At 46.9% G+C, this 144,179-nt stretch overlaps 1 long non-coding RNA gene and 3 pseudogenes across 1 annotated transcript; all 4 read left to right on the forward strand.

The window, feature by feature from the left end:
* Positions 1 to 3,927: 3,927 nt before the first annotated feature.
* Positions 3,928 to 115,979, forward strand: LOC144771453 (uncharacterized). Its single transcript, XR_013599285.1, has 3 exons — positions 3,928 to 4,011; positions 33,934 to 33,968; positions 115,896 to 115,979. It is a non-coding gene; the product is annotated as an uncharacterized LOC144771453 (long non-coding RNA).
* On the forward strand, positions 74,495 to 75,024 carry LOC144773111 (2-aminoethanethiol dioxygenase-like; annotated as a pseudogene).
* On the forward strand, positions 92,247 to 92,776 carry LOC144773112 (2-aminoethanethiol dioxygenase-like; annotated as a pseudogene).
* Positions 110,000 to 110,529, forward strand: LOC144773113 (2-aminoethanethiol dioxygenase-like; annotated as a pseudogene).
* Positions 115,980 to 144,179: the final 28,200 nt, after the last annotated feature.

Raw genomic sequence — 144,179 nt, forward strand, 5'->3', positions numbered from 1 at the left:
GTATTCCTTTTGAACCGCTGCACTCTATGGCTTCTCACCCTCAATACAGTATTTCTCATTGACATAATATTGAAGCAACAGGTTTATTTAACTGCAAACCCTCTCTGTCAATGCACCATATGCAAAAACCTTTCCTGACAAACTTATTCTGATAATCTGAGCTTCACATTTTACTAAAAGTGGTGATTCCTTTTTATGTCTGGCAAAATGTCACCCTCCTGGGATTTTGTGCTCGATCCACTGGATCCTAAAAGAGCTCTCATATTTTATATAGATTGTACCAGGGAACAATTTGTCTATAAACAAATCCTTATTGGATTCGCTGGTGAAGAAGGTCAAGGCAGTGCAGAAGAAGACCATCCCTTGTTGGATCATGTTCTGCATCAAAATCTGCTGTGTATTGGATAAGAAGCAGCCCCTTGAGGGGCTTTCATGCTCTATCTACTAAAGTCAACCTGTTGGACTTGGCCCATTTCCCTGAAGTTTTTCGCTTTTCGCTCCCCTAATTCAGGATGTCCCCCCATCGTAACGAAGTTGTGTAGGCCCTGTGAGGTTGAGATGCCCTGTGTAATGTTAAAATCAGTGCTAAGGTGCAGGTGCTCTCTACTTCCAACATGGCTGCCATAGGCCCCTGCTACTGCAGCGTGGCCTTTCTAGTAGCACTCTAGTTGCCAGGAGCTGGCTGGAACCCCTAAACATTGTTGCCATACCAGCTTGCCTTGCCTGCCCATAGTTGGAGTAGGGAAGCTCCTGGATCCTTCCGGAATAGGGGAGTGGTCACCAACTGCCATCTCAGAGAGTGGTCACCTGACCTGACCTGGGACTATAAAAGAAAAGGAAGGGAAACTTTCCAGTCAGTTGGGGCATCACCGACCTGGGGGACCCTACGCAGGAGACTTAGGTGGTAGGGCCTAGTCAGAAACCTATACCACTGGGAGTGACAGGGTTTAGGCGCTGCCCACCAAGCTGTGTGAGGAACACTGAACTAGCCCACTGATCTGGCCCGGCGGGAGGGGAACCCAGGGACCACCTGAAGTGACCTGCTGAGGAAACTTGCCAAGCCTTCAACTCAACCCAACCCCTCTCTTCAAGTAACTACCTACCAAGGGCGCAGGAACCATCTAGCGCCGAAAGAACCTACCTACCTGTACTAACCAGGACTACTGGGGATCAACCAGGTAACCAGCGCCTGTCATCTGCCCTGCCTGGACTGTGTCCCGCCCCAAGCTGCCCAGTGTGGCCTGTCCTGCCTTGTCTACCTGTTTGAGACGCGCTCTCCCTTAGCACTGGAACACTGACCTGCCCTACCTGCCCAGCGCTCCCCTACTGTTCCCTGAAGCGCTAGGTCCACGAAGCGCTATTGAGGAACCTGCCCCCAGCGCTATCTCTACCAAGCGTTGGATTCCCCCCTGAGAGTGCTGTGATTCCGGGGACTAGGGCTGCTCCAAAGCGCAATTGCCGAGACTGTCCCCGAAGCGCTGTAACCCTGTCAAGCACCAATTGGCCTTCGAGCGCTGTGTACCCCCATGACGCGCTACCTGAGAAGAACTCTGTGCAACTCACCGGCGCTGCCCCGGTCATCGGTGATCTGTGTGCCCCTGCCGCGCTTCCCCCTCAAAAGCGCCGCCGTTCTGTGTCACGTGGCTCGGGGACTGTGAACGCTCCCGAGTGCCGCATGGGGGCTGCCTGTCATGGTCCGTGCCGCCGCAGCCTGGCGTTTGAGTGAAGGAGGCCCCCGCTGGGCGTAACGTTGCGGCGGCCCTCAGAAGCGAGGAACTCTCGTCACGTGACGGGGGCGTGTCACAAGCTCCGCCCCTGCCGAGCACCAATTGGTCCGCGCTGCCGAGCTCCGTCAGGCGAGGCCGCTGATTGGCCCTGGGCCCGGGAAGAGCTCGGAGGCCGAGCCTGAGAGCCCCCACTAGCCACCACCAAGCCCGAAGGGGAGCATCACACCCCCCCAAGAGGCCGACATCACCGGAGGGCACAGTAGTGAGCACGCGCCCCCGCGTGCCACACCCCGGCTGGAGATCTCCGCAGGGCTTAGGAGGAGCCGAAGATTACAAGGTAATCACCCCCCCCAGGGAGGAGGGCGGAAGACTCTGTGGACAAGCGGGGCCCCTAGGAGCAGTAAGGGGGGCCCCGTGTCCGCCCCTCCCCCGGGGAAGACTGTTGCTGGGCCCTGTTGGCCCTATAAGTACTGGGACTGGGCCGAGGCCCCCAAAAGGCACCGTGGGAGGGCGGCAATTGATAAAAGTTAACCCCTGGTTGGGGAATAGCTGCTGACAGGCGGAGACAATGTTTATACCTGATGAAATGCTTGATTCCTGAAGAAATATTGTGATCTAAAGAAATGTTTTGATACCTGTTTATTCCTGCCTGATGAGTGGGCCATCACTGCTAAATGAAATGTTTTCCCCATGCTAATGAAATGGTTATTCCTATGTAATGAAATGTTTATCCCTGATCCATGAAATGTTTATTGCTGAGCAATGCAGCGTTTGATTTCCTTGAATGAAATGGTTGCTTTACATGAGGAAATGTTTATTCTTGAATAGGAAGATGCTGATTAATTGCCTACAGTGACATAATGAAATGTTCCCGTGGAGGACAGGTGCTAATGAGTTAATGCATTGAGTAATTGCATACCCTGCATTTTATTCCAGATAAAAGCACATTGTTTTAAATCAAAACTCACTGGTGTGGTCTCAGTCATTGTGTGCATTTATTGTCTCAGTGGATGTGTGTGTTGTGTAGTCACTTAACACCTGAGCTTTTGGGTGCCTACCTGCTCGTGCCAAGGCTACCCCCGGGGAACTGGTGACCCCAGTTCCTACACAACCAGTGCGGAATGCCTATCTTGATAATTACCAGGATGCTACATGGGCGTCACTCCATATGTTCGCAAAGCATAACTGTCTGGACAGTCAGGTTTGTTCAAATGGGCTCGTTGCCTGCTCGGTCCTGAAGGATTTTTTGGTTTTAGCCAGTTTACTGACCCGCTTTCTGGGAGGTACTGTTTAGGTATATATTCAAAAGGTGGGGATTCTGCACTTAGAAGTATCTAAAAAAAAAAAAAAGTTACTTACCTTTGGTAACACTCTTTCTGGTAGATACTCTGTCTAACTGCATATTACTCACTCACCTTTCCATCCTCCACACTCTGTGAACTGATTTTTTTAAAACTCCTAAACAGGTCCCAAGTGTAGAGATCTGCACCATGGCCAAAGCCAGTTTACTGTTGGGCTCTGTGTCGGGGACACGGACATACTAGAAAGCAACTGACATCAGAGCGCATGAGTGGCACTTACCGCTCTACATGTCACAATCGGAGTAGAACGTTATAGGCTGGAGCTGCATGATGCTACCTATTGGAGCACAGGAGTACTTCTTTAAAAGCTTCCAGGTCCAGTTTGACACCTGAGGTTGAGAAATCTGCAGTTAGATAGAGTATCTTCCAGGAAAAGTTTTACAGAATGTAATTAACTTGTTCTTCATTGAAATCATGCATAAGATTGTATTTTGGTTTGAGCCAGAAGGACACATTCACAGTCCTACATCAATCGACTGATTTACAGTGTCACTCATTAGTTGTCCAATGGTGTTGTCTGTTCATGCAGTTGGATCCAATGGACACGATCAGCTTTGTATAACGTCATGCTTCTTTGGAACAGCCTAGATTTTCATTGTGTTTCTGATGGAAGAATATGTTCAAATAATAGTCCATTTTAGCCTTCCTTCAAAATCCTTTTTGCAATGATGCATCATTCATTTAAATTTAAGACTACAGAGATGAGTATTTGCATGTTATATTTGTCTGTTTGACCTTCTATGAACATTGCATTTTATTTCGGGTCTTTTAGGTTTATTTGCTGTGGTGTTATAAATGCATCTTGGAAAAGATTGATCCAGTTATGTTTTTTTGTTTCAAGGGTACCTACATTCCCACAATGCCAGACGATTTTCTTTCCGATCGAAACTTATGGGCACAAACCAATACTGAGAGACTGTGGCGTAAGTATTGTTAATATTAGCATTTTTTTGATTTGCTTCATATTTTTTACCATATACACATACAAAGATATATACATAAATCAAAGGGCGTCCGACGAGGGGTCCTGTTGTCACCCACCCTGTTCTCCTTATACCTGAATGGGGTGGTTGCTTTTCTGGAAGACCGTATAAATGATGCGCTCAGGTTGGCAGGCTGGAGAACTCTCCTTCTCTTGTCGCCAACGATACACTCATAATGTTAAAGACCCTCAAAGGGCTACAGGTGGTGGTAGATAGATTTGGGGATTTTTGTAAGAAAAGAGTGCTGGTGAGAAACTTTGGAAAAACTAAGTTTATGGTCATAAATCCATTCACTGGCTCTATTCTTTTAGAGGGTGCATCCCTGGAAGGAGTATCTGAGTTTAATTATCTGAGTATCACACTGAAGAGAAGTGTGTCCTGGACACAACAGATGAAGAAAAGTGTGTAGGGTTTCATTAACAATGTTGCGGCTATTTTTAGATGTTTTAAAGCTGTTAAGGCGGAACAGATCTCAGCTGCCTTAAAAGTATACAGTGTTAAGGCGAAGGCTAGTGCTTTATATGGAGCAGAAATTTGGGTCTGTGCTGGCGTAACTGGTCTCAGTTGAGCCGAAAAACCAATTATTGAGCAATCTGGTAAGTTTACCAAAGAGCTCCCATCTTGTTCCATTGTTTCACAACTTCACAACTTCAGCCAGTGGAACAAAAGGTCTAATGACTGTCTATTCTCTTCTGGGGGAGATTTTCAATTTGGACAAGTTCCATGTAAATAAATTTGCGATTTTCGTTAAGTATATGTTGATGGCCCTTGGTTTGGGAGCTTATTGGCCAGAGGGCTCTCGCTCTGCCCTTCGATCTGTTAAAAGCGTTATATTGGAAATGGGTCACCAACATGGAACTTCCTAGAGATAACTTTGTCCTCTTGACCGATGCTTTCTTGCTCACTAAGCTGTATTGTGTCTTTGAGCCCTTTCTCGATTTTTTATTGTCTCTAGGGGATAGATCCTTGTTTCTGAAGCTTCAGTAGGGCACATTACCAATCTTGGCCTTCACTGCATAGTGGTACCCCTTTAATGATGGTCGGGATATTTGCCCAGTGAGTTCAGGGTGTAGAAGATACCCTTGCCCATCTTTTCTTTTTTTGCCACATCCAACCAAGAAAGAACGGATTTTGCCCATATGCAGGTAGATGGAATGCCGTAAGTATTGTATTGCACTTAGGCTAATGCGTATATAAATCAGATGAGCAATCACAGTGGCCATATACCTGAGATGGTGCTGTGTTATCCCGGCTAGAGCCCTAGGAAATGAGATCTGTGAATTGACAGTGTTGCAAACTAGGCTTCATGTGCTTTAACTTGTATTCTCATTATGAATGATAAGTATCTATGTATTATTGAATTAATTTCACATTTGTGAATGTTAATGCTCTTTTTAGGAGATCTATTAAAAACATTTATGAATTCTCTGGATTGCAATTTGCACTTTATTTTAGCACATATTATTGTTTTTAGATTATAGACCAATCTTTTATTGTAAATTTTAATATTTTAAATATTGATCTGATTCCGTCGTGATCTTATTCTATCGTAATGTCTGTGTATATACTTTGATGGTCTTAAATGGTCTTAAATTTACAGAAAAAAGTTATACTACTACTACTATATGCATAGTATTTATGAAGTTTTCAGTAAAATAAAATGTTTAAATCATGTTTTTTGTTTGAACTGCCAATCTATTTTACATGTGCTTAGTGAAGTGGATGGGAGTAAGGCATGTGGCACAATGTGAGGTATGCATTATATGGAGCATTTCACCATCCATATGTTTAGGTATGTTTAAATGTATGCACAGTAGGCCTCTAGATAGGAGGGATTTGATTAAATCGCAGTGAAGTCGTACATCTTTTCTGAAAATTAAATTACCCACCACTGTTGTGCTATACATGAACCTGCTTCTGAACATATCAAACATGTTTTCATGGTATTGGGGTATCAAGATATGCTTAACACTGGTTATTAATGTTTATTCAGACTAACCAAGTAATAGGAAATATTGGCAAAGAATGGCTCGCAGGAGTTGATGCTAACTAACAGCCATTTTAAATATTACATTACCAATCAGCTACATATTTAAAATATTTTAAGCCAAAAAGTGAGTGAACTTTAATATTAATGTGAATATTTAAACTAGTGTAAAAGGCACCAACATAGACTACAAAATGCAATTACTTATGAGTTCAATATATGAAAATGTATTTCCAACACAAGTTTGTTATTAGCATTGATTCGCAATTCATTTTCTCAAAAGGCATTATTTTTCTTGTGACAAGGAGAATGGGTGGATACTGCTGTTTTTGCAACTCTGAGAATGCTCTGAGGCCAGGTACCCAGACCACAGACCGGTGCCGTTAACCTATAACGTGTGGGTATATTTGAGTTGCTTATACCCAATTCTTATAAGCTAACTTGCTTGTAATTCCCTAGTATATGGTACCCAGGGCCTTTAAGTTGCACGGTCACCCCTGGAATTTGCAACATAGGTTGTGCCACCCTGGGTGTGACAAAGGTAAAACATGTCTCCCAGTCTGCCACTGCAGATTGGAAGAGAAGATTTGACTGGTGGAATGTTGGTTACTACACGTTACTTTTTAACTCTGAGTTTGACCAAAATGCTGTCAATTGTCACATGGAGGAATTTTTCTTCCGTTCAAGCAACTCAGTGATAACGGAACAATGCAAGGCTGGCGAGTGAGATATGGTGTCCCCATGCGTGATTTCCAGTAAGTAGAAAGCCTTCCAATGTTATTTTCTAATGCGGTGGTTGCAAGCGGTCGTATTTAGAGGGCTGCATCCCAAGTAGAACTTCCACTCGAGAAACAGCAAAATTAACTCCAAATTGGTTTTTCAAGTAATTATCCTACTAGAACGGACAGTTCATGTCGCTTTTAGCTCAAAATACAGAGGCTCCAACTTCCTCTTCCTGTCCATCCCTTGGTCACTTTTCATTTGGATTGTGGGTGGCCAGAAATTGCAGAAGGGGCTTATTTTGCATTAACCTTTTTATTTTTTTCCATGGGGGACAATTTGCACAGGTATGGGAGTGCTGGTTTTAGAACAGTTAAAGTACTTTTTCTCAATTTTCGTGTGTTTTTTGGGAATTTTGCACTATTATTTTGCTCATTTTAGTGTGGGGCCTTGTCTTCCCACGCCACATGCCATGGCCAGCAAGGTGTTATCAGATAGTTATAGTTAGGACCATGTTTCTATTCAAAAAGTGTTTTTCTTTGTCAATATCTTTGGCGCTGTTTCACGAATCTTCTTGAAACTTTCCAAACTAATGTTTCACTAAGACCAGCTCCTGTCTTTAAAGTTTTGGGGTAATTCATCAAGTGGGGGCCGAGGAAAAGGGGGTCCCAAAACGCATTTTCCCCATGTTAATTTCCATAAGAACTTTAGACACGGCTACAGCACGAACTGCTGAATGGAATTACACCAAATTTGGCAAAACGGTAGCTCTTGGTTCAGAAAGCACTTTTTTCTTAAAATGGTGTCAATCCGATCAGTAGTTCCTGAGTTATTTTCAATATCTTAGGGTCGAGAAGGGTTTGCGAACCCACCCGAGCACAAACTTGATGGGAGCGGGTGGCAGCGATTTCCGGGTTCTCCAGCTTGCCATCTAGAGACGCCATCTTGGGAAAGGGCACGCTCTTGCTTTAAGGGCGGCTGAGATGTTAAGAAAGCAAGCTGTGCGCTCAGTTGTGCCTTGAGGGGTTTGCAGGACACACTGCATTCCTATCGGAGTTTGTGTGCACATGCTGGTCAAATTGTTTTTATGGTGCTCTTGAATTGTATGCTTATTCGAATTCTAACACTGCTTTCACTCGTTCACACTGTTAGATATTTTTAAAATTGACCTGTTATGCTGCTCAGCCCTGTTGAGCTAGAACTCTCTCACCATAACTACTGTGGGAACTTGATGGGAGCGGGTGGCAGCGATTTCTGGGTTCTCCAGCTTGCCATCTAGAGCCGCCATCTTGGGGAAGGCATGCTCTAGCTTTTAGGGTGGCTGAGATTTTAAAAAAGAACACTGCGTGTGCGTGCAGCGGACGCATGCAGCAGGGTGCGCCTCTGTCATGCCGAAGGCGCGCCTAAGGCTAGCCCGTCTGCGCCCGTCCACGTCCCAGTAGCGGCCAGCACAGCCACGCTTCCGGTCGAGAACACGGCCGTCAAGATACTGGGTTCGCCCTGCGAGATATTGATATTCACAGCAGTTCCTGCAAAGGTAACTGAGATGTTTTGGCCAGTAGTAACAAGGTATGCCTGACCTGTGGGTTTAGGCTGACCTCAGGCCCTGTCACTCCTGCTCATATCAGCACCCTCTGCCCAGAGTCCAAGAGGGTCCCACCCCATCACTGCAGCTTTGATTAACGTCAGGTCTCTCAGGAAACATCACGCCGAGGTCTTCGATCTCCTCGACGTCAGTTTTCCTGACCTCTTGTTTATCACAGAGGCTTGGCTTGATGCCTCATCTGACCCCATCATCACTCTTACTACTCCAGTTGGTTACAAGATAATTAGAGCAGATCGCCCAGAAGGGAGGGGGGGGGTAGCCATCATCTGCAAAGAGAAGTGTGAGTTGCTGAGGGAAGATGTCACTTCTTGGGGAGCCTGTGAAGCCCTTGATTTCAGCATTCGCTTTTTGGACTACTTCACGCTGGGGGGCTCGCTCATCTACAGGCCTCCAGGGCACGCAGGTCCGTTCCTGCTGGCCTGTGGAGATGCTATTGTAACTAGGGCATTGTTCTGGGGGACCTGAACATCCATTTTGATCAGGTTCAGTCTTCGGACACGCTAAGTATTTTGGATATTTTGCACCTAGCCCAATTATTCCAGCGGGTCGGGTTCCCTACCCATCAGGCAGGTCACATTTTGGACCCAATCTGTACCAACTTTCCCATCTTGATGAGGGACCCGGGTCAGGTCTCCTAGTCTAATCATTTCCTGATGAACGCCGGATGTCAGCGAATTCATTAAAACTGAACCCAGATAAAACAGAGGTGCTGGCGGTCACTACAGCAGCGAATCCCTGGAATGAGCTGTTTTGGCCTAGTGAACTGGGACAGTCCCCTGAACCAGCGTCCGTAGTAAAAAGTCTCGGTATCAAAATCGACGCTATGCTGTCAATGTCCCAACAGGTCTCGGCAGTGGTAGGAACCTGTGTGGGACTGTTGCGACAACTTCGGAAACTGTCCTTGCTGCTGTCTTTCTCAACCATCCGGCTGACGGTCTAAGGCTTGATCCTGGCTCGCCTGGATTATGGTAATTCCCTATATTTCGGGCAGCAGAAAAAATCTTTGGCCAGGCTTCAAGTCGTTATGAATGACGCAGCCATATTAATCTTTAAAAAACCTAGCAGGTCCCATGTCACCCCGTTGTTGCAGGACTTACACTGGCTACCGATATCACAGAGATCCAAATTCAAAAGTCTCTGTATCGTTCACAAAGCCATCTATGGCTCAGCCCCGAGTTACATCAAGGATAGACTGGCCAAATACGTTTCTAGCAGGAGGCTGCGGTCAACAGAAGTATGTCTCCTGGTATGTCCACGTTTCAAGCGGTCATCGATGGGGGAAGAGCCTTTTCGACCACAATGCTGCCAGTTTGGAACAGACTTTCGGAAAGTTTGCGCAAGGAAACCAACTTGCTCACCTTCAGGAGGAGATTAAAAATGGTTCTGTTCCTGGAAGCCTGGAGCTCCTCTTAAAGCACTCCTCTTGACCTTCGGTTTTCATCGTCATGGGCTCCTCTCGGACAGCGCTTAGAGACCTCTCTGGTGATAATGCGCTATACAAATACCCCATAACATAACATAACATACATTTTTCTTGGGAGGTGTGCAATGCTAAGCCCCCAGTGGGCCTAGATTGCAAACCAGCGTTTGGCACAATTGCCCCCAGTGCTTTTATTCATACTCTGGAATCATCTAGACCCACTCTTTTGGGTGACTTGGAGAGCCGACTAGATGAATTCACGAGCTGTGTTTCAAAGGTTGTTAATTCTCTTGCCCCGATGAGCTCAATTAGGCCTGCCAGGGGCGCTCCCACTAAACCCTGGTACAACCTAGCACTCAGAGAATTGAAACATGAATGCAAGATTCTGGAGCAAGCATGGCGACGCAGCGACTACTGCCCAGTTGCCAAGCTGAATCTCAGAGCCAAGGAAAAAATATATTATGAAGCCATAGCTCAGGCCAAGAGGGAATTTTTCACTGCACATGCTAATACCAATGCTAAGGAAATGTTCTCGATAGCACAGAGCTTTACTTTGCCTCTAGCCCAGGCGAGTGCATCTCCATCTTCGGTCGCCTGGTGCGAGATTCTTTCTACCTTCTTTTTGGACAAAATTCGCAAGATTCAGGTGGCTTTCTTACCTGGTGCTGATGAGGCTGAGGCAATGCCCTCGACCCTTCCGCTGGATTCTATACACTGGCTGAATGCCTTTATTCCGGTGAACTTGGCTGATTCACTTAAAATCCTGAAGAGTTTAAAGTCTGGCTCTCCCTCTGATCCTTGTCCGGCCAGGTTGCTAGCATCAGCCGCCAAGACGATTAATGCAGATGTAAATAGCATTGTCAATCTGTCCCTCTGCACAGCTAGCATCCCTACGTCCTGGAAACAGGTCAAGATCATACCACTCATAAAAAAGCCATCATTGGACACTCGCAGTCCAGGTAACTACAGACCTATCTCTCTGTTACCTGGTCTGGCCAAGGTGTGTGAGAAGGTTGTCACCAAACAACTTACTGAGTTTGTCGAAAGAGTGGGTCTGCTGCATCCTGCTCAGTCAGATTTCCGAGCAGCTCATAGCATGGAATCTGTGCTGGTGGAGGTTGTGGAGGCCATTCGGGAGTGTTTGGACGCCAGCGGGAGGGCAGCAATGATTCTGCTTGACCTCTCGGCAGCGTTCGACACGGTTCCCCACTCTCTTCTTTTCTCACGTCTGGCCAGGATAGGTGTGTCAGGGACGGCCTGGGATTGGCTCAGTTCCTCTCTCATGGCCAGGATAGGTGTGTCAGGGACGGCCTGAGATTGGCTCAGTTCCTCTCTCGAGGGTCGGGACCAGCAGATCTGGCTGCCTCCATCTGCCTCTCTTCATCAGGCAGTGACGACGGGAGTCCCTCGCTCAGTCCCCTTCTTTTTAATATCTATGTGACCCCCCAGCCTAAGGTGATGGGCTTACGCCGATGACACACAGCTGACAATTCTGTTACCGTAGCTCATCACTGTCTCTCCTCCATTTTCAGGTGGCTACCGGGAGCACAACTAAAATGTAACGAGGAGATTCTGCTGTTTGGAAAATTCCCTCTCAGGTTCAGGGAAACCCTGTGGCCACCTGGCTTTTCCCTGCCCTCCTCTGAAGGGAGGCTGGCGAAGAATTTGGAGGTCTAGTTAGACGAGAGTCTTTCCTTTTCTTTTCATATCACGAACCATGCCGGCACCTGCTTTGGCCTTCTCAAGACTCTAAGAAAATTCTTTCCTCTCCTGCCTCAACCAGCTAGAGAGACGGTCACTTGTGGTGCCCTCATCCTGTCTCGGCTGGACTATGCTAATGCACTTTATATTGGCATTCCTGCCTACCTGATCAAAAAGCTGCAGGTTGTCCAGAACTCTGCAGCCAGACTTCTGCTGGGCATCTCCTCCAGATGTAGCATGCGGCACCACCTGCGCTCTCTCCACTGGCTTCCTGTAGCCGAACGGGTAATGTTCAAATCGGTGGTCCTGGCCCACCATGCCCTTCATGGTACTGGGCCATCCTATCTGCAAAAGTGTTTGATCTTCTACGTCTCCTCAAGACCGTTATGATCGGCATCCCTTCGACTAGCAATGGTTCGCCGATTTCAGTTCCAGAGGTTGGGAGGCAGGTCTCTGACTCGGAGGGCTGCGGCAGCGTGGAATGCACTTCCCTTGGCTCTGCGCAGTATTGAAGACCTGTCTGCATTCAAGAAAAATCTCAAAACGTATCTTTTCATCTGCTAGTTTCCTGCTCCCCTTAAGTCATCTCGCCGGGACCCTCGTGAGTAGCCGTGCGCGTTACAAATTCAATTAACATAACATAACAACATAGGCAGCCAACACTCCAAACCAAGAAGTTTTGGCAGCCATCTTGGGACTCAGTAAAACGAGTCACAAGACAGTAAAGAAAAGGATAAAAAACAAGAAAAGGGGGCAGGGTAGAAACACCCTGACCCCCTAGGCCCGCTCAGGGGGTCCCACGAGGACCCCCCAGGGCCCAAGAAAGCATATCTTTTTATATTTTCGGCCAAATTCGTGCTGGGTGTTCTTTGAGCCCCCGGATGGGCCAGGTCCCAGGGGCAATATTTCATTAATGTGCAGGGACCTCATGGGCCCCCGCACCCCCGGGGACTACCACTTCCCCCGGGGCTTAATTTATTCTGCATGGGCGGCATGCTGCCGCCCACAGCCCCATGGACCGCCACCTCCCCGGAGCTTTATTAATTATGGGGGGCCTAACGAACCCCCAAAGCCCGGGGACTGCCACCTCCCCGGGCCTTTCTTCAGCAATCAATCAATCGGGGGCCTCATGAGAACTGCTTTAAGGCAAGTGGAGCTGCATGTCAGCTGCTTCCCTTGTCCAAAAGCAATGCCGGCTACCGCAGGAGGCGGGGAGGCAGGGAGTATTGGGGCTTCCCCCACGGTCCACAATGTGATGGCCGGCCTTGGGGGATGGGGTCTCCGGGGCCAAAAGTGACATCCCTCCAAAAAAAACAAAAAAAACAAGGCTGGCCAACCCCAAGAGGGTTGTGGTCCCCGGGGCCATAATTAGCCTCAAATAAAAAAAAGTAAAGGCTGGCCACGCCCTAGGCGATGGGGTCACTGGGGCCAGAAGTGGCCCAGGGAAGGGGGCAACATGGCTCCCCTCCGAATATTGAAATTTTTTAAAAACAAAAATGAGGCAATGCACCGGGAGATGGGGTCCCCGGGGCCGATAAAGGCCTCAGGAAGGGGGCCGCGCAGCCCGCCTGAAAACTAAAAATGAAAAAGAAAAGGCTGGCCAGGCTCTGGGGTCTTCAGGTCCTTAAAAATATTAAGAGAAGGGGGGCCACACAGCCCCCCCTTTATAACAAAAACAAAAAAAAACAAAGCCAGCATCTTGCTGGAGGCCCCACCCCTCCCTGTGCAACTCTGCAAACGCGCCTCCTGGCGCGTTCTAAGTTGGGAGATTAAGTCCTCTTGAACCCTGAGGGTCCCTGGGGGCTAACTAACCCACCTGGTACCTCCAGTAAGCCCAACACAATGGGATTGTTGTAAGGTAGTCCGAGGCCACGCCCCTTTATACACCACTCTGCAAACGCTAAAGTGGACTTTATCCCCCGAGCAGCAGTGCACCAGGAGGCGCGTTTACAGAGTGATGTAAAAGGCATTTAGGAGTAGTAAAGTCTGCGAATACCAAAAGTCATAAAGTTAGGATTTTGTCTCAGATTACTTTTGTGAATCGGGCCCAGGAGTCGTAAGTGATTTCTGTGAATACCAATAATCGTAAGTGACTTCTATGAATACCAGAAGTGGTAAGTTTAGGATTTTGTCTCAATTAGTTTTGTGTTTGTGGCATGTGAGCTGTAGATCACATGCTGTGCATAGCCTGTCATCTAGTGTTGGGTCCGGATGTTTGCACGTTGTTTTTGTTAGAAGAAGTCTTTTCCAGTCACGAGGTGGGTGACTCCTCCTTTTGGTGATAGTGCGTATGGGCATCAACTCCATTGTTAGATAGTTTTTTTCTGCCATTGGGTTCGGTTGTGAATTGCTGTGCTCCAGTTTGGCACCGTTTCTCGGATTCCCTTCGACGCACAATCCACTAGCCTCTATGGCAGAGGTCTTCAAACTTTTGGATGCCGAGACCCCCCTGTCAACATTTTGAGGATTAAGGACCCCCTCCTGACAAAAAATTCTAAACTTGTAGGCAGGGCTACTAGAATTATGAGGCAGGTGAGGACCAAATTAGGGGGCAGGCTTGACTAAATTGTGTGGGAAGAAAATGTAAGCGATGTTATGTGATGCCGCGTATTTTGGGATAGCATTGCTTCATTATTTTGACATTTTTTACACACAGTAACACTGAGGAAAGATTTCACCCCATCAGTACCCGTTTAGAACCAAAATACAGCAATTAACATCAGAAAGATTGCTAGTCAACCTTTGAGAAGGTCCTTCCACTCCGCAGGAATACGTGCTGCCACATTAGAAGCTCACCTGGCCCTGGCCAGGAGAAGCAGGGGTCCCTTAAAAACCTGGCAGTTTTGTGCAGAGTTAAGCAGTTTACCCATGCAGCTTTCCTCTCACCCCCTCCCTTCCATCCCTCTCTCCTCTCCTAACCCCGGATCCCTCTCTCACTTTGCAGGCCATTTTCTTTCACCCCTTTTTACAACTTCTGAACTCTCCCCATTCAACCTCTCACTTCACCTTTAATCACCTCTTGCCATTCTCTCTTTCCACTGCCCTCATCTCTAACAGTCTCTCGCATTTTTCTCATGGTCTCTCTGGCCCCCTCACCTCCCGAGCCCCTCAGCACTTCTCATTCACCTCGTCTCTCCATTCAACTTTTTGTCTATTTGTATCTTACACCTCTCCAGTCCCACCATTCAACTTTCACATCTCCCCTTTATTCTTACAGAAGCCCTCACCTTTGGCTCACACTCACTTGTTGCGTGTCCACACTTCTCTTCGGCAATTTACATTTCTCCTCATCCCTGACCTCTTCAATCGAATTCTCTCACTCCCTTGCTGTCCTCTCTCATCTCTCCTCACCAAGCATACGGGCCGGAGCTGTATGCTCCTCTCGGCCTGTGCAACAGTCTTTTTTGGTGCCCCACCCCCGTTTCCTCCTTCTCCATGAATTCCTTCACTGCGACTCACCAACAGTGCACCTCATCTCTCTATAGCACCTTTCTGACAAACATTTCATTTTTTTAGAGCGCTACTCATAGTTTACTCACACTCAGTTCTGTGATCTGCATGGTACACATTCTTTGTAGCAGGCACATTAACCCTCTGCACACTGTGTGGGTTACAAGAGTGCCCAGGTGAGTGCACGGTGAGCGATGCTACAGTGCGAGAGTAGGGTAAGAGGAGTGACTGCAGGGTGAGTGAGGTGGCGTATGAATTTATGAATTTGGGTGCGAATGCACGTTCAGAATGGGACGAATGAATGTATGATTACTGATGGGCTTGTGTGAGTGAGTTGTATATTGAGCAGTGAGGGGGACAGGTGAGTGAAGTGTCACATGAGTGCAGGATGAGTAGTGTGCTTGTGTGACTTCAGAGTGAGGTATAGGGTGAACAGCGCAGTGCATTGTGAGTGCAGAGTGATCACTGTGAGTGCAGGGTGAGTGGGTGAATGGTGTGAGTGCATGGTGATCAGTGTGAGTGCAGGGTGAGCTTGAAAGTGAAGGGCGTGAATGAGGAGCATGTTGTCTGAATGCAGGGTGCATTCCCAGACACTTGAAGTAACTCAGCATTTTATTGACGGCGGCGTAGGGTTTAAGATCTAAGTTAAACTATTGCAGCATTAATCGGGGATCGAGGGTGGAGGAAATAAATAATGTGCTGATCCTGTAACAAACTTACAGTCCTATGGTTAGGGTTGGCAGCAGATTATTTTGATGGCCAAGTCGCTACAAAAATAAGCAGTCACCTAAAGCTGTATTTTCAGCACTTATCTGTGCATAGTTCGAACAGCAAATATAAATAGAAAGCACTTTTAGTTGTGTTCTAGGGCTGCCTCTATGATCCATGACCGACAAAGAGAAAAAAAACGGAAAAGTCACATAAAGAATGCATACATACGTTTGTATTTAAAAGTCTATTTAGTGTCAAGAGGAGGTCTTTCCAGGCTCTTTAAACAAAACAGACAGGCATTTTTCTTTTGCCAACCCTACTTTATATTCCTTATCATTAAATGCATTCTCACAGTACAACAGCATTGGTAAAATACAAATGTAAGGAACAGGCTGAGTGGGGGCCCAGGGGGAACTGGAACCAGGAAAAAAACTAAGCCTCTGTAACCAGTTTACAAAGGCATGTAAATATGCAAATGGTCTATGAAGACCTGTGAAAAACTCGGGCGTGCAGGAGATGACTCCAGACCCTGCCCAGCCAAGCCACCAGCAGCTCGAGTTTCACTGCAGCAGCAGCCGGGCTGAGAGACACGAAGAGGGAGGAGGGGGGCTGAAGCCCTTGGGCCTGGGCAGAACTGTGACTGTGAAGGCGCGACCCCCTTTGCATTGCTCCACGGCCCCCTGGGGGTCGCGCCCCTCGTAAGAAAATGAGGAGTAATTGGTGAAGAAAAATGGTAAAAAATGCCACGTCCACATTTATGAATTGAAGAGCCCGGAGTGACAGGTCTTGTGTGTATTTGACTGGACATATTCATGCCAAATTACCTGGAAAAAGGAAATTGGCATATCATGATGACCATCATATACCTCTAAACAAAAGGAATATGGGTACAAACCTATCACCACCTTATATTTCGTCTCCTTCACCTACTAACCCTCACCTACTCATTACCCCTACTAATTCACAACCAACACTATCACTTGACCCACAGGATGGGGGGGATGGGGCTAACAACAGGCCACAAGATTTGACCCATGGGAGGATTATAATACTGATCCACATACAGACCCTGACCCTGATTTGTATCCATCTAGGCCATCACCTCCTGATGACAATATAGGTTGTATTGAGCTTCTTTATAGGGCTACTCACTATCATGGGGTGGAATTACATGAAGATACTTTAGAGGAGGGCTTCTTATTCGAGACCTTGAGCTCCACTCCACTCAAAAAACAACACACACTTTACCAATACTTAAGGAAATGCCTAAGCATGCAAATGAGATTTTCAAAGACCCAGTCAAAGCAAGAATAATCACGCCCAGGGTTGAAAAAAAATATAAACCAGCACCTACTGACCCTGTTTACATCAAGGGTCAGCTACCCTTAGACTCCTTGGTGGTCTCTAATGCTCTTAAAAGAGCAAATTCACAAACAACAGGTGAGGCCCCCTCCTCCTGATAAAGAGTCCAAGTTAATTGATGCCTCTGGTAAAAGGGTAGCTTCTCAGGCAGCTACTCACTGGTGCAGTGCGAAGGCTCACGTTTTGCTAACCAGATATGATAGAGCTCATTATGATGCGTTGGGAAAACCTATCCAACATCTGCCTGATGAGTATAAATCTAAAACAAATGATCTCATACAAGAAGGAAAACTCATTACCAATACATCCATCAAATGTGCATTTGATGCAGCAGACACAGCAGCACATGCAGTAAACACAAGCGTTTTGCTACACAGACACGCATGGTTGAGAATATCAGGTTTCATCACCCATTCGGTATTTACAGAATCGGTAATTCTCATTCATTCCTATGGGCCTCCAGGTTTTCTCCATGTTAATATCCATATGAAACTTTAGACAAGGCTACAGGTCAAACGGGTGAACGTGTAAATCTGTTCTGTAGTTTTGAACAAATATCGAAATTTACAGATATTGATATTTGGGAATTCTGCCATCTGATTGGCTGAGGCGTTACGAGCACGAGTTTACTGCTTATTGGTTGCGAGTACTACGAGCGGTTGCAACTAGGAAGTGTTGGCCGCCATTTTGTGATTCCGTTGAATCGAGTAAGGGGAAAAAAGGGTGAAAATAGTAGGAAAGGAGGGTAGGAGCACTGTAACCTCTGTGGGGGAGTGCGAAGCGAAGTAGTCACTCCTACCGGTCTGAAAGTGCGGTGTTGCTCAGAGTGACATGGTGTTGAGATGATGTGCTGCTACACTTGGGTATGAAACTGAGAGCCTAAACCGTGAGCTCATTGCTGTAAAGTGATGTGCTCTGGTCTTTGTAGCATATGTGTGCAAGTAGTGTTAGTAGGCGTTTATACCATACAGGGAGTGGGAACTGAACTACTGACCACTACCGTGTGTTTATACTATACAGTAAGCGGGAAGCATAGTACTTACGCCTACCGGTGTGAAGACTCGGGGATCAAACCAAGCTGATTGCTGTAAAGTGATGGGCTCTGGGCGCTGTAGGATACTAGCCGCTGTAGTATAACTGTGTAAGTAGTGTTAGAATGCGTTTATAGTATATAGGAGTGGGTAGGGAACTACTTTCTCTTACTGGTCTGAAGACTCAGGGATTAAACCGTGAGCCTAAATCGTGAGCTCATTGCTGTAAAGTGATGTGCTCTGAGCGCTGTAGTATACCTTTGGAAGTAGTATTAGATTGTGTTTATATAATACAGGGAGTGGGAAGCGAACTACTCACCCCTACCGGTCTCAAGACTTCTGGATGAAACCATGAGCTCATTGCTGTAATGTCATGTGCTCTGTGTAGTATTCCAATGTAAGTCATAGTAGAATGTTAGTATGTAATTCTACTCGAATGTAAGTATGTAATTTTAGAATGTAGGGCTGTCATGAGGGGCACCTTGGGGAGTTTGTACACGGTGCTGGAGAAGATGGTTGCCTTGCTGTCTGCTCCTGTTGGTGGGTGTTTAAGGTGTCTTGTTTTCCTGCAATGAATCTACTTATCGGATACACTGCTGTCTGCCTCTTCACTACATAAATTTGGCGACGAGCGGGAGAAGGTAAAAAGAAGGCAGCACTCACCAATATTTCAAAGTTGCTTGCGTTGTGCTGAAGACCCGTTTTCTTTGTGTAGCTGTTTCTACTCATCCCAGGGTCGTCTGCTCATTGAAGTATGTCATCTGACCTCTGATAGGATTTATATTTTTAGATTTTGCTCTTCCTCTTCGCTACACTCTGGTCGCTATACTACACGTGTGTAAGTAGTGTTAGTATGCGTTTATGCTAACCAATGCATCATGGTCCTAGGGAGCACGACCTCCCAAGCGCAGCTCATACAATGTCCTAGGGTGTGCATCCGCGGGACATTTATGTTTGCTATTAGAGGGTGGGTGCATGGCTTCCACCCTGGGATAGCAAGTCCTTGTTTGACTAGTTGAAACGAGGGGAGGAAAACCTTGTATCGCTTTAATAGAGCGGATCCGGATGGTAAAAATAGAGGGGGAAAAAAGAGAAGCAGGGTCTCACACTGTCATTTAAATGAGACCCCTGGTGGGTAATGTTCCACGGCCAATTCTAATATTATATTGCGGGGTCTCTGTAGGACTGTGGATCTTAATGTCACATGTAAATTGGGCGCGGGAGGGCACAGAGACATTTCGCAGCCTAAGGGATTGCCACCTTCCCAGGTATTGTAAACTAATTGTTCGGGGGGCTTCAAGGCCAACTGGAGTCCAGGGATCGCCACCCTCCGGTGCTTTACTTAAATATGCAGGGTGGGCCTCGGCAGTCCCTGAAGCCTCGGTGGTCCTAGGCAGTGCCTTATTGGTTCTGTAATCACACAGACAGTACTCATAAAGTGATACACGCATAGAACCCTTGCAGTGGTAGATTTACGCAGGCTTCATTTATGTAATAGTCTGTTGGTATATATTTGGTAGGGGCACCGAAAAATAAAAAATGTTTTCCATCATAACCTCCTACAAACAGATAATTTTCAGACTAAACTACAGACAAGTGTTGTCAGAAAAAGAAGACCTATACACTCACTTATTTATTGGAAAGAAAATAATCTTTATTAAAACAACACAAATAAATGGAAACACAAATTTATTAGAACAAACAACAGTATAACATGAAATACGTGTCTGGGACTCCTCCAGAAGCAGTTTACAAAACCTGCAAGACAAAAATTAAACATAAGTAGGTGTGCCATGTGGAAGAGGAAAAGAAAGGTAGTCTGAATGAAAGGAAGATAGTGAGAATGGGAGGGAGAGGGAGTGGGTGGAAGGGAGAAGGGGATGGAGAGTCAAAAGAACGGAGGGAGGAGGAGACAGAGCGTCGGCCTACTGCACCCAGTCCTCAGTGTTTACCTCCCGTCTCCCGTTTGTCTAGGATGCTGGGGTCTGCGAGAAAGAGTGTGGTCCAGCAAGTTCTTAAAATGAAACATATGAATGAGGCCAGAGATTACATTATTAGCTACGGGAACATCGCTTGCCTGCACCGGTGCACCCAGGGTGCTGCACCCCAGCACCTTCCCCTGCACTGTTCTCAATTGTAGGTCCTGCGCACCCAGGCTTTACAGCCCACCTGCCACCATTGGTGTGTCCAACGACGTGTTGGTGCAAGCTCTGAGTCCAGGGTAAATTTGTAGGGTGCGAAAGTAGGTCTCCAGTTGGGGACGGTGTCTTAATACCACTATGGAAGGCGTCAGAATGCCAAGGGCATCATGACGGGGGAGCACCCGCTCTGCCCATTTTGGCTCAATCAATTCAGTGTCTAAAAAGGGAGAAATAATTTAATGGTGGAAACATCTGGAGGTAAATGAAGGTTTATTTCAAGCTTAATAGAAAACAACAGTTGAGTGCATTCTTCATTTTGTACGATCTACCAACTGTTAGTGGTAAGCGTGGTTCAAAGAGGATTTGGAGTGCACAAGAATACAGAAGGTTAAATAATAATATGTTATACCAATGTTTACATACAAAGGATCAGAGTGCATTCTAGAAGCATAATGTGCACGTGTAATGCAGTGGCGGAAGCCTGTGTGCATGTACACTTAATAATGAGCTCACTGCAGTGCCCTAAAAGCCAACGCCAAGTGCCTGTAGGGCAGCACTGCCCGCTGGCTCTGGACTACAGTATGGTCCAGCCGGTCCTTAAAATGAGACAGAGATGAGACTGAATCAGGTCAGAGATCACATCGTTACGCACTGCAACATCGCTTGTTCGCACCTGCGCACCCAGGCTGATGCACCCCACCCCTCCCACAGCACCACGCTCTACACGTGCCTGTAGGGTAGCGCTGCCCGCTGGCTCAGGCCTACAATACGGTCCAGTGGGTCATTAAAATCAGACAGAGAGGGATTGAATGAGCTCAGAAATCATATAATTACAGACGGCCACATCGCTTTTTCGCACCTGCACACCCAGGCTAATACACCTAGCCCCTCCCGCAGTACGGCCAGAGATTAGATTATTAGCTACGGGAACATCGCTTGCCTGCACCTGTGCACCCAGGCTGCTGCACCCCCAGCCTCTTCCCCCGCACTGTGCTCAATTGTAGGTCCTGCGCACCCAGGCTTTACAGCTCACCTGCCACCATCGGTGTGTCCAACGACGTGCCGGTGCAAGCTCCGAGTCTAGGGTACTTTTGTAGGGTGGGAGAGCTGGTCTCCAGTCGGGGACGGTGTCTTGATACCACGATGGAAGGTGTTAGAATGCCCAGGTCATCATTACGGAGTGAGCTCCCGCTCCGCCCATTTTGGGTCCATTAATTCAGTGTCTGAAAAGGGAGAAATCATTTAATGGTGAAAACTTGTGGAGGTAAATGAAGGTTTATTTCAAGCATAATAGAAAACACCAGTTGAGTGCATTCTTCGTTTTTGAAGTACAATCTACCAACTGTTAGTGGTAATCGTGGTTCAAAGAGGATTTGGCGTGCACAAGAATACAGAAAGTTAAATAATAATTTTATACCAACGTTTACATACAAAGGAACAGAGCGCATGCTAGAAGCATAATGTGCGCGTGTAAGTCAGTGGCGAAAGCCTATGTGCTTGTACACTTAGTAATGAGCTCACTACAGTGCCCTAAAAGCCAATGCCACATGTCTGTAGGGCAGCGCTGCAGGCTGGCTGAGACCTACAGTGCGGTCCAGCAGGTCCTTAAAATGAGACAGGCAGTGACTGAATGAGGTCAGAGATCACATCATTATGCACGTCAACATCGCTCGTTCTCACCTGCTCACTCAAGCTGATGCACCCCACCCCTACCGCAGCACTGCGCTCAACATGTGTCTGTAGAGCAGTGCTGCCTGCTGGCTCAGGCCTACAGTACGGTCCAGCAGGTTCTTAAAATGAGACAGAGATGTGACTGAATGAGGTCAGAGATCACATCATTACGCAGGGCAACTTTGCTTGTTTGCACCTGCGCACTCAGGCTGATGCAGCCCACACCTCCCGCAGCACCGTGCTCAATTGGAGCCGCTGTGCACCCAGGCCCCACTGCTCACCTGCTGTCATTGTTGGGCAGCAGTGTTTGCAATTCAGTTGCAGTGTTGATTGCAGGATGGTGTACACCGCATGGATCCCTTTCGAAACACGTCAGGCAGTAGGGTTCACAATTTAGAGCCAGTGTTGATTGCCAGGATGGTGTACACCTCATGGATCCCTTTTTTTTTATTGTGCATTGTTATATGCGAGGTGGATACGGCCATATCACCTGAGGCAGGGTGGAAGAACTGGGACATGTGGCGTTGTCGTTATCCTATTTATACGTACGCAAAGTGGGTTGGGCTTGTGTACGCCAGGCCAGCGTAGGGGTGTGAATAATTGTTCCGGGGATGTGGGCGTTGTTCAGTTCCTGCCTGGCCAGGAAGTGTACTTATGTGTGTTTCTTTTGCAGTTTTGATGTCGCAGAAAGCTCAATTTACATTAATGTAGCATGTACCGTAAGGGCAGCAACTGTCGCTAATGAGATGCTGTTTGAAAACATTGAATGGCCAACATCACATGTCGTTGTCAAGCTTGTGGATATGCGCAGACACGCATGTCAATGGTGTGCTCTATTATTGAAAGTGTTGCTATCGCGAAGCATACACATGTGAATGTGCTCGGATGAGGGAGTATCAGCAGTGAGGCTACATCATACACAGTGATAACGCTCATTATAGTCAAGCAATGTATGTCAAACGTGAATCTGAAAGTCTCACATATAACACACTACTATATTGGTAAAGCCTGACAACAGAGCGTATAGCAATACAAATCTACACATTACTGTTTACTGTTTGTCACATGTGATCTAGGATGTGCATTCTGCCCATGGCTGATGATACTTCTTAGAGCCACCAATACCCAGGCCGAAAGGCAGCACAATAATGTGCACACACACACCAGGGGCATCGTGTAACACACATTTGTTTTTGGATGTAACGTTTGAGATCCATGGCCATCACACGTGGAAGGCTAATGTACAGACCATGAATATTGATCATCAGGATGATCGTTGCATGTTGTTCGTAGTATAAGATATGTGTATACAGCAAAGAAAATTCAAAGCTCTTTAAGCAGAAGAGGTGTCTCTCATCAAACGCTGTAGAGAGAATGACTAAAATGTGGGGGTCGTCCAACTGTTACAATGGGAAATGTTATGAAGCAATTAAATGCTTTTTTTAAGCTCACATGGCATTAGCGCACCGAGCGGGCATGGAGGCCGCACCCGACGCGATTTTGAGGAAATATATTTATCATAATATAAGTTTAATACAGTTAGAAATATATAAATATTTAAAATATTTTAGATTATCGCTTGCTCTCATATACTGTTTAAAGTTATTTAGATATACTTTTCAGACAAAAAAAGAGGGACTGGCGTACCCGGCGCGACACCATACGTCTGTGATGTAACACAGGGCCTGAAGGCGTGCACTCGTCACATACGCAACGTGTAGCGGTTGCGACCCCATACGTACACGACGTAACGCGTAGCTCGGTACTGCGTATCCGTCGGATACCAAAGTAGAAGCTGGAGCGACTTCATGCGTATATGATGTTATGCGGTACGCGTTTCCACGAACCCGTCGGATCCGAAATGCGCATCATTTATGAGTTTAGCAATATGGAGGATTGGATTTGCGTGGTGATGGAGCTTGGTACGCTACCGGTATGGGAGTGCAGTTTTCTCAACAACAAAAAAAAGAGATACATATTTTCGGGGGAAGATATACAACATTACATAGTTTTTTAAGTAAAAAAAAGAAGTATAATAGAGTTCCAAAATATTTAGAAATATAATAGAAAAAATATAGGTTTTATAAACAAAATATGAAATTAACATTTAAAAAACCTTTGAAATTGGCTGAAAAAAACATAGGTTTTACAGACGTTATAGTTAGCAATTAGCATTTAAAAAACCTTAGAAATTCACCAAAAAAAACATAGGTTTCAGGGCCTTTATAGTTAGTTGAACATTTGACTCATATAAAACCAGAGAAATTCGCCTGTTATAGTTAGTTGAGCTAACTATAACTCGCGCGCCCGCAATGCACTGGTGATGACGTCACATATTACATCACTCATGCTATGGTCAGTGACATCACTCATGACATCTCAAATGACATCACTGATGACATTATCCACGTGAAAATCTGATGCATATACTGATGCCCTAATATAAACATATATACACACACTCTAAAATGCAGACTACTATTTTTGAAACCATACACGCAACAATGCCAGATACTACAGACCACCCACTATTTCCAAGGTTTATACACACATTGAGTCACTTATACATGTGGTTACTCATCAATACAGTACTATAAAATGCACTCATACACCGATACATACAGTAACACTCCGCCACTCATCCATAGAGCTACTCACACACCTAGTCAGTCATGCAAAGAATCAATTACATACCAATTTACTCATGTATACAGTTATACACAACAACTCTGTTATTTACACACACACCACATCACTTATTTATGCAGATACTAACACATATCTTACTGTCTTATACAATCACTGATACAAGCAGACACTCATTTATACACTCAGTCTTCAAATAACTTACTCTCACGTTTAGTAATTTATATATTCCAACACTCACATATACTGCCTTAAAACATATGTAGTTGCTCACACATATACAACTGAGACATTCATTCATTCACCATCACACCCATACACACACTAACTCACCCATACAGCCCTTCCCTGATGCACTTTTGAATCCATACAACCAGTGAATCACCCACTCAGACATCTGTGCACAGAGTCACACAATCACACAGACACCCACACAGACACTCAGGCACCCATACAGATACTCAGACGACTAATCAATCAATAACCCTTATAGACACTCATGTAGATACTCACCAACCCATGCAGCCGCTTACACACCAACTGAGAGACTAATACAGACTTTCACACAGTTTAGTCACTAACCCATGCATTCAGTAAGACACATTCAATCATTCACTTATACAGTCAGCCACGCACAAACTAAATAATCCATTTAGGCACTTGTAAATCCACTCATTCTTCAATACACGTTGGCATAGATATATATGAAAAATATTTAATCTTTACAATAAAATAAACATTGACTGGATGATGTCATCAGTGATGTCATTTGAGATGTAATCAGTTTTGTCACTGACCATGTAATGAGTGATGTAATATGTGACGTCTTCACTGCTGCTAATGCGGATCCTGTGTTATGGACATTGAAAAGTCAGCACAGTGGAGTGCTTCAGCTCCCTCCATACCCACTGGGGTTTTTTATTCAGGATTATTAGGAGAGACACGGCGAGACCCACTGAGGTCAATTACATGAGGGACTTCAAGTACCAGCATGCTCTACAAGCGCATGCCCACTGGGGCGGGACTTGTGGTGAGTCATCAGGTGTTCCCGATTTTAAAGAACTGCCATTTCTCTGCTCCATGTCACCCGTGAACAAGAGCACAGGAGTGCTTGAAACGCATTGGGCTGGTGAAACATTTGAAGGGAAGACTGCGACGCGCTGTGCGGAAATTCTATAATTAAAGGTGTTAATACTCCCTGGCTAGCGGCGTCTTCATTTGGGGCAACCTGTCTTGATGGATTTAAGTGGCTGGCTCGGCCGCGAAGACGCCTGCTGCTAATGCGGATCCTGTGTTTGAAAACTCAAACACTCTGGAACCAGGGAAAGCTGTCTTATGGACATTGAAAAGTCTGCACAGTGGAGTGCTTCAGCTCCCTCCATACCCACTGGGGTTTTTCATTCAAGATTATTAGGAGAGACACGGCGAGACCCACTGAGGTCAATTACATGAGGGACTTCAAGTACCAGCATGCTCTACATGCGCATGCCCACTAGTGCGGGACTTGTGGTGAGTCATCAGGTGTTCCCGATTTTAAAGAAATGCCAATTCTCTGCTCCATGTCGCCCGTGAACAAGAGCACAGGAGTGCTTGAAACGCGTTGGGCTGGTGAAACATTTGAAGGGAAGACTGCGACGCGCTGTGCGGAAATTCTATAATTAAAGGTGTTAATACTCCCTGGCTAGCGGTGTCTTCATTTGGGGCAACCTGTGTTGATGGATTTAAGCGGCTGGCTCGGCCGCGAAGACGCCCTGCTGCTAATGCGGATCCTGTGTTTGAAAACTCAAACACTCTGGAACCAGGGAAAGCTGTCTTATGGAGTGCTTCAGCTCCCTCCATACCCACTGGGGTTTTTTATTCAGGATTATTAGGAGAGACACGGCGAGAACCACTGAGGTCAATTACATGAGGGACTTCAAGTACCAGCATGTTATACATGCGCACGCCCACTGGGGCGGGACTGTTGGTGAGTCATCAGGTGTTCCCGATTTTAAAGAACTGCTATTTCTCTGCTCCATGTCGCCCGTGAACAAGAGCACAGGAGTGCTCGAAACGCGTTGGGCTGGTGAAACATTTGAAGGGAAGACTGCGACGCGCTGTGCTGAAATTCTATAATTAAAGGTGTTAATACTCCCTGGCTAGCGGCGTCTTCATTTGGGGCAACCTGTGTTGATGGATATATATATATCCAATAATGGGATTACCGCGCTTCAGCAGAAATCAGCCGGCACTCCAAAGAGTAAAGTCACTCATTCTTTATTTTGGTGATGATTACATCGACGCGTTTCAACAGCTTCTGCTGTCTTGTTCACGATGTAGATGAATCATCTGTTTCAGTTAAAATAGGCATTTAGAAAGTCGACATGGGCGACAGCCTAAACGTAAACACAGAATGAATGCTATCAATACACAGCGGCCATCTTAAAACATTTTGGTTCAAAGATAAAAAGCATTAAAAAATACATCATGTTACAATATTGTACACTTCTCAACATTTTGCAACATTTATTTAGGAGAATATGTTTTACCATAATTACAGCAATGTAAAATGATTATCGCAGGAAAACTCATTCCTTGCATATTTCATTGTATTTCCTTAGATGCCTGCATCAGATTCCAACAGCGTATCAGAACATTCATTGGAAAATTTATTTAATCAATGAATCATTCCTGATTGATAAAAGTGCCAGCGCACCATTATTATTATTCACAATAATATATCATACAAGTACTTTCTTTTTTGTAGACTTTTATATAGCGCGAACTAGACCCGAACCGAATCAGGTATCAGGGCGCTTTACATAGCACCAGTTACGTTACATGAGGACGGACACACATTCATTTTAGGCACGGGGAGATTAAGTGATTTGCCCAGAATCACAGGAGGTTTTGGCGTCGTTACCGAGACTCGAACCCAGATCCTCTCCCCAAAAGGTATTATAAAGTGCTAATGCGTTATGCACATCTCCATTGTTTTTCCTTATATTTCATTCACAGGTACTAAACATGACAGAGTTCCATACTGATCTAAACCATTGTAAAGTGCAAGTGTTTTTTTTTCTTACGGTACTAAATATTGTAAAGTGCTATTATGTCTCAGATTACTTTTTGTTTACTCCAGCAATTATGGAAAGTGCAAGTGCTTATTTCTTCACAGTTATATCAAAAAAGGTGCCCAACATGGTTGGCCGAAAACCATTTGAAACTATGCTCCCTCAAAATGGAATTCCTCTTAATCGCTCCCCCTAACAAACTCCCACTATCCTGGAGTGGATGAAACACTTAACAGCCCTCAATGGTCAACCTCTCATTGTGGACTCAGCAAAATCGCTAGGGGTAACGCTTGACAGTAACCTAACCATGCAGAAACATATCAGCGCCTCAACCAAAGGAACTAACTTCCACCTGAAGACCCTACGAAAACTGAAACCCTTTCTGCCCGCATACGATTTCAAACAAGCAGTTCAAGCCCTGTAATCCCTTGCGTGGAATATGGGGCGGTAACCTTATGTGGCCTCCGAAGGTCATCGACAGCACCACTAAGAGCCACAATCAGCTCAGCTGCAAGACTCGTCACGGGCTCCAAGAGAAACTCCCACATATACCCAGACTTGAGAGCCCTCAACAGGCTACAAGTTGAAGCCAGAATCCATCTGAAAATAGCTTGTATGACGCACAAGGCCCTCTACCACAACACACCACTCTATCTAGCTTAGAAACTAGTACTCTCTGCGGGCAGGAGAGCCTCAAGGAGTGCCAAGACTCTTCTTCTAAAACCCCAATGATTTGCCAAGAAAAAACCTATTACCGATCCTTCTCTGGTATGGCTCCTAGGATCTGGAATGCTTTGCCCTGTGAAACAAGAATGAACCCTTCCTCTGCCTCCTTCAAAATAGAAGTGAAAGCGATCCTCATGGCTAAATTCACATGAACTCTATAACTGTTTACTGTATTGTGTTCTTATTCTGTTTTATACGCTCCATAGTCGACCTTCGGTCAGCTTAGTCTGTGCGATTATTAACTTTGTATTCTGTTTTCTCTCAAATCATGTGATCTTATTTCGTTCTTTCCACGTATGACCTGTAAAGCGCTCTGTTACTCGCAATAGTCTTGTTCACGCTATATAAAACCTTCCAAATAAATAAAATAAAATAAATAAATAAATAAAGTCTTACACACAGAACTACTATCAGAGCTGTGTAGGTCTATATCCAAGTGTATTTTTTAAAATGTATTTAAACATTCGATAAACATGTAAAACATACAGTATAATGCAGCAAGCAGAAAGACAGGGTTTTGGAAATCAATAGATTTCCAGACCTCAGGCATTTGTTTTCAAAGTGACTTTCTCTCTCGTAATGATGTAACAACGCACAACCTGGTTCCCACGGATCTCCATACCTTTCCTATCCCTCCACTTGAATAATATTACATGTTATCACATTATGCTTTGCAATTCCCAACCTTCTGTCTAGCCTTATCTCTTAATACTATGACTTTCTCTTCACTTCCACTTTCCTTGTCAAGACACACAAACCCTCCCTATTGATCTGTCTAGTATTTTCTCCTCACATGCATGCGCACGCTTCCCTACTTAATACGGGCACCGGCACACACGCACGACGCTCCTGGACTCCCGCTCCCAGATTATCAGCTCCTATCCTGCCGAATCTCAAGCACACTGAAGTAAGATCATTCTCCGGACTCTTGCTGTCCACCACCGACTTCGTTACTACACATATGTGACTCATTGAGACCCACGGGTAGGATATTGATCTTCTACCCCTGTGACCTCGCAGTCCACATCTTGGACTGGCCGTAAGTTTGCCGGTTCTCCCGCGTTTTCCCATGTTGCTTTTCCCCTTATTCACCATCAGCACTCCTTCATTGTTATTTCACTCCCAATTGGAAGCTTTTACTAGCTGCACTCCGCCTTCGGACCTTGACTCCACACTGGCAACACTTCCGTATCCCCGATCCTCACTGGGCATGGTGATAGCATCCCTGTACCATCCCACTTCCATTTCTTCCTGCACAAATAGGACAGTTTCGTTCCAGTGTGGCTTGGTGCTATGCCCTACACTGCTCAAAAACCACCCCACCCCCACCACTCCGTATTTTAACTAGCTGCAAGTTTTGAGTTGTTTTAAGACCCACCCATCTCTGAGTAACTTGATTTTCCTCCACCCCCTTTCTTTCCCCCAAAACCCCATCTTCTTGTTTTCCTCTACCTTCCTAACCCCAACTCCTTTTTTCCTTGTTCTTTTTTCTTTTTCTTTCCCCCCTCTGCCTTACACAGGGTATCTCTCAGACATTCAAATTTTTCTGTCCTGATGATGATCCCCCGACCACATTTGGGGATCGAAACGTCGTTGACAACTACATCTTGACTCCAACCCTCTGCTTATGCTTGATGTGGCCATTAACAAAATGGGGTAACCCAAAAAGTCGAGGACTCTGGTATAAAGCAATATCGAAAACAGTGGTCCTTGACCTATTCCTTCAAATACACAGAAATCAATCAGTACATAGTTGTTATTCAGAAAACATTTCAGAGCATGTCCAGCAGATCAGCTCTAGCTAATAAAAGCACCAGTCAAGGAAAAGGATTGCAACAACACCAATAGAAAACCAGAGACAATTTTAATTCATTGTATCTAGATTGAATGCGATAAATCACAGTTTATAAAATTGCTTGAAAAATGTAGGTTGCCCCAAGAAGGCGTGCAAAAAGAGAAAAGGGGGTGAATTGGGACAGTGTCGTGTGATTGGGAATAAGAAAAGGTTCAAGACAGTAGTGACATAAAATTATTTACAATAGTGCTATACAAAAGAACGGTTGAACACTTCACCATACTCGCAAACCTGGCCACAAGAATTAATTATGTACACATTTTTTAAATTATTCTCAAAGAAACACACAGTGTTAATTTCCTGTTTGCACATTGTATGGCGAAAATATGATCCAGGTTAGAAAATAACAAGGGCGTCGACGTTTCGACTCGTCTTAGGGCCTGTGGGTTAGTTAGACCTGGGCCATGCGAGTCTTCATCGGGACTAAAAACGGGACAGCCAAGGGTTATTGATGACCCCTAAGGGAGGGACCCAGTCGTTTGTATTCACTGTGTGCCCCTAGTATAATTGTTCACACCTTATCAAAGATGGAGATATGATGGCATGTAGTTCCAAAATAGAGGCGGGCCTTAATCACTACGTAGTTTACTTCTACTCATTCCACCTTGTCATACGCAATAATTGTTTTTGTATCAACCTCCAAGTCTCTGTCAATTCGAATTAGGTGGCGCTCCGAATAGTATTCGGGCGAAAGACTTTATCCCGGTTGAAGAAACCGCGCCACCTGATTCGAATGCCATCATATCTCCATCTTTGATAAGGTGTGAACAATTATACTGGGGACACACAGTGAATACATACGACTGGGTCCCTACTGTTGCACCCCCTGGAGTTAGAATAGTAAATTTGACCCCTACACTATCCAATACTTACCAAACATGCAATGTAATGTAATGCGTTGTAATGGTATGCGTTGTAAAGGTAGTATGCATTTGTGGGGTTTCAGCTTGCCTGTCGGTGTGATTGTCGAATAAATCAAGAGAGATCGGGGTTTTGGGAAGAGCGGGTTTTATTCCGGTGTACAGTCTCCTTTTAACAGCAGGTATTCGGTAAAACGGTAGAGGGTTTGCTGCTTCCTCCGCCGCCTCTCGCACTCCGCTCCGCCTCCTCGTCTCCCGGTGCCTGCTGGGCGTTGTAGTCCGAGCTTCCGCCGTGGTCAGGATGATGCCGGGTGGGGCTCCGCCCGACGTGCAGCAAAGGAAAGGAAATCAGCGTTACTCAGTTGTCCCAGCACATTCAGCGTGAGGAAGGGGATGTGAGGGAAACACACGTGCAGTTAACTACCCCTCGGTAAGTGCCGGACGGTGAGGGAACAAAAGAAACAGTCCAGAGGGGGAAAGTTGTTAACGCTGTCCCCTAGGATCACGGAGGTTTGCCCAGAGTCCGTCCAGCCCAACCCAGGAAGCGGGACCGTACCTGTCCTAGCCACACTTCCCGGGAAGCGTGGCTGGGCGATGCGCCTTCTCGGTGGCCTCCTGGCGTGTCGCTGCAGTCTAGCTCCTCAGTAGGGCGGTCTCCTCCGTTCCTTGCTCTGGGTCCGTCCGGGTCTCGCCTCGTCCCGCTTGGGTCGGTGTTTCTTCCTTTCTCAGCCCCGTCCTCGGTTCTCTTCCACGCTCCTCCGTCCAGGCTCGACTTTCTCCCGTCTCCTTCGTCGATCCGCCACCACTCCTCTCCGTCTTCACTCCTTCGCCACTCCGCTCCGTCCTCGCTCTCCAGTCTCCACTCTCCGCCTCCAGGTGTAACACACACCTGTCCAGGGGCCGGGCCGGTATTTAAGGAGTGGCCTTGGACAGATTCCTGCTCTGCTGCCGCCCATTTAAAGGTACAGGGCTCCTCGCATTCCATCACCGGCAGACAGCTGACCACATCCGCGGTCTTCCAGGCGTCGGCATGCTGAAACAACAGAGGAGAGACATGAAAAGGTAGGCCAGGGGGGCCCGCGTCCGGGTCCCCCGCGTCACAGCATTGTAATGGAATGCGTTGTAAATGTAGTTTTTTAAATTTCGTTGTAATGGCATGCATTGTAATGGATGTTGCGTTGTAACAAATGTGTTGTAAAGGTATGTGTTGTAAAAGTGTGTGTTGTAACGTCATACATCCCTGTCTAGTGCCTCCAGACCCAGGGATATATGGGCCCCCTTAACATGTTACCTGCTAGCACACTGAGGAAAATGATATTTTGCCTGATCAAATATGTCCTCTACATATACCCTATGTTACATGTCATGTGCATGTCACCCATGCATATTTCCCGTAGTGGCCTGAATCACTAGGCCCCTGCAATCATGTCCTGCATTAGAAATGCCAGTCATCAAAGTCTCCCAAAGGTTAAGTTAGCATAAGGCCCATGTATTTGCATTTTGCATTGTGCTCTTTTAAATAAATATCGTACTGGTTGAGCCTGAAACCACTTTCTGAATTAATGTTTTCATGACTCCTGACACACTGAAGCTGCAGTTACGTCCCTCTGACCTCGCATACTTCTAGCTCAGCCGCAAGAAGCCCAGTAAGGGTTGCCAAGACAGTATATTTTGCTTAACAGTTATCTGCCTGCCCGGTGAGGAAAAGTAAACAGAACCCGTCCGAGGGAGATAGGCCTAGCCATTCTGTCTCCATTAAAGTAAATCACAGTGCTTGCACCCATAGAAAGCTCATGCAATGAACGAATAAATATGCCCTCTCTGTCTTTTAGTGACGAACAACCTTTGCTTCTTTTGCTTGCTGACTCTAGATATCAGTTGTACTAGATGTGCTGTTCGCCTTGACATAAAAGATCTCTCTGCTAGGTTGTAAGTCAGCCTCCACCCAGTTACACGTCAATTGTACGTCATGTTCAAAGTTGCACAATTAGGGCACAGTTCGAGCTGGTCATGCAAACTCCTCCTCTGTGTACCACCCACCTATGACACCTACCTATCACACACCTATGACTCATCAAGTGTACACCCACATGTTCTTATCTCATTTTCTGTCTTGCGCCTGCTCCTATGTACAAGGAGTGAAAAGTATATAATATAATGTTTTGTTATTAAATGTTAGAAGACTCTTCCTGAACCTCTGTGGTGATGGAACATATTCTCCCTTTGACTCGAGTTATTGGAATAAAGCCCATTTTAACTCAGATACCACGGACTCTGCCTCTCACTTGATGCATGATACTTTGTTAATGCCTAGAAATTCTGCCAGGGTAATATTTTATTTACCACAACACCCACGTGATTCTTCACAGCCCGATACAGAAATATCTACGCACTAGCAAGTCCGGAGGATACACAAGTAGTGGGAGGGTCTTGTACTGGGCACAATGGGGATGCCAATTGTGACCACCATAATTTACATTTTAGTGAGGGCTGCCTTGCCATATATACAGGGAAGGACTCGAAAATGATGTGATGTGTATGTAGACTGGTTATGAGAATGTTATACTGTACGCTGCGGCACGCTAAAGCGCCTCTTATTGCCCTGCTGATGCAATGATATGCCTTGATAGGTTATGTGCGAAAATCTCATGCTATGTGTACCATGGATGCAGGCAAACTGATATAGTACTACTCACTGTTCGTAATGATGCTACTGATGCTCTTTGTATGGTTGTAAAACAATAAAAAGAAGTTAAACAAGAAAAGTAACTTGTTCTTTAGTGCCATGAAACCTCTGTGTATGTTGCCCTTTACTAATCACTTGTGACATAACCCAGCTGAATAATGTTAATTATGATTCCTAAGATATTCCTTTGTAAATGGCATGCAATCTAATCACCTGCTTTATTTCTTCCAATACAGAATGCAGCTGTGGAGAGTACTATGTGGTGGAGCATGTAAGTTGTTATTTGTTCTGTACCTGCTGTTAGTGAGACCTCGCTTTGGAATACTGTGGTTACTGTTTTAATAGTTAATAGACTGCTTTATGTATCAGGTCCGAATACCAACTACTAATGAAAGATGTTGTAATTTGACCACTATTTCTAGCCAGTTGGTCAATGTGGTCTGTTCATTTGCAGCGTGAACTGATTCCAGTCTTTAGGTCTGGTGTTAGCTGCAAGCAAATGCATCCTGTCTCTGTTCCTCAGTACCACTGGAAAACTGAAGAGCTGCCCTTCACTAAATTACAGATCTGATGAAAGGATGGGATGCACTGTCACCAACCCAGTCAGGTTGTAAAACATGCCTGGGACATCCTGAGCATAGCCTTGGACTGTAGTACATGGTAAAGGTTACTTTGTTTTTAAAGGAACCTAGTTTATGCCATTCATGGTTTGAAGGAAACCCTCGATGCAATTCAGCATCCAGAGCTTTTTGATGGTCTGCAATTCATAAGTTTTGATCTCAGAATTCTGAGAATGTTATAAAGAGATATAGTTAGATATTGTGTGTGGCAGGGCTTTCATGGTCACCCTATTTTGCAGTTTTTGAAAAATCTAGATTTTACACTGAAAACGAAAATGATCTAAAATTACAGTGAGTTTCTTCCCCACTACTGCAAGTTCCTTAAAATGATTGTCAATAGTAATTGTCTATTTCTGTCATTTGAAAGAGCTTTGAATTGTGAAGGCATAGCCTTCATGCAAAGAAGGAAGTGTTCTATTTTGTTTATAATAACACAAAGCTGGAAAAAGTTGAACATTCTGATGAGTCCAATAATATTTGCAGGCTCTGGTAGCTGGATCACTCATCCAGAAAACTAGGTTATTTTATGGGGCAAACAATAGTACTGGTCTCCTTTTTTAATGGCACCTTTGGTGTATGGACATAACTAGTATATATCAATGTTCATAGGTGAGCATAATCGGTTTGTTAATGGTTCAGTGTCTTTATATGCTATTGTGTTGTTGCCCACAAGATTCTCCATACCCGTGCTGAAGCTGCCCTGCAGGGATGGGGCCTCCCAAAATTCCCTTCCTGCTGACTCTGACTGAACTGACATGATTTGTGGATGACACCATAATATGAGCAAATATACGTCACTTTTATTTTTCAAACATACACTTTCATCTAATAGTGATATTTTGGAACTGTATCAAGAAGACACTATTAACCCCTTCCACGCTGATGACGAGCTGGGCTCGTCATGAGTAGCCTCCTGCTACGCTGATGACGAGCCCAGCTCGTCACGTAACATGCGGTTGCGGAAAAGTCAGCGTACGAGCGGAATTCCGCCCGCACGCATGCGGTTAAGCATTAACATTGGACACAGTTCTTATTTTGCATTTACACTGCTGGTGTACGTGTGAGCTGTCCCATGGACACTTTACCCTACAGCTCTACCATGTCGACGAGGACGTCACAATACCATGGCTCTGCACACGACTCCATGTAATGTCATGGGAGCCATAAGAAGACTTCATCGGCGTGCTGACTTCAGTTTCCTTTTTTCCGCGCCGTTAACCCATTATGGTTTTTTTCAGGCTTTCCATTTTATGGGTGATTTTCACTGTTTCTGTAGGTACAACTTTGTTGCCGGTGAAGATGTCTTCACGAAGGAAGTTGGGATTCAAGCCCTGCCGGCAATGTGGCGGTCAGATGCCCATCACTGACCCGCATGAAGATTGTCTCTGGTGTTTGTCACCAGACAACAATGTAGAAGCTTGTCATGTCGCCTGGTGAATCTAAAGGCTTTGAAGGAAAGAGAGAAGAAGCTGTTCATGCCGAAGGCATAGAGGCAGAAGAGAGATTGTCAGAGGTCTCGATCTCATTCGGAGTCGCAGTCTCCCCATATTTCGTGTCCTCTAAAAAAAAAACCCATAAGAATAAGCAGTGTCATGGGTCTCAACGACGTTCTTCTGAAGGTGGTTCGCCGAGGTTGGTGTCCCTGGATCTGAAAACAGAAGAAGAAAGAGAGAAGTTATCTCCGGCACCATCTCTGGAGGTGTCTCTGGCTCCGATGACTGGGATGGAACGGCCTCTGCTGGAACCGGATTTGGATCCAGTGGTCCCTTTGCCACATCCTGCGTCAGTGCCCTCGAACCAAGAGCAGGAGTATCCAGAGTTCCCGGCTCCTGGGTCTGATCCTTCCACCTTTTTTCAAAGCCATGTATAGCATTGTTGCATGGGCTGAGAGTCCACCTGGTGCACCTGTTGGCCCCATGGGTCTGCTATCTTATTCTCTCTGAGGATTTCTGTCCCATTTTTAACAGACACCCTTTATGCCTTTCATGCCTATGACTCTTGTGGCTTGGCCTCCGCCGGCACAGAGACAGCCAACGCCATTGCTTCTACAGGAAGGGTGAGATTCTTTAACGCTGCACGAACCTTCACTGGGGCCGTCTGGATCCGAACCGATCCACATCGCCCAGATCTGATTTCTCTTCTTCCACCTCCTACTGATAAGCCTCCGGCATCAGTACGACGTCGCTGGCACCGCCTCTGGTGCCACCGAGGTTAAAGATCAAATACCGTACATAGGCACAGAGATTGTTGGAAGAAAGATATTTGGAAGAGCATGAGGGTGTTTTAGAAGGAGAAACAGTAGGGTTAGACCCTGATTTCGACGGGCTAGAGGAGGCAAATGGTCTGGATACCTCCCCAGCATGGGAGTTATTATCTCCTAAGTGATTGGTACCTCCTGAGGTCACTTCCTATAACGTGGTAATAAGAAAAGCGGCAGAAATGATAGTTACCTCTTCCTTCTGCAGATTTGAAGTGCAACCTTTCAACTGAAGTGCTTCATTCGAATCCTTCATCTTCAGAACCACTCTTACCCGTTAATGAAGCTTTAACTGAGCCCATTCTTGAGATATGGTAAAAGCAGATGTCCTCTGCTGCCTTTTTTAAGATCAGTTGCCAGAAGTCTTATGCCGGCTCCAGCAGGGATCCAGTGTTTCTGTTTCACCACCCACGCCTGTGATTTCGGTAGTTCTTGTTGTTCTTACATAACGTAATCACATTAGACCGCATCCTACCTGTCGACTGATCAGACCACCACTTAATCTTATTCCGCATCTCCCAACCGATCATGCGCCAACCTCCCATCCAAGACCCCCCCACATGGACAAGAAACCTAACACAGATCACCATGGATGACCTGGAAGAAAAAATAACCACTCTCCTCCCCATCCCCCAGGTTGGTCTCTCCACAACAGACCTCACATCCTACTACAGCACAACCCTGTCCTCTATCCTAGACCAACTTGCCCCCCTGAAACTGAAAAAATCCAGGAACATCCCCTCCAGATCCTGGTTCAACAAGGACATTAACGACGAAAGGAGGCAGCTTAGAGCCACAGAACGTCTATGGAGAAAGGATCCCTCTGCTAACCTCTGCAAAAAACTCAAAACTGCAAGAAGAGTGTACAAAAAACATATCATTAAAGAAAAAAACAGTTTCTTCTGCACTGCCCTCGACAATGCGAAAAACAGGCCAAAAGAACTCTTCAACATCATCAAGCAGCAAACCTCCAAACCCTCTTCAACCCCAGTACAGGCCTCCAAAGTTCTATGTGACAACTTCGCAACCTTCTTCAATGAAAAAATCAACAAGATCGAGCAATCACTCGCCTCTAAAAACTCAGCCCCAGCAATCAAAACCACCTCTAGCTTGCGTCCCACTAAAACTTGGAGAACCTTCGACCTCGTACCTGTAGCTGAGATTCTCAATCTAATCTCCTCCTCCAAACCCTCTTCACACATCCTCGATCCTGTACCCTCTCAACTGACCAAAAAGCTGAAACTCTCCCTCGCACCACGATGGTGCAAAATGATAAACAGTTCCTTAAAAACTGGCATCATACCAGATTGTCTCAAAGTCAGCCAAGTCACACCTTTACTCAAAAAGCCTGGCCTAGACCCCAATGACCTGAACAACTTCAGACCGGTTTCCAATCTCCCCTTCCTAGCCAAACTCCTCGAAAAATGCATTCTCCAGCAACTGAATCGGCACTTGGACAATATCAACCTGCTAGACCAACACCAATCAGGCTTCAGAAAAGGCTGTAGCACTGAAACTGCGATCCTTAATATCGTTGATGACATCCTCAAATCCCTTGACACTGACCAATGTTGCCTACTCATTTTCCTAGACCTCTCTGCAGCCTTTGACACTGTGGATCACAAACTTCTCATCAAGGCTCTCAAAGACCGAGTAGGTGCAGACGAGGTGGTTCTTTAATGGTTCTCTTCCTTCTTTCACGGTCGCTCCCAAAGGATAAAAATCAAATCCTTTATGTCAGACCTACTCCCCGTCAACAGAGGTGTCCCCCAACGCTCAGTACTCTCTCCTCAGCTGTTCAACATATACATGGAACCCCTCATAACCATCCTAGAAAAAGCCAACATACCCTTCCACCTATATGCTGACGACACCCAGATCTACCTGGAAACCTCCTCCATTAATGACATTCTAAGACTCAACAACACTCTCAAAGAAATTCAACAATGGCTTGCCACAAACCACCTTAAACTCAATCAAGAAAAAAACGAAATCCTCCTTATGTCCAACAAAGACGAAAACCTGCAAATCATAGAGTGGCTGAAAGCTATCAATGCTCTCAACGGCAATCTCACCCTGGCTAACTCAGTAAAATCGCTAGGAATCACCCTCGACCAAAAACTAACCATGACAAATCACATTAAGACCTCTGCCAAGAGTGCCTTCCTTAATTTGAAGCTCCTCAACTAAATCAAACCTTTCATCCCGCCCACGGACCTCAAACAAGCCACCCAATCACTGGTGTTATCTAGACTGGACTATGGGAACGCAGTTCTCTCCGGTACAGCTCTCTCCCGCCTAGCCCCACTCAAAACAACTCTCAAAGCGGCTGCCAGAATGGTCACCGGAGTCAAAAAGTACGACCACCTATCTCCCGCACTCGGAGAACTAAAATGGCTCCCAGTGGAATTGCGTGCCAGTTTCAGAACTGCCTGCCTTACTCACAAAGCCCTACACACGGGGAAACCAGAATACCTGGCCTCCAAGCTCAAGAAAGCCGGCCAGTCAAGAAACCTTAGGAGTTCCAACACCCTCCTACTAATCCCTCTGAAAGCGCGCAAGCAAAAAACTGCAGCTCGTTCTTTCGCAGGAAACGCACCCAAAATATGGAACTCCATCCCGGTTGACATCAGGACTACTCCCTCCTTCATAAAATTCAAAAGACTCCTAAAAGACTTATACCTCAACCGTACCTTCCCAAACTGAAATCCGAAGTGCACAAGCTGACACCTTGCTGCCAACAGACAATTGCTCCAACATTCCCATCCTCATCCACGCCCCTTAACCCCCTACTCTCCTCAACTCCCGGAGGGAGACGGAGCTCAGGACTTTACCCACGGATCGAAACTACCTCGGAACCACTCTACCTCAATGTGCTCCTCGGACGCACAGCACACTGGAACTTTTGATCACTTACACTTTCTTGTTCCTCTTTTATGTGTTTTTCTCCCCTACTTGCTGTAAAGCGCTCCGATACCTTCGGGTCTGGCTAGCGCTATATAAAACCTCTTAAATAAAATTAATTAAATAAATAAATTGTTCTTCCAAATTGTGATCTGTTCCGTACTACACCAGCAGACAGGGAATCAAGAGGATAGAGCACTCGACAAAGAAGATCTTCTCCTCTGGAAGTATGGCCTTCAAATCTACAAATGCTACTTGTTTTTTAGGGCGTTATGTGCATGCGGTAATGGACTCAGCAAGGGAGGTCATCTCAAAGTTGTCTGGGGATCTTCACAGTCATTTCACAGAGCTATTGAACGATGCTCAGGCAGCGGCCCACCAGTTTATTCAGTCTGGTCTGGACACCTCGTACTCGGTGGCAAGAGCCATGGGTTCTTCTGTGGCAACAAAAAGGCATGCCGGGTTGAAGGGTTCGTGCTTTCCCCCAAATATTCAGGGTCCATTGTTGAATTTGCCCTTTGATAGAGCACAATCTTTTAAGGCTAAGGCTCATTCTGTGCTACAGAGATTTAAAGATAGTAAAGCGACTGCAAGATCCTTATGGCTTCAGTCACAGCCTAAGGACTATAGGCAGTTTCTCAGGTTTCTTGATTTTCACAGAAACTTCTCCTTTTGAGGATGAAATTGGCAGTAGCAGCAGCAACAAGGCTCAAATTCCCTTTATAGGAGCTACTTGCGAAGGGTAGAGGTCATCAGCACGGTTCTGCCCATCAACCGGCCTCCTCCTCCTCCTCCTCCTCTTCTTTTTCTTCTTCTTCTTGGTAGCCAGCTATGGCTACCAAGGCTTGTTGGTGCTCCTACCAGACACTGACCTCCTAGACATGGACATCCGGCGTGGGACAGTTTGTGCACACTACTGTTCTTCCTCAGCATTGCATGGTCCTGACAGCTACAGCGATAAGGTCACCGTAGACTCTATGGAGCCTCCCGACATTGGTTGGACATTATGCTTCCGTTCCCACTGGTCACGTCCTAGTGACGTAGACGCTGTCCTCTCTGCTTGTAGGTTCTTTGCTTCTAGAATACACCTTTGGATTCCACCAAACTCCTTCACAGTCTTCTCCAGATGCATCTTGTTCAAAGTCACTTATTGCTGTCAACGGCATGTTCCAACGTCACTTCACCCCTATGCACCCGTCTTCCCATATGCAGGTAACCTGGTTCCTGGGGCATCCATGGGTGGGGTGGCGTTCCAACCTTCTGTCTTCTAAAGGGTTTCTTCAAGGTCCTCCGGAAGGGTGCTTCTTCAAAACTGCAACCGCGACTTCTCCACTAACTCCCATTGGGCACACAGCTGTGTTTCCACTCTGCACACAGCCTCCGTTGGGTTCCTGGGTACTTACCTTGGGTGGTTACTTTTGTCACCGGCTCCTCTGGGTCTTCTGGTCCAAGTCCTGTTCTCCTTTGCAGTTCACATTCCACTTTCTTGGTATATGGTTTGGCCTCCCCCTGGAGACCACTGTATATTTGTGCTACTTACCTGATTCTTGCAAAGTATTCTTGAGGCATGTGTTGATATCTCAGGGTAGAAGATTTACCAATGTGTTAGTGAGGGTTGTGTAATAAATAGAAGTATTTTTATACAAACACTGCGTGGTTTCTTTTCATCTAGTCTACACTACTTATTAAAGTTGGTAAAACAAGCTGCTTTACACTCCTTCAAGATTGTTCAACAGGATTGTGTGGGCAAAGATGGTTTGACGATTCTTTACAGGAAAAAATTCCAATCACGCACTGATTTTTTTTGTGTGAATTATTTATAGAAGAGCTTTCACTCTATCCTCAAGAGTGAGTGGAAAAACAGCCAACACGTGTTTCGCCCCTTTACATGGCCTTCCGGCTTGGGGCTTCCTCAGGGCGTTTTATAAAAAGGTTTAGTCAAAAAAGTCATAGCGTTCGAGAAGTCCTAGGATTTTTAATCAAAGCATAATGCCGGTCTGAGTCGCGTCCGTGGTTGACTACCTACCACGGACGATAATTGTATGTAGGTGTATAGGGTCGAAAGTGAATTAAGCATAATTAGTTAATAATTAGTTACTAATTTATTCTTGACATATTTAATTGATTAATAATTATGTAAATTGTGCAACAATTATATTTTTGTTATATATTTTGTGTGGACTGCTGGGTTTGCAGGGGTATAGGTTGGGAAGTTAAGTATTAATTAACTATTCATTATTAACTTATTAATTATCGGCACAATCCAACCCCCGAGGCCCGACAGATCCTGGGGTGGTGCATTCTCAGCGGCTGGGCTGCCGCTCAATATCACGCTCCAAAAGTGCCCACAGGCAAGAAGCACTCAAATAGCAGTGCTGCGCAGAAGCCTTTTATTAGGTATGGACAACACCGGCAAAGCAGTCCCTTTAACAGCTGTCCCGCTGTCTAAGGGAGGAGCCTTTCTTTACCGCCGGAGCCTCTGAGGAAGAAGTCAAGCACTTCGAAACGCCTCAGGCATAGACGGCGGGAGAGCTGTTAAAGGGACTGCTTTGCCGGTGTTGTCCATACCTAATAAAAGGCTTCAGCGCAGCACTGCTGTTTGAGTGCTTCTTGAGTGTGGGCACCTTTGGAGCGTGATATTGAGTGGCAGCCCAGCCGCTGAGAATGCACCACCCCAGGATCTGTGCGGCCTCGGGGTTGGATTGTGCCGATTCAGGCACGTGGATCAGCAGCGCAGGATTGAGGACACGCTCACAAGCAGCAACCCCATCCAGGGGCTGTAAACAAACCAACAGTTTATAGCGCTATTAAAGACTCTGGCACTACGAATCCCATAACCCCATGCACAGTCTCAACGAAGCAGCCCAATCAGGGCGTGCAATCGAGGATATTAAGGGAGGAGCCGTGACCAGACTGCGCCTTTCTTTACCGTCGGAGCCTCTGAAGAAGAAGTCAAGCACTTCGAAACGCATCAGACATAGACGGCGGGACAGCTGTAAAAGGGACTGCTTTGCCGGTGTTGTATATATATGTAAAACGCTATTGCCAGCAGTCGGTTTACGATAAAGTTGGGTGCTGATCTGACCATTCCTCACACTCACTTGTAAATCCAGGTAACTAACTTTTTCTTTGTTAATTTCCCCAGTGAATACACTCATTGTCATTTAGCAGTGATATATATTCACAAGCCTCTTCTATAGACCCATTCCACACTAGGAACAGGTCATCAATGTACCTGCTCCAAGCCACTATCTTGTTATTCCAAGCGGCATTACTGGGGGCCCAGGCGGGAGGAGCAGGTAGCCTGCTTAGAAAAAGTTAGTTACCTGGATTTACAAGTGAGTGTGAGGAATGGTCAGATCAGCACCCAACTTTATCGTAAACCGACTGCTGGCAATAGCGTTTTACACGCTTCAAGCAGCCATTCCCGTAAACTTATCACCAATATCCCATACGGGGAATTTTTACGATTAAAACGTAATTGTACCCATAATGAAGACTTTGAACAAGCTGCCACGGACAGCATAGAGAGATTCCGCAACAGAGGATATAATTTAAACTTACTTCAAGAAACTTTGAACAAAGTCAGAAAAATACCTCGCAGCACTCTGTTTGAGAAGAAAGAGACTACCCCTTCTAAAGAGGTTCAATTCCGCATGATTACACCGTTTGCTGCGGATTCATTTAGATTAAGATCTATCTTGTCTAAACATTGGCACATCCTTAAATCTGACCCAATTGTGGGTCCAGATATTCCTGTTGTGCCTTCTATTACCTATAGGAGGGCAAGATCGCTGCGAGATGAGATGGTCCACAGTTATCTACCACCCCAGGAGAAACAATTAGGAACTCTGAAAGATGCGAAAGGCTTTTTCCCATGTGGAAAATGTAAAGCCTGCTCGGCAAGTAAAAGAACTTTAGCATATGATGTGACAGGTTGCAAAGGTGGCAAAAAAATCACTAAATTCATGTCTTGTCACACAGATCACGCAGTCTATTGTTTGGTTTGCTCTTGTCCGTTGAGGTATGTGGTTAGTACCATCAATCCTGTCAAACTCCGGATATTAGAGCATATGCGGGCAATTGCCAATAAAGATTTTAGCTATCCAGTAGCACGGCATTTTGCCATGACACATAAGAGTGACAGAAACCTTTTAAGATATTTCTGCCTAGACCAAGTTGCTGAAAACCCGAGAGGAGGTAACCGATTACAGGCCCTAAGAAGATTAGAATCTAGATTTATCATAGATCTTGAGACCAGGGCACCCAAGGGACTGAATATAGGGGAAGAACTTGCCTCTCACTTGGGCTAAGAATATGTTGGGTTGTTATGTGATTTATGAGAAACTGTGAAAATCTGTGTGTGATAATTTTGATGAATTGACTGGGTGGAATTCTGAAGATGTATATAGTAAAAGAGAGTTTCATTGTCAGGGTGGGATATGTGAATTTTGATTTTTCACTGGCTTGAGAATATAGCAACCTAATATTGGGTTGCAATTGCCGATCCACGGCAAGATTTTGCTCAGTAGAGCGTTTTTTCTAATGTAGCGATGTTCGCTTCAATTGTGCATTTTTTTAATGCTTTGTCTCTCAGGTACGTGCCTTTGGACTAAAATGTTCATTGATATTTCTGCCGATACACGGCGAGATTATCCATTGAGTAAGCGCATAATGTATTTGCGGTTGTTTCAAAATGTGACTCGAAATATGGGAGCAGAATTTCAGTATCTCACGTTGACAAAATGTATAGAATGTATGCGTTCTAAGATGGCGCGCAGTGTATACTTACATGCTTTAGTCCATTGTTTGTGTTAATCTGAGTCATGAACATAGATAAGGGTGTCATTCATGGCGCTCTGATGTTAACACTGACGAAGGGATTTCATTCCCGAAACGCGTCTGCTTTTCTAAATAAACCGTTCTGCTAAAATATCTGTTGCTGCCTTTGAGAGTGCTGGTCTTTTCCTGTAAACCCGGCTGGGTATCTTTGGAAAATCGGAGCTTTCATGTACTACGTGAACACCATCGCGTTAGCTAGCACCCGCCCTCAGAGTGACTCACGTACTTGGTGTTTTGGAGCTACAATATATATATATATATATTCACTGAAAAAACCATAGGTTATAGACCATATATAGTTAGGAATTAGCATTTACAAAACCTTGAAAATTCACTGAAAAAACCATAGGTTATACACCATATATAGTTAGGAATTAGCATTTAAAAAACCTTATTTTACTCACACAAAACCATTGAAATTCCATATATAGTTAGTTGCACTAACTATATATCGCGCACCCGCAATCCACTGCTGATCATGTCACATATTACATCATTCATGACATGGTCAGTGACATCACTGATGACATCACTGATGACATCTCAAATGACATCACTGATGACATCTCAAATGACATCACTGATGACATCACTGATGACATCTCAAATGACATCACTGATGAGATCACTGATGACATCATCCAGTGACTGTGTGTTTCTGTAAAGTTTAAATATGTTTTACATATTGAAGAATGAGTAGATGTATAAGTGTCTGGGCGAAGGATTTAGTAGGTGCATGACTGAATGTATGAGTGAGTGATTAAATGTGTCTCACTGAGTGCATGGGTTAGTGAGTAAACTGTCTTAATTTGTGCATCATTATGTCTGTTGTTCTGTAAACTGCTGCATGTGTTGATCAGTAGCTATATGATTAACTATATGGGTTATTGATTGATTGTCCAAGTATTTGTATAGGAGACTGAGTGTGTGTGTGGCTGGCTGGGAGGTGTGTGACTCTGTGCAGATCAATGTGTACTTGTATCAATGATTGTATAAGAAAGTAAGTATGTGTTAGTATATGTTTGAAAATGTAAGGTGCTCTATGTTTAACTGTATAGACAAGAAAATGGAAGTGTGATTGATTCTTTACAGGACTGACTAGGTGTGTGAGTAACTCCATGGATGAGTGGCAGAGTGTAAGTGTCTGTATAGGTGTATGAGTGCATATGATAGTGTTGTAAAGATGAGTGATTGTATGTATGAATGATTGTATGGGTGAATGAGTGAATGTGTGTGTAGACGTAGGAATCAGTGAGTACGTATGTAGTAACTAGTATTGGTGTGTCAATGGTTTCAAAAATTATACTCTGTATTTAACACTGGGTGAAACAGAGGTTATATTAAAACGTGAGGAGATGCATTGTATTGTCACATGAATGATATCATCAGTGATGTGGTCATTGATGTCAAATGAGATGTCATCAGTGATCTCATCAGTGATGTCATTTGAGATGTCATCAGTGATGTCATCAGTGATGTCACTGACCATGTCATGAATGATGTAATATGTGACATGATCAGCAGTGGATTGCGGGTGCGCGATATATAGTTAGTGCAACTAACTATATATGGAATTTCAATGGTTTTGTGTGAGTAAAATAAGGTTTTTTAAATGCTAATTCCTAACTATATATGGTGTATAACCTATGGTTTTTTCAGTGAATTTTCAAGGTTTTGTAAATGCTAATTCCTAACTATATATGGTCTATAACCTATGGTTTTTTCAGTGAATTTCAATGGTTTTTTAATAGCAAATATCATAAGCTGTCGAATGTCAAGTACGTGGTAAGTGAAAACATTTTCGTGTTTATGCACACTGATCTGCTTTGAATGGTGCCCCCCCCCCCTCATTTCTATTAGGAGTACTCTCTCTTTGCAGATAGTGAAAGGTAGTTAACGCAGGCCTTTGCCCCCGTTGTAATCCGTCGTGCCTGCTTCTCTCTCCATTTGATTGATTGTTATCCAAGTATTTACTGTTTTAGAATTAGTTCTCTTTGGTTCATTCTCTATTTACAAACAAACACAGAGTCGCAATACTCTGTTTAGTCTTTGCAGATAACGAAAAATCGTGTAAAAAAAAAGAAAAGGAATCGAGCAAAATCAGTAGGCCACTAATGGGATCTCTTTTTGACCTCGCTAAAATAGAAACATTAGGAACAACCCCTCATGACAAATACAAAACTAGTGAGATGAACTGAACTCCACACAATGATGGCTGCAAAACAGCTCGGCTCCGCCACCCACCCCGCCCAAAATAACGATAAAGAGCGGCTGCCATGATTGGTTGCGGAATGGCCACAACGGAGCTACGAAATGGTGCTGCTCTCATGCTAACCCCAGCTTCGGTCTGAAACATCCAGAAACACTGTAGACTACCAATTCGATCAGTTCCGGTAGCGCCCCAATGTAACCCGGTAGAGAAGAACTAGCCCTCCCCTCTTTGACTGATGGTTCTTGTTGCCTGTCCTTTCTGTTGTCATTTAACAGAACTATTTAGCCTGCTGAAAGGGGTTGTGTTTCGACCGCTGGTTGGTGGAGACATTTTGACTATATTCTGGACCTGCGTTGTCGCGTAATGCGTCATATGACGCGCCGCGTTAGCGCATCCGGAAGTCATCCGGGGCGCGCAGCGCGTAACGTAAGCATAACAAGTCATGTGACTTGTTAATAAAACTTTTCATTGGTTCATTTTACTTTTCTTATTCTAATGATGAAAGCCTTGGTCATATCACCTAAAAATTACGCTTTTAATTACTTCCGAACATTATTTTCTCTTAAATATATGTTATAATGTTCCAGGCTAATGTACTTTCCCGGAAATTTTACAACTGTCCTGCAAGTAAAATATATTCTTTTTTCGAGAAAAAGAGCGTTTCTTCGTCCCATGACGGAGCCGTTGAGCAAAAGAGGGTCGACCTGCTGTCTTAGTCGCCGATACGCCTGAATATGAGATTCTTATCGATCACTTTATGTTGCAGGAATAGAAAACACAACAGCCCTTGACCATTTATCTTTACTGCGTTCCTTCGTATTATACCTTTTACCCTTCATGTAATTGGTCTGCTTTATTTCACTTGCCTTTTAATGATTCTAAAACAGTGACTATTATTAAAAACTTTACCAATGTATACACTACTACCATGTTTTCTTTTAAAAACCTTTATTGTGAAAATTTCATTATACAAATACGAGCCTATAACCACGTGGGCCTGCCACGGAGCAAACTGTAATCGTATATGATGAATAGACATTTACACTGTAGAGGAACGTAACGGGCGGGCCATTAGGTTGCAAAAACTAAGGTGTCTAACAGTTACGGAATCGGTGGACGTACATTTTATAATTAAAATACGACAGGGCCAGTTACAATAAAATTATCTAGATATACATTTGCGGGCAAGTACCATGGGTGACGTTAATTCGAATTTTCAACAGTACAGTAATCAATAACACATCAGAACTTAATATCAATAGGGATGTCGAAATATTCAATCAATTCTCGTCCCCGCCCGCCATGTGCTTCAAAACTGCATACGTATCTCGTGATTTCAAGGTTCTGCAACCAGTACACAACAAGGAGTTACGAGTCCCATTTATTCCGGCGCCATTTTGGGCGAGGACGGGCAGGTCCAGGATATAGTCAAAATGTCTCTACCAACCATCGACTATGATGATGTTCATATGCTGTATTTATTAGAGTAACACTCATCTGCCCACATGAAATTAATTTACCACAATCTAAACATGTCATTTTAATCTTTCCAAAGTTCTTCTATATATTTGGGACCGTTTCCCTTGCCTCTGAAGCTCTCAGTGCCACTTCTTTGATGAATGTACTAGCAGGTCAGGGGTTCTCCTCCAAATCTCTCTTTTATGCAGCACTATAATTAATTGGTGCCACCTCTCCATATGACGATGCATGGTATAGTTACCACAACTATATATTTTTTCGGTTCCTCTGGAGAGTTCATCGTGGCAGATGAAGCGTGTAACATACCGGGCATTTACCTTTTTTTGCATGTACAGGAAAGGGAAAAAAAATCGAGCGTTCGAGTTCTTAGGTGTCCCAGGGCCATTTTAGTGGACCAGGCCCAAATCCAAAGAACAGCTATCTCACAGGCTAATGGGGCGACCCACGCCGAGTTTCAGCATTGTAGGATGACCACACAAGTACAGCAACTTGCTAGACATCACCTCGGTGCCATCCGGATCTCGGCGCCCCACTGCAGATGAAGTGCCTCTCAACTATGAAACCACCACGGTGACATCCGGATCTTGGCGCGTTGTGCTGCCTTCGGCCTATTCGCACATCGGTCCGCTACTGACGCCATCTCACAGGCTAATGGGGTGACCCACGCCGAGTTTCAGCATTGTAGGATGACCACACCAACTTGCTAGACATCACCTCGGTGCCATCCGAATCTTGGCATCTCAACGCCTAGTGGTATCTTCCATACAGAAAATATTGTTACGCTGCCTTTGGCCCCATTCGCACATCAGTCCGCAACTTAGACATCACCTCGATGCCATCCGGATCTTGGCATCTCAGCGCCTTGTGGTGTCAGTCAGAAAATATTGTTGCGCTGCCTTTGGCCCCATTCGCACATCAGTCCGCTACTGACACCATCTCACAGGCCAATAGGGCGCCCCACGCCGACTTTTACCATTGTACGATGGCCACACCAGTGGCACAACTTCCTAGACATCACCTCGGTGCCATCCGAATCTTGGCATCTCAACGCCTAGTGGTATCTTCCATACAGAAAATCTTGTTACGCTACCTTTGGCCCCATTCGCACATCGGTCCGCAACTTAGACATCACCTCGGTGCCATCCGGATCTTGGCATCTCAGCGCCTTGTGGTGTATTCTCTTCAGAAAATATTGTTGAGCTGCCTTTGGCCCCATTCGCACATCCGTCCGCAACTTACACATCACCTCGGTGCCATCCGGATCTTGGCATCTCAGCGCCTTGTGGTGTCTTCTACTCCGAAAATATAGTAGAAAATATTGTTGCGCTGCCTTTGGCCCCATTCACACATCAGTCCGCTACTGACACCATCTCACAGGCCAACAGGGCGCCCCACGCCGACTTTTACCATTGTACGATGGCCACACCAGTGCCACAACTTGCTAGACACCACCTCGGTGCCATCCGGATCTTGGCATCTCAGCGCCTTGTGGTGTCTTCAAATCAGAAAATATTGTTGCGCTGCCTTTGGCCCCATTCGCACATCGGTCCGCTACTGACGCCATCTCACAGGCCAACGGGGCGCCCCACGCCGACTTTCAACATTGTAGGATGGCCACAGAAGTGCGACAACTTACTAGACACCACCTCGGTGCCATCCGGATCTTGGCGCGTTGTGCTGCCTTCGACCTATTCGCACATCGGTCCGCTACTGACGCAAACTCACAGGCCAACGGGGCGCCCCACGCCGACTTTCAGCATTGTAGGATGGCCACACCAGTGCGGCAACTTACTAGACACCACCTCGGTGCCATCCGGATCTTGGCGCGTTGTGCTGCCTTCGGCCTATTCGCACATCGGTCCGCTACTGACGCAAACTCACAGGCCAACGGGGCGCCCCACGCCGACTTTCAGCATTGTTGGATGGCCACACCAGTGCGACAACTTACTAGACACCACCTCGGTGCCATCCGGATCTTGGCGCGTTGTGCTGCCTTCGGCCTATTCGCACATCGGTCCGCTACTGACGCAAACTCACAGGCCAACGGGGCGCCCCACGCCGACTTTCAGCATTGTAGGATGGCCACACCAGTGCTGCAACTTGCTGGACACCACCTCGGTGCCATCCAGATCTTGGCGCGTTGTGTTGCCTTCGGCCTATTCGCACATCGGTCCGCTACTGACGCCGCCTCACGTGCCAACGTATTTTCTCCTAATTTTACACCCTATGCCGCATAACAGGTCATGTGACTTGTTTATAAAACTTTTCATTGGTTCATTTTACTTTTGGTTTCCTAATGATGGAAGGCTTGATCATGTGACCTAAAAACAACACTTTTCATAGGATGAAAACTTTTTTTTTTCCCCAAACGATGAAAGCCCCACCTTGTTTCTGGATGTTTCAGACTGAAGCTGGCGTCAGCATGAAAGCACCACCATCTCGTAGCTCAGTCGTGGTCATTCCGCGAGCAATCATGGCAGCCGCTCCCCACCAGAAGCCTGCAGGAGTCGGAGCCCCCAAAACTTTTGATGAATTCTCAAGGCGGAGGGGACGCTTTCGAGAATGAGGTCCAAGACCTAGCAGACAAGCGTCCGATTTCCAAGGTGTCCCAGGGCCATTTCAGTGGACCAGGCCCAAAAAGGAAAGAGCCTGCCGCCATTTTGAGAGTCCTGTGACAGCCGCCTATCGCTGCACCGCAAGAGTGGGCGCAACTCAGCTGAATTGCGGCTTTTGACACAGTGGACCAAAAACGGACGGAATGGCAACTGAAACGGTAAAGGGGCGCCCCACTACAACAGATGACACTCCACCTGGAGAGGCCCGTTCACGCCGCCTCCCCCGGGGCGCTCCACGCCGTTATTCGGAGCAGCATTGTAGGATACCAAAACCAGTGCGGCAACTTACTGGACATCACCTTGGTGCCATCGTTCTGCTGCCTTGGAACTATTCGCGCAACAGTTTGCTACTGATGACCCACCCCCCGCGACGCCCCATGCCGTTATTTGCTGGGTGGCAACTTACTAGACATCACTTTCGTGTCATCTAGATTTCAACGCGTTCTGCTGCCTTGGAACTATTCGCACAACAGTTTGCTACTGATGACCCACCCCCCGCGACGCCCCACGCCGGAAATCTGGACGTTGTGCTGCGTTGGGACTATTCGCACAGCCGACCGCTACTTCGTTGTTTTTCCCTAAAAATGTTTATATGTTATTACTATTTTTGTTTTCTTGTATATATTTATAAATTATTAAAGTTTTATAATCTTACTACTTTGTCGGAGTGCTATATATTTTTAATGTGACACATAATTGTAAAAACTTTGATGTACAAACAGTCATCCCTGGAATCTTCCGCTTCAGGCTCGGTCCCCTCCCCAATCACAATACAGGATGGTTTTCAGATAATAGCAACGCTTCTGCTGTGACGAATCTCATCGAGTGTGGGCCTTGATCTACTATAACTCCTTTGAAGAGGGGTGATTCTTTACAGCTGTGGCCATAAACTACATCTGCAGGGCTAGCTGATACCCTAGGACCAGCCTGGACAATCGGACACAGAGGAAAAGGAGTGTCAGAGGGTGCGGTAGTGAATAGGGCGAAAGGGAGGTGTCGGGCGGGCACAGGGTGTGATTCTCAGGGAACAGCAGCGCAGATGGGGGAGGTTTATTACCCATGCATAAGACAGAGAGCGGGGGTGACCACTGCCTGGGGGAGATGTTTGCGAGGGTGGGGAGCCATGCTAAGGATCGACAGCGTGCACAGAGTGGGTCTGGTCAAGGCATCTAAAATGGCTGCCGTGCACGACAAAAGTGTGGCATTTGAAAAAAGACAAGATGGCGCAGACAATGTTTTTCAACACTTCCTGATTTCCTTCGAATCGAACGTTAACAGACGTTGGGGCATATTACCAAAGTTAAGCGATATTTATCCCTAACGATGCTTAGCAACGATTTTTTTACCGTCAGAAATTATCGCAGATAAACCTTGCTATTATCAAGGTTTATCGGAAATACGATAAAAAACGACCGCAATGCATTAATATCGCTGAAAACTCAGCGATATTCATGCATTACCGAGCTAATGCTCTTAGCCATGTTATCCACCTCCCATTGGATAACATGGCTAAGAACTGCTCAGGGCAGGTGGTAGCTTTTAGAGATATTCGCCCTTATCTCGAATATTTCCAAAAGTTGATAATAGGAGATAGCGATGTTAGCGACTGTTTCCAGTCGCTAACATCTTGGCATGCCCACTTTGCATGTCATTAGTGATAAATATCACTCACATGCAAAGTGGGGCCCAAGATGGTCGCTATCTTCTACTAGCCGTCGCTAACTGGTGTTAGCAACAGCTAGGTAATACACATATAATTTTATCTCCGCGAAACGGAGCGCTGTTACAGATATATATCTTGTTTCTGAACGTTAATTTCTCAAAATGCACTGAAGCACATATATTGAGACCTAGCAAAGGCACATCGGGCTACCAGTCCCTACAATTTTGCCAAGTTTCGTGCAAATCCATTCAGCTGTTCGATCCTACCGAGAGACAAGATGGCGGCCGCTACGGACTGTTTGGAATGTTTACAGACACCGGAGAGCCAATCAGCTTCGCTTCGCAAAGCTCCGTAACGCGAAAAGTACGCGAAGCGGTGCGCTGTTACAGATATATACCTTTTTTTGAACGTTAATTTCTCAAAATCCACTGGAGCACATATATTGAGATCTAGCAAAGGCACATCGGGCTACCAGTCCCTACAATTTTGCCAAGTTTCGTGCAAATCCATTCAGCTGTTCGATTATTATAATTTTTTTTTTTTTTTTGCCCCGCGGGGCCCTTTTAAAACCTCCACATCAAACCTAGGGGGTGAGCGACAATGTACTATGCCCCCTTATGGTCATTTGCCCCTTCGCTTCGGCCTCCTCTTGTCTCTCGATCCTACCGAGAGACAAGATGGCGGCCGCTACGGACTGTTTGGAATGTTGACAGACGCCGGAGAACCAATCAGCTTCGCTTCACAAAGCTCCGTTGCGCGAAAAGTCCGCGAACCAGAGCGCTGCCCGGTCCGCTGTTACAGATATATATCTTTTTTTAAACGTTAATTTCTCAAAATCCACTGGAGCACATATATTGAGACCTACAAAAGGCACATCGGGCTACCAGTCCCTACAATTTTGCCAAGTTTCGTGCAAATCCATTCAGCCGTTCGGGCTAAAAGTGAGGCCAACCGCCCTATGGAAAACTCAATGTTAAAAACACGTTTTGGGACCCCCCTTTTTTCTCAGCCCCCACTGGACGAACCCCCCCCAAATTTTCAAGGGCTGCTCAGAAACAAAATGTGCCATTTTCCTGAAAATTTCAGCCAATTCCGTCCACAAACGCCAAAGTTATTAGACATAGAATTTTCAAAAAACCCATAGAGAAAAAATCCTAACTATATATACCTACTGGCGACCGCCAGTAGGTAATATATATATATATATATATTCATTGAAAAAAACATAGGTTTCACACATGTTATAGTTAGCCGGACATTTCACTCATACACAACCATTGAAATCCCCCCGTTATAGTTAGTTCAGCTAACTATAAGTCACGCGCCCGCAATGCACTGCTGATGACGTCACATATTACATCACTCATGACATGGTCAGTGACATCACTCATGACATCACTGATATAACTTAGGAATTTCTATGGGTTTGTACGAGTGAAATGGCCAACTAACTATAACACCCGTGAAACCTATGTTTTTTTCTGTGACTTTCTAAGGTTTTTTAAATGCTAATTTCTAACTATAATGTCTCTGAAACCTATGGTTTTTTCAGTGAATTTCAAAGGTTTTTTAAATGCAAATTTTGAAGTGTGATAGTAGTTATACCTATTTTTTGGTACTGATTTTCTACCGTTTTTTAGCTGTTTATTTATAAATATTGTATTCATTAAATAACATTATATATTTTTCTGAATATTGCAAAAAAACATTTTAAAAAAATTCAAACTGAAATATTGATACATTTTTTTGTTTTCATTTTTTATTTTATTATATTTATATTATTTTCTTTTAAAAAAAAAGTTCCCAAATTTTGTTCAGAGTCGCGCACTCAAAGCGTACACATCACGGTGGGTGCGTGGGTTCTAGATGCCATTTTAGAAAAGTTGTAAAGGATCCGCGTACGGTGTGCGAAGGCTGCGTGTTTTTCAGTTACATCATATACATTTAATATTACGTAATGTGAGCGATTGAAATGCGACCAGCCGCGACTCCTGCTCCCGCGCATACGCGACACATGCGCATTACGGTACGAGACACTTGCACGGTGGCGGTTCCCACGTGGCGTCATATACGTGCTGGGGCACGCTGGGTGCGCAACTCCCGCAAAAAAAATTTATGTTCCAAAATTATATGTATGTGTCTTTAATATACATATTAGGGCAAGAGATTATCTAAGATATTCATTAAAATAATATATTTGTACTTAAAATAAAATATAATTTTTAAATATATTTTCGAGAAGTCGGGTGCGTGCATCGTGAGCGCAGAGAACCAGGTCAGCAGAGATGCTGTAGAGCCAGAGAACCAGGTCAGCAGAGCTGCTCTAGAGCCTAAGAAGCAGGTCAGCAGAGCTGCTCTAGAATCAGAGACCCAGGCCAGCAGAGCTGTTCTAGAGACAGAGACCCAGGTCAGCAGAGCTGCTCTAGAAGCCGAGAACCAGGTCAGCAGAGCTGTTAAAGTGCCAGAGAAACCACTTCAGCAGAGCTGCTTAAGAGGGAGAGAACCTGGTCTGCAGAACTGATTTAGAGCCAGAGAACCAGGTCAGCAGAGCTGCTGTAGAGCCAGAGAACCAGGTCAGCAGAGCTGCTTTAGAGCCATAGACCAAGGTCAGCAGAGCTGCTCTAGAGGCAGAGAACCAAGTCAGCAGAGCTGCTGTAGAGCCAGAGAAACCACTTCAGCAGAGCTGCTTAAGAGGGAGAGAACCTGGTCTGCAGAACTGATTTAGAGCCAGAGAACCAGGTCAGCAGAGCTGCTCTAGAGCCAGAGAACCAGGTCAGCAGAGCTGCTTTAGAGCCAGAGAACCAGGTCAGCAGAGCTGCTCCAAAGGCAGAGAACCAGGTCAGCAGAACTGCTTTAGAGCCAGAGAACCAGATCAGCAGAGCTGCTTTAGAGCCAGAGAACCAGGTCAGCAGAGCTGCTTTAGAGCCAGAAAACCAGGCCAGCAGAGCTGCTCTAGAGGCAGAGAACCAGGTCAACAGAGCTGCTTTAGGGGGAGAGAACCAGCTCATTAGAGCTGCTTTAGAGCCATAGAACCAGGTCAGCAGAACTGCTCTAGAGCCAGAAAACCAGGTCAGCAGAGCTTCTTTATAGGGAGAGAACCAGGTCAGCAGAGCTGCTTTAGAGCCAGAAAACCAGGTCATCAGAGCTGCTCCAGAGCCAGAGAACCAGGTCATCAGAGCTGCTTTAGAGCCTTAGACCAAGGTCAGCAGAGCTGCTCTAGAGGCAGAGAACCAAGTCAGCAGAGCTGCTCTAGAGACAGAGACACAGGTCAGCAGAGCTGCTCTAGAGGCCGAGAACCATGTCAGCAGAGCTGCTGTAGAGCCAGAGAAACCACTTCAGCAGAGCTGCTTAAGAGGGAGAGAACCTGGTCTGCAGAACTGATTTAGAGCCAGAGAACCAGGTCAGCAGAGCTGCTCTAGAGCCAGAGAACCAGGTCAGCAGTGCTGCTTTAGAGCCAGAGAACCAGGTCAGCAGAGATGCTGTAGAGCCAGAGAACCAGGTCAGCAGAGATGCTGTAGAGCCAGAGAACCAGGTCAGCAGAGCTGCTCTAGAGCCTAAGAAGCAGGTCAGCAGAGCTGCTCTAGAATCAGAGACCCAGGTCAGCAGAGCTGCTCTAGAGGCCGAGAATCAGGTCAGCAGAGCTGCTGTAGAGCCAGAGAAACCACTTCAGCAGAGCTGCTTAAGAGGGAGAGAACCTTGTCTGCAGAACTGATTTAGAGCCAGAGAACCAGGTCAGCAGAGCTGCTCTAGAGCCAGAGAACCAGGTCAGCAGAGCTGCTCTAGAGCCAGAGAACCAGGTCAGCAGAGCTGCTCCAGAGGCAGAGAACCAGATCAGCAGAACTGTTTTAGAGCTAGAGAACCAGATCAGCAGAGCTGCTTTAGAGCCAGAGAACCAGGTCAGCAGAGCTTCTCTGGAGCCAGAGAACCAGGTCAGCAGAGCTGCTTTAGAGCCAGAGAACCAGGTCATCAGAGCTGCTTTAGAGCCAGAGAACCAGGCCAGCAGAGCTGCTCTAGAGGCAGAGAACCAGGTCAACAGAGCTGCTTTAGGGGGAGAGAACCAGCTCAGTAGGGCTGCTTTAGAGCCATAGAACCAGGTCAGCAGAACTGCTCTAGAGCCAAAGAAACCAGGTCAGCAGAGCTTCTTTATAGGGAGAGAACCAGGTCAGCAGAGCTGCTTTAGAGCCAGAAAACCAGGTCAGCAGAGCTGCTTTAGAGCCATAGACCAAGGTCAGCAGAGCTGCTCTAGAGGCAGAGAACCAAGTCAGCAGAGCTGCTCTAGAGACAGAGACCCAGGTCAGCAGAGCTGCTCTAGAGGCCGAGAACCAGGTCAGCAGAGCTGCTGTAGAGCCAGAGAAACCACTTCAGCAGAGCTGCTTAAGAGGGAGAGAACCTGGTCTGCAGAACTGATTTAGAGCCAGAGAACCAGGTCAGCAGAGCTGCTCTAGAGCCAGAGAACCAGGTCAGCAGTGCTGCTTTAGAGCCAGAGAACCAGGTCAGCAGAGCTGCTTTAGAGCCAGAGAACCAGGCCAGCAGAGCTGCTCTAGAGGCAGAGAACCAGGTCAACAGAGCTGCTTTAGGGGGAGAGAACCAGCTCAGTAGAGCTGCTTTAGAGCCATAAAACCAGGTCAGCAGAACTGCTCTAGAGCCAAAGAAACCAGGTCAGCAGAGCTTCTTTATAGGGAGAGAACCAGGTCAGCAGGGCTGCTTTAGAGCCAGAAAACCAGGTCAGCAGAGCTGCTCTAGAGCCAGAGAACCAGGTCAGCAGAGCTGCTTTAGAGCCATAGACCAAGGTCAGCAGAGCTGCTCTAGAGGTAGAGAACCAAGTCAGCAGAGCTGATTTAGAGGGAGAGAACCAGGTCAGCAGAGCTGCTCTAGAGCCAGAGAATCAGGTCAGCAGAGCTGCTCTAGAGCCATAGAACCAGGTCAGCAGAGCTGATTTTGAGCCAGAGAACCAGGTCAGCAGAGCTGCTGTAGAGCCAGAGAAACCAGGTCAGTAGAGCTGCTTTAGAGCGAGAGAACCAGGTCAGCAGAGCTGCTTTAGAGGGAGAGAACCAGGTCAGCAGAGGCACTTTAGGGCCAAGGCACCAAGTCAGCAGAGCTGCTCTAGAGCCAGAGAACAAGTTCAGCAGAACTGCTTTAGAGCCAGAGAACCAGGTCACCAGAGCTGCTCTAGAGACTACGAACTAGGTCAGCAGAGCTGCTCTAGAGCCAGAGAACCCGATCAGCAGAGCTGCTCTAGAGCCAGAGTACCAGGTCAGCAGAGCTGCTTTAGAGCCAGAGAACCTGCCCAGCAAAGCTGCTTTAGAGCCAGAGAACCAGGTCAGCAGAGCTGCTTTAGAGCCAGAGAACCAGGTCAGCAGAGCTGCTCTAGAGCCAGAGAACCAAGCCAACAGAGCTGCTTTAGAGCCAGAGAACCAGGTCAGCAGAGCTGCTTTAGAGCCAAAGAACCAGGTCAGCAGAGCTGCTCTAGAGCCTAAGAACCAGGCCAAAGAACCAGGCCAGCAGAGCTGCTCTAGAGCCGGAAAACCAGGTCAGCAGAGCTGCTGTAGAGCCAGAGAAACCAGGTCAGTAGAGCTGCTTTAGAGGGAGAGAACCAGGTCAGCAGAGCTGCTCTAGAGGGAGAGAACCAGATCAGCAGAGCTGCTCTAGAGCCAGAGAACCATGTCAGCAGAACTGCTTTAGAGCCAGAGAACCAGATCAGCAGTGTTGCTCTGTAGCCTAAGAACTGGGTCTGCTGAGCTGCTCTAGAGCCGGAGAACCAGGTCAGCAGACCTGCTGTAGAGCCAGAAAAACCAGGTCAGCAGAGCTGCTTTAGAGGGAGAGAACCAGGTCAGCAGAGCTGCTTTAGAGCCAGAGAACCAGGTCAGCAGAGCTGCTCTAGCTGACACTGACTGACTGACTGACACTGACTGATCGACACTGACTGACACTGATTGACTGACACTGACACCGACTGACACTAACTGACACTGATTGACTGACACTGACACTGACTGGCTGACACTGACTGACACTGATTGACTGACACTGACTGAATGACACACACTGACTGACACTGATTGACTGACACTGACTGACACTGATTGGCTGACACTTACTGACTGACTGACACTGCCTCTGACTGACTGACACTGACTGACTACTCTCTACTACTCTACTACTCACTCTCTACTACTCTCTACTACTCTCTACTACTCACCCTCTGCTACTCACTCTCTACTACTCTACTAATCTCTACTACTCACTCTCTACTACTCTTTACTACTTTCTACTACTCACTCTGTACTAGTCACTCTGTACTACTCACTCTCTACTACTCTCTCTCTATTACTCTCTACTATTCACTCTCTACTACTCACTCTCTACTACTCTCTAGTACTCTCTCTCTACTACTCACTCTATAGTACTCTACTACTCACTCTCTACTACTCACTCTCTACTACTCTCTCACTAGTACTCACTCTCTACTATTCACTCTCTACTACTCACTCTTTACTACTTTCTACTACTCACTCGCTACTACTCTCTACTACTCTCGCTCTACTACTCTCTACTACTACTCTCTACTACTCACTCTCTACTACTCTCTACTACTCACTACTACTCTCTACTACTCTCTACCACACCCCCTCTACTACTCTACTACTCACTCTCTACTACTCTCTACTACTCTCGCACTACTACTCACTCTCTACTACTCTCTTTACCACTCTCTACTACTCACTCTCTACTATTCACTCTCTACTACTCACTCTCTATTACTCTCTACTACTCACTCTCCACTACTCAATCTCTACTACTCGCTCTCTACTACTCACTCTCTACTACTCTACTGTTCTCTATTACTCTCTCTACTACTCGCTCTCTACTACTCTCTCTCTACTGCTCTCTACCACTCACTTTCTACTACTCTACTACTCGCTCTACTACTCTCTCTCTACTACTCACTCTACTACTCTCTACTACTCACTCTCTACTACTCACTCTCTTCTACTCTCTCTCTACTACTCGCTCTCTACTACTCTCTCTCTACTACTCTCTACTACTCACTCTCCACTACTCACTCTCTACTACTCGCTCTCTACTACTCTCTACTACTCACTCGCTACTAGTCTCTCTACTTCTCACTCTCTATTACTCACTCTACTACTCTCTCTCTACTACTCACTCTCTACTACACCCTCTACTACTGGCTCTGTACTACTCTCTACTACTCACTCTACTACTCACTCTCTACTACTCCCTACTACTCACTCAACTACTCACTCTCTACTACTCATTCTCTAATGCTCTACTACTCTCTACTACTCTCTCTACTACTCACTCTCTACTACTCACTCTCTGCTACTCTCTCTACTACTCTCTACTACTCTCTCTACTACTCACTCTACTACTCATTCTACTACTCACTCTCTACTACTCACTCTCTACTACTCTCTTCTACTACTCTCTACTACTCACTCTAATACTCACTCTCTACTACTCTACTACTCACTCTCTACTACTCACTCTACTACTCTCTACTACTCACTCTCTGCTACTCTCTCTACTACTCTCTACTACTCACTCTCTACTCTCTAATACTCACTCTCTACTCTCTACCTCTCTCTCTACTACTCTCTACCTCTACCTCTCTACCTCTACACCTCTACCTCTCTACCTCTACCTCTCTACCTCTCTCTACCTCTCTCTACACTCACACATATGCACATATATATATGCATATGCATTTATATATATGTAGGTGTGTATATATATATATACATACATATATAAACATATATATAAAATGCATATCTATATAAATACAAATATAAATGCATGCATACATATACATATACGTATACAAATGCATGTTATGTACATGAAAGTTTGAAAAACACTAATACAAGCAAAGCTAAAGAGTCACCTAATTACAAACAGAATTGCTTTAACTTAAACGAGGGCGAAACCTATTGCATTTTCAATGCTTGCTTACTTTGGTACCATCAAGAAGGCATTCAGATGTGTCACACATTTGCCATACATTCGGAATGTTAGCACTCTAATTGCTCCTTAGATCACTGTAGTAAAGATACTGCTCACCAGGGAAGTCAGCTGCTGGTATTCAAAGTGCATGTTTCAGTCTGCATGTTAGAATTTTTTAATGAAATAGAAGAGGATTTGAGAAGTCAAAATGTGCCCTAATTTTTCTTTCTGGAGCATTAGTCATAATTTCTATGGCAAAATGAACCCCCTCATGTTGTTCCTGTTTAAATTAAATGTTTTAAGAGTTACCACTTTATTCCAATCAAGATAGCTTCAGGTGTGCCATACGTTTGTCATAAGTAAGACTGTTAGCGTTCTAGTTGTTCTTTAGAACACTCTGGCCATTCTGTCATTGGGCTATATTTGGGCTACATCTGGGTGATATTTGTGCTACATTTAGGCTCTTTTGTCTCTGGTGGCCATCTTGGGAGACTTATTTGTTATTACGTTTCCTAATTTCCTCATTTACTACAGTCTCTTTAGTAGGAAATACTTTCAGTTTTTTACTTTGATTCCATCAAGGAGGCATTCAGATGTGTCACACATTTGCCAAAAATTCAGAATGTTAGCGCTTTAGTTGCGTATTAGATTACTGTGGTAAAGCTACTGCTCACTAGGGAAGTCTGCTGCTGGTATTGAAAGTGCATGTTTCAGTCTGCATGTCGGAATTTCTTAATGAAATAGAAGAGGATTTGAGAAGTCACTCTAAATGTGCCCTAATTTTTCTTTCTGGAGCACTAATCATACTTTCTATGGCAAAATGAACCCCCTTATGTTGTTCATTTTTAAATTAAATGTTTTAAGAGTTACCACTTTATTCCAATCAAGATGGCTTCAGGTGTGCCATACGTTTGTCATAAGTAGGACTGTTAGCGCTCTAGTTGTTCTTTAGAACACTCTAGGAGGCTGCAGTAGAACACAAAGGAATCAACTGACAGTCTCTGTCCTTGTTGGATGTACATGTTTTACTGAGAACGCCAGACTTCATTCCCACATGACTGAGAAAGATAATGTGAATTTACAGAAAATATGCTTTCAGTTTAGCTTATAGATCCCCTTCCAAACCACTGTGTGAAAAGCATGAGATAATAGTTTTCTTTCAAACATGATTCATGATATCCCAGCAGAAGGCTTTTTCACATGATAAAATCACCGTAGAACACACCACAATTCCTAAAATTAGTATGGTACCATCAACAAATGATTTATAATGTAACTAAAGTCTTAAAACCTTCTATTAACTGCAATGCTTTTTAATGAGGTGCTATCATGTATATTGGTCCCAAGATGGCTGCCAACAATTTCTGGTTTGGAGTGTTGACAGACAGTTGACAGCCAATCAGCATGCAGCTCGTGCTCGGAATGTTAGATATATATTTTTTTTCTTTTGATTTTCTCAGGAACTACTGGAGGAATTTACACCATTTAAGCAAAAGTGTGATCTGCGAATCAGACTCTACCACTTTGCCAAATTTCTTGTAATTCCGTTCAGCAGTTTGGGCTGTAGCCGTGTCTAATCGTCCTATGGAAAATAACATGGGGAAACCACGTTTTGGGACCCCCCCTTTTTTCTCAGCCCCCACTAGACAAATCTCCCCAAAACTTTCAGGGAAGGAGCGGAGCGGGCTATCTTCTTTTAGAAATTCGTGAAGATTCGTCCACCGGTGCCAAAGTTATTATAAATAGAATTTTGTGGATTTCCTATGGAAACTAGGTCCTTACAAAACTACCTACTGGCGAACGCCAGTAGAAAATATATATATATATATGTATATATATATATTTTTATATATTACCTACTGGCGGTCGCCAGTAGGTATATATAGTTAGGATTTTTTCCCTATGGGTTTTTTGAAAATTCTATGTCTAATAACTTTGGCGTTTGTGGACGGAATTGGCTGAAATTTTCAGGAAAATGGCACATTTTGTTTCTGAGCAGCCTTTGAAAATTTGGGGGGGGTTCGTCAAGGGGGGGCCGAGAAAAAAGGGGGGTCCCAAAATGCGTTTTTCCCATGTTAATTTCCATAGGGCGGTTGGCCTCACTTTTAGCCCGAACAGCTGAATGGATTTGCACGAAACTTGGCAAAATTGTAGGGACTGGTAGCCCGATGTGCCTTTTGTAGGTCTCAATATATGTGCTCCAGTGGATTTTGAGAAATTAACGTTTAAAAAAAGATATATATCTGTAACAGCGGACCGGGCAGCGGCCCAGGACGCGTACTTTTCGCGCAACGGAGCTTTGTGAAGCGAAGCTGATTGGTTCTCCGGCGTCTGTCAACATTCCAAACAGTCCGTAGCGGCCGCCATCTTGTCTCTCGGTAGGATCGAGAGACAAGAGGAGGCGAAAGCGAAGGGGCAAATGACCATAAGGGGGAATAGTAGATCCTCGCTGACCCCCTAGGTTTGATGTGGAGGTTTTAAAAGGGCCCCGCGGGGCAAAAAAAAAAATAATAATAATAATCGAACGGCTGAATGGATTTGCACGAAACTTGGCAAAATTGTAGGGACTGGTAGCCCGATGTGCCTTTGCTAGGTCTCAATATATGTGCTCCAGTGGATTTTGAGAAATTAACGTTCAAAAAAAGATATATATCTGTAACAGCGCTCCGCTTTGCGTACTTTTCGCGTTACGGAGGTTTGCGAAGCTGATTGGTTTTTCGGCGTCTGTAAACATTCCAAACAGTCCGTAGCGGCCGCCATCTTGTCTCTCGGTAGGATCGAGAGACAAGAGGAGGCCAAAGCGAAGGGGCAAATGACCATAAGGGGGCATAGTAGATCGTCCCTGACCCCCTAGGTTTGATGTGGAGGCTTTGAAAGGTTCTCGCAGGGCAAAAAAATATATACCGTTTTTTTTGTTTTTTTGCGTGGGTAGCGCCCGGTCCGGGAACCGGGAAGCTTTCTGGGCAGCGTACTGCAATGAAAAATGAATGATAGACTTTTCAAATACTGTATGTTAATTGATTGTTGGTTTTGTTGATTATTTTTATTTATTTTTTATTTTTTAAGGATTGTTTATTGTGTTTCATAATTTATTAAACTTTCTAACGCGGCGCGTCATATGACGCATTACGCGACAACGCAGGTCCAGAATATAGTCAAAATGTCTCCACCAACCAGCGGACGGCACACAACCCCTTTCAGCAGGCTAAATAGTTCTGTTAAATGACAACAGAAGGGACAGGCAACAAGAACCATCAGTCAAAGAGGGGAGGGCAAGTTCTTCTCTACCGGGTCACGTTGGAGCGCTACCGGAACTGATCGAATTGGTAGTCTACAGTGTTTCTGGATGTTTCAGACTGAAGCTGGCGTTAGCATGAGAGCACCACCATTTCGTAGCTCCGTCGTGGCCATTCCACGAGCAATCATGCTAGGCGCTCCCCACCAGAAGCCTGCGGGAGTCGGGGGCCCCCAAGACTTTTGTAGAATCTTCAAGGATGAGGGGACGCTTTCGCGAATGGAGCCCAAGCTCTAGCAGACAAGCGTCCGAGTTCCAAGGTGTCGCATGCCCATTTTAGTGGACCACGCCCAAATCTGAAGAGATGGCCGCCATTTTGAGAGTCCTGTGGCAGCCGCCTATCGCTGCGCCGCAAGAGCGGGAGCAACTCAAGTACATGGTGAGCGAGACGCTGTAGTCGAAAGAGCGGGCGGTAAACAGCTGAATAGCGGAAGAGGCACAGTGTAGCAAAAGCGGGCTGAATGGCAAATGAAACGGAAAAGGGGTGCCCCACTACAGCGTGTCTTTAGGTGAAACGGATTGTGGGACAAGGTGAAGAATGGAAGAGTCACCAAAAGGAAAAAAGTTCCGCTTGACCCCGGGAGCCGGCCACCTATGTCGGGGGCGATCTCAGGCCACACCAGGGCAACACGACTTGGGGAGGGGGCCGGAGCCAAGCGCCCCCTCCGAGTCCGCGACATGACACCGTCCCTCGGGGGCCTCCGTCAAGCGGTTCAGGGTGGCACCGCATCACAACAGCCCCCACTTACTTTAAGAATAGTGAAGATGAAGCAATTGCAAATAGGCTTCAGACAATGTTACAAGCACTCCTCAAAACTTTGAACTTTTCAGAGTGCATGAGTTGGGACAGCGAGGGGTGATTTGGTTTCTCGGACTGTTTTTCTGGTCTCTCACCACTGGCATACTTTAACGTTTTCTTGTTTCTAGGACATTAATAGGTTTTATCATTACGTTATGTTATCGTTTCTTTGTTTGTTGTTTAATAAAAGTTCATGTTCATCAGTGGCCTACTGATTTTCGTTTTCCTATTTTTTTCTTTCCAGGTTGTTTCATGGTAAAGTTTCTGTTAACAGGATACAGTGATCACTTCGTTATTATTGCATATGTCCTTTTCACTAGGGGTGCTCTCTGGTCGGGCCAGATGACGTATCTCTAGTAAATGGTCCGGGTGAAAAAGGTGCATCAATCAGTGGGGAGTAGATAGGCATGACAGATTACAACGGGGGTGAAAGGTCCGCATTACGTACCCTTTCACTACTTGCAAAGATTTTCCTACGTTTATTTGCAAACAGGGAATACCTCCAAAAAGAACTAATTCCCAAACAGTCAATGTTCGGACAATCAATCAATCAATGAGGAATGAAATAGGTACGACGTGTTAAAGGCTTGCGTTACCTACCCTTCACTATCTGCAAAGGGAGAGAGAATATTCCTATTCTTCCTCGTTTGCAGGTAGAGAAGATCCTTAAGAGAATTAACTTCGAACAATTCAATGCTCGATTGAAACAATCAACAAGGGGTACTGTGAACACAAATGAACGCCGCTTATGTACATACGCATTGCTATTTTCAACAGTTTGTTCCTAATGTTTCTATTTTAGCGAGGTCAAAAAGAGATCCCATTAGTGGCCTACTGATTTTGCTCGATTCCTTTTGTTTTTTTACACGATTTTTCGCTATCTGCAAAGACTAAACAGAGTATTGCGACTCTGTGCTTGTTTGTAAATAGAGAATGAACCAAAGAGAACAATCAATCAAATGGAGAGAGAAGCAGGCACGACGTATTACAAAGGGGGCAAAGGGCTGCGTTAACTACCCTTCACTATCTGCAAAGAGAGAGTACTCCTAATAGAAATGAGGGGTGGGGGCAGTATTCAAAGCAGATCAGTGTGCATAAACACGAAAATGTTTTTACTTACCACGTACTTGACATTCGACAGCTTATGATATTTGCTATTAAAAAACCATTGAAATTCACTGAAAAAACCATAGGTTATAGACCATATATAGTTGGAATTAGCATTTACAAAACCTTGAAAATTCACTGAAAAAACCATAGGTTATACACCATATATAGTTAGGAATTAGCATTTAAAAAACCTTATTTTACTCACACAAAACCATTGAAATTCCATATATAGTTAGTTGCACTAACTATATATCGCGCACCCGCAATCCACTGCTGATCATGTCACATATTACATCATTCATGACATGGTCAGTGACATCACTGATGACATCACTGATGACATCTCAAATGACATCACTGATGACATCACTGATGACATCTCATTTGACATCATTCTTGTGCTAATACGATAAACCTCTTCAGACTCTAATATAACCTTAGATACACTCAGTGTATACAGACACTCACACACTGCCACTCATCCATGGAGTTACTCACACACCCAGTCAGTCATGCAAAGAAACAATCTCACCTCCATTTCTTCAACTATACAGTTAAACACACCTTACTTATTGAAACATATACTAACACATATTTACTCTCTTATACAATCCCTGATACAAGTTCACAATGATCGATACAACCACTCACTCATTCAGTGGCTCTCATGCACAGTTATTTATATATGCCAACTCTCACATGTACTGTGTTTTACATATGTACTTACTATGACATGTAGCATTGAGATATCCATTCACTCATCAATACACTCATGCACACAGTCAACTGCCCATGTAGCTGTTTCCACATGCACTCTTGAACTCATACACCTAGTGAATAAACTGCTCACACATCTATGCATAGAGTCACACACCTTCCAGCCACCCCCACACAAACTCAATCTCCCATAGAAATACTTGGGCAACCAATTAATAACACATATAGCCTCTCGTATAGCTAATGATCAACACATGCAGCAGTTTACAGAACAACAGACATAATGATGCACAAATTAAGACAGTTTAGTCACTAACCCATGCATTCAGTGAGACACATTTAATCACTCACTCATACAGTCAGTCATGCACCTACTAAATCCTTCATCCAGACACTTATACATCCACTCAAGACATATTTTAACTTTACAGAAAAATACAGTCACTGGATGTTGTCATCAGTGATGTCATCAGTGATGTCATTTGAGATGTCATCAGTGATGTCATCAGTGATGTCACTGACCATGTCATGAATGATGTAATATGTGACATGATCAGCAGTGGATTGCGGGTGCGCGATATATAGTTAGTGCAACTAACTATATATGGAATTTCAATGGTTTTGTGTGAGTAAAATAAGGTTTTTTAAATGCTAATTCCTAACTATATATAGTGTATAACCTATGGTTTTTTCAGTGAATATATATATATATATTACCTACTGGCGGTCGCCAGTAGGTAGTTATAGTTAGGGTTAATTAATAATTTTCATACTAAGAGTTTTTTATTTGTTGCAAATGAGTAGGGTTATTAAAAAACTGTTATGTGTTTGAAGAGAAGTACTTTCCCTACTGTTGCACAGACTGAAGTGGGAATAGTAAAATTAACCCCTCAGAAGTCCATCATTTTCTCTACTGTTGCACAGACTGGAGTGGGAATGGTAAATGTATTCCCTTCGCAGTCCAACGCATTCCCTACTGTTAAACAGACTGGAGTTGGAATATTAAATTTTACCTGTAATAAGTCCAACGCTTTCCCTACTGTTGAACAGTCTGGAGTGGGAATATTAAATGTAACCCCTCTGAAGTGCAACACTTTCCCTACTGATGCACAGAGTGGAGTGGGAATAGTAAATGTAATCCCTCCGAAGTCCAGTTCCTTACCTTCGGTAACCGTTTTTCTGGTGGATACAGTATCTGCCTGTGGATTGCTCGCCTTTTTTTTAATATACCCAATGGGCAGCATTCCACCGAAACTTTTCTCCATAGCTCTCCCACGTCAACGAGGATGTCACAATACCATGGCTCCGCACGCGACTCCGCGTGACATCTTAATCATAAAAATACCTTGTTGGCATGCTGACACCCGTTTCCACCCATTTCTTCTGTGCCTTCGAGGCGAACAGGTAAACCAACAACATTTCGGACAAGCATATGGAGTATACAGTACATATTACATTAATGAAATAATAACATGTAATTGAATAAAAGAGTTATATCGAAAATCTCATAAGAAGCATCTCCATATGAATTATATACAAACTCATTTTTGGCATAAGCAAACGAGTGGGTGGGTCTGTGAGGAATCCACAGGCAGATACTGTATCCACCAGAAAGAGCGTTACCAAATGTAAGTAACTTGTTCTTCTGATGGATATATCTACCTGTGGATTTCTCACCTTTTGAATAGAATCCACAAGCAGTCCTGCACTTGGAGGTGGGTTCCTGCCCGCTTATACCAAAACATCCTGTAACACAGTACCCAGCAAAATGGCTGTCTCTCCTCACTTCCAAATCCAAGCAATAATGCTTTGCAAACGTGTGGAGGGAGGCTCAAGTTGCTGCTTTCCAGATGTCAATCATTTGGACACCTCCAGCCAAAGCAGCATTTGAAGATTTAGCTCTGATAGAATGAGCTCAAAAACCTTCAGGTGGCTCCTTCTTAGCCATAGCGTAGCAGATCTTGATGCACAGGACTAACCACCCGGATAAGTTTTCTTGTGGATTGCTTTCCCCTTCATCTTGCTCATTTATCCAACAAACAGCTGGTTGTCCAATCTAAACCAACAGCTTCTGTCCATGTAGAAACTCACAGCCTTCTTGGGGTTCAATCATTCAATCACGGGTTCGTAGAGCGTGCTATCCACCCGTGAGGGTCTCAAGGTGCTGGGGAGAGGCGGGGGCGGCTCCGGATCAGTCGAAGAGCCAGGTATTGAGGTCCTTCCTGAACATGTGCAGGGTCGGGAGCGTCTGATGTTCCCAGGGAGCTTGTTCCAGGTCTTGGCTGAGATATAGGAGAAGGCTCTCCCGCCGGTTCTGTTACTGTGGGTGTGGGGGACCTCTGCCAGGGTGAGGTCGGACGAGCGAAGGTTCCTCATGGATAGGTGGAAGGATACTCTGTTGTTTAGGTATTTGGGTCCGATGTTGTTGAGGGATTTGTAGGCGTGGGTGAGGAGTTTGAAGGTGATCCTTTTCTCGATGGGGAGGCAGTGGAGGCCTCGTAGGCATTGGGTAATGTGCATGTGACACAGTGTCCCGAGGTCGAGTCTGGCTGCAGCGTTCTGGATGATTTGGAGTTTGTGTAGAAAAGTTCTGTTGATTCCGGCTTAGAGAGAATAAAGTCTCTCCTCCTTTGATGGATGTGGGGGAGGGCAGCTCCAGTCCTAAGCACCATCTTATCTGCATGGAAGGATGTGAAGTGAGGCTTAGAACTAAGGGCCTTCAACTCACTCACTCTTCTAGCAGATGTAATAGTAACAAAGAATATATTTTAAAAGGTAACAAGCCTCAACGGGCAACTATGCAAGGGGTCAAAAGGAGAAACCTATGAAAAGTAAGTACAAGATAAGATCCCACTGAGGCATTCTAAACGGAGCGGGAGGAAACCTAATAATGAGACCCTTAATAAATCTCATCACTATAGGGGACTTAAAAAGTGAAGGCTGATCAGGCAAACAAAGAAATGATCATAAGGCAGCTAGATACCCTTTAACTGTTGCAACAGCGCAACCTTGTTGCACCAGGATTAGCTCAAAACTTAAAATACCTGATAAATGGGATTTCAAAGGGCCAATGTACTTCTCTCCACACCATTTAACAAATTTCACCCACATGCCAGCATAGACCATCACTTCAGGTGGGAGACAGAAAGAACTCAGGTTGCCCCATTCAATCTCCAGGCATGTAGGTACAGGTTCTGGATGTAGGGGTGTAGAACATGCCCCTGCAACTGTGAGAGGTCTGCCCAGAGAGGGAGACGGAGGGCACAATGAGAGGTAGGGAAGATCTGTGTACCAGACTCTTTGCGGCCAATCTGGGGCCAGTAATATGACTTGGGCCCAGTCTTGATGAATCTTCCTCAGAACCTGAGGAATCAAGGGTTTGGGGACCGTGTAAAGAAGCTTGAACCCCCAATCTAACTGAAACGCAACCCCAACGCTCCCTGCATTGTATACTGGAGGCTGCAGAATGATGGCCTGTGCACGTTTTTGTGAGTGGCAAACAGGTTTAACTGAGGAATCCCCCACATTCCATAAATGTGTAGTACCACTTCCGGATGGAGACGCCACTGGTGATCGGCTGAATACTGCCGAATGAGACTGGCTACACGTACATTTAGAACTCTGGCCAAATGATTTTCAATTATCCTGAGTCCAAGACCAAAGCTACAGAACTTCTCTGCAGAGAAGATATGACCCTTACCCTCCCTGTTTGTTGATATACCACATCACAGTAGTATTGTCTGGTAAGACATGAATTGACTGACCACAAAGGAAAGGGAGGAAGACCCTAAGAGCCAGATGTGTCACCTGCAATTCCAGAAGATTGGTGTGCAACAACCTTTCATTTGAAGGCCAAAGACCTTTAACCTCAAGATCAGGCAGATATCTCCCCACACTAGAGTGGAGGCATTTGTAATCACTGTGGCCACTGGAGGAGGAGGGTGAAACGGCATCCATTGAGACAGGTTGTCGAACACACCCCTCCATTGCAGATCTGCTACAGTGTCTCCAGAGATCTTGACTTACTCCTCGAGATCCCGTTGTGTTGAAACCACTGCCTGCAGAGGTGCCACGGAAGAGACCTCCTATGCCAACGTACATGATTGATCAACATAATGCAGGAAGCTAACAGACCAAGCAGATGCAAGACCCTCAGGAATGGAACAAGAGCTCCATTCTGAGACAGTGGAATCATAGCCTGAATGTCCGTAATCCACTGAGGAGGCAGAAAGTTATCAGTCACTTTAGTATCCAGTACGGCCCCTATGATTATGTTGCGCTGAGAGGGCACCAAGTGAGATTTGGGTACGTTTATTGAAAATCCCTAACTGAGCAACAGTTGTGCTGCCAACTGGAAATGGCACAACACAATCTCTGGCTACTTTGATTTGAGCAGCCAGTCATCCAGATACGGGAATACCGGAATCCATGACCTGAGATGTGCTAGCATCACCTTTGTGAAGACTTGAGGTGTGGAAGTAAGGCCGACCGGAAGGACTGCAAACTGATAATGGTGAGACCTCACTGTAAAACAGAGATACTACCGATGCGATTTCAGAATGGGGATGTGAAAATACGCAAATTGCTCAAACCCATCCAAACTTCCTTCTCCAAGAAGAACCTTTACTAGGGTCAGCATTTTTAACTTTTCCTGTTTGAGGAACAAGTTTGGCCACAAATGACTGTTTTTTTCGGGAATCAGAAAGTATCGGGAATAACTCCCCATTCCTGCTCTGGAACTACCTCTATTGTACCCTTTTGAAGCACCATGTGCACCTATTGCTGGAGAAGCAGAAGATGCTGTTCCAAGCAAAGCCATTGTCTTGGGGAAAGGGAGGGGGGTTCTCCTGGAAGGGTATGGCATACCCATTTTCTACAATCTCTAAGACTTAGAGGTCTGTAGTGACAGACCTCATTAAGGCAGTAAATTGACCATCCATCCTCCCACTGGACAAGCATGCTCTAAGATGGGGAAGCTAGAGCTGCTTTCCTGCAACAGTGGCTGGGGTAGAAGAAGAGGAGAAGGTTGGTTGGCGTAGCCCTCAGAAGGACCCACTGGCGAAGCAACAGCAGTTGCAAGAGGACTTTGAGCAGCTCAAAAAAGATGAAGACCCATGGAGCTGAGACTGCAGTGAGGACACTGATCTTGGAGGGAAGAGGTGCTGAAGGCTTTAGCTTCTTTTATCGCCCGAAGATCCCTGAAGTGCAGAGCCAACAAGCCTTGGCAATGGCCAGTTGAAACAGTGCACAGCGATTTGGTCCCTGCAGCCCGACTAGAGATACCGTCCTCAAAATTGCTGAGAAGACAGGTCAGGCCTCTAGGGATCGGCAGAACCACCACCTGTGTTGCTGGGCCTTGGGAAGTCTGTAGGCGGACAGGAGCAGTATACCGGTCAGCTTCGTTGCGGTGCCTGCAGATGCAGGGGAGTGACTTCTTCACTCCAAGGGAGATTTCTTTGGGTGTTCTTGATGCCCACAGGTCTGTGGAAGAACCTAGATGAAGCACAGACAGAGACGATGAATAAGACTTGAAAAACAGCAAGACCACCAGCAGCAGGAGTCTTCCTTGATGCAGTCTCGTTCCTGTCGAAGGCCAAGTGTCCAGACGATTGAAGAGTGACGTTGTTTCATGGTTGAGCCTTGTTCCTCGATGAATCTAAGGACCCACCCACAGAGAAGCCTTTGAGTACTGTAAGGAAAGGGTTGGAACGACTCGAGGGTCCCTCCCAGAGGAGGGGTTGGATAGAGGGGTGGATACTCCCATGTCGTTTGTCCAGTTTTGTGCCAGAGCGGGAACCAAGGGTTCCTGAACTGATTGAAACTGGAGTATCCAAGGATGATACCAAATTTGCCCTTCAATGCAGCCTTGTGGCACTGTCGAGCACCCCCACGCCAGCCCAATACAATAAGCCCTGTCTGGGAGGTTGTCTAACCTCTTTGTGACAAGAATCATATTGTTCTACCTTCCCCATCTCAAGCTTGGCTCATTAGCAGGAGCGCAGAATCGTGTCTGTGGTCGGCAGCAGCACTAGCTTGCTTGCAGACCCTGAAAGGCTGTTACTGGGAGTACAGGGGGTCCCCTACATAGGATCATACTTATAACACAGAATCAGTGTTGGGGTATGAAACCAACATGTTTGATACCAAACGTGACAGGGTTCAGTGTAGCCATTATATAATTAGACATCTCGTAATGACAGATGTCCACTATATGTCTAAAAATGGCCGACCGCAGTTACAAAGCCTGGAGAATCGACTCTGGGGTTTGTAGGGGTGTCATGCTCATGCAGGGACACCCCCATACTCATAACCAAGCACCCTGCCCTCAGGACCGAAGAGCCTGCATAGGGGTGACATAGGTTTTAAGTGCAGTGACCTGAAATATAAGGAAACGTGTATCTGTTGTAAGTGGTGCTAGGACTAACTCACACAGGCTGCAATGGCAGGCCTACAGTCACAGTTTAAGGTGACTCCCATGGGTGGCACAATGCATGCTGCAGCCCATGGGCGACATCTGGTGTACCTATGCCCTGGGTACCTTAGTTCCATATACCAGGGACTTACAAGGGTACATCACTAGCCAACTGTGGAGTACTTACTATGTCAATTTAGGGGAGAAAGCACAGTTGCTGGGATCCCTATTAACAGGATTCCAGCAGACTAGGTCAAAAACACAAAGACACCAGGCCAAAAGTGGGGGTAACCAGGCTAGAAAGATCCTACCTTCTTACAGTTTCCCAAGCTGTGCTTCGGCAGTCAGCAGCGATCAGGAGTTCTTGGCTACCAACTCGCCAAAGCAGGCTTTTTCAGCTTTTAAGGCTCTTAGGCTGTAGCAGGGAGTCAGTCAACTGACTCTTGAAGTCAACTTTTCTGGTGATGTTAATGGAAATGGCAGATGTGGCCATGAATTTATTCACTATGGTGAAGATTTCTGGTGTTAGAGCTGATTTTGATGCATTCTGCAGTTTTTGTAGTGGCGTGCTTTGATGTTGGAGATCTCCGGTTTGGAAGGACGAAGTTGTTGCCTATGGTGTTGATTTTGTTTGTGAAGTAGTGGGAGGGTTAAGTGCAGAGTTCCTGGTATGGAATGATGGTAGCAGAAATGGAAGATGTGGCCCTGAGTTCCTTCACAAAGGCAAAGATTTCTGGTGTTGGAGCTGGTTGTGTTGCATTCAGTGATGGCGGTGCACTTAATCTTAGGCTTGATAACGACATTTCCTCGAGTGGGACACCACAGGCAGAAGTCCTCTCTTTGCCGGCTTAAGATGCAGCAGGTGCAATCTAGTCTTCGATGCAGCCTCTCTTTGCTGAGTTTAGGACACAGCAGGGCAGTCCTTCTTCAGTACTTTCTCCAGTACAGATCTGTGATCCGAGGTCTTGTTGCCAGGGTTGCCAATTTTACATCTGTTTCTCTTCCCCTGAGCAGTGATATCAATTTCTTTTTAGGTCTCGTGGCGTTGAGCAGCGCGAAGCGCTGTCTCGCCAGAGATCTATTGTTACTGAGTCTGCTTCCTAGGAGACAGCACCTGGCCGCGCGCATTTCCTCTCCAAGGAGGCGATTTGAGCCGGCCACGCGCACGCGAACGCGCTCGCTGTGGCCAGCTGCTGTCTCCTGGGAAGCTCCAACACGACACGCGCATGCGCATACACAGAGACACACACACGAGCGCCCATGCACGCACATACATACAGAGACCCCCCCGCCGCACACACACACAAGCGCACCTACACGCACACACACATACAGAGACTCTGCCCCCCCCGCCGCCGCCGCCCACATACACACACACACACAACACACGCACACACACACACACGCGAGCGCACCCCCCCTCCCAGTAAGCCCCACTTACCGCCATTCTGGACTTCTGCAGCCTCCGCGGGGCTCTCCCTCGGGCATGGGAGCACCACGTCACCAGCACTGCTTGTTTGGCCATGCACTCCGTGGGCGCTGGCGCGGGCTTACGAAGACGGAAGTCTCCCCCCCGGAAGGTTTCGGTTTTGCTCACGTCTTCTTTTATAAGCTGCCTGCAGACTCCACATACGAACTCATGATGCAAGCCTCAGATCTGGCCTTTCCACAGACACGTGTTGTCGGAAGAATGGGGCATTCAGTTTGTCTAGTAAGTGCCAAAAAAAGTAATTGCCAAAGTGTTCAATTTAAAAATTGCAATTTCTCACTTTGCTTTCCAGCATCTGCCGGGAGGAGGGGCCGAGGAGGAGGATGTTGTTTTATTGTGTTTCCTGGAATGCGCGTTGCAGGTGTGACGTAAGAGGGTTGTGTTTATAGTCAAAGGCTGGCTCGTGATTGGCAAAATGCTTTTATTGGGCGTGCATGGCCACTTTCACTTTGAACCGCTGCACGACCACCTGGGCATCTGCGGCATGATGAAGGTGATCTATGGCACCCTCAGCATCTGTGGCTTCGACCGGCTGCAGGAGGTGTCCGGGACCATGTCACCCCCCCATTCAGCCCGCCCCTCCAGCCCTTTCAGAGAGACGCGCTGCACCGAGCCCCGCGCCTATCATTCGGCCAGTTCGGCCCCACCAGCGCTCCCTGCCTGCTCAGCCCGCACAGGGCCAACCTGCACCAGATCAGCGCTCTGGACGGGCCTGCTGCTTTCCTCGACATTCTGGCGCCACCTTATGACCCAGAGGACGAGCGTGACTGCCACTACTACCAGCTGCTGCAGCCATCCTCCACTGAGCCCAACGCCCAGGGCGGCAAGGAGGAGGGTGGTGAGAGCCGAGAGGTGTGGCTCCTGGAGGTACCCCAGCCGGCTGACTTCTGGTGTGGAGGAGAACCTTACCCGGGGCCCAGTGTGACACTCAGAGAGCATCGGTGACCTGTGAGCACCTTAGTCAGAACAGTGTCAGCCACCCAGGAAAGCATCAAATCTGTGTTTGGGGGCCCTGGCTCTTTGAGACAGTGGGTGTGCGGGCCACTTCTGTCCCCCCGTGTGTTAGGTGGACGCACAAGTAGACTGCCTAACTGCGTGTGGAGGTCACAGGATGGACCTAGCAGGAAGAGGTAGGCAAGGGGTCAAAGGACTAGGTCTAGAACAAGCTCCCCTACTGGCCAGAATGTGTATGTTTGTGGGAGGGGGCAGTGCCCATGGATAGCACTCCACACGAGTCTCTGTGGAAACAATGTATTATCTGTCATCGCTGTCCCTTAGTATTCCCTCTTGGGTATTTGAAGATTTTACTTTCAGAGTCAATCACTTTATCTCCCCATACCTACCAAAAATGAATGTGTCCTTGTGTTATGTAACTGGTGCCCACGTAAACCACTTTAATACCTTCAGGTGGAGTTTGCGCTATATAAAACAATCTACAATGTATGTGGTTGTTGTATCTCTTTCCTTAATTGTATGCATTTCCGTGAGTATGTCTTCTAATGGGTCTCTGGGTGTCCCCACCTTTCATTGTCTGGGATTTACTCCGCTTCTTTTGTGAATGTCCTTTAACTTGCTGCAGCTTCAGTAGTTGCAGTATGCTCCACTCTCAGTGCACACGAGTGGATGCCACCAATCCACCTCTTCCATGTATTTGCAACACTCCATTTGTTCCCACTGGTGCCCTCCCATAGTCGACTACCGCATTTGTAGCACTCTTACTATGCCGTAGTTTACATTTTAGCCGACCTTTCTCATATACCTCCTCCCCATATACCCTCACATATATCTAGGCGCTATTGGCAGTCGCTCCCTGCCCCTCAAACCTCACACATTATTTCATAAGAACTGTTCTTCCACTCGTGTTTTTACTAACATAAACCTCCTTTATTTCCAAATTGCCGATATTTACACTTTCCAATGGATTTTGTTATGACGGTGTTTCGGTTACTTCACCAAAAAGTTAGGCACAGTTGTATAGGCGACAAGTAGTTTGTTTATGCAACCTATAAAACAATTATTGTGGATCTCAGCATTTTGAGCACATAGATAATGCTCTGCTTTTCAAGGAGGATAGTGCTTCAAATACATAAAGGCTTTTAACTCCTCAGATTCCCATATATGTCCTTGCATTGATGCTTTTCTAACACAGAGCCTTTCACATATCTGTGCACTAAAGGTTGCTAAAGCCACAAGGTGCCCATGTGACCTGGAGCTGGGGAACAAGGTTCGAGCCTTGGCTCAACATCCTGTGATCCTGGGGAAATCACTTAAGCGCCCCGTGCCTACCAATAATGAATGTGTCCTTGTGTAACGTGACTGGTGCTCATTTAAAGCGCCCCAACACCTTCTGGTCGAGTTAGAGCTATATATAAAAAACAACAAAAGGCAGCAGCTTTCTTAAAGTATGCACTCAGGTTAGAATTTCATCCGTATCCAACAGACAAGTGGAAAACTTAGAAAGAATAGGAGTTGTGCCCCCTTCTGCCAACTCCATCCCACAGGTGCTGGAAGCGAGATCAACTATACTTTTCAGTGCCCACGATTTAAGGAAGTGACTCGTTTAGGGCCACCCAGGTCACTAATGACCACCTCTCAGTATTCCATACCAAATGAAGAGTCGGTCAGACAGTAGAGAATACAAACCAATAGCTATTTATTATTATGCACTCAGAGCGGGGTCCAGGCTGCCCAGTCACAAGAAGTGCTGCAGAGAGGACTGAAATCAACAAGCATAAAGTGGAAAATCAGGCAGTTGTTGATGTAGGTGGGTCCGGTTACATGGAGGGCTGTGTAGGCATGAGTGAGGAGCTTGAAGAGGCATCTTTTCTGAATGGGGAGCCAGTGGAGGGCCCTGAGGTGAAGGGTAATGCTCAATCTTCTGGTTGCTGGCAAATTCTTGATGGTTTGGAGGCGGTTGAGGAGTTGTTTGGTGGTTCTGTTGTAGAGAGCATTGCTGTAGTCGAGTCAGCTGGAGAGTAGGGCCTGGGTTATTGTCTTTCTGATTGAGATGGGGATCCAGCTGAAGATCTTGTGGAGCATGCAGATGATGTGAGAGCAGGTGGTGGAGGCAGAGTTGATCTGTTGTATCATGGTGAGGTGGATGTCCAGGATGATTCTAAAGTTTCGGGCATGATAATAGGCAGTGGGTGCTGGGCCGAGTTTGGAAGGCTTCCAGGCATCATACCAGGTAGTGGGCTTGTTTCCTGATGACCTCCATCTTGTCTGAATTGAGTTTAAGGCAGTTGGTTTTCAACCAGGTGGCCATGCTGGTCATGGAGGGTTGGAAGTTGAGGCTTGTGGTGTCTGGGTCCAGGACGAGCTGGGTGTCATAGGTGTAGGAGACAATGTCAAGTCCGTAGGTGCGGGTGATATTTGCCAGAAGAGTCATGTAGGTTTTGAAGAGGGTGGAGCTGAAGGAGGAGCCCTGTGGGACGCCACAAATGTTTTTGGGTGAGGAGGCGAAGGGTGTAAGGTGGATACTCTGAGCTCATCTGGAGAGGTAGGAGGCAATCCAGTTGATGCTGATGTGGTGTAGTCTGGTGATGAGGGTGTAATGGGAGACCATGTCGAAGGCTGCTGAGAGGTCGAGGAGGATGAGGGCGGCCGACCTTCCCTGGTCAAGGGGGCATCTGAAGTCTTGGGTGGGTGTGATCAGGGAGGTCTTGGTGCTGTGGTTTAGTCAGAATCCTCAAGAAAGGTTGTGACTTGGTTGGTTGGTGACCTTCTCTTAGACTTTGCCGGGGGATGGGAGGAGTGATATGGGTCAGTAATTTTCAAGTCCGTTGAGGTTGGCTGAGGGCTTCTTGAGGAGGGGTTTGACCTCACCATGCTTCCAGGCATTGGGTACGGTGGCTCTGGTGATACTTTGAGTATCACTGGTCTAAACTGAGGTGGCATAGTGTGCAAAATAACGATGGATTGGGATGAGGCCCAGAGTAATTACCAGTGTCTGACATTAATTCAAGCATGTAGGAGGCTAGCCCCAGTATATAGTGTACACCCATGGTGAGGCACTATGCACTGTGTCCAGGCAACCCTTAGTGATGGTGTTTAGGTCCCTGAAAGCGAAAGCTTTAAAGGGGTAGCTTAGGAGAGCAGCTAAGGCTTATCCAGCAGGGTGGAAAGCAATTGCATGTACCACTATAGTCGGTCAATAAGCTTTTCACACAAGAAAGAACCACACCAGGTGAGTAGAAAATACTGTATATGTATTACTACACACTAGATTTTAACTTGGTATCTTTTCTAAGTTAAGCAATCTGCTGCTAGACGTCTCTATCAGATGAACAAGTTCCTTACCTTCGGTAACAATGTATCTGGTAGAGACATGGTCTAACCGCAGATTTCTTAACGCCCGCATATCCTGCGAGGACCTTGTCAGGTTGGGGCTTTCTATGCTCACCTCCCTTAGGGTGGCTTGCCCTTTTGCAGGGTGACATTCTCTCACTCCAACACAGACTGCTTTATTCTATTTCTATGCTCCATCCCGCCCATTCTCTATATTAGGGGGTATGTTAAAAAATCATGTGTATTGATACCTGGAGGTATCAATAACATTCATGAAATACTTAGAAAATAGGTAAGTAGCATAGAAAAAACATATACTAAAATAGTGGAATGCAGAATAGGTACCAAAACGGGACTAGGACCCAAGGTTGGAGGACCCCAGGGGAAGCAAGGAACCACCCAAGGTGAGTAGCTAGGGACCCCCAAGGTGCCTGGGTGCAGCGTGACTACACCGGGTCAGCGCCCATAGAACGACACATGTAACTCAAGGTATGAATTGAAGAGTTTTATGACCCTTCCCAGAGGACCCCAAAAGAACTAATTGGCGGTAGGAATGTTGGAGAGTGACCCCACCCGTGGATACCCAAAAGAGACGGATACCTGCACCAGGGAGCCCGGGTGCATAGGGGTGAAGTGATATTGGAAACCTCTGTAGACGCCAAAGGAGTGTTGTGAAAGTTCTTCAGCTACAGCGTCTTGTGGACCAGGCCGTGGAACCAGTATGAAGAATGCAGACTAGAAGAACCTGAAAGCAGAGGGGACAGAGTGCAAACCACCCGGAAGAGAACAGGCTGCACAAGAGCACAATACCAGACCTGGTTGAATGTTCTTGCTGAGATGTGGTGAGAAGTAAACAGCAGCTGTGGAGGCCAGGTGATGCTCTAGAAGGCCAAGGGGCCTATTATGTATTAGGGTGCACTTTCCTTGTTTGCGCCTGGCGCATCCTAAAACAGGTGCGCCAGGCACAAACATAGAAAGTGCACCCTAATACATAGAATGTGCTGCCCCTAGGGCAGCTGCAAATTTGTGCTGCCCTGGGGGCAGCGCATTCCTGTGAAATACGGAGTGGCTTTGAAGCAGCCGCTATGTGTTTCACAGTGGAGACGGCAACCTGCCTGCGCTTTTAAAGGGGATTTGAGATCCCCTTGCTGACGACTGCAGTGAGTGACTGCACCCACCTGCAAAGGGATATTTGGGGGGTCCATAAGACCCCCATTCCTCCCTCCAGAGGGCTGCTCTTAGTCGGCACACTGTCAGTGCGCCACAGTGAGCCTCCTGAGAGCTTCTTTACCTCTGTGCCTACGTCTGTAATAAGGCGGGGGCCCAGGGGCAAAGGGATTCCCGCATTTGCATGGTACATGCCCCCATGCAAATAAGGGACCACCCTCTGAAGGTAGCACTGGTGCTTTGTAAGTTTGCAAGCGCTAACGGTATTACAGAAGGGGTAGCACAAGCGTCTGCGCCCCGTCTGTTACACCAAAGTGCCCCGGGGGCGCGCAAAGAGGTCGCTTGTTGCGCTCCCTGTGATCTTTATAATACAGCCCGAGAAGCCTCTCACAAGCTGTCCCACACTGGTCGAGGAGTGCAGGAGAGTCTGTGGCCAGCAGGACCACCAACAAGCCTTGGCAAACACGAACAAAGGTTCGCAGGTGAAGATGCAGTAATGCAGACCACCTAGGTCTGAGGGACTAGCCCAGGAAGGGTAAGTCAGGACCATCCCTCAGGACGATAGAGAGCCAGAAGGAATTGGTGAAGCCTCCTCGAGGACCCTATAGCAGCAGGCAGTGGAGGTAGGAAGGAAGCCCTAGCAGCACAGAGAAGAAGGATCTCCACGCGACAAGGGATGCCAACCACCACCTTTGTTGCAGAGCCAGGAGATGCCCATGGGACAAGAGGATCAGCAAACAAGTTTTGGAGTTGCCTACGGATGCAGGGAAGTGACTCCTTCACTTCAAGAGAGATTCCTTCATGCTGGGATGCAGGCTGAGTCCTTGGTGACTCAGAGGATGCACGGCCACGGAGTTGCAGATCTCATAGGAGCACAGGGACGAAGATGCAGCAGGACTCTTCCTACCGGGAGCAGTCTTGGTGTGGGTCCTGGCTTGAAGAAAAGCAGTGTTCCAGTGTTCACCAGCAGTTAATAATAATAATAATCCACATTTGTAAAGCGCGAACAATCACCCGTAAGGGTCTCCAGGCGCTGGGGGCCATTGGGAAGATTAAGCGAGCTATTGCCCAGAGTCACATGGTGCTGGGCTAATCTGCCGATGGCGCTGGGGATTGAACCGTGAGCCCCAAATTCCAGCGGCAGTCGCCTGGCCGCGGCGCCACACCTCTCCCCAGTTGAGTCTTTGAACATGTTCCAGACGACAAGAAGTTGGTTCCAGAAGTTATTGCCGGGACAAATCTAAGGGCCTAGCCTCAGGGGAACCCTTAAGCAACCCCAAAAAGGGGAAGACTTCTTCTGTGGCAACCCACATATAAGAGGGGGTCAAGGACACTACTCAGATGTCCTAGCCAGTCAGATGCTCCCAGGGGCCAAGAATCAATATGGTAGAGGACCTCTGGAGCACCTCCCTGGGGAGGAGCTGGGCAGGAGGGTGGACACTCCCCTGTGCTTTGTGTTGTTAGGTGCCAGAGCGGGAGCCAAAGGTTCCTGGACTGGGTGAAACTGGTTTATGAAAGGAGGGCACTAAATGTGCCCTTCGATGCAGCCGGGTGGAGCTGTGAAGTTCCCTCACCGACTGAATTCTAAAGGAAAGGTTGTTCATAGCAGGAACTCTTTATTAAACTTCGCCTGTCAGAGTTAAGCTCATCAGTAGAGGGGCATAACAGTTTCTGAAACCGGCAGCAGCGTGGGCTGGCAGGCAGACCCTGAGAGGTTACACATGTAGAGGGGGATCCTCTAAGGAGCCCCAGGTACATGGCATTATGCAACTAATACTAGAATCTGTGTAGTTGTATAATGCCAACATGTTTGATAAAACTAGGTTTAGGGAAGCAATAATGTAGCTGGACATCTTGACATGCCAGTGTCCACTACGTACCTTATAATCGCTGTCCGGCACTTACATAGCCCTGAAAATTGAGTTTGCGGTTTGTAGGGGTTCTTCAGCTTGTGCACAACTACCCACGCACTTACAACTGGGCACCCTGCCTTTGGACTGAAGACCCAACCTTTGGGATTTTAAGCACAGTGACTCTGATATAAGGGAAATCTTATATCTGAATGAAAGGTTCATGTATCCTGTCACGCAGCCTGCAATGGCAGCCCTGCATGCACAGTTTGCATGGGCTCCCCTGGGTGGCACAATACATGCTGCATCCCATGAGATACCCCTGGTGTATCAATGCCATAGGTACCTCAGTACCATATACTAGGGACTTATAATGGTACCCCAGTATGCCAATTGCCAGCAAATATAGAGGAGCGAGCACATTTAGAGGAGAACATTTAGCAAATTTAGAGGAGAGAGCACAGTCATTGGGGTCCTGATCAGCTGTATCCCAGTGAATTACAGTCAAAACACACTCCACCAGGCAAAAAGTGGGCGTGTCTTTGCCAGAAAGATCCTACTTTCATACATAACCCCCTTCCCAAACGAAAGAAGATAAGACTAACCTTGCTCAGTTGAGTCTATCTGCATTGGCATGGTTACTCCCAGGTCCTTGTTCCATTGAAAAGTCCATCCTCTGTAGGGAAATGGACCACCTCTGTGTTAGCCATAAGAGGGGCTTATGGTCTGTCTGAACAATGAAGTGAGTGCATAACAGGTTTGACCTCAGTCTCTTCAAGGCCCAGACCAACCATCTAAATGGCTGACCAACGTTTCTCTGTGGGGGTCAGCCTTCTGCTGATAAAAGCTACTGGTTGACCCTGGCCCTCTTCATTAGGTTGTGATAACACTAGTCCTATTCCTATCTCAGAGGCATATGTCTGGACAATAAATTGTTTGGAATAGTCAGGACTATGCAGAATGGGAGCTGAGTACATGCCTTTCTTCAGTGCATCAAAGGCCTCTTGATAGCTAACTGTCCAAATCACCTTCTTAGGCATCTTCTTAGAATTGAGGCTATTAAGGAGAGTCACAATAGACCCATACTCCATATCAAATCTTCTGTAGTACCCAGTCAGGCCCAGAAAAGCTCTGACCTAAGTCTGGCTTGTAGGACCAATCCAATCCACAATGATTTGGATTTTGCACTCCAATGGCTGAACGTGGCCTCCACCTACCAGGTGGTCCAAGTATACAACCTTGTTCTGCCCTAACTGGTGCTTACTGGCCTTGATAGTGAGGCCTGCCTTTTGCAGGGCGTCAAGTACATTTCTCAGGTGGACCAGGTGATCCTCACATGGCGAGCTAACGACAGATATATCATTGAGATATGCTGCACTAAAATCTTTCTTTCCTGAGGGAACTGTATTCACCAACCTCTGAAATGTGCCAGGTGCATTCTTCAAACCAAAGGGCATTACAGTAAACTGGAAATGCCCTCCAAGGGTTGAGAATGCTTTCTTAGGTTTAGTACCATCTGTGTGTACGTCTGATCTGCCAATAGCGTGCAGTCAGGTCAAAGGTGCTGAGACACTTAGCCGAAGAGAAAGTATCTATCAATTTATCTGCCATGGGAATGGGATGGGCGTCAGTCATAGTGACTGTATTGAGGCCTCTGTAGTCTACGCAAAAGCTCACCTGTCTCTTTCCGCCCTGAGAATGAGGTTTTAGCACAAGGTCTTTTAGAGTAGCCCAAGGGCTGTCTGAAGGCTCAATGACCCCTAACTCTAGTATCTCTTGACCTCTGTCCTGATGCAATCTCTGACACGGTCAGACTTCCTGTAGATTTTATCTTGATAGTCAAGCTGTCACCTAAGCCCACCTCATATGCACACCAGGTAGTCTTACTTGGTGTTAAGGACAAGACGTCGGGGAAATGACTGAGAACCTGTCTGCAGTCAATTTGTTGTTGTTTAAAGAGGCTGTCTGCCAAGACTACTCCTTCAACTAAACCATCAATAGGATTGTGTAGGAGATGATCAGTGAGAGGGTCTCTCTCTTCCCACTGTCCCTCATCAGTAGCCATGAGCAAACTCATGTCAGCCCTGTCAAAGTAAGGCTTTAGGCAGTTCACAGGAAGCACCCTGTGGTGCCTTCTAGGAGTACCTAGGTTCAAAATGTAGGTGACCTCACCTTTCTTTTCCAGGATGGTATGGGGCCCACTGTACTTATTTTTGAGGGCTCTTGAGGCCACAGGCTCCAAGACATATACTTTCTATAAACAGTCAGAACACCCTTTTGGTCATGCCACAACTTTTGAAGTTCTTGGCTGGCCTTCAAGTTTTTTCTGGCCTTCGTCATGTACGTGAATGCAGGCCTAGCTCTTAATTCACAATGTCTTGCTTAGGATGTTTGTGAGAGGCTGCTCCTAGCCCTTCTTCACTAGAGCAAGGGGACCCATAACTGGATGTACAAACAAAAGTTCAATGTGACTGTACCCAACTCCCTTTTGTGAATGTTGTTTTTTTTTTATTTGCGTAATTACTTAAAATCATTGCAAAGTTGCGGTACAGTATCAAAATTATGCTAAAATACGTGTCACATGCCATTCTAATAAAAATATCTAATTGTGTATAAAAGTTAAAAGTGTTTTTAATCAAAAGGAGAGGTAGGAGGTATAAAGGACGTCCTGCTCCCTGGTCAATCTATATGCAGCACATAGCCTTCTCCTATAGTTACAAGGAGCAACGCTTATTGATTTTAACACATATCCTGGGCCGCCATCATTAAAATTTAAAGGGCAAGGATTCCCAGAGATACATTTTAATTATCACTCACAACATCACATTTATGCACCACACCTGCTCCGCTGTAGTTTCAGGCGTTGTAGCACAGCCAGGAGGCACTCAGTCCCCTGGCTGGACCCCTATGATGAAGCATGACGCCGACCAGGTCGGTGTGTGAGGGGTTTCTTAAAAAACCTGAGAGTTTCCCCGAAAATTGAAGGAACAACTCGGTTTGTGTGACACCCTCCAAAAAGGCGCCCACTTGTGATTTTTTCTAAAAGTTAAACGTGTCAATTGAACCACAGTAACAAGCCATTTGAACCAGAATTTTACCAATGTGCTCCTGCATTCATATTTTTGTTGTGCCGGACCAAACTCAAGCCGAATCAGGGCGTTTTGTGTGTACCTGGGGAGCCTAAAAAGCCTTTTATAACACTGACACTGGCCTTTTTCCATTAACTTTTCCATCATCCCTCGGAATGCGTGTGAAGCATACCCCGCTACGGCAAGGAGTTTAGACTTTGTTACTCTCATGATGGGTTTCGTAGTAGGGCTGAGTGGGTTACCCTGACGTTTGCACAGAGCATAGATGGTAGCTTGTATTTTGGCTTGCGTCTTGGCCAGGTGCAAGGTAGCCTTGCCTTTCTCATTCAGCCATACTCCAAGGTAGTGGTATGCTCTTTCTGTTGCTATGTTGTTACTGCCCATTCTCCACTTTAGGCATGTTTTCTTTAGTTGTTTTCCAAACACCACGACTTTCATTTTACTGGAGTTTGCCACTAGCTCGTTCTCCTGATTATAGCAGTTTAGGGCATTCAACCCTCTTTGCAAGCTGACTCTGGTGTGGTCGAGAATCACCAGGTCATCGGCATACTGGAGCATGTTTAGCCGTTGTGGTCCATTTTTCTGGATTGCCAGGCTTGCTCCTTGCATAGCTTTCCCCAAATCTACTGTGTAGAGATTGAAAAGTGTGGGTGCTAAGATACAGCCCTGCTTTAGACCTCGGTCAGTTGACAACTTATGTGTGACTGTGTTCCCCGCCAGTTTGATTCTCACCCAAGTATAGGTGTACAGTGACATAATTGCCTTAAGAATTTTTCCAGGGATCTTCCAGCCGGACAATTTGCTTCAGTTTACCCCATCGAAGCGGGCCAAATAGTCTGCAAAGCATGCAAATACTGGCAGGCTTTTACTGATGTTTGCCTGTAGGGCTAGGAATGAAAGAGCCAAAATATTGTCTATCGTAGAGCAGCCTTTTTGAAAGCCAGTCTGGTAAAAAGGTAGTATTTCATTGACCTCGATCCAGGTTGTTAGTTCCTGAAGCAAAGTACTGGCGTATGCTTTACCTTCGATGTCTAACAAGGCAATAATTCTGAGTTTGTTGGGTCGGTTTTTGCTCCCTTCTTGTGTATTGGTTGCAGTAGAGAGCGGCACCATGCATCTGGCTCATCTCCCAAGGCTCTGCATTCCATATATAGAGGTGAAAGCAACTCCGCTCATCCCTTGGGGTCCTGATAGAACATACACATGGTAAGCTGTTCGGACCAGGGGCTCCGTCCCTTTTTGTCCTGTTTTTTTACCTTTAAAATGTATTTTGGTTCCTGGGCTTGGCCCGCCTCATCTGTCCGATCTTCTTCCTCCACTTCAGCCCCTTCAGGAGATCCTGTGACGTTTTGGACTCCAAGATTCGTTGTATACATTTCTGCCATTTGGTCCAAACTGGCTTCGGCTGTAACTCCATTCCGCCTGTCCGTTTTTGTATTATCCATCTTGGCTATGTACTCCCCAAATTGCTTCTGTTTGTTCGGTTTACATAAATCGAACAGTTTTATCCATTCCTTCTCCAATGGCTGACATTTTTTTTTCCATATTAAGGGGCCGATTCCGATCTCATTCGGAAGGGCACCGAATCAGGTTGGTCATTGGCGGATCGGATTCGGAGGCTGAATTTCCGTCCGGTTCGTACACGGGTCCGCACGTCGAAGTACGATGCGAACAAGCGCGAAATCTCCGTCCAAATCGTTTATGAGTCCGAACCACTCCGTACGTCTCGGCAGTAAGCTAACCATGGTGCGCAATGGAGGCGTTTCACGACCGAGCTAGTACGATGCTCGATTCGTCCAGCCGGACCGAGTCGGAGCTTCCGGCTTGCAATAGCTCCCGGAGTTGGACTCTGGGGGTCCGCATCGGACCCCCTGTTACCCGTAGCCTTACGACTCGGACACGGGGGAGACCCCTGGGTCTCCCCAACACAGGCATGTACTGTAGGGGGCGCACTTGTTCGCAACATACCCATTCAGTCAATGGGAGCCCATGTATGCGTCGTACGATCGGCTCCCATTGACTTCTATGGGAGTCCGACCAAACCGAGTCCGACAGCATACGGCCGCATCGTACTCGCTCAGTCGGACTGCAGGGGTCCGGATCGGTCGGAAACCACCCCGGATCAGGCTCGGGCAGAGTGCTTTCCAACCGGAATCGGAATCGGCCCTTAAATGTTTGTGTTTCAACTGGGCTTCTTTGTAGACTCTCTCTGCCCCCAGAGAGCTATTTTTTTTATATGTTCATCTGGCCTGCCTGAGGATGCGAGTGCTGAGCTTCAACCTTTGATTGTATTTTCTGGTTTGATCTTGGTGTCCCACCATTTGGGGTGCTGTGTCCACTCCCCTTTCAGTAAGGCTGCACGCAATTCATCAATCAAAGTTTCCCAGCTCCGGATGGCTAGGGAAGGATGCTTTTTATATCCCTTAAATGCTAATCCCACCTTCCATGTTTCCCAATTCGAGGCTGTGAAGGGGTTCCATCTGATCCTCTTCACTAATTTTTGATCCTCCCACCCGCATGTACTGCTTATGGGCACCAATTCTTCACGGCAATCACACTGGAGGTTAAGTGCTGTGATAAGCATTGCGTGGTCACTTATGTGGTGTTGGTGTATCTGAAAGTCAAGAATTTTGTTTGACATGCCTTTCCTGATGAAGGTATAGCCAATTGTGGTTAGATTATTGAAGGTCAAACAGTTTAAAACCTTGGGGTTGTGTTGCTCAGTCCAAGCCTGAACTGAGATTAGGCTGTATGACCTTAGAAAGTTGTTAAATTCTCTTTCCGCCGGTGAGCCATGGTCGTTGTTCGGATTCAGGTGAAGAAGGTTGAAGTCCCCAGTAATGATCACATCTAAGTGAGTGTATACGCAGAGTATTTCCTCTAAGGTTGCGATAGTCCGTTTGGTGTTTGCCAGTTTTGGAGCTTCAATATGGTTAAGATATACATTGATGATTAGAAGTTCTTTTCTGGATTTACCATCCCATAAGCCGTTAATCACAATACATTGCGCTGTGTCCGTTGTACTCCCAATTTCTTCAATTGAGACCTCTGCTGCGTGTTTAACGTAAATTGAGAGGCCTCCCGGGGGCCTACCATAGGCACAAAGTTTCCTTGCTGTCAGAGCTAAAAGAAGGCGTCAAAGAGACCCAGAATGCTCAACATCAACACAGCGATATGCTAAGAGGAAGAAGGAAAACCAGAGGCTATAACAAAAAACTGAAAATAAATAAGGGGCCAAAAATGATGACTAAAGGAGTAGAACACAAGATAACACATTTTGTACTACAAAAAAGAACCAATCAAGTAGTTACAACCAATAACATTGCTTGTTTAGCATGCCCCCAACAGGAACCCACACAGATGCCAGACTCAGAACACATGGACATGGTAGCAACGGACGGGCCACTTACCACAAACTTATGCACTGCTCAAGTACACGTGCACAAAGCAAATCTATCATCATCATTCTCAACACTGAACTTCTTATGGGTCAGCAATTGGGACTCACACAGTCTCAGTCAAACAGAAATTAACACTAAAAAACAGTCAGAGCAACTAGTAATACAGGATCGGCCTTTGATAGAACTTTCACAAATTTCAGCTAAGCCATAAGGCAACAAAGCAAATGCAGCCAAACAACACCTCGCTGCCTCATCAACAAGGAAAGGCCACCATTTGGATACTACCTCAGTTGGTCTTTGAGTCTGTTCATTAATCAAGGATGAAGTCCTTCGACAAATGGAAATGACTTCTTTTTTATGTGGATAGTCACCATTAAGCCCAATTAAGTTGACACCCTCAAAGTGGAACCAAACTCTTTGAAATGCAACCCTAGCCTAACATGTTAGAAAGGAGCTAGCCCTACCTCCTGTCCTCACCCCCTTTTGATGGGAAGACAGGTGGAAAGAATAGGAGTTGTGCCCCCTTCTGCCAACTCCATCCCACAGTTGCTGTAAGTGAGATCAACTTTACTTTTCAGTGCCCACCATTTAAGGAAGTGACTCGTTTAGGGCCACCCAGGTCACTAATGACCACCTCTCAGTATTCCATACCAAATGAAGAGTCGGTCAGACAGTAGACAATACAAACCAATAGCTATTTATTAATATACCCTCAGAGCGGGGTCCAGGCTGCCCATTCACAAGAATTGCTGAAGAGAGGACTGAAATCAACAAGCATAAAGGTACATTATGCACATTTCGTAACCGGGCTAAAACACTCCCACAGTGGAATTTTCCAGGCAGGTGCAGCTAAACAGTGAAATGCAGGAAAAAATGGTTTCAGCGCTTCTATCTTACACACACTATCGCAGTCCGAGGTTGTTCCTTCTAGAGCCTGCCCCCAGACAAGGGGGAGAAGGCCTCTATCTAGTGAGAAAGCTATGTGCTAATATGAACGGTATGCTTATTACTAAAACAGGACACAGAGAAAGAATCAAAACTTGCAGAAGGGCATTTCTCAGCCTAAAATGGCGCCCACATAGAAAATGGCACAGTTAATGCTACCTTACATAGAGCACTACGTAAGCATAAATGGTTTCTATTCTAACACCATCTTGAAAATGATAGAACTCCTCCAATCAGGATCAGGGATATGCCCACCCCCCATGTGGGGTGAGAATTTAGAGGGTGTAATCACTCTTAAGGTAAGTAGCTCACTAAATACTACCTGGCAACTCCCTTTAAACGCCCCTAAATGAAGTATTTAGGTGGCCCTCCTGCATTGCTGATGATCTAAGAAGTGCCGGCCACCAGAGAGCCGCAACAGCAGAGAAGACTGCAGAGAACTACTGAGTTGATCCCAGCTCTACCGGCCTGTCTGCAGCCCTCAACAATCCTGTGCCAAAGACGACTCGTCCAGCAGCTCAGCAACCTCCAAAACCCTGGGAGGACTGCCTACCTTCGGCAAAGGTCAAAATCTCCAGAGAACAGCGGATCTGTTCACCAGCAACAAGCTTCAAGCAAGGCCTCTGTGACCTGAAGACCCGCGAAACCCTGCTCCCAGTTCCACCTCTGAACCCAATGCATCCGGCCTGAGTCCAGGTGGCCCACCAGTTCCAGCAAGGTACCCCAGCGCTGCGGAGCCCATCGTGGGTTGAGCTCTTCCGAACTCCTCTACGACCCACCCACAGAGAAGCCTTTGAGTACTGTAAGGAAAGGGTTGGAACGACTCGAGGGTCCCTCCCAGAGGAGGGGTTGGATAGAGGGGTGGATACTCCCATGTTGTTTGTCCAGTTTTGTGCCAGAGCGGGAACCAAGGGTTCCTGAACTGATTGAAACTGGAGTATCCAAGGATGATAACAAATTTGCCCTTCAATGCAGCCTTGTGGCACTGTCGAGCACCCCCACGCCAGCCCAATACAATAAGCCCTGTCTGGGAGGTTGTCTAACCTCTTTGTGACAAGAATCATATTGTTCTACCTTCCCCTGCTCAAGCTTGGCTCATTAGCAGGAGCGCAGAATCGTGTCTGTGGTCGGCAGCAGCACTAGCTTGCTTGCAGACCCTGAAAGGCTGTTACTGGGAGTACAGGGGGTCCCCTACATAGGATCATACTTATAACACAGAATCAGTGTTGGGGTATGAAACCAACATGTTTGATACCAAACGTGACAGGGTTCAGTGTAGCCATTATATAATTAGACATCTCGTAATGACAGATGTCCACTATATGTCTAAAAATGGCCGACCGCAGTTACAAAGCCTGGAGAATCGACTCTGGGGTTTGTAGGGGTGTCATGCTCATGCAGGGACACCCCCATACTCATAACCAAGCACCCTGCCCTCAGGACCGAAGAGCCTGCATAGGGGTGACATAGGTTTTAAGTGCAGTGACCTGAAATATAAGGAAACGTGTATCTGTTGTAAGTGGTGCTAGGACTAACTCACACAGGCTGCAATGGCAGGCCTACAGTCACAGTTTAAGGTGACTCCCATGGGTGGCACAATGCATGCTGCAGCCCATGGGCGACATCTGGTGTACCTATGCCCTGGGTACCTTAGTTCCATATACCAGGGACTTACAAGGGTACATCACTAGCCAACTGTGGAGTACTTACTATGTCAATTTAGGGGAGAAAGCACAGTTGCTGGGATCCCTATTAACAGGATTCCAGCAGACTAGGTCAAAAACACAAAGACACCAGGCCAAAAGTGGGGGTAACCAGGCTAGAAAGATCCTACCTTCTTACAGTTTCCCAAGCTGTGCTTCGGCAGTCAGCAGCGATCAGGAGTTCTTGGCTACCAACTCGCCAAAGCAGGCTTTTTCAGCTTTTAAGGCTCTTAGGCTGTAGCAGGGAGTCAGTCAACTGACTCTTGAAGTCAACTTTTCTGGTGATGTTAATGGAAATGGCAGATGTGGCCATGAATTTATTCACTATGGTGAAGATTTCTGGTGTTAGAGCTGATTTTGATGCATTCTGCAGTTTTTGTAGTGGCGTGCTTTGATGTTGGAGATCTCCGGTTTGGAAGGACGAAGTTGTTGCCTATGGTGTTGATTTTGTTTGTGAAGTAGTGGGAGGGTTAAGTGCAGAGTTCCTGGTATGGAATGATGGTAGCAGAAATGGAAGATGTGGCCCTGAGTTCCTTCACAAAGGCAAAGATTTCTGGTGTTGGAGCTGGTTGTGTTGCATTCAGTGATGGCGGTGCACTTAATCTTAGGCTTGATAACGACATTTCCTCGAGTGGGACACCACAGGCAGAAGTCCTCTCTTTGCCGGCTTAAGATGCAGCAGGTGCAATCTAGTCTTCGATGCAGCCTCTCTTTGCTGAGTTTAGGACACAGCAGGGCAGTCCTTCTTCAGTACTTTCTCCAGTACAGATCTGTGATCCGAGTTCTTGTTGCCAGGGTTGCCAATTTTACATCTGTTTCTCTTCCCCTGAGCAGTGATATCAATTTCTTTTTAGGTCTCGTGGCGTTGAGCAGCGCGAAGCGCTGTCTCGCCAGAGATCTATTGTTACTGAGTCTGCTTCCTAGGAGACAGCACCTGGCCGCGCGCATTTCCTCTCCAAGGAGGCGATTTGAGCCGGCCACGCGCACGCGAACGCGCTCGCTGTGGCCAGCTGCTGTCTCCTGGGAAGCTCCAACACGACACGCGCATGCGCATACACAGAGACACACACACGAGCGCCCATGCACGCACATACATACAGAGACCCCCCCGCTGCACACACACACAAGCGCACCTACACGCACACACACATACAGAGACTCTGCCCCCCCCGCCGCCGCCGCCCACATACACACACACACACAACACACGCACACACACACACACGCGAGCGCACCCCCCCTCCCAGTAAGCCCCACTTACCGCCATTCTGGACTTCTGCAGCCTCCGCGGGGCTCTCCCTCGGGCATGGGAGCACCACGTCACCAGCACTGCTTGTTTGGCCATGCACTCCGTGGGCGCTGGCGCGGGCTTACGAAGACGGAAGTCTCCCCCCCCGGAAGGTTTCGGTTTTGCTCACGTCTTCTTTTATAAGCTGCCTGCAGACTCCACATACGAACTCATGATGCAAGCCTCAGATCTGGCCTTTCCACAGACACGTGTTGTCGGAAGAATGGGGCATTCAGTTTGTCTAGTAAGTGCCAAAAAAAGTAATTGCCAAAGTGTTCAATTTAAAAATTGCAATTTCTCACTTTGCTTTCCAGCGTCTGCCGGGAGGAGGGGCCGAGGAGGAGGATGTTGTTTTATTGTGTTTCCTGGAATGCGCGTTGCAGGTGTGACGTAAGAGGGTTGTGTTTATAGTCAAAGGCTGGCTCGTGATTGGCAAAATGCTTTTATTGGGCGTGCATGGCCACTTTCACTTTGAACCGCTGCACGACCACCTGGGCATCTGCGGCATGATGAAGGTGATCTATGGCACCCTCAGCATCTGTGGCTTCGACCGGCTGCAGGAGGTGTCCGGGACCATGTCACCCCCCCATTCAGCCCGCCCCTCCAGCCCTTTCAGAGAGACGCGCTGCACCGAGCCCCGCGCCTATCATTCGGCCAGTTCGGCCCCACCAGCGCTCCCTGCCTGCTCAGCCCGCACAGGGCCAACCTGCACCAGATCAGCGCTCTGGACGGGCCTGCTGCTTTCCTCGACATTCTGGCGCCACCTTATGACCCAGAGGACGAGCGTGACTGCCACTACTACCAGCTGCTGCAGCCATCCTCCACTGAGCCCAACGCCCAGGGCGGCAAGGAGGAGGGTGGTGAGAGCCGAGAGGCGTGGCTCCTGGAGGTACCCCAGCCGGCTGACTTCTGGTGTGGAGGAGAACCTTACCCGGGGCCCAGTGTGACACTCAGAGAGCATCGGTGACCTGTGAGCACCTTAGTCAGAACAGTGTCAGCCACCCAGGAAAGCATCAAATCTGTGTTTGGGGGCCCTGGCTCTTTGAGACAGTGGGTGTGCGGGCCACTTCTGTCCCCCCGTGTGTTAGGTGGACGCACAAGTAGACTGCCTAACTGCGTGTGGAGGTCACAGGATGGACCTAGCAGGAAGAGGTAGGCAAGGGGTCAAAGGACTAGGTCTAGAACAAGCTCCCCTACTGGCCAGAATGTGTATGTTTGTGGGAGGGGGCAGTGCCCATGGATAGCACTCCACACGAGTCTCTGTGGAAACAATGTATTATCTGTCATCGCTGTCCCTTAGTATTCCCTCTTGGGTATTTGAAGATTTTACTTTCAGAGTCAATCACTTTATCTCCCCATACCTACCAAAAATGAATGTGTCCTTGTGTTATGTAACTGGTGCCCACGTAAACCACTTTAATACCTTCAGGTGGAGTTTGCGCTATATAAAACAATCTACAATGTATGTGGTTGTTGTATCTCTTTCCTTAATTGTATGCATTTCCGTGAGTATGTCTTCTAATGGGTCTCTGGGTGTCCCCACCTTTCATTGTCTGGGATTTACTCCGCTTCTTTTGTGAATGTCCTTTAACTTGCTGCAGCTTCAGTAGTTGCAGTATGCTCCACTCTCAGTGCACACGAGTGGATGCCACCAATCCACCTCTTCCATGTATTTGCAACACTCCATTTGTTCCCACTGGTGCCCTCCCATAGTCGACTACCGCATTTGTAGCACTCTTACTATGCCGTAGTTTACATTTTAGCCGACCTTTCTCATATACCTCCTCCCCATATACCCTCACATATATCTAGGCGCTATTGGCAGTCGCTCCCTGCCCCTCAAACCTCACACATTATTTCATAAGAACTGTTCTTCCACTCGTGTTTTTATTAACATAAACCTCCTTTATTTCCAAATTGCCGATATTTACACTTTCCAATGGATTTTGTTATGACGGTGTTTCGGTTACTTCACCAAAAAGTTAGGCACAGTTGTATAGGCGACAAGTAGTTTGTTTATGCAACCTATAAAACAATTATTGTGGATCTCAGCATTTTGAGCACATAGATAATGCTCTGCTTTTCAAGGAGGATAGTGCTTCAAATACATAAAGGCTTTTAACTCCTCAGATTCCCATATATGTCCTTGCATTGATGCTTTTCTAACACAGAGCCTTTCACATATCTGTGCACTAAAGGTTGCTAAAGCCACAAGGTGCCCATGTGACCTGGAGCTGGGGAACAAGGTTCGAGCCTTGGCTCAACATCCTGTGATCCTGGGGAAATCACTTAAGCTCCCCGTGCCTACCAATAATGAATGTGTCCTTGTGTAACGTGACTGGTGCTCATTTAAAGCGCCCCAACACCTTCTGGTCGAGTTAGAGCTATATATAAAAAACAACAAAAGGCAGCAGCTTTCTTAAAGTATGCACTCAGGTTAGAATTTCATCCGTATCCAACAGACAAGTGGAAAACTTAGAAAGAATAGGAGTTGTGCCCCCTTCTGCCAACTCCATCCCACAGGTGCTGGAAGCGAGATCAACTATACTTTTCAGTGCCCACGATTTAAGGATGTGACTCGTTTAGGGCCACCCAGGTCACTAATGACCACCTCTCAGTATTCCATACCAAATGAAGAGTCGGTCAGACAGTAGAGAATACAAACCAATAGCTATTTATTATTATGCACTCAGAGCGGGGTCCAGGCTGCCCAGTCACAAGAAGTGCTGCAGAGAGGACTGAAATCAACAAGCATAAAGTGGAAAATCAGGCAGTTGTTGATGTAGGTGGGTCCGGTTACATGGAGGGCTGTGTAGGCATGAGTGAGGAGCTTGAAGAGGCATCTTTTCTGAATGGGGAGCCAGTGGAGGGCCCTGAGGTGAAGGGTAATGCTCAATCTTCTGGTTGCTGGCAAATTCTTGATGGTTTGGAGGCGGTTGAGGAGTTGTTTGGTGGTTCTGTTGTAGAGAGCATTGCTGTAGTCGAGTCAGCTGGAGAGTAGGGCCTGGGTTATTGTCTTTCTGATTGAGATGGGGATCCAGCTGAAGATCTTGTGGAGCATGCAGACGATGTGAGAGCAGGTGGTGGAGGCAGAGTTGATCTGTTGTATCATGGTGAGGTGGATGTCCAGGATGATTCTAAAGTTTCGGGCATGATAATAGGCAGTGGGTGCTGGGCCGAGTTTGGAAGGCTTCCAGGCATCATACCAGGTAGTGGGCTTGTTTCCTGATGACCTCCATCTTGTCTGAATTGAGTTTAAGGCAGTTGGTTTTCAACCAGGTGGCCATGCTGGTCATGGAGGGTTGGAAGTTGAGGCTTGTGGTGTCTGGGTCCAGGACGAGCTGGGTGTCATAGGTGTAGGAGACAATGTCAAGTCCGTAGGTGCGGGTGATATTTGCCAGAAGAGTCATGTAGGTTTTGAAGAGGGTGGAGCTGAAGGAGGAGCCCTGTGGGACGCCACAAATGTTTTTGGGTGAGGAGGCGAAGGGTGTAAGGTGGATACTCTGAGCTCATCTGGAGAGGTAGGAGGCAATCCAGTTGATGCTGATGTGGTGTAGTCTGGTGATGAGGGTGTAATGGGAGACCATGTCGAAGGCTGCTGAGAGGTCGAGGAGGATGAGGGCGGCCGACCTTCCCTGGTCAAGGGGGCATCTGAAGTCTTGGGTGGGTGTGATCAGGGAGGTCTTGGTGCTGTGGTTTAGTCAGAATCCTCAAGAAAGGTTGTGACTTGGTTGGTTGGTGACCTTCTCTAAGACTTTGCCGGGGGATGGGAGGAGTGATATGGGTCAGTAATTTTCAAGTCCGTTGAGGTTGGCTGAGGGCTTCTTGAGGAGGGGTTTGACCTCACCATGCTTCCAGGCATTGGGTACGGTGGCTCTGGTGATACTTTGAGTATCACTGGTCTAAACTGAGGTGGCATAGTGTGCAAAATAACGATGGATTGGGATGAGGCCCAGAGTAATTACCAGTGTCTGACATTAATTCAAGCATGTAGGAGGCTAGCCCCAGTATATAGTGTACACCCATGGTGAGGCACTATGCACTGTGTCCAGGCAACCCTTAGTGATGGTGTTTAGGTCCCTGAAAGCGAAAGCTTTAAAGGGGTAGCTTAGGAGAGCAGCTAAGGCTTATCCAGCAGGGTGGAAAGCAATTGCATGTACCACTATAGTCGGTCAATAAGCTTTTCACACAAGAAAGAACCACACCAGGTGAGTAGAAAATACTGTATATGTATTACTACACACTAGATTCTAACTTGGTATCTTTTCTAAGTTAAGCAATCTGCTGCTAGACGTCTCTATCAGATGAACAAGTTCCTTACCTTCGGTAACAATGTATCTGGTAGAGACATGGTCTAACCGCAGATTTCTTAACGCCCGCATATCCTGCGAGGACCTTGTCAGGTTGGGGCTTTCTATGCTCACCTCCCTTAGGGTGGCCTGCCCTTTTGCAGGGTGACATTCTCTCACTCCAACACAGACTGCTTTATTCTATTTCTATGCTCCATCCCGCCCATTCTCTATATTAGGCGGTATGTTAAAAAATCATGTGTATTGATACCTGGAGGTATCAATAACATTCATGAAATACTTAGAAAATAGGTAAGTAGCATAGAAAAAACATATACTAAAATAGTGGAATGCAGAATAGGTACCAAAACGGGACTAGGACCCAAGGTTGGAGGACCCCAGGGGAAGCAAGGAACCACCCAAGGTGAGTAGCTAGGGACCCCCAAGGTGCCTGGGTGCAGCGTGACTACACCGGGTCAGCACCCATAGAACGACACATGTAACTCAAGGTATGAATTGAAGAGTTTTATGACCCTTCCCAGAGGACCCCAAAAGAACTAATTGGCGGTAGGAATGTTGGAGAGTGACCCCACCCGTGGATACCCAAAAGAGACGGATACCTGCACCAGGGAGCCCGGGTGCATAGGGGTGAAGTGATATTGGAAACCTCTGTAGACGCCAATGGAGTGTTGTGAAAGTTCTTCAGCTACAGCGTCTTGTGGACCAGGCCGTGGAACCAGTATGAAGAATGCAGACTAGAAGAACCTGAAAGCAGAGGGGACAGAGTGCAAACCACCCGGAAGAGAACAGGCTGCACAAGAGCACAATACCAGACCTGGTTGAATGTTCTTGCTGAGATGTGGTGAGAAGTAAACAGCAGCTGTGGAGGCCAGGTGATGCTCTAGAAGGCCAAGGGGCCTATTATGTATTAGGGTGCACTTTCCTTGTTTGCGCCTGGCGCATCCTAAAACAGGTGCGCCAGGCACAAACATAGAAAGTGCACCCTAATACATAGAATGTGCTGCCCCTAGGGCAGCTGCAAATTTGTGCTGCCCTGGGGGCAGCGCATTCCTGTGAAATACGGAGTGGCTTTGAAGCAGCCGCTATGTGTTTCACAGTGGAGACGGCAACCTGCCTGCGCTTTTAAAGGGGATTTGAGATCCCCTTGCTGACGACTGCAGTGAGTGACTGCACCCACCTGCAAAGGGATATTTGGGGGGTCCATAAGACCCCCATTCCTCCCTCCAGAGGGCTGCTCTTAGTCGGCACACTGTCAGTGCGCCACAGTGAGCCTCCTGAGAGCTTCTTTACCTCTGTGCCTACGTCTGTAATAAGGCGGGGGCCCAGGGGCAAAGGGATTCCCGCATTTGCATGGTACATGCCCCCATGCAAATAAGGGACCACCCTCTGAAGGTAGCACTGGTGCTTTGTAAGTTTGCAAGCGCTAACGGTATTACAGAAGGGGTAGCACAAGCGTCTGCGCCCCGTCTGTTACACCAAAGTGCCCCGGGGGCGCGCAAAGAGGTCGCTTGTTGCGCTCCCTGTGATCTTTATAATACAGCCCGAGAAGCCTCTCACAAGCTGTCCCACACTGGTCGAGGAGTGCAGGAGAGTCTGTGGCCAGCAGGACCACCAACAAGCCTTGGCAAACACGAACAAAGGTTCGCAGGTGAAGATGCAGTAATGCAGACCACCTAGGTCTGAGGGACTAGCCCAGGAAGGGTAAGTCAGGACCATCCCTCAGGACGATAGAGAGCCAGAAGGAATTGGTGAAGCCTCCTCGAGGACCCTATAGCAGCAGGCAGTGGAGGTAGGAAGGAAGCCCTAGCAGCACAGAGAAGAAGGATCTCCACGCGACAAGGGATGCCAACCACCACCTTTGTTGCAGAGCCAGGAGATGCCCATGGGACAAGAGGATCAGCAAACAAGTTTTGGAGTTGCCTACGGATGCAGGGAAGTGACTCCTTCACTTCAAGAGAGATTCCTTCATGCTGGGATGCAGGCTGAGTCCTTGGTGACTCAGAGGATGCACGGCCACGGAGTTGCAGATCTCATAGGAGCACAGGGACGAAGATGCAGCAGGACTCTTCCTACCGGGAGCAGTCTTGGTGTGGGTCCTGGCTTGAAGAAAAGCAGTGTTCCAGTGTTCACCAGCAGTTAATAATAATAATAATCCACATTTGTAAAGCGCGAACAATCACCCGTAAGGGTCTCCAGGCGCTGGGGGCCATTGGGAAGATTAAGCGAGCTATTGCCCAGAGTCACATGGTGCTGGGCTAATCTGCCGATGGCGCTGGGGATTGAACCGTGAGCCCCAAATTCCAGCGGCAGTCGCCTGGCCGCGGCGCCACACCTCTCCCCAGTTGAGTCTTTGAACATGTTCCAGACGACAAGAAGTTGGTTCCAGAAGTTATTGCCGGGACAAATCTAAGGGCCTAGCCTCAGGGGAACCCTTAAGCAACCCCAAAAAGGGGAAGACTTCTTCTGTGGCAACCCACATATAAGAGGGGGTCAAGGACACTACTCAGATGTCCTAGCCAGTCAGATGCTCCCAGGGGCCAAGAATCAATATGGTAGAGGACCTCTGGAGCACCTCCCTGGGGAGGAGCTGGGCAGGAGGGTGGACACTCCCCTGTGCTTTGTGTTGTTAGGTGCCAGAGCGGGAGCCAAAGGTTCCTGGACTGGGTGAAACTGGTTTATGAAAGGAGGGCACTAAATGTGCCCTTCGATGCAGCCGGGTGGAGCTGTGAAGTTCCCTCACCGACTGAATTCTAAAGGAAAGGTTGTTCATAGCAGGAACTCTTTATTAAACTTCGCCTGTCAGAGTTAAGCTCATCAGTAGAGGGGCATAACAGTTTCTGAAACCGGCAGCAGCGTGGGCTGGCAGGCAGACCCTGAGAGGTTACACATGTAGAGGGGGATCCTCTAAGGAGCCCCAGGTACATGGCATTATGCAACTAATACTAGAATCTGTGTAGTTGTATAATGCCAACATGTTTGATAAAACTAGGTTTAGGGAAGCAATAATGTAGCTGGACATCTTGACATGCCAGTGTCCACTACGTACCTTATAATCGCTGTCCGGCACTTACATAGCCCTGAAAATTGAGTTTGCGGTTTGTAGGGGTTCTTCAGCTTGTGCACAACTACCCACGCACTTACAACTGGGCACCCTGCCTTTGGACTGAAGACCCAACCTTTGGGATTTTAAGCACAGTGACTCTGATATAAGGGAAATCTTATATCTGAATGAAAGGTTCATGTATCCTGTCACGCAGCCTGCAATGGCAGCCCTGCATGCACAGTTTGCATGGGCTCCCCTGGGTGGCACAATACATGCTGCATCCCATGAGATACCCCTGGTGTATCAATGCCATAGGTACCTCAGTACCATATACTAGGGACTTATAATGGTACCCCAGTATGCCAATTGCCAGCAAATATAGAGGAGCGAGCACATTTAGAGGAGAACATTTAGCAAATTTAGAGGAGAGAGCACAGTCATTGGGGTCCTGATCAGCTGTATCCCAGTGAATTACAGTCAAAACACACTCCACCAGGCAAAAAGTGGGCGTGTCTTTGCCAGAAAGATCCTACTTTCATACATAACCCCCTTCCCAAACGAAAGAAGATAAGACTAACCTTGCTCAGTTGAGTCTATCTGCATTGGCATGGTTACTCCCAGGTCCTTGTTCCATTGAAAAGTCCATTCTCTGTAGGGAAATGGACCACCTCTGTGTTAGCCATAAGAGGGGCTTATGGTCTGTCTGAACAATGAAGTGAGTGCATAACAGGTTTGACCTCAGTCTCTTCAAGGCCCAGACCAACCATCTAAATGGCTGACCAACGTTTCTCTGTGGGGGTCAGCCTTCTGCTGATAAAAGCTACTGGTTGACCCTGGCCCTCTTCATTAGGTTGTGATAACACTAGTCCTATTCCTATCTCAGAGGCATATGTCTGGACAATAAATTGTTTGGAATAGTCAGGACTATGCAGAATGGGAGCTGAGTACATGGCTTTCTTCAGTGCATCAAAGGCCTCTTGATAGCTAACTGTCCAAATCACCTTCTTAGGCATCTTCTTAGAATTGAGGCTATTAAGGAGAGTCACAATAGACCCATACTCCATATCAAATCTTCTGTAGTACCCAGTCAGGCCCAGAAAAGCTCTGACCTAAGTCTGGCTTGTAGGACCAATCCAATCCACAATGATTTGGATTTTGCACTCCAATGGCTGAACGTGGCCTCCACCTACCAGGTGGTCCAAGTATACAACCTTGTTCTGCCCTAACTGGTACTTACTGGCCTTGATAGTGAGGCCTGCCTTTTGCAGGGCGTCAAGTACATTTCTCAGGTGGACCAGGTGATCCTCACATGGCGAGCTAACGACAGATATATCATTGAGATATGCTGCACTAAAATCTTTCTTTCCTGAGGGAACTGTATTCACCAACCTCTGAAATGTGCCAGGTGCATTCTTCAAACCAAAGGGCATTACAGTAAACTGGAAATGCCCTCCAAGGGTTGAGAATGCTTTCTTAGGTTTAGTACCATCTGTGTGTACGTCTGATCTGCCAATAGCGTGCAGTCAGGTCAAAGGTGCTGAGACACTTAGCCGAAGAGAAAGTATCTATCAATTTATCTGCCATGGGAATGGGATGGGCGTCAGTCATAGTGACTGTATTGAGGCCTCTGTAGTCTACGCAAAAGCTCACCTGTCTCTTTCCGCCCTGAGAATGAGGTTTTAGCACAAGGTCTTTTAGAGTAGCCCAAGGGCTGTCTGAAGGCTCAATGACCCCTAACTCTAGTATCTCTTGACCTCTGTCCTGATGCAATCTCTGACACGGTCAGACTTCCTGTAGGTTTTATCTTGATAGTCAAGCTGTCACCTAAGCCCACCTCATATGCACACCAGGTAGTCTTACTTGGTGTTAAGGACAAGACGTCAGGGAAATGACTGAGAACCTGTCTGCAGTCAATTTGTTGTTGTTTAAAGAGGCTGTCTGCCAAGACTACTCCTTCAACTAAACCATCAATAGGATTGTGTAGGAGATGATCAGTGAGAGGGTCTCTCTCTTCCCACTGTCCCTCATCAGTAGCCATGAGCAAACTCATGTCAGCCCTGTCAAAGTAAGGCTTTAGGCAGTTCACAGGAAGCACCCTGTGGTGCCTTCTAGGAGTACCTAGGTTCAAAATGTAGGTGACCTCACCTTTCTTTTCCAGGATGGTATGGGGCCCACTGTACTTATTTTTGAGGGCTCTTGAGGCCACAGGCTCCAAGACATATACTTTCTATAAACAGTCAGAACACCCTTTTGGTCATGCCACAACTTTTGAAGTTCTTGGCTGGCCTTCAAGTTTTTTCTGGCCTTCGTCATGTACGTGAATGCAGGCCTAGCTCTTAATTCACAATGTCTTGCTTAGGAGGTTTGTGAGAGGCTGCTCCTAGCCCTTCTTCACTAGAGCAAGGGGACCCATAACTGGATGTACAAACAAAAGTTCAATGTGACTGTACCCAACTCCCTTTTGTGAATGTTGTTTTTTTTTTATTTGCGTAATTACTTAAAATCATTGCAAAGTTGCGTTACAGTATCAAAATTATGCTAAAATACGTGTCACATGCCATTCTAATAAAAATATCTAATTGTGTATAAAAGTTAAAAGTGTTTTTAATCAAAAGGAGAGGTAGGAGGTATAAAGGACGTCCTGCTCCCTGGTCAACCTATATGCAGCACATAGCCTTCTCCTATAGTTACAAGGAGCAACGCTTATTGATTTTAACACATATCCTGGGCCGCCATCATTAAAATTTAAAGGGCAAGGATTCCCAGAGATACATTTTAATTATCACTCACAACATCACATTTATGCACCACACCTGCTCCGCTGTAGTTTCAGGCGTTTTAGCACAGCCAGGAGGCACTCAGTCCCCTGGCTGGACCCCTATGATGAAGCATGACGCCGACCAGGTCGGTGTGTGAGGGGTTTCTTAAAAAACCTGAGAGTTTCCCCGAAAATTGAAGGAACAACTCGGTTTGTGTGACACCCTCCAAAAAGGCGCCCACTTGTGATTTTTTCTAAAAGTTAAACGTGTCAATTGAACCACAGTAACAAGCCATTTGAACCAGAATTTTACCAATGTGCTCCTGCATTCATATTTTTGTTGTGCCGGACCAAACTCAAGCCGAATCAGGGCGTTTTGTGTGTACCTGGGGAGCCTAAAAAGCCTTTTATAACACTGACACTGGCCTTTTTCCATTAACTTTTCCATCATCCCTCGGAATGCGTGTGAAGCATACCCCGCTACGGCAAGGAGTTTAGACTTTGTTACTCTCATGATGGGTTTCGTAGTAGGGCTGAGTGGGTTACCCTGACGTTTGCACAGAGCATAGATGGTAGCTTGTATTTTGGCTTGCGTCTTGGCCAGGTGCAAGGTAGCCTTGCCTTTCTCATTCAGCCATACTCCAAGGTAGTGGTATGCTCTTTCTGTTGCTATGTTGTTACTGCCCAGTCTCCACTTTAGGCATGTTTTCTTTAGTTGTTTTCCAAACACCACGACTTTCATTTTACTGGAGTTTGCCACTAGCTCGTTCTCCTGATTATAGCAGTTTAGGGCATTCAACCCTCTTTGCAAGCTGACTCTGGTGTGGTCGAGAATCACCAGGTCATCGGCATACTGGAGCATGTTTAGCCGTTGTGGTCCATTTTTCTGGATTGCCAGGCTTGCTCCTTGCATAGCTTTCCCCAAATCTACTGTGTAGAGATTGAAAAGTGTGGGTGCTAAGATACAGCCCTGCTTTAGACCTCGGTCAGTTGACAACTTATGTGTGACTGTGTTCCCCGCCAGTTTGATTCTCACCCAAGTATAGGTGTACAGTGACATAATTGCCTTAAGAATTTTTCCAGGGATCTTCCAGCCGGACAATTTGCTTCAGTTTACCCCATCGAAGCGGGCCAAATAGTCTGCAAAGCATGCAAATACTGGCAGGCTTTTACTGATGTTTGCCTGTAGGGCTAGGAATGAAAGAGCCAAAATATTGTCTATCGTAGAGCAGCCTTTTTGAAAGCCAGTCTGGTAAAAAGGTAGTATTTCATTGACCTCGATCCAGGTTGTTAGTTCCTGAAGCAAAGTACTGGCGTATGCTTTACCTTCGATGTCTAACAAGGCAATAATTCTGAGTTTGTTGGGTCGGTTTTTGCTCCCTTCTTGTGTATTGGTTGCAGTAGAGAGCGGCACCATGCATCTGGCTCATCTCCCAAGGCTCTGCATTCCATATATAGAGGTGAAAGCAACTCCGCTCATCCCTTGGGGTCCTGATAGAACATACACATGGTAAGCTGTTCGGACCAGGGGCTCCGTCCCTTTTTGTCCTGTTTTTTTACCTTTAAAATGTATTTTGGTTCCTGGGCTTGGCCCGCCTCATCTGTCCGATCTTCTTCCTCCACTTCAGCCCCTTCAGGAGATCCTGTGACGTTTTGGACTCCAAGATTCGTTGTATACATTTCTGCCATTTGGTCCAAACTGGCTTCGGCTGTAACTCCATTCCGCCTGTCCGTTTTTGTATTATCCATCTTGGCTATGTACTCCCCAAATTGCTTCTGTTTGTTCGGTTTACATAAATCGAACAGTTTTATCCATTCCTTCTCCAATGGCTGACATTTTTTTTTCCATATTAAGGGGCCGATTCCGATCTCATTCGGAAGGGCACCGAATCAGGTTGGTCATTGGCGGATCGGATTCGGAGGCTGAATTTCCGTCCGGTTCGTACACGGGTCCGCACGTCGAAGTACGATGCGAACAAGCGCGAAATCTCCGTCCAAATCGTTTATGAGTCCGAACCACTCCGTACGTCTCGGCAGTAAGCTAACCATGGTGCGCAATGGAGGCGTTTCACGACCGAGCTAGTACGATGCTTGATTCGTCCAGCCGGACCGAGTCGGAGCTTCCGGCTTGCAATAGCTCCCGGAGTTGGACTCTGGGGGTCCGCATCGGACCCCCTGTTACCCGCAGCCTTACGACTCGGACACGGGGGGAGACCCCTGGGTCTCCCCAACACAGGCATGTACTGTAGGGGGCGCACTTGTTCGCAACATACCCATTCAGTCAATGGGAGCCCATGTATGCGTCGTACGATCGGCTCCCATTGACTTCTATGGGAGTCCGACCAAACCGAGTCCGACAGCATACGGCCGCATCGTACTCGCTCAGTCGGACTGCAGGGGTCCGGATCGGTCGGAAACCACCCCGGATCAGGCTCGGGCAGAGTGCTTTCCAACCGGAATCGGAATCGGCCCTTAAATGTTTGTGTTTCAACTGGGCTTCTTTGTAGACTCTCTCTGCCCCCAGAGAGCTATTTTTTTTATATGTTCATCTGGCCTGCCTGAGGATGCGAGTGCTGAGCTTCAACCTTTGATTGTATTTTCTGGTTTGATCTTGGTGTTCCACCATTTGGGGTGCTGTGTCCACTCCCCTTTCAGTAAGGCTGCACGCAATTCATCAATCAAAGTTTCCCAGCTCCGGATGGCTAGGGAAGGATGCTTTTTATATCCCTTAAATGCTAATCCCACCTTCCATGTTTCCCAATTCGAGGCTGTGAAGGGGTTCCATCTGATCCTCTTCACTAATTTTTGATCCTCCCACCCGCATGTACTGCTTATGGGCACCAATTCTTCACGGCAATCACACTGGAGGTTAAGTGCTGTGATAAGCATTGCGTGGTCACTTATGTGGTGTTGGTGTATCTGAAAGTCAAGAATTTTGTTTGACATGCCTTTCCTGATGAAGGTATAGTCAATTGTGGTTAGATTATTGAAGGTCAAACAGTTTAAAACCTTGGGGTTGTGTTGCTCAGTCCAAGCCTGAACTGAGATTAGGCTGTATGACCTTAGAAAGTTGTTAAATTCTCTTTCCGCCGGTGAGCCATGGTCGTTGTTCGGATTCAGGTGAAGAAGGTTGAAGTCCCCAGTAATGATCACATCTAAGTGAGTGTATACGCAGAGTATTTCCTCTAAGGTTGCGATAGTCCGTTTGGTGTTTGCCAGTTTTGGAGCTTCAATATGGTTAAGATATACATTGATGATTAGAAGTTCTTTTCTGGATTTACCATCCCATAAGCCGTTAATCACAATACATTGCGCTGTGTCCGTTGTACTCCCAATTTCTTCAATTGAGACCTCTGCTGCGTGTTTAACGTAAATTGAGAGGCCTCCCGGGGGCCTACCATAGGCACAAAGTTTCCTTGCTGTCAGAGCAAAAAGAAGGCGTCAAAGAGACCCAGAATGCTCAACATCAACACAGCGATATGCTAAGAGGAAGAAGGAAAACCAGAGGCTATAACAAAAAACTGAAAATAAATAAGGGGCCAAAAATGATGACTAAAGGAGTAGAACACAAGATAACACATTTTGTACTACAAAAAAGAACCAATCAAGTAGTTACAACCAATAACATTGCTTGTTTAGCATGCCCCCAACAGGAACCCACACAGATGCCAGACTCAGAACACATGGACATGGTAGCAACGGACGGGCCACTTACCACAAACTTATGCACTGCTCAAGTACACGTGCACAAAGCAAATCTATCATCATCATTCTCAACACTGAACTTCTTATGGGTCAGCAATTGGGACTCACACAGTCTCAGTCAAACAGAAATTAACACTAAAAAACAGTCAGAGCAACTAGTAATACAGGATCTGCCTTTGATAGAACTTTCACAAATTTCAGCTAAGCCATAAGGCAACAAAGCAAATGCAGCCAAACAACACCTCGCTGCCTCATCAACAAGGAAAGGCCACCATTTGGATACTACCTCAGTTGGTCTTTGAGTCTGTTCATTAATCAAGGATGAAGTCCTTCGACAAATGGAAATGACTTCTTTTTTATGTGGATAGTCACCATTAAGCCCAATTAAGTTGACACCCTCAAAGTGGAACCAAACTCTTTGAAATGCAACCCTAGCCTAACATGTTAGAAAGGAGCTAGCCCTACCTCCTGTCCTCACCCCCTTTTGATGGGAAGACAGGTGGAAAGAATAGGAGTTGTGCCCCCTTCTGCCAACTCCATCCCACAGTTGCTGTAAGTGAGATCAACTTTACTTTTCAGTGCCCACCATTTAAGGAAGTGACTCGTTTAGGGCCACCCAGGTCACTAATGACCACCTCTCAGTATTCCATACCAAATGAAGAGTCGGTCAGACAGTAGACAATACAAACCAATAGCTATTTATTAATATACCCTCAGAGCGGGGTCCAGGCTGCCCATTCACAAGAATTGCTGAAGAGAGGACTGAAATCAACAAGCATAAAGGTACATTATGCACATTTCGTAACCGGGCTAAAACACTCCCACAGTGGAATTTTCCAGGCAGGTGCAGCTAAACAGTGAAATGCAGGAAAAAATGGTTTCAGCGCTTCTATCTTACACACACTATCGCAGTCCGAGGTTGTTCCTTCTAGAGCCTGCCCCCAGACAAGGGGGAGAAGGCCTCTATCTAGTGAGAAAGCTATGTGCTAATATGAACGGTATGCTTATTACTAAAACAGGACACAGAGAAAGAATCAAAACTTGCAGAAGGGCATTTCTCAGCCTAAAATGGCGCCCACATAGAAAATGGCACAGTTAATGCTACCTTACATAGAGCACTACGTAAGCATAAATGGTTTCTATTCTAACACCATCTTGAAAATGATAGAACTCCTCCAATCAGGATCAGGGATATGCCCACCCCCCATGTGGGGTGAGAATTTAGAGGGTGTAATCACTCTTAAGGTAAGTAGCTCACTAAATACTACCTGGCAACTCCCTTTAAACGCCCCTAAATGAAGTATTTAGGTGGCCCTCCTGCATTGCTGATGATCTAAGAAGTGCCGGCCACCAGAGAGCCGCAACAGCAGAGAAGACTGCAGAGAACTACTGAGTTGATCCCAGCTCTACCGGCCTGTCTGCAGCCCTCAACAATCCTGTGCCAAAGACGACTCGTCCAGCAGCTCAGCAACCTCCAAAACCCTGGGAGGACTGCCTACCTTCGGCAAAGGTCAAAATCTCCAGAGAACAGCGGATCTGTTCACCAGCAACAAGCTTCAAGCAAGGCCTCTGTGACCTGAAGACCCGCGAAACCCTGCTCCCAGTTCCACCTCTGAACCCAATGCATCCGGCCTGAGTCCAGGTGGCCCACCAGTTCCAGCAAGGTACCCCAGCGCTGCGGAGCCCATCGTGGGTTGAGCTCTTCCGAACTCCTCTACGACCCACCCACAGAGAAGCCTTTGAGTACTGTAAGGAAAGGGTTGGAACGACTCGAGGGTCCCTCCCAGAGGAGGGGTTGGATAGAGGGGTGGATACTCCCATGTCGTTTGTCCAGTTTTGTGCCAGAGCGGGAACCAAGGGTTCCTGAACTGATTGAAACTGGAGTATCCAAGGATGATACCAAATTTGCCCTTCAATGCAGCCTTGTGGCACTGTCGAGCACCCCCACGCCAGCCCAATACAATAAGCCCTGTCTGGGAGGTTGTCTAACCTCTTTGTGACAAGAATCATATTGTTCTACCTTCCCCTGCTCAAGCTTGGCTCATTAGCAGGAGCGCAGAATCGTGTCTGTGGTCGGCAGCAGCACTAGCTTGCTTGCAGACCCTGAAAGGCTGTTACTGGGAGTACAGGGGGTCCCCTACATAGGATCATACTTATAACACAGAATCAGTGTTGGGGTATGAAACCAACATGTTTGATACCAAACGTGACAGGGTTCAGTGTAGCCATTATATAATTAGACATCTCGTAATGACAGATGTCCACTATATGTCTAAAAATGGCCGACCGCAGTTACAAAGCCTGGAGAATCGACTCTGGGGTTTGTAGGGGTGTCATGCTCATGCAGGGACACCCCCATACTCATAACCAAGCACCCTGCCCTCAGGACCGAAGAGCCTGCATAGGGGTGACATAGGTTTTAAGTGCAGTGACCTGAAATATAAGGAAACGTGTATCTGTTGTAAGTGGTGCTAGGACTAACTCACACAGGCTGCAATGGCAGGCCTACAGTCACAGTTTAAGGTGACTCCCATGGGTGGCACAATGCATGCTGCAGCCCATGGGCGACATCTGGTGTACCTATGCCCTGGGTACCTTAGTTCCATATACCAGGGACTTACAAGGGTACATCACTAGCCAACTGTGGAGTACTTACTATGTCAATTTAGGGGAGAAAGCACAGTTGCTGGGATCCCTATTAACAGGATTCCAGCAGACTAGGTCAAAAACACAAAGACACCAGGCCAAAAGTGGGGGTAACCAGGCTAGAAAGATCCTACCTTCTTACAGTTTCCCAAGCTGTGCTTCGGCAGTCAGCAGCGATCAGGAGTTCTTGGCTACCAACTCGCCAAAGCAGGCTTTATCAGCTTTTAAGGCTCTTAGGCTGTAGCAGGGAGTCAGTCAACTGACTCTTGAAGTCAACTTTTCTGGTGATGTTAATGGAAATGGCAGATGTGGCCATGAATTTATTCACTATGGTGAAGATTTCTGGTGTTAGAGCTGATTTTGATGCATTCTGCAGTTTTTGTAGTGGCGTGCTTTGATGTTGGAGATCTCCGGTTTGGAAGGACGAAGTTGTTGCCTATGGTGTTGATTTTGTTTGTGAAGTAGTGGGAGGGTTAAGTGCAGAGTTCCTGGTATGGAATGATGGTAGCAGAAATGGAAGATGTGGCCCTGAGTTCCTTCACAAAGGCAAAGATTTCTGGTGTTGGAGCTGGTTGTGTTGCATTCAGTGATGGCGGTGCACTTAATCTTAGGCTTGATAACGACATTTCCTCGAGTGGGACACCACAGGCAGAAGTCCTCTCTTTGCCGGCTTAAGATGCAGCAGGTGCAATCTAGTCTTCGATGCAGCCTCTCTTTGCTGAGTTTAGGACACAGCAGGGCAGTCCTTCTTCAGTACTTTCTCCAGTACAGATCTGTGATCCGAGGTCTTGTTGCCAGGGTTGCCAATTTTACATCTGTTTCTCTTCCCCTGAGCAGTGATATCAATTTCTTTTTAGGTCTCGTGGCGTTGAGCAGCGCGAAGCGCTGTCTCGCCAGAGATCTATTGTTACTGAGTCTGCTTCCTAGGAGACAGCACCTGGCCGCGCGCATTTCCTCTCCAAGGAGGCGATTTGAGCCGGCCACGCGCACGCGAACGCGCTCGCTGTGGCCAGCTGCTGTCTCCTGGGAAGCTCCAACACGACACGCGCATGCGCATACACAGAGACACACACACGAGCGCCCATGCACGCACATACACACAGAGACCCCCCCGCCGCACACACACACAAGCGCACCTACACGCACACACACATACAGAGACTCTGCCCCCCCCCGCCGCCGCCGCCCACATACACACACACACACAACACACGCACACACACACACACGCGAGCGCACCCCCCCTCCCAGTAAGCCCCACTTACCGCCATTCTGGACTTCTGCAGCCTCCGCGGGGCTCTCCCTCGGGCATGGGAGCACCACGTCACCAGCACTGCTTGTTTGGCCATGCACTCCGTGGGCGCTGGCGCGGGCTTACGAAGACGGAAGTCTCCCCCCCGGAAGGTTTCGGTTTTGCTCACGTCTTCTTTTATAAGCTGCCTGCAGACTCCACATACGAACTCATGATGCAAGCCTCAGATCTGGCCTTTCCACAGACACGTGTTGTCGGAAGAATGGGGCATTCAGTTTGTCTAGTAAGTGCCAAAAAAAGTAATTGCCAAAGTGTTCAATTTAAAAATTGCAATTTCTCACTTTGCTTTCCAGCGTCTGCCGGGAGGAGGGGCCGAGGAGGAGGATGTTGTTTTATTGTGTTTCCTGGAATGCGCGTTGCAGGTGTGACGTAAGAGGGTTGTGTTTATAGTCAAAGGCTGGCTCGTGATTGGCAAAATGCTTTTATTGGGCGTGCATGGCCACTTTCACTTTGAACCGCTGCACGACCACCTGGGCATCTGCGGCATGATGAAGGTGATCTATGGCACCCTCAGCATCTGTGGCTTCGACCGGCTGCAGGAGGTGTCCGGGACCATGTCACCCCCCCATTCAGCCCGCCCCTCCAGCCCTTTCAGAGAGACGCGCTGCACCGAGCCCCGCGCCTATCATTCGGCCAGTTCGGCCCCACCAGCGCTCCCTGCCTGCTCAGCCCGCACAGGGCCAACCTGCACCAGATCAGCGCTCTGGACGGGCCTGCTGCTTTCCTCGACATTCTGGCGCCACCTTATGACCCAGAGGACGAGCGTGACTGCCACTACTACCAGCTGCTGCAGCCATCCTCCACTGAGCCCAACGCCCAGGGCGGCAAGGAGGAGGGTGGTGAGAGCCGAGAGGCGTGGCTCCTGGAGGTACCCCAGCCGGCTGACTTCTGGTGTGGAGGAGAACCTTACCCGGGGCCCAGTGTGACACTCAGAGAGCATCGGTGACCTGTGAGCACCTTAGTCAGAACAGTGTCAGCCACCCAGGAAAGCATCAAATCTGTGTTTGGGGGCCCTGGCTCTTTGAGACAGTGGGTGTGCGGGCCACTTCTGTCCCCCCGTGTGTTAGGTGGACGCACAAGTAGACTGCCTAACTGCGTGTGGAGGTCACAGGATGGACCTAGCAGGAAGAGGTAGGCAAGGGGTCAAAGGACTAGGTCTAGAACAAGCTCCCCTACTGGCCAGAATGTGTATGTTTGTGGGAGGGGGCAGTGCCCATGGATAGCACTCCACACGAGTCTCTGTGGAAACAATGTATTATCTGTCATCGCTGTCCCTTAGTATTCCCTCTTGGGTATTTGAAGATTTTACTTTCAGAGTCAATCACTTTATCTCCCCATACCTACCAAAAATGAATGTGTCCTTGTGTTATGTAACTGGTGCCCACGTAAACCACTTTAATACCTTCAGGTGGAGTTTGCGCTATATAAAACAATCTACAATGTATGTGGTTGTTGTATCTCTTTCCTTAATTGTATGCATTTCCGTGAGTATGTCTTCTAATGGGTCTCTGGGTGTCCCCACCTTTCATTGTCTGGGATTTACTCCGCTTCTTTTGTGAATGTCCTTTAACTTGCTGCAGCTTCAGTAGTTGCAGTATGCTCCACTCTCAGTGCACACGAGTGGATGCCACCAATCCACCTCTTCCATGTATTTGCAACACTCCATTTGTTCCCACTGGTGCCCTCCCATAGTCGACTACCGCATTTGTAGCACTCTTACTATGCCGTAGTTTACATTTTAGCCGACCTTTCTCATATACCTCCTCCCCATATACCCTCACATATATCTAGGCGCTATTGGCAGTCGCTCCCTGCCCCTCAAACCTCACACATTATTTCATAAGAACTGTTCTTCCACTCGTGTTTTTACTAACATAAACCTCCTTTATTTCCAAATTGCCGATATTTACACTTTCCAATGGATTTTGTTATGACGGTGTTTCGGTTACTTCACCAAAAAGTTAGGCACAGTTGTATAGGCGACAAGTAGTTTGTTTATGCAACCTATAAAACAATTATTGTGGATCTCAGCATTTTGAGCACATAGATAATGCTCTGCTTTTCAAGGAGGATAGTGCTTCAAATACATAAAGGCTTTTAACTCCTCAGATTCCCATATATGTCCTTGCATTGATGCTTTTCTAACACAGAGCCTTTCACATATCTGTGCACTAAAGGTTGCTAAAGCCACAAGGTGCCCATGTGACCTGGAGCTGGGGAACAAGGTTCGAGCCTTGGCTCAACATCCTGTGATCCTGGGGAAATCACTTAAGCTCCCCGTGCCTACCAATAATGAATGTGTCCTTGTGTAACGTGACTGGTGCTCATTTAAAGCGCCCCAACACCTTCTGGTCGAGTTAGAGCTATATATAAAAAACAACAAAAGGCAGCAGCTTTCTTAAAGTATGCACTCAGGTTAGAATTTCATCCGTATCCAACAGACAAGTGGAAAACTTAGAAAGAATAGGAGTTGTGCCCCCTTCTGCCAACTCCATCCCACAGGTGCTGGAAGCGAGATCAACTATACTTTTCAGTGCCCACGATTTAAGGAAGTGACTCGTTTAGGGCCACCCAGGTCACTAATGACCACCTCTCAGTATTCCATACCAAATGAAGAGTCGGTCAGACAGTAGAGAATACAAACCAATAGCTATTTATTATTATGCACTCAGAGCGGGGTCCAGGCTGCCCAGTCACAAGAAGTGCTGCAGAGAGGACTGAAATCAACAAGCATAAAGTGGAAAATCAGGCAGTTGTTGATGTAGGTGGGTCCGGTTACATGGAGGGCTGTGTAGGCATGAGTGAGGAGCTTGAAGAGGCATCTTTTCTGAATGGGGAGCCAGTGGAGGGCCCTGAGGTGAAGGGTAATGCTCAATCTTCTGGTTGCTGGCAAATTCTTGATGGTTTGGAGGCGGTTGAGGAGTTGTTTGGTGGTTCTGTTGTAGAGAGCATTGCTGTAGTCGAGTCAGCTGGAGAGTAGGGCCTGGGTTATTGTCTTTCTGATTGAGATGGGGATCCAGCTGAAGATCTTGTGGAGCATGCAGACGATGTGAGAGCAGGTGGTGGAGGCAGAGTTGATCTGTTGTATCATGGTGAGGTGGATGTCCAGGATGATTCTAAAGTTTCGGGCATGATAATAGGCAGTGGGTGCTGGGCAGAGTTTGGAAGGCTTCCAGGCATCATACCAGGTAGTGGGCTTGTTTCCTGATGACCTCCATCTTGTCTGAATTGAGTTTAAGGCAGTTGGTTTTCAACCAGGTGGCCATGCTGGTCATGGAGGGTTGGAAGTTGAGGCTTGTGGTGTCTGGGTCCAGGACGAGCTGGGTGTCATAGGTGTAGGAGACAATGTCAAGTCCGTAGGTGCGGGTGATATTTGCCAGAAGAGTCATGTAGGTTTTGAAGAGGGTGGAGCTGAAGGAGGAGCCCTGTGGGACGCCACAAATGTTTTTGGGTGAGGAGGCGAAGGGTGTAAGGTGGATACTCTGAGCTCATCTGGAGAGGTAGGAGGCAATCCAGTTGATGCTGATGTGGTGTAGTCTGGTGATGAGGGTGTAATGGGAGACCATGTCGAAGGCTGCTGAGAGGTCGAGGAGGATGAGGGCGGCCGACCTTCCCTGGTCAAGGGGGCATCTGAAGTCTTGGGTGGGTGTGATCAGGGAGGTCTTGGTGCTATGGTTTAGTCAGAATCCTCAAGAAAGGTTGTGACTTGGTTGGTTGGTGACCTTCTCTAAGACTTTGCCGGGGGATGGGAGGAGTGATATGGGTCAGTAATTTTCAAGTCCGTTGAGGTTGGCTGAGGGCTTCTTGAGGAGGGGTTTGACCTCACCATGCTTCCAGGCATTGGGTACGGTGGCTCTGGTGATACTTTGAGTATCACTGGTCTAAACTGAGGTGGCATAGTGTGCAAAATAACGATGGATTGGGATGAGGCCCAGAGTAATTACCAGTGTCTGACATTAATTCAAGCATGTAGGAGGCTAGCCCCAGTATATAGTGTACACCCATGGTGAGGCACTATGCACTGTGTCCAGGCAACCCTTAGTGATGGTGTTTAGGTCCCTGAAAGCGAAAGCTTTAAAGGGGTAGCTTAGGAGAGCAGCTAAGGCTTATCCAGCAGGGTGGAAAGCAATTGCATGTACCACTATAGTCGGTCAATAAGCTTTTCACACAAGAAAGAACCACACCAGGTGAGTAGAAAATACTGTATATGTATTACTACACACTAGATTCTAACTTGGTATCTTTTCTAAGTTAAGCAATCTGCTGCTAGACGTCTCTATCAGATGAACAAGTTCCTTACCTTCGGTGTCCCTACATCCCAAGCATCACAACTTACCTCTGCAGCTGTTGGTGTTCTTGGACCAGCCTCCTGGCCTGAGTCTGTAGCCCTTTTCCGATTCTGCCTTTCTCCATTGCTTAACATTGGGCACCGGACGCTGTGTTGGCACCCTGCACCCGGCCGCCCCTGTTGGTGTATTGTTGTTGCTGCCTTGGACCCTGCCCAATGCTTGCTTCAACCCCTGGATACTGGTCACCCAAGCAGTTTTTACTTACCTGTGAACACAAGGATATTATGGACTAGGTGCTGAAACTTCTCAGAAACGCACCCCCAGTCACAGGTCTGAGTTGAATTCATCTTCATTCTTTAGCTCACTTCGCCATCTCAGTTCAGACCCATGTATATGCAAATCAGTCTTGACCCTTTGCCTCATGGGAACAGTTCAGCCCGTACTGCCAAGCCATGTCTTCCCTGAACCAGAAACCAGAAACCTGGGGCCGGTTTCGGGGTAACACCCCTCATTAGCCACGCTGGCTTGAATCCAGTGGCAAAGTGAGCAAGGGACCCACGTCTGGGCATGGTAAAAAGTGTTTACCACTCATGCGAGACAGCGCATGCCATTACAACTCAGTTGTTACAACAATAGCGTTGTTACATCAAATACCATTACAACACAAGTCGGAACAACAACTTGCTTTAGGGGGCAGAAGGTGTTGGATTTAATATCCAACACCTTCCCTACTGTTGCTCAGACTGGCGTTGGAATAGTAAATTATACTATTCCAACATCCAGCGCCCCCAACAGCAAGTCGTTTTTTCTACTTGCATTGTATAGGTATGCGATGTAACAACGTGGTCGTTGTAACTGCCGCCTTGTAATGGCATGTGTTGTAAACGCATGCAGACTTACATGCCATATTCCTGGGCATACCCTGCCAACTTAGGGCAAACAAAGCAAACACAAGGAGATGATGGACGGAGCGCTGATACTTTTCTTAGACACTCACCCCCAGTCACAGATCTGGGTTGAATACATCATCGTTCTTTAGCTCAGTGTGGTATGGCATGATATGGTACTGAATGGTACTGTATGGTATGGACTGTCATTTTATAGTATGTTATGACCAGCCGAATATTATGGAGTGGTATGATATGGTATGGTATGGTATGGTATGGTATGGTATGGTACGGACTGTCATTGTATAGTATGCTATGATATGGCCTGTCGTTAGTAAGAGGACTCTGTTGGGATGGATAGTCCTCTGCATTAAGAATAGCTAATCACTGACGAAGAAGCAGCTCCTGGAAGGTCTGGGAACCCATTTCATCGGGACGAAGGCTGCTACCACTGCGTTGGCGCAAGAGTTGTCTGTCCTTGATATCTGCCAGGCTACAATGTGGGCTCTTGTGCATACATTTGCGAAGCACTACTGCCTTCACATCCAGGTCGAGTGGGAATGACTGCTCAGTTCTACCCAGTTCTACAAGATTTTTTGGTATGAACCCACCTCACAGACTTTCCACCATGGGCAAATACTGATTTGGTATCTATTGGGAGGTGAGGAATCTGCGGTTAGATGTGTCCATCAGAAGAACAAATTACTCACCTTTGCTAACACTCTTTCTGGTGGATACTCTAACTACAGATTCCTCACTCCCCACATACCACCCCATTCTAAGGACTGGGATCTTTCTAACATCTAAAAAGGTCTCTACTTAGTAATGAGCACACTAGTACCAACAATTTTTATTTATCCATGTTGAGGAGCAGAAAGGGAAAAGACAAGAAACAGACAGCAGATTGCAAGGGCGGTGCTGTTGGCATGTTGGAGTTCTGCAAGTGAAATTTACGGATCCAGCCTTGCACCAAGGATGTTCTGAAGTTAGATATCTGCAGTTAGATTGGTATCCACCAGTAAGAGCACTACCAAAGGTAAGTAAATCGTTCTTCATGCTTGCATTATCTTATATTCTAAAGTCATAATAGTTGTATTTAAACCAAGAATAACTTTGTTGTTCTTTAATTGATATAGTGTGGAATGCCTATGGGTATTGTAAAATGTGTATGCGGAAACGACATTGGTGGAGACCAACACAAACCACTGCAAGGATTTCAGGAAGTAAAAATGTAAGTACAAATAGTTTTTTCAAATTTGTCAATTTCTTTGCAAATTTATTGTGATTAAACAGTACTGGAGTACGAAATTTCACAGAGTAACTAGATTTCTTAAGAGCAATTGGAACCTCCATTTATTGGTGTTTACTCTTATTCTGGTCTCTTCTTCCTAAATGATTGAAAATGCCTACTGCTCAGGACCACAGTACAATATTGTAGACTGGACAGCCCAGTGCAGTAACTAGATAAGCAGACTATAATCATAAGAGATACCATAAATGGACCTGCAGATGAGTGCATAGCTGCCAGCGTATTGAAAACCATAAATTGTATCTCTGGTTTTCACACCTCATCATCTACTACACTGCTATGCCCTGCGTTCCATAACAGGATAACCACACCTTCGTGGTCATCACGCCCCACGTGGTAACTTTGCCCACATATGATGACAAAACAGAGACAAAACCCTTCCAACCACATACCCTACATGGCATAGCTTGCTGCCCAAGCATGTAAGGACTTCAGTGCATCACAAAGGGTTAATACTAAGTATGGGCAAATTTTGCGGATTTGCGGTCCGCAAATTCGCCCGAAATCGCAAAAAAATCAGCGAGTTTGCGAAAAAATTAGTGAACTCGCGGATGTGCTACCTCGTTGGGTAAATATATCGTGCTTTTCCTACACTACAGCTGCGTAAAGGGCCAGAAGAGTTATCTCCAGTGACCACGTGTGTCTGTAACTTTGCCACCACGCCGATAGGCGCCGAGGTCCCTCGAGTGAGCTGTCCATCATAGTGGGGACGAGGACGGGAAGATGTTGCATACCCTAGTGTGGGTGTGGCGGGGCCAAACGGGCGGGGCATCTATGCGAGTTCACATGCCTCTTGTTAATAAAGGGTCAGAGACCGATCGGAGCAGCAGATGAGGAGAAAGCAGCCTCCTGGTCACAGGAAGTTTAGGGGATTGCACTCAAGAAACTCGTGGCTGCAAAGACCTCCTCAAGGATGACAGCTAATTGTAGATGATAGATCTGGGGAGAAAGCACACCTGCCTAGCCTCAACATTGCACACTAGTTTTTTTATGCTGATTATAATGCGATACTGAATTTGAGCTTCAACTCGAGCACCTGCTTTATTTATATCTGTAAGTGCTTCCTGTTGAGGTTTAATTTTTGTGACAGGAGCATCGTGCCAGAATGTTTCCTGCCTGCATATTTATTCACAAAGATGCCACTGTGTTGTGCCATACGTCTACTCAACTGGAGTATCAGTAAGTGCTACCTCGTTGGGTAAAGGTATAGTGCAAAAAAAAAAAAACGCCCTTGAGCGGATTTGCGGATTCTTTGGCAATTTCGCAGGGTTTGCGGATTGCGAAATTGCCGAAAATCTGCAAATTCCGCGAGCGGAACAGATTTTCGGCCCAAACTTAGTTAATACATGCTATATAAATGCTGCAATGCAGTACAGTGCTATAAAAATACACCACATGCAGGGCCAGAAAAAGTTTATGCCTAAGATATTGACTCCTTTATTGTAAGTGCACCCAATGAGTGTTCCCTCTTTGTGCACTGGTGCCACTGCCTCCCATGTGTCATCAACCATGCCAGCACAATTCTTTTTTTTCTGCTTCTCGGCAGGATGCTGCAAATAGCGTTCTCCTGATGCTCTTCTTCAGGGAATTGCTTCTTATCTTGCTATTTCCCCTATCTGATTGAGACTTCTAGCTGCAGATTCCTTACCTTAGAATTTTCCCCAGGCGTCAGACTAGATCCAGAAACTTTTCACGAGCAGGACCCTTGAGCTCCACTAGGTGGCATTGTTCGGCTTTGCCTGGCGTCATTCACACCAGAAGTGATGTCCTTGGTGCTTATATAGGTGCCACACCAGCTCAATGTTGTCAGTTCTTTTCTTTCTGCACCAGTCAGTACATATCCAGAGAGTGCTACCACCAGTTATTTGTCGACCGACCTTTTTTGTACTTTTGTCAAAGTTTCTTTTTGGAGTTATCTCCTGGTGTAGCAGGGATGTCCATTGTGAAGGCTGGCTTCAAGCCTTGCAGCGCCTGTCACCGGTAAATGTCGGTGATGGACCCGCCCATTGTCTGTCTCTGGTGATTTGAGCTCGACCATGACTGCAAGACCTACTTCAATTTCTGCGCCATGTACCCCAAGGCTATAAAGGAGTGATCCCAAAAGCTCCTTGCTGATCGTCGTGCGACACTGCGACTGTCTTGTTCCCGATCAAGAGATAGGTGGTGGGATCAGTCGCGGAGCCATAGATCTTCTTCGCAATCGAAGTCATCCCACTCCTGTAAGTCTCACTTAAAGAAAAAAAGAAAGAGGTCTTCAACTCTGTCAAAGTCTTCGGGCGAGACAAGGGAGCATTGTCACCTAAGGCCAGACTCTACAGTTGAGCCTGCGCCTCACCCGTCTTTGCACGTCCCTAAGTTTCCTGGAGCCAGAGTTAACTCTGAGAATTCTATGAGGCCATGCATCTCATATTGCGGCGGCCCGTCCCTGCTGTAGTGCCTTCTGGCCTGGTGGCTTTGGAAAGGGCCCCTACTGGTTCACTGCCAGTGGGTCCACCCTTGGATCCATAGATGATATGGACCGGCACCGGTCATACCACCTCGACTCTCTCAATGCCGGTCCCACTGGCGGTGCTCCAGGCACCGTCAGCTTCTACGTCCCCACATCCCCATTCTTATCCCTGACTCTGACATGCAGCCAGAGGGTTGTCATCCTATATCAACACCAGCGCCGACAGGAACCATTCCCTCCAGGCCTGAGCCCTATTGGCTAGGATTTGGGGAATATTGGGAGGGGCCACTGGACCCTGAAAAATCCCAGCCCCTAGACCCGTTTATGGACTTGTGAGAGGAATTGGCGGATGCCAGTAGACTGGACACTCCCAAGATGCTGACTTGGTCTCTCCTCATACCATGGCTACGGAGAAAGGTGCCACATTTGCTATGGTGGTGAGAAGGGAGGCCAATGTCGTCGACCTTCAGTTGCCCTATGTCTTGACGAAGGTTGTTCAGCCAGGAGTCACCCATTCAAAACCACTTCTCCTGATTAATGAAGCCCTTACGAATGTCCTGCTCGGGCTGCTCCAAGCCTTGCATAGTGACCCTGGTGGACAGAACAATTGCCCACCGCCATTGCCCCACCCCATGGATCCCTCTTTCCTCTCCCAACACCCACCCCGCAGAGTTTGGGTGTCTAAACCTACACTTCCCGTGTAAATCCTGGTGCATTCCCTACCACCCCACCGGATAGAGAATCTAAAATGCTAGACATCCTGAGAGGCTGGCATTGCGGTGAACACAGCATGTCTTTTGAGCCATTACTACCATTAGCAATGGGATTCGGTTGTGCAGGTGCTGCCTAAGGTCCCGAAGGAGGACCGGTCCATACTCTCCCAAGCTGTGGCTGATAAGGGAGATGCAGCAATGTTCATAATCAGATTTCGACTGGACACTGTAGGTAGTAGGATGGCTCAGTATATAGTATACACCTATGGTGAGTCACTGTGCAACCCTTAGTGGTAGAGTTTAGGTCCCTGAAAACCAAAGCTCTCAAGGGATAACTCTGGAGAGCAGCTAAGGCTTATCCAGGATGCGATTGCATGTACTACGTTAGTCGGTCAGTAAGCTTTTCACATAAGAAAGAACAATGCCAGGTGAGTAAAAAAAGTTTTATATTTATTACTTCACACTAAACACTAAATTGGTATACCTTCTACCCAAAGGTATCAATTACAAGAAAGGAATACTTAGGAAACAGGCAAGTAGCATAGAAAAACACATATACTAAACTAGCGGAATGCAGATTAGGAACCAAAATGGGACTAGGACCCAATGTTGGAGGACCCCAGGGGAAGCAAGGAACTACCCTAGGTGAGCAGCTAGGGACCCCAAGACGTCTGGGTGCAGAGTGGTTACACTGGGTAATCCGTCCAAAGGACAACACAGGTAAGTTGTGGTTTCGGTTTTCTAGTTCTCAGACCCTTCCCAAAGGACCCTGAAGGAACCACTTGGAGGAAGGAAGGTTGGAGAGTCACCCCACCCGTGGATAGGCAGAAGAGATGGATACCTGCACCAGGGAGCCCAGGTGTATGGGGTGAAGTGATGTCAGAAAACTCTGGAGGGTAGTGGAAGTTCTGCAGCTACAGCATCTCGTTGACCAGGCCGGTGGAACCAGAATGAAGAGTCCAGATGAGAAGAACCTGAGAGCAGAGGGGACAGAGTCCAAACCACCTGAAGGTGACCAGGAGGCACAGGAGCACAATTCCATCCCTTGTTGAAGGTTCTTGCTGAGATGCAGTGAGAAGAAAACAGCAGCTGTGGGGACCAGGTGACATTGTAGAAGACAAGAAGCCTCTCACAAGCTGTCCCATGCCTGTTGATGAGTGCAGGAAGGCCGGTAGCAGGCAGGACCACCAACAAGCCTTGGCAAACGCAAACAGCGGTTTGCGAGTGAAGTTGCAAGAAGGCAGACCAGCAAGGTCTGAGGGACTATCCCAGCAAAGGTAAGTCAGGACAGGTTCTCAGCATATTGAAGAGCCAGAATGAATACATGTAGCCTCCTTGAGGGTCCTCTGGAAGCAGGCACAGGGGGTCCCAAGGAAGCCCTAGCAGCACAGAGAAGAAGAGGCCCCACTTGGCAAGGAATGCCGGCAGGATGACTTACTTGGAGCTGTACAGTGCTGGAGGCAGGGGCTACTTGGAGCTTGAAGATCTTCCATGAAGAGAGCCAACAAGCCTTGAGAATGACAAACAGATGTGGCGCACAGAGAGGTGGTCACCGTTTGTTGGAGAGGGATTGCAATCTCCCCACTTGCAGTAGAGACAGGTCAGGCCTCTGGAGAACCAACAAACCACCACCTGTGTTGCACAGCCAAAAAATGTCCGTGGGACAAGATGATCAGCAAAAGATTGTGGACGTCGAGGTGCCAGCGGATTCAGGGAAGTGACTCCTTCACTTCAAAGAAGATTCCTTCAAGCTGGGATGCAGGCTGAGTCCTTGGTGACTTGGAGGATGCACGGCCATGGAGTTGCAGATCTTGAAGAAGCACAGGGATGAAGATGCAGCAGGTATCTTCCTACAACGAGCAGTCGTGTTGTGGGTCCTGTCTTGAAGAACAGCAGAGTTCCAGTGTCCACCAATAGAAGATTCTTTGAACAAGCTTCAGAAGACAATCAGTCTGTTCCAGAAACTGCTGTTGGGACGAATCTAAAGGCATACCCTCAGGGAAGCCCTTAAGTATCCACAAAAAGGGGGGCGTGGCTTGCAGGGCTGCGAAATGGCCGCTGCTTAGGCGAGCTCCGCCGGCTGAGCTTTATTATCCTATAATTTATCCTGCAAATGACGCGATCGAGGTGGTGAGGCTGCCTGTGCTGAAAGAGGGGGCTCTGTCACGCACAACCATCCAACTTTCTGCTCCCAACTCGGCAGATATGGCCGTACTCTGGTGACGAAAAGTAAGCGGAGGAGAGGTCTCGAGCCGGGCCGCTGCTGAGAACCAGAGACCCGAGGGAGCTTTGAAATCGATCTCGGGGTGTGGCGGGCCTGAACCCGCGGCGAAGACTTGCTTCCGGAGCCCTCGCAGGCTGCGCCGGACACTGGAGAGAGCTGATGCCGGGGACTGGGAGACCGGAACCTCATCTCCCCTGCAAACCTTCATCGCTCTGCCCGGACCGACGGCCTTGACACGGTGAGGAAGGGGAGACGTTCGTGAGGGCGGCCATGTTGTGTGCACGGCGGATGTGTTCCCTGAGGGCAACGAACGTAGCTGCTATTTACTGACTGTGTGTGGGCACCTTGACTATCTGCATTCCCCGGAAGGATAAGCGGCTACGGGCTAAATGGTCAACTCCCCCGTGTGTGCTCCCTAGAACTTTGCTAATGTGCTGGCGGATTGAACTGATTCTGGCTGATACATGGGTGGCGGACGGAGTTGATCTGCGCTGTGCGGCTGGCCGTAGTTCCCAACCACGTTGCTACTACATCGGATTTGGCCAGCCGCCTCAGTGCTCAGAACTATAGCACTGTATGTGTCTGCTAGATTGTGTATGCCCTTGCGCTTCGAGTCGCCGCCTTGTTCTATGCCTAAAGCGCTATCTGCACTGTATAGGCATTTTGCTCCATGCGTGATCTCCCTGCTGGTTGACTCTGGCGGGCTGCTCTGGAGGCTGTGAAGGTGACAGGCCTTTGTCTGTCCTCGGAGGTGCCATGCTGGCTGCGAGACCTCCTGTGAACTGCCTACTCGCGGCCGGTTATGCCCCTATGCTTGGCTTCAAAGTCAGATACATGCTACACTAGAGACGCACCACATTTAGCACACGCACTTTGTGTCATTGGGTCCTCCGCTTATCGCCATCTCGTTGAAGCTGCACGTTGTCGCTCCCTGGCGATCTAAAGAGGCCATATCACGGTGCAAAGGATAACGGATACACGCAGCTGCTTGTAGATCATCACCGTGAGCTCGCCATGGGCAAAGCAGACGCGAGACAACCGAAAATTACATTTGAGAACAAAAGGGGGGCCAAGCACTCTGACCTGGACTCTGGTGCCCCAGGTGCGCAACAAGATGACGTCACAGAAGAGGAGCAAGGTGGTGACCTAAGATCTCTTATGCTTGAAATGCGCTCCAGCCTGAAAAGTATAGATGCTAAACTGGACACCCTGACCTCGCAACTAGAATCGGTGAAGTCGCAGGTAGACACGCATGAAACTCGTCTGGATAGCTTAGAAAACAGGCACACTGAGGTCCACGAGTTTCAACAGGAAACAAAAGAACAACTCCTGCACATGGACAGACTCCTCACAATTATCAGAGCGAAGAATGATGACCTTGAAACAACCTTCGACTCACGGGCATTCCGGAGACCACAGCCATGCCCAAAGTGGAGGCGTTTGTGGTTGTCCTGCTTCATGAACTATTTGATCCTCACCTATCTCTGGTCTTCGCAGTTGAGAGAGCGCATAGAGCACTGGGCCAGAAGCCACCTGTTGGGGGCACACCCAGGCCCATCCTTGCCAAAATCTTAAATGACCAGGAAAGAGATACCATCCTGAGACTGTCGAGAGAACGGGGCCGGATCACCCACAAGGGAAATCCTATATCGTTCTATCCAGACTTTACCCCTGCGGTGCAGGCTGCGCGCCGAGAGTTTCTCCCGACCAAACGATTACTGATGCAGGCACACATCCCATACTCCTTACTCTATCCGGCAAAACTTAAGGTGTCTCACGACGGCACAGCCCATTTCTTCACCGACGCGAAGTCGGCTCTCAAGTTTGCTAAACATGTATGTGGTCCTCAATCAAAAAGGAAAGGTGCTGCGGCGGAACTAACAGCTGACAGGATGAGTGATAATGACTGACCGCCTTTTTTTCTTTTTTTTACAATATGTTATGTGAGCATTTGCTCCAATGGCCTTGCTGTCGCATAAGTCCTATTGCCCTCGCTTAGGAGGTCTCGAATATTATACCATGATTTTTGTTGGATGTTGACGCTTTATGTCATTTTGCAGAATCACGTGTTACATGTTGCTGTGTAAGCCTCTATATATTATTCCATTGTTTGTGGAGCCCCGGCTGCGGTCTAGCCTAGCCACTGAGAGCAGTCGTTTGCTATGACTCTCAGCCACCCTGTGCCAACGGGGGAGTATGCCTCTGTAACCTCGCCCCCATGGGAAGGTCCCCTGTTTACATGTTCTCCCACTCTTATGGTGGGTCTGGGGGGTTTATGCACAACCTGATTGGGGGGTTGGAGTGGGTGGTGGGTGGAGGGGGGTTGTTTTAGTTCCTTTGTTTCGGTCCGCACAATTTCTGCCTCTTCTGACTGTTGATTTGATGCTTCTTGTAGCTATGAGGGGAACAGACTGTTGTATATGCTGTGAGTTATTCTCTTTATGCAGCCAGTGACTATTAATGTTTTAACTTGGAACATTAGGGGGTTGAATGATATTAGGAAGGCCAGACTATTACATGCATATCTGACACGACACAATATAGATATATGTTTCCTGCAAGAGACTCATCTGAATGTTACACCCTCCCCTAGACTTCGGCACACACATTGGGAGACGGTACATGGTGCTACTTATTCCAACTATGCGCGAGGGGTGGCTATCCTGGTCCGTAAAAATTTAGACTGGAAAGACATAGCAGTCCACATAGACAAAGAAGGCAGATATATCGTCCTTCATGGTATCTTAGGAGGGAAACAGGTCATTTTGGCGAATGTATACGGCCCAAATGTCGACTCTCCGGAGTTCCTTAGAGATGTCTGGTCCGTAATAATGGCTACACAATGTGACACGATCATATGGGGCGGTGACTTTAACGTGGTGTTGAATGACCATCTGGATAGACAGGGCTCTTCACATCCATTGCACCCACAAGCAGGCTCAGCTTTACGTGACCTGATCTCTGAAGGTCATTTGGTTGATGTCTGGAGAGATAGGTACCCTTTACTGAGAGAGGGGACTTGTATATCGGCCCATCACGCTGCATGGTCTCGCTTAGACTTTTGGCTGGCATCTTCAGAGGTGGTATCATGGGTGGTTACGACCTCACATCTCGCACGTTCCCTCTCTGACCATGCTCCTTGCCTGATTACACTGGCACTCCCTGACGCTCTCCCACGCGCCTTTAGTTGGCTGCTGCCACCACATGCATTGCTGGATGATGCATTGAAGGAAGAAATCAGAAAAGATGTGGTAGAGTACTTTGATCTCAATTCCGGCAGAGTCCCATCAGAGGCCATCTTATGGGATGCATTCAAGGTAGTCATTAGGGGGAAATGCATTGCTAGGCAAGCGGGGGTCCTAAAGGCACTGAGGGGCACTTTGGCGCAGATAGAACACCAGATCAAGGAACTTGAAAAGCGTTTTTGCGATAGCGCTAATCCGACAGTAGCGGCAGATTTGAAGGTCAAGCTTCTAGAGTTCGCTGAGGAGGCTCAGAGGAAGTTAAAATTCCTAGGGAAACATGCAGAAGCCAGACGCTACGGGGAGGGAGATAGGCCAGATCGCACGCTTGCTAATATGGTCAGGCGGTCCAACTCTACTGCATTCATTCACTCAATTCATACACCTGCTGGGGATGTGGTCACTGGGCACACTGAAGTCCTGAAAGAATTTGCTGCGTTCTACTCTTCTCTATACACTGCTACTCAATCGACCAATTCGGAAAGCCTGCAAGACTTCCTTGATTCCATAGCGCTTGTTTGGTTTAACGATGCCCACAGGCGCTATATGGATTTGCCTATCACATCTGCAGATATTCAACAGGTGACTCAAAGTCTGCCCCTGAGTAAAGCCCCTGGGCCTGATGGCCTGACAAAGTCGTTTTACAAAGCCTACAGTGAAGAGTTGGCCCCTCGACTGCTTGCAGTGTATAATGAGGCGCTAGACGCCAACACTCTCCCTACCTCAATGCAAGAGGCGCTCATCATCAATCAATCAATCATCGCATTTGTATAGCGCACTACTCACCCAGAGGGTCTCAAGGTGCTGGGGGAGGGGGGTCCGCTACTGCTCGAACAGCCAGGTCTTGAGTTGCTTCCTGAAGGCGAGGTGGCCTGGGTCAGGCGGAGGTGGGTGGGGAGGGAGTTCCATGTCTTGGCGGCGAGGTAGGAGAAGGACCGTCCCCCTGTGGTGGCTCTTCGGATGCGGGGGACGGCGGCGAGGGCGTGGCTGGTCGATCGAAGCTGGCGATTGGGAGCGTAGAAGTTGAGGCGGCTGTTGAGGTACCCTGGGCCTTGGTTGTGTAGGGCTTTGTGTGCGTGGGTGAGGAGACGGAAGGTGATTCTCTTGTTGACTGGGAGCCAGTGCAGGTTTCTCAGGTGTCCGGAGATGTGGCTGCGACGGGGGATGTCCAGGATGAGTCGTGCTGAGGCGTTCTGGATCCGCTGGAGTCTCTTCTGGAGTTTGGCGGTGGTTCCGGCGTAGAGGCTGTTGCCGTAGTCCAGACGGCTGGTGACCTTATTAAAACCAGATAAAGACGAGAGAGAACTTGACTCCTTTCGCCCTTTATCCCTGATCAACGTGGATGTGAAAATCTATGCCAAACGCTTTGCTAATAGATTACAACCGCTGCTGCCGATGGTAGCCCTCCCGGACCAATCCGGGTTTATCCCTGGTCGGGCAACATCGCATAACTTACGAACAATATTCTCTGTTCTACATTATTTGCACCCCAACACGAAGGCAGCCGCTGTCTTCCTGGATGCGACAAAAGCGTTTGACTCGCTAGAATGGTCATACCTTTTCCGAATACTGGTCCGTATGGGATTTAGCCCTTTATTTATAACCCACATTAAGCTGCTTTCTGAAAAGCCCCAGGCACGAGTGCGCGTAAATGGCCTAATATCTGATTGTTTTCCCATTACTAGGGGGACAAGACAGGGCTTCCCTCTTTCACCCCTCTTATTTGCTATTGCAATGGAGCCCCTTGCAACAAGAATTAGGCAGCATCACACGGCCAGAGGGATTAGCTTCAGTTCTAGAAGCCTCCTGATCTCCATGTATGCGGATGATGTTACCCTATATGTTCATAACCCGTCAGACAACCTACACCCAGTACTTCGCGAATTCATAAGGTTTGGTGGCCTATCTAGTGTCACCATAAATTGGAAGAAATCTGTGATTTTCCCGCTGCCGGAAGGTACTCCAGAGGTCAGCTCGGAATTCCCATTGCGCTGGCAGGCTGAAGAAGTCAAATACCTGGGAATATGGCTGAGCCAAACTCTACAGGACATACGGAACTTGAACTTTGGTCGTGCTATGGAGTGGCTTGAATCGAAAGTGGCCATTTGGGCCAGATTGCCTCTTTCCATCGCTGGAAGAATAGCGCTGATCAAAATGATTGTATTACCTACATTTTTGTATTTGTTTACTAACGTGCCGATTCCCCTCACGCAACACTTTTTTAAACTATTACACACCCAAATGCTATCACTGGTATGGGCGGGTGATCAGGCTAGGGCCTCATGGGACCTTCCAACGCTTCCACTTCGACAGGGAGGTCTGGGCGCCCCTGACATGCCCCTATATGCATTGTGTGCCCAGGCACAATTCCTCCACTTTTGGATCTACCCGACTCCATATCAACCACATGTTGCAGTGGAGATGGATGCGGTTGCGCCCACCCCCCTGAAGGTTGCTCTCTACAAAAAAGCACCACGGCCCCACCAAGATGTTGAAACTGCTGACCTTCTGCGGTGGGTCTGGAGGGAACACCAGAAGCGTGCTGATGTCCCCATGCTCTACGCACCCTCTGTGCCTCTGAGAGATAACCCTATTCTACCATGTCTGGAACAGGATGGAAAGGTGTTGGAAATAGGGGGCACGCAACTTTTAACATTTGCGGATTTATACCCTGACGGCAGATTCAGGCCTCTCTCTGTTGACGGTGAGGCTCAAGGGTTGATTTTTGCTGAGCAGTTTGCCTATCATAAATTGAAAGCCGCATGTCGTGCAATGTGGGAGGGATTCCCTGGGGCTCCCCCAATGCTCGACGATTTGGAATCCATTTTAGCCAGAGCTTCCCCCAAAAAGCTAGTCACTCGGTTGTATTACGCCATGCAGGAGCAGACCCCTGTTATACGACCCAACTCCTTGTAGCTATGGAATGTGGAACTTGACCCTCCTCTAACAGAGGAACAATGGAATTACTGTTGTAGGCAATTGACAGAGAGATCCCCCAACTATAAACTTAGACTTGTACATTTCAAGTTCCTGCACCGCTATTATAGAACCCCTGTTAGTCTCTTCAGGATGAAGTTGCGGGACGATGAACGCTGCTGGAGATGTGGGTACGAACCTGCTTCATTCTTGCATATGGCTTGGGACTGCCAGTCGCGTGCACGTTTTTGGTCCGAAGTATTTTTGGCAGTCAATCAGATGGTCAAGCGGAGTGATGTGCCATCGCCACATTTAGGCCTACTGGGCCTAGTGCAGCACACATTGCCCCGACTGCGAAAACTACATGCGCTACTGTTGCCCTATGCGCGCAGGCGAATTGCACTCAAATGGGGTAGGAAACGAGTACCCACATTTACTGAATGGTTATCGGACGTCACCTATGGCCACAGACAACTGGGGGTGTATTGGGAAGTCATGCCACCTACATCCAGACCTAAAGACATATGGGAGCCGTTTATACAGTGGTCAAAAAACAGGGAAAGTCCTCAGGATGTAACACCAGATCAAGAATCTTGTGTTGGATCGAACTAGTTATGAGAACAAATTGCAGATATGGTGTTACACTTAATTTTAGGCCAGATGTCGGAATTTTGCTGATCTCTGCCACCAGAATATTGATCGTGTAATAACTTGTGTATGTGTCAATGTATTTCTAACTTCCCCGTTTTTATCCAAGGTCTACCTAAGAAGCGTACATCTGTAAGTTTTCTTTTTAACCCCAACTGCTCCACTTAGCTGTCATGATTAGCTATCACTATCCCCCCTCATATCAGGAGATTGCGGAATTGCAGAGTTGTTTGTAGCGGCACCAACTGTTTTTTCTGTTGTTCTTCCTCTTTGGTAACTCAAATGAATATGTCATATGATGTCTAATACTACTGGAACATGTACTGATTATTCTATATCTTGTAAAAGCATTAAAAAGATTTTTTTTTAAAAGTATCTACAAAAAAGGGGAAGAACCTCTTCTGTTGCAACCCATCTGCCAGAGGGAGCCAGGGGCACTACTCAGATGATCTAGCCAGTCAGATGCTCCCTGGGGCCCATATGCAACATGGCAGAATCAAATGACCACATGGAGAAGCTTTGGATCACCTCCCTGGAGGAGGAGCTGGACAGGGGGGTTGTCACACCCCTGTCCTGTGTGTGGTTTTGTGCTAGAGAGGGAGCCAAAGGTTCCTGGACTGGGCAAACCTGGTTTATGCATGGAGGGTACTAAATGTGCCTTTCAGGGCAGTCTGGTGGCGCTGGGAAACGCCCCTTCCTAAATAATTCTAAAGGAGAGGTGGTCACACCTCGCCTTTGCAGGAAATCCTTTGTTCGGCTTCCTCTGCCCGAGTTAAACTCATCAGTAGTGGGGCAGAACACTGTTTAGGGTCGACAGCAGCGCGGACTGGCAGTCACACCCTGTAAGGCTGCACAGATAGGTTGTAGAAAAGTAGGATCTGTTTTCATGGTTACCCACACTTTTTGCCTGGTGTCAGTGTGTTTTGACTGTAGTGTGCTGAGATGCTGCTGATCAGGCTCCCGGAATCTGTGCTCTCTCAAAATGGCTTTGGAAAGTACTTTTGTACCTCCCACAAGTGGCTACTGGTGTATCTGTATAGGTCCCTAGTATATGGTACAAAGGTACCCAGGGCATAGGTACACCAGGGGTCTCCCAGCATGAATTGTGCAACCCATGGGAGTCCATTTCAACTCAGACTACTGGCTTTGCATTCCAGCCTGTGTGAGGTGGTGAATGCACCTCTCATGACAGATGCAGGTTCCTTATATCTTAGGTCATTACACATAAATCCTATAAATCATCCCTATGGAAGACCCTTCAGTGCTGATGGCAAGGTGATTGGGTATAAGTGTGAGTGTGCCCCTGTATGAGCATGACACCTCTACACACCCTGGAGTCGATTCTTTAGGCTTTGTAAGTGAAGTCAGACATTTTAAGATATATAGTGGACATCAGTTATGACAAGATGTCTAACTATAAGAAGAAGAAGTGTGAAGTGTGGCTCAATGGTTAGAGCGGCAGACCCTGATGCAGAGGTCTAACCCGGGACGAGGGTTCAATTCCCCGTCTTGGAGGGTCTTGGGCTCCAAATTCCACGGACCTGATAATTGTCGCCTCGGTGCCTATTCCAATCATGGAGTTCCACTCTGCAGCTCTGGGCAATAGCTTGCTTAATCTCCACAACGGCCCCCACAATGCTACGGATGCCTGGCCGCCACCTTGGGGGTGCCCAGGAGTGGACACCTCACAGGGAAAGCCAGGATGGGTTCCACAGCGGTATTCGTACAAGCGCCTTGAGACCCTTGCGGGTGAGTAGTGCGCTATACAAGTATCAATTTACATTTACTAAAGAATGGATGCGCTGAACCTTTTCATGTTTTCTGTCAAACATGTTGGAATCATCCCCCAACACCAATTCCGGTGTTGGAGTTATGATTATGATCCCATGTACAGAAGACCCCCTGTCCTCCTGCCTACAGCCTTTCAGGGTCTGCCACCAAGTGCTGCTTCTGACCACAGACACTGTTTTGTCATCCTGCTGCTGAGCTGAGTTCGAGCGTGGGAACGTAGAACAATACATTTCTTTTCATAGGGAGGTGTGACCACCTCCCTAACAGGACTTAATGTATTGGGCTGGGGTGGGGGCACATTTCAGCACCACCCGACTGAATTGAAGGGCAAGTTTGGTTCCCTCCTTGCATACTCCGGTTGGAGCCAGTGCAGGAACCCTTGGTTTCCGCTCTGGCGTGTAACTGGACAAAAGATAGGGGAGTATCCTCCCCTCTGCTCAGTCTCTCCACTAGGAGGGAACCCCAAGTTGTTCCAACCCTTTCCTTGGGTATTTAAGGGATCCCCGGTGAGTGGGTCCTCAGGTTCTTTGTGGAACAAAACTCACCTCTGAAACCAAGATACTCTTTAACTGTCTGGACATTTGGACTTCGACTGGCACTAAGATTGCATCAAGAAAGACTCCTGCTGCTCCAGGTCTTGCTGTTCTTCAAGTCTTCTGCCTCATATGTGTCTACGCTTCACTTAGGTACTCCAGAAGACCTGTGGGCATCAAGGACATCTGGAGGAATCACCCTTGGAGTGAATGAGCCACTCCCCTGTATCTGCAGGCACCACAATAAAGCTGACTGATCTGCTGCTCCTGTCACCCTACGGACTTCCCAAGGCCCAGCAACAGAGGTGGGGGTTCTGCAGCTCTGCAGAGGCATGACCTGTCCTCCCTGCAATTTGGAGGACAGTATCCCTCGTCAGAGTCACTGGGACCAAACCCCTGTGCAGCACCTCAACTTGCTATTGCCAAGGCTTGTTGGCTCTGCACTCCAGAAATCTTCGGGCTACAAGAAGCTCCAGCCTCCAGCACCTCATTCCTTAAAGATCTGCATCACCATCTTTGGGGAACTGCCTCAGGTCCTCTTGCGGCTCCTGTGCCTTGTGCCTGGAGGTCTTCTCAAGGGTCTTCTGATTTGGTGGGCTCCCCTGTTCTGACTCCCCTGCACTTGGTGAGTCCCTTGCTGGTCTTATTGATTGCATCTTGTAGTCTTCCACACCCTTTGCAGCTACCAAGGCTTGCGGGTGCTTCAGCCGGACACCGACCACCTAGAAACCGACATCAGGCATGTTACAGCTCGTGCATGCCTCCTGATCCTTCTCAGCTATGCCTGGTCCCCACAGCTGCAGCGACAAGATCCTTGTCAACATTCCTGAGCTTCCTGCCCAGGGTGGGCATTGTGCTACTGTGCTTCCGTGCCTCCTTGTCTCCTCGATGGCATAGACTCTGTCCCCTCTGCTTGCAGATATTTCTCTTCAAGAATCAACCCGAGGATTCTACCAGGCGTCTCCTGAGGCCTTTTGTCCAAAGTCTTCCATTGTCTCCCACAGCAGGTTCCTACGTCACTTTACCCCTATGCACTCGACTTCACTGGTGCAGGTAACCTGGTTCCTGGGGCACGGGTGGGGTGGCTCTCCCTCCTTCTGTCCTCCAAAGGGTTTCTTCTTGGTCCTCTGGGAAGTATCCCTTTCCTTTAAAACTGCAACCGCGACTTCTCCGTAGACTTCCATTGGTCATGCGGCTCTCTGCACACAGTCTCCGTTGGGTTCGTGGGTACTTAACTTGGGTGGTTCCTTGTTCTCCCAGCTCCTCTGAATCCTTTGGTCCAAGCCCTGTTCTGTTTTCCAATGTGCATTTCACTTCTTTAGTGTATAGTTTGGTTTCCCTCTGGAGACTAGTGTATATTTGTGCTACTTACCTGATTTCTTTTAAGCATTTTCATGTGTATTTCTGTTATCTTCGGCTAGGAGATTTACAAATGTGTCAGTGATTGTGATGTGTAATAAATAAATAAACTTATTTTTATAAACACTGTGTGGTTCTCTTTCATCTAATCTACATTGTTGATTGAGTGTGGTAAAACTAGCTGGTTTACACTCCTTCAAAAAAAGCCTGAAGGCTGCTCACCACAGCTACCACTTCGAAGGTTATTAAAGTCAACTAAAATCCCCCTAAGGGTTGCCTGGATTAGTGCAAGGTGCATCACTCGTTTAAGTGTGCACCATCTACGAATGCAGCCTCCTACAGGGATCCTCCTGGAGCCCCCCAGAACATGGTATCATGCAACCAACACTGGAATCAGTGCGGTGTAGTGGCATGATTCCAACATATTTGACACCAAACATGAACAGGATTGGGGCAGCTAATATGTAGTTAGACATCTCGACATGCCAGTGTCAACTACATGCCTTATAATGAGTGTCCTGTACTTACAAACCCCGGAGAGTCTGGGGTTTGTAGGGGTACCTCTGCTAATGCAGGGGTTCCCACACACTTGGAACCATGCACCCTGCCCTTGGACTGAAGGGCCTACCTTAGGGGTGACTTGTAGGTATTAAGTGCAGTGACTGGGATATAAGGGAAACCTTATATCTGAGGTGAAGGATGCATGCACCCTATCACACAGATTGCAATGGCAGCTCTGCAGACACAGTTTGCATGGGGTCCCATAGGTGGCATAATACATGCTGCAGCCCATAGGAGACCCCTGGTGTACCAATGCCCTAGGTACCTCAGTACCATATAGTCGGTACTTATAATGGTACCCCAGTGCCAATTCCCAGCAAATATAGAGGAGGGAGTACATTTTTTTTTTTAAGAACCTTTATTTGTTACCTCAAGGAAATACACGTATGGGCCTACAACCACCCCGGCCGGCCGCTAGTCAAGTTGTAAGTACAGCGAAGCAATATAGGAGAATACAGCAACCCGAAAAGCAGGGTCTAACAATAGTCCAGGATATAACTTGTATTCAAGCGTACAATACAAAATTCAGGATTCGAGAAGGTTCATTTTACAATAAAGAAAAATGCAGAATCAGTGTCACACGATCATACAAGGTCCTACAATAGCTAGCATAAAGCAGGAAATCCGCAAATAGTGCAAATACGTGCGAAGTATTGGGGGTAGGGCAGACAAGTCAGGATAAATGTAAATAACAAACACGTTACGCCATAAGGTTGCGCCCCACCCCTCAAAACGAAACATACTGTAGGAAAAACGGCGACACCAAAAGGAAAGACAGACAAAGGGCCATAGAAACAAAGAAAGGACAAATTAACAAACCCCGTCCCCCTACCCCCCACCCCGCATCCCTGCAGAAGGCCACGGCCTATCCCCCCCAGCAGCATGCCTGTCGCCCTAAATAAGAGACCCGAAATATAGAAGAAATATAGAAGAAGAGAAGAAAAAGAAAAAGAGGAGAAAAAAGAGGAGAAATGTGGAGAAGGGCCATCGATCTGGCCCCCCGTGCCCCCCCCCCCACCACCGCGCACAGTAAACATTCTAAAAGCAAGATCAGGATAGCCATGGAAAACAATAATCACCAATAGCACAATCAATAACATTCCCGCTGAGTGTCCCCCAAATCACCGGCAGCCAACAATAAGTTCCATCATGTCCTAGACGGTTTCACCCCTGGCCTTTTCTATCAGTAGTACCAACATACATCCACTTATCAATCGACACACAGAGCAGAGTGGAGGGTCCAAGAAGTCCTGTCGGACCGAGCAGTGTTATTACTCCATGGAACCTCAGCCCCCAAAACCCAGTCGAATATGAATAGCGGAAATCCAACTGTGTCTGCAGCAATCCCGAAAACACCTTCCAGTTCGAACACAGTCTCGCCAGCCAGGGAAAGAGAGTCACACCATCCAACAAGCGCTGAAACGCCACCGGGGCAGCCCAAACCACAGAACGACATTGTTTACCCAGCCGCCGAGCAGACAAGGGCCCCGACGAGGCACCCGCATGTACAACAGATCTGTCCGAAGCGATCTCATGAGCCAGATATTCCGGCGTCTCCACGAACCGAGGTGTAGCTGGAAAACCCATCACTGACGCAGAGGCGGGCACATCGGCGCTTCCTAGAGATCGAACTATGTCCGTGTGGAACGGCGGTACAACAATGGTGTCCCGGAGAAGGGTCATGTGCAGGGTCATGTGCAGGGTTGTTAGCGCCGCCAATATATCTCTGGACGTGGGCATCATCTTGTGTCGCCAGACCTCAGGACTCTCTCTCACAGCGGTTTCTCTGTCTGGATGTGGTCTGCGCAAGAGGGTGCCATCTGCCATCTTAGCTGATCCGGCCTCGCCCTTCTCCATCTCACCTTGGGACCGGTCCCACACCGGGGCGCAACAGGATTCACCACGGGGACCCCAAAGGTCAGGGTAGGCTTCTCAACGAAGGGTCACCAAAGGGCTAAACAAAATCTCTGCCGCTCCCCGTGAGCCGCCCGTCAAGTCCGGGAAAAGTCAGTAATCATGCCCGGACACAACACTGGAAAGGGGGCCAGGTATCGCGCACTCCCCTCGACCCTGCTTTACCGCACACCTCACAAGGCACTCCGCTAGACGCATTGGGTCAGCACTGGCGCCAGCGGCCCATCGAGCCATCGGTGCCCTCCTGCCGACTCCCACCTCCACAAGTGGCCGCTGTTGTCACAGTCGCGGCCGGCTGCTCGCCTCACTCGACACCCCGGTCCCAGCTCCGTGAAGGCCGCAAAACAGTCGGGGACATTTCCACGGGTCTGCCGCACGTAGAAGCCTCAGAAGCATACGGTAAGTGAAAGTTATCCTTTGTCTACTTAAATATGTCGTTGCGACTCAGGATATTTGCCAGGATGTATGTGCGGGGTGAGAAGGCTCACGGAGCCGAGCGTCTAAGCAGCCATCTCGGACGCCAGCTTGGCTCCTCCCTCGGAGGGAGTACATTTAGAGGAGAGTATTTAGCAAATTTAGAGGAGAGAGCACAGTCTTTGGGGTCCTGATTAGCAGAATCCCAGTGAATTACAGTCAAAACACACTAACACCAGGCAAAAAGTGGAGGTATCTATGCCTGAAATATCCTACTTTCCTACATAACCCCCTCCCAAATGAAAGAAGATAAGACTAACCTTGCCCAGTTTAGTCTTTATTCTCTAAGTGGAAAAACCTAGAAAGGCCATCTGCATAGGCATGGTTACTCCCGGGTCTATGTTCCACTGTAAAGTCCATCCTCTGTAGGGAAATGGACTACCTCAAACATTTGGGGTTTTCACCCTTCATCTGTTTTAGCCATAAGAGTGGGCTATAGTCTGTCTGAACAATGAAGTGAGTGCCACAAATGTTTGACCTCAACCTCTTTAAGATCCAGACCATAGCAAAGGCCTTCCTCTCAATAGCTGCCCAACCTTTCTCTCTGGGGGTCAGCCTTCTGCTAATGGAAGCTATAGGTTGATCCTGGCCCTCTTCATTGAGTTGTGATAACACTGCTCCTATTCCTATTTCAGAGGCATCTGTCTGGACAATAGATTGATTGGAGTAGTCAGGACTCTGCAGAATGGGAGCGGAGCACATGGCCTTCTTCAGGGCTTCAAAGGCCTCTTGACAGCTAACGGCCCAATTCACCTTCTTAGGTATCTTCTTAGTGGCGAGGCCATTAAGGGGAGTCACAATGGACCCATACCCCTTAACAAATCTTCTGTAGTACCCAGTCAGGTCAAGAAAAGTTCTGACCTGAGTCTGGCTAGTGTGAGCAACCCAATCCACAATGGCTTGGATTTTGCTCTCCAATGGCTGAACTTGGCCTCCACCTACCAGGTCGCCCAAGTATACAACCTTACTCTGCCCTATCTGGCACTTACTGGCCTTGATAGTGAGGCCTACCTTTTGCAGGGCCTCAATTGCATTTCTGAGGTGCAATGAGTCTCTTGACCTGATTGAAAGCCTCATCATGCACTTGTGTCCAGACAAAACTTGTCCCTTTTTTAAGAGATTTCCTCAATGGTTCCACCACCAAAGCATACCCCTTAACAAATCTCGCGTAGTACTCCCCTAACCCCAAAAAAGAACATAGGGAATCTTTCTCATAGGATTTACTTGCCTTATCCAAAGCACTCACCAGATTAACTTTTGGAAACATGCCACAACTGGAAATCTTGTGACCCAGATGATCAATTTACATTTGTCCTTACTGTCATACCTTTAGTTTCCAACTCCAACCTCTTCTCCCTTCTGTTCCAACTCATGACAGTACAACATACTTAATGACATACAACCATTCCATGGAACAAGAAGGAACCATGGTAACATGTGAAATATTATTGAAGAACTACAACATGAATAAACTTTATTGAGACCTAGTGATGTAAACACACCACAGTGTGGTTCATGAAATGTTGTACAGACACACGCAAACTAATTAAAGATGGCGCCCGCTATAATCTAGAATGTCAGCCCGGATGGAGTGTGGGCTGCCTGAGTGTAAAACCCATCCCTAAGCCAGCTGTCACTAATTAAGTGAGGCGTCACTTGAATCCATCGAAGGATCGGGGAGTGGCCTCCTACCGCCTTCGGGGTCGCGGACCGGCACTTCATATTGCGCTCGAATCCTCGGAGCGTGTGGAGTATCAGAACACATATGGTTGGTCTGTTGGTCTGGCGGTAAGTGAGGAGGTCTTTTTATTGCGGGCGGCTGACTGAATGCATTCTATGTAGCAATGCTACATGCCTAGTCTTGCTACCAATATTGGGTGAATGGGATGGTTTGTGGTCAACAGCAGGACACAAACGCTAGGATACATGTTTGGTCCTTTTTTCAAGGTACAGATGGCACTGAATGTTTGTGAAATTTTAATTACCTTGACATAAGGAAATGAGATTTGACCATTCTGCTCCCACGATGTGGACGGTAAAATATAGGTCTATTCACAGGTACATTTTTCAACTGAGTTTCGTGAGGGTGGCTAACCTTCAAAATCCCCCCATGGGGAGTTGCTGGTAGGAGTCCGCCTGGCAACCACCAAGTAACTATGCCACATTGTGAAGACACACATGAGATGTGTCTCAATTTGAATGTGTCAACAAATGATAACTGTTTATAATCTCTTGTCTTTTTGTCTCTGGCACTATCTCTCTTTCTTTTATTTGTTATCAACCACTACAGATCCATTGCATCAGTGAGGTGGAGATACGTTCCTCTGCCCCGATGAAATTCCCAAAAACTCTTTGAGCAATGAAACATGTTGGCCGTTCAAGTTAAAATGGTTTAAAACATGCTGTTTCTTTTATTCGAGTGTGGACACTAATAAATTAAAGAATATGTGGGATAGTTGTTCACAACTTATTTTTAACTAGGAGATCAATTCACATCTTTTCACAGCATAGGGCTTAGAAGGCTGATAGTTGACACCATCATTTACACATTATTTTTTCACCACTTCACAAGAGGTTAAGAGTTAGTTTACGCATCTTTCTTTACTATCAAGCAAGTTGCCGATGATGACAGAACGAGCAAACTAGTGAGTACCAACCAGTAGCTCCATGGATGGTGCTTAAATGAGGCACTTTCTGACTTCTCTCACATTTTTTCTTTCTTCTGTGGGTGTGAGAACAGCTGTGGTTGGTTGATAATTTTGTTTAACCCTGAGGAACACTTATAGGTGGGCATGACAAGTTAACCTAGGAGGGCCATACCTAGGAGTAAATTATAATACTGGTTTAACAGATTTTCCAAAGACTACAATGTGTTCTTTGTGGAGTGGAGGGCTACCTGGTTATATTCCCTCTCTTGCTCCTTATTTGATTGCATGCTAAATATAGAGCCAGCCTCCTACAATAATAGAGCCCTTTTCCTCACAGTCTAAAAAACAAATACCCTCCTACACTCAATATTATGCCAGAATGGGATCTCAGTTTGACATTTATCTACCTAATGTGCTCCCCGTTTGAATATTTACATAGTTGTCCTTTACGATTGTTAACATTCAAGACTATCTTTTTAGTTGCTATCATGTCGGCTAGACGGATAAGCAAACTTCAGGCCCCATTTACAGGGTAGTGTCAAAGCTTCCTTCACTTTTTTTTTTTGGACCCAATTGGTACTGAGAACCAGGGCTGTCCTCCTGCCTAAAGTGGTCACTCCCTTCCACTAAGCCCAATCTATCGCTCTTTCTACTTTCTATCCTCCTTCACATCCACCTAAAGAGTAGGAAAGACTTCTTTGCCTTGATCCCAAATGAGCTGCAGCCTCTACATGGACAGATCAAGTTAGTTCAGTCTGAATGATCAACTCTTTGCAGGATAAATTAGAAAAATTAAAGGCAAAGCTGTACTTAAACTGACACTCTCAAGACGGATTATCCTGCGTATCAAAATCTGCTACGCCATGGTACACAAGGACCCTTTAGAAGATATTCATTCTCATTCTACCAGAGCCACGTCTTTAACCTCAGTATTGGTGAGTGGGGTACCAGTAGCAGCTTTTTGCAAAGCAACAACTTGGACAACCTTTGCCGTTTTTGGAAAACACTTTGCTTGTTCAGGCCTGCAGGATTTCTTGGTGTAACCAGCCATGGACCCACCTCCATGTGTGAGCCTGCTTGGGGAATCTGTTCAAAAGGTGAGGAATCTGAAGGTAGAAGTACTGATCAGAAGATCAAGATACTTACTTTCGGTAATGATTTTTCTGATGGATACTGTATCTACCTGCAGTTCCCTCACTGGCCCACCAACTTCACTGGTTCTATATAACAATAGTCCTGTTGTTACGTATTATAAATATTACTGAAAACTGCACCAATCAGAGTAAGATTTTGGTTTCATTAGTTTGTCTCCAGGGTTTGCAAACCAATGGATAAAACCTGACATCAGCACACCGAAGGGGGTGGTTTATGGCTCCATTGGTGTAACAAGAAGCTGAACGCAGCACCAATGTGGAGCTGATGCCCCCGACCAGAATGGGAAAGCTATCTAAATGTTTCTGGATCCAGACATCTGCTTGGGATATTCAAAAGGTGAGAAATCTGCAGATAGATACAGTATACTCTAGAAAATGCTGTACTGTAGGTAAGTAATCTGTCCATCTGGGTTGATTCAGTTGCTTCTGCTCTTGTGGTCTGGGTTCATTACATTCTCTTCCATTCTGTGTGGCTTAGCATCATTTCTAAGTCTTTTGTATTTTTCCCAAAATTATTTTGCACAGTGCACAGTGGAGTTGATTAATCTGGCTTTTTTCTTTAGTACGACAGATAGAGCAGAGCTAGGTTATCTACTGGAGCATCCAAATACAAGGCAAGACTATGAGTGTGAAAGGGGACTGTCTGCATCATCCTTCTGCTTCTGCCGTGCTTTACTTCATGCTTCATTGCTCTGGGGAAGCCTTACTGATGAAAAGGTAAGTAAATATGTTGATTTCAAGTGTGTTGTATCCTTTGCTCTTGAATATTTACTGTTCTGTACAACCAAGAATGGCACAGTACACATATATCACTTATTTTGTACCTATAAGAATGTACTTTTTTTTTTACAGAGTTTTATATAGTGCGAACGTGACCCGAACCGGGTATCAGAGCGCTTTACATAGCACCAGTTACGTTGCATGAGGAAACATATTCATTTTTGTTAGGCACGGGGAGATAAAGTGATTTGCCCAGAATCACAGGATGTTTGGCGTAGTTACCGAGACTCGAACCCAGATCCCCAGGTCCGAGTTCGAGTACCCTAGCCGTTAGGCCAACTTGTATTGAGCCTTACCCACGGGCTCCCATGAATCATAAATGTAGGGCCATTGAGACCCTAGTAGTAAGGCAACTGAGACTACATGAAGGGCCGAAGGCCTGTCTCTTCCCCAACTGCGCATGTCTGTGTTTGCAACCTGGTCAGTAGTTCAATCGAATGTGCTTCCTTTTATAATGGTGGAATCACCTTCATCAAAAAGAAATAACAAGTTGTTGTGTCATGTCGACTTGCTCAGGATTCTTTATTACTTCTTAGAAACAAGCGTAAAAAGTGGGAGTTTCTGGAAAAAAGTACAATGGTTGACGTTTAATTAATTTTCTCCTTGCACATTAGATTTATTGTCGTTTTCTTCTGCCATGTCTGCTGTGCCTAGCTGGAAAAATCTCCCTCAAGACAACAGCCCTAAAAAAACACTGGGTCACTAACAGTGATTCACAGCTTCTTGATGCTCCACTAGCATCTAAACAGCAATTCTAATGGATACTTCTGACTGCAAATGACTCACCATGTGAATACCCACAGGCACTAGACTGGATGCAGGGATATATCTCCTCATTGCTCCTGTGAGCCAGCAGGTAGCGTCTTGTGGCTCCACGTCAACTTAGTCGCGCCCCAGAAGTAACGCTTGTGCGACGTATAGGCACCACCCCTTCATGCCGACATTGGATTTTTTCCTAGTACGCCTTTGTACGTGGATCCAGAGCTAGCTTCTGCATTTCCTCATCAGTTGGTAAGCTCTTTTTCTTCAAAATCGTTTCAATGTGCAACGGAAATGTCTCCTCCCACAGGTTTTATACCTTTTAGGGATTGTCGCAAACATATGTCTGTGACAGAACCCCATGAGGTGTTCCTCTGGTGTCTAGGGAGTGTGCCCAGATAAATCCAAAGGAGACTCAGAACCACAAAGCAAAGCTGCATATTGCTGAACATAATCCAAACCCATGTAAAATCCACTCGTGCCAGAAGTTAGGGACTCGGAGCCATTTCCATTCTCGGGCCAGTTATGCCACAGATCTTTATCACTCCTCAAGTCTTCGGATACGTCTGAATTGGTCCTCCTCCCAGCTTTGTCACTTTCCTTCTGAGAAATCGCAAGGATATTAAAGTGCCCCATGGTTTTGTTCAAAGTTCACTGGCGAGGAGCTAATGCATGAGCTGATTCTGATGCATTCTGAGTTTCTGTATCCAGCAGCGATGCTGCAACATGAAGCATTTAAGGACGCCATGCTCGGCGTCTACTGCACCTTACCTGTTCCCACTAGCACTCCTTTTGGGGTCACGGATATGCAGAGGTCTGCAGCTGGGTTACCACCAGCAAGTCTGCCCTCTGCACCTGTCGTGCCTCCTGAACTCGCTTCAGGTTCAACTCTGACTCAGGAGCACATTCCACACTCAATGCCATGATACATGCTGGTTCCTGCTGCGTTGATGACAGCACCAATACCACCGACACTGGAGGATATCAAGCCCTTAGTTCGGTCTGACTCCTAACCAAATCTGTCCCAACCTTGAAGTTCATTTTCTATGCGTCCGCCCCACATTCCTTCCAACCCAGACAAGATAATGCCTTTACGCCGATGTCACCATCTAATACTCAAACAACACTTTGGGTTGGATTCTGGTCAGAGCCAATCTGCATATGGTGATGATGGTGCTGATGGTGGGGATTATGTTTCCCTATTTATAGAGAGCGGGGGCACTAGGAGCTAATTATTAGGTCCAGTGATCCTTGCTGCCGAAAACTAACTAATACACAAAGGGAGTCACTGTTCCTTTGTCTTGTGCTACTCGATCTGTGGGGGACAGTGTGTACTCATCATAATGCCCTCACACACCCCGAAGGGTGTCATGCTTCATCATTTGGGCTTTGCTCCTCGTCGGGCCGGCGCTGCAATGCCCTACGGTTCCCCCAAAGGGTCACTTTATCAGAGATCTTTTGATGAGAAGCCATTTGGATGCATGGGTGTAAGTGGCCAAATGATGAAGCATGACATCCTTCGGGTGTGTGAGGGCATTATGATGAGGACACACTGTCCCCCACAGATCGAGTAGTCACATGACAAAACGTTCTTCCTTTTTCTTCCTCTACAAGGAACAGTGACTCCCTTTGTGTACTGATTTTTTTCCCCACAATAGGATGAAAACAACTTCTATATAAACCGACAAGAGGCCAGTGGACTAGACACGTCCACCGAGACAAGGCTGACGTCCTGCTTGGTCCTTCTCCTGAAGAGTTGGTCCTTCACTGTCAGGGCTAGGGTGGCTTGCGGTCTAGGGCCCGCCCCACTCGGCATTCGGGGGTTCCCGTGTGGGAAAATGCATCTGTCATCCTTGGGAGGGCGTTGGTGGCTGATGTGTGCTAGGCCTGCTTGTTCCTCTGTCTCACATCCCTGTTAGGATGTCTGTGCAGGCTGTCTGTCCTTAAACTGCTGTTTTCTGCTATTCCGCCTAATGCGTGAGGTTTGGCATGTCGGGAACGTCCGCCTAATGCGTGAGGTTTGGTAGACTGGTCGCATGCGTGAGCGCCGTAAGCACGCTAGCTTACGCGACCGCGCCCTATCTTCTGTGCTTACTATTCTGGACCTTTCTAGGGATAGGTTGTGCCTCTCCTTTCTCCCCAACCTGTTTCTTGCCAGATCCAGCGTTTTGAAGCAGGAAATCACCGGAGGCTTTCGGAGATCGTTCCTGGGGGCGTGGCAGTTTCCAGCTTTCTTCATTTCCAGGATTCCAGGATAGAAGAGTCGTTTGGTGAGCCCAGAAGGGACGTCTGTCCTCCAGAGAAGTAGAGTAGGTCGTACTCTACAGGTAGGGGCTAAGAAATCAGAGCTCCTTGGCGCAAAATGTCTTAAGTGCATTTTACATGTTTAAAAGTGACAATTAGTTTGCTAAGTAACCATTGAAGTTTTAAATGCACTGTGATTCTATATCGCTTTATGTTTTTTCCTTTGAACCAGTGTAGTGCATCTCATTGTTGGCAATGGTTATATGATTTCCTGAGAAGCGCAAAGCTAACTATTTATTAGCGTGTTAATTCAATTTTAGAACAGTATATTTTTGGCGCTATTCTTTATTTGAGAATTTTGGTGAAAAGGTCAAAAGGTGTTTTTTTCATGGAAAGACAACATTGTGATAATTATAGTTTGCTCTTCAAGCTTTGGTAAAGGAGTGTATTTACTAAAAGTGGTGTTGCTTCTTAGATAGAAGAATCTGTCGCAATTCACAAGAGAAGAGACAACTTAACATAGTGCATAGAACTGTGATTAATGAACGCATATTTACAAGAGGCTATTTGGATTCTCAGTGAGAGTTTGATGAGAGTCTAGTGTTTTAGAAGATACCCAAGTTTGGTTTTAAAGGTCTTTGGTCAACTTTGGATTCCGGAGTGTATGTAAATAACTTTTCCTTTTCAGATCTCCTTCCCTGCTGTTCCCTTCCCAAATCCCTTTTCCCCCCCGCTTGATCACTCCAAGATTCTGTGTAATAATTACATTCGGAATTGGAGGTATCGAGAGGTGGGTCCTTATTACTTCACGACAGACCCCGAGGAAGACTTCGCCTGACAGAATAGTAAGCCCACGAATAATTTTCCTCCCGGTCTGAACGTGAAGTCATAATGACTACCATCAATGACATAATGTCTGCGATCATGCGCATGCAATCAGACCTGAAAGAAACCATGAATGCAACTGCTTTGTTAGCAGCTAAGGTAGACAACATGCAATTGCAAGGTACTCCTCTTCCTGATGATGTTCAGGAAACTGGTGCTAGTAGAGCAACCACTAACATAGCTGTTACAGTGCCTCCTCAGATTCCTTTAGCAGCTCCTGAACGATTTTCTGGGGACTCCTCCAAGGTGCAAATCTTTTTGACCCAGATAGAGTTACATTTTGCTTGTAGACCAGCTGCGTTTCCAACCCCTCAGTCTAAGATAGCGTTTTTAATTTCATATTTGACCGGTGATGCCGCAAACTGGGCAGTTCCTTTGGTCAGACAAGATGACACCCTGTTATATAACTGGAAACGCTTTGTGGAAGAGTTTGAAAAGGTTTTCGACCGACGTACTGTAACTTTATCAGCAGATCGAGAACTGCTTCAGTTAAAACAAGGAAATAGAGACCTGGTTTCTTATTTGTCTCACTTCAACAGACTGATCGCTGAAACTTCCTGGCCAGAGGAAAAAAGAGCAGCTCTTTTTTATCAAGGTTTAAAAGATGATCTAAAAGATGTTTTGGCGCAAATAGACCCTCAACCAACTGTTTGCTCTGATTTGATTAACCTAACTCTGCGATTGGATCACAGACTCTCTGAACGAAGAACAGATAGAAAAAAGATTGACAAACCTAGTTGGAGATCTGAAGTCAAATCTAGATCACAATTTCCAAATACTGAAGCTAGTTCTGAGCCAATGGAAATAGGAACGTTAA

The sequence above is a fragment of the Lissotriton helveticus genome, chromosome 8 (assembly GCF_964261635.1).
Source record: "Lissotriton helveticus chromosome 8, aLisHel1.1, whole genome shotgun sequence".
Classification (NCBI taxonomy): Eukaryota; Metazoa; Chordata; class Amphibia; order Caudata; family Salamandridae; genus Lissotriton; species Lissotriton helveticus.